The sequence below is a fragment of the Oryza sativa genome, chromosome 8, assembly GCF_034140825.1.
Source record: "Oryza sativa Japonica Group chromosome 8, ASM3414082v1".
Lineage (NCBI taxonomy): Eukaryota > Viridiplantae > Streptophyta > Magnoliopsida > Poales > Poaceae > Oryza > Oryza sativa.
This window is the reverse complement of record NC_089042.1, coordinates 20,292,345-20,431,416: the sequence shown is the minus strand read 5'-3', so window position 1 is coordinate 20,431,416 and position 139,072 is coordinate 20,292,345. Positions and strand designations below refer to the sequence as shown.

General features: G+C 43.3%; 12 protein-coding genes and 4 long non-coding RNA genes across 26 annotated transcripts; 6 read left to right on the top strand and 10 right to left on the bottom strand.

Moving 5' to 3' along the window:
• Positions 1-8,970: 8,970 nt before the first annotated feature.
• On the bottom strand, positions 8,971-11,436 carry LOC4345604 (dioscorin DB3S). Its single transcript, XM_015793941.3, has 4 exons — positions 10,874-11,436; positions 10,086-10,256; positions 9,481-9,534; positions 8,971-9,378 (listed from the first exon to the last, which is right to left on the bottom strand). The coding sequence occupies exons 1-4, from the start codon at positions 11,390-11,392 to the stop codon at positions 9,292-9,294; spliced, it is 831 nt and encodes a 276-aa protein (XP_015649427.1). The 5' UTR covers positions 11,393-11,436; the 3' UTR covers positions 8,971-9,291.
• A 14,759-nt stretch (positions 11,437-26,195) lies between these two features.
• LOC136351501 (uncharacterized) lies at positions 26,196-28,059 on the bottom strand. The gene is made up of 4 exons (XR_010734709.1): positions 27,664-28,059; positions 27,212-27,274; positions 26,923-27,005; positions 26,196-26,582 (listed from the first exon to the last, which is right to left on the bottom strand). It is a non-coding gene; the product is annotated as an uncharacterized lncRNA (long non-coding RNA).
• A 6,322-nt stretch (positions 28,060-34,381) lies between these two features.
• On the bottom strand, positions 34,382-39,570 carry LOC9271362 (uncharacterized). Of its 3 annotated transcripts, none has more exons than XR_010734677.1 (9): positions 38,840-39,570; positions 38,597-38,766; positions 37,915-37,981; positions 37,745-37,840; positions 37,544-37,614; positions 36,711-36,892; positions 36,556-36,648; positions 36,319-36,468; positions 34,382-34,781 (listed from the first exon to the last, which is right to left on the bottom strand). It is a non-coding gene; the product is annotated as an uncharacterized lncRNA (long non-coding RNA). The 3 variants fall into 3 exon arrangements; XR_010734678.1 differs by having other exon boundaries at positions 36,319-36,433; XR_010734679.1 differs by having other exon boundaries at positions 36,556-36,618.
• Positions 39,571-39,882: 312 nt separating this feature from the next.
• LOC9268815 (mediator-associated protein 2) lies at positions 39,883-45,789 on the top strand. The gene is made up of 6 exons (XM_015795223.3): positions 39,883-40,239; positions 42,572-42,677; positions 42,764-42,848; positions 43,491-43,574; positions 44,311-44,415; positions 44,957-45,789. Exons 1-6 carry the CDS (start codon positions 40,202-40,204, stop codon positions 45,232-45,234), a joined length of 696 nt encoding a protein of 231 aa, XP_015650709.1. The 5' UTR covers positions 39,883-40,201; the 3' UTR covers positions 45,235-45,789.
• Positions 45,790-47,289: 1,500 nt separating this feature from the next.
• LOC107282072 (uncharacterized) lies at positions 47,290-60,600 on the top strand. Of its 4 annotated transcripts, XR_010734276.1 has the most exons (7): positions 47,290-47,401; positions 47,489-47,737; positions 47,816-47,917; positions 48,838-48,900; positions 57,883-58,052; positions 58,323-58,412; positions 60,339-60,600. It is a non-coding gene; the product is annotated as an uncharacterized lncRNA (long non-coding RNA). The 4 variants fall into 4 exon arrangements; XR_010734275.1 differs by lacking the exon at positions 58,323-58,412; XR_001548403.3 differs by lacking the exons at positions 57,883-58,052; positions 58,323-58,412.
• A 7,320-nt stretch (positions 60,601-67,920) lies between these two features.
• LOC4345599 (uncharacterized) lies at positions 67,921-70,770 on the bottom strand. Of its 2 annotated transcripts, XM_015793048.3 has the most exons (4): positions 70,383-70,710; positions 68,740-68,846; positions 68,339-68,516; positions 67,921-68,224 (listed from the first exon to the last, which is right to left on the bottom strand). In XM_015793048.3, exons 3-4 carry the CDS (start codon positions 68,507-68,509, stop codon positions 68,150-68,152), a joined length of 246 nt encoding a protein of 81 aa, XP_015648534.1. In that variant the 5' UTR covers positions 68,510-68,516; positions 68,740-68,846; positions 70,383-70,710; the 3' UTR covers positions 67,921-68,149. The 2 variants fall into 2 exon arrangements, with proteins under 2 accessions (XP_015648534.1, NP_001409499.1); NM_001422570.1 differs by lacking the exon at positions 68,740-68,846 and having other exon boundaries at positions 70,383-70,770.
• Positions 70,771-72,482: 1,712 nt separating this feature from the next.
• LOC4345598 (Metal tolerance protein 8) lies at positions 72,483-75,396 on the top strand. The gene has a single exon (NM_001422569.1). It carries the CDS (start codon positions 72,630-72,632, stop codon positions 75,030-75,032), a length of 2,403 nt encoding a protein of 800 aa, NP_001409498.1. The 5' UTR covers positions 72,483-72,629; the 3' UTR covers positions 75,033-75,396.
• Positions 75,397-75,635: 239 nt separating this feature from the next.
• LOC4345597 (uncharacterized) lies at positions 75,636-85,603 on the bottom strand. 2 transcript variants are annotated; one of them, NM_001422571.1, is made up of 18 exons: positions 85,290-85,603; positions 81,630-81,747; positions 80,806-80,987; positions 80,610-80,717; positions 80,441-80,505; positions 79,965-80,070; positions 79,547-79,630; positions 78,942-79,088; positions 78,554-78,682; positions 78,181-78,248; positions 77,549-77,582; positions 77,376-77,460; positions 76,784-76,851; positions 76,594-76,707; positions 76,480-76,515; positions 76,302-76,388; positions 76,103-76,194; positions 75,636-76,017 (listed from the first exon to the last, which is right to left on the bottom strand). In NM_001422571.1, the coding sequence occupies exons 1-18, from the start codon at positions 85,506-85,508 to the stop codon at positions 75,915-75,917; spliced, it is 1,845 nt and encodes a 614-aa protein (NP_001409500.1). In that variant the 5' UTR covers positions 85,509-85,603; the 3' UTR covers positions 75,636-75,914. The 2 variants fall into 2 exon arrangements, with proteins under 2 accessions (NP_001409500.1, XP_015650560.1); XM_015795074.3 differs by having other exon boundaries at positions 75,650-76,017; positions 79,965-80,023; positions 80,605-80,717; positions 85,290-85,601.
• Positions 85,604-86,406: 803 nt separating this feature from the next.
• On the bottom strand, positions 86,407-89,845 carry LOC4345596 (chromatin remodeling protein EBS). Its single transcript, XM_015792855.3, has 5 exons — positions 89,621-89,845; positions 89,160-89,502; positions 88,960-89,028; positions 87,743-87,881; positions 86,407-86,845 (listed from the first exon to the last, which is right to left on the bottom strand). Exons 1-5 carry the CDS (start codon positions 89,691-89,693, stop codon positions 86,819-86,821), a joined length of 651 nt encoding a protein of 216 aa, XP_015648341.1. The 5' UTR covers positions 89,694-89,845; the 3' UTR covers positions 86,407-86,818.
• A 7,063-nt stretch (positions 89,846-96,908) lies between these two features.
• Positions 96,909-99,022, top strand: LOC9268476 (U-box domain-containing protein 39). The gene has a single exon (XM_015793017.3). It carries the CDS (start codon positions 96,976-96,978, stop codon positions 98,731-98,733), a length of 1,758 nt encoding a protein of 585 aa, XP_015648503.1. The 5' UTR covers positions 96,909-96,975; the 3' UTR covers positions 98,734-99,022.
• A 2,929-nt stretch (positions 99,023-101,951) lies between these two features.
• On the top strand, positions 101,952-107,477 carry LOC4345595 (mitogen-activated protein kinase kinase kinase NPK1). Its single transcript, XM_015793456.3, has 17 exons — positions 101,952-102,709; positions 102,805-102,846; positions 102,968-103,033; positions 103,115-103,225; positions 103,314-103,394; positions 103,496-103,573; positions 103,854-103,930; positions 104,301-104,382; positions 104,453-104,553; positions 105,311-105,350; positions 105,469-105,528; positions 105,603-105,646; positions 105,721-105,853; positions 105,964-106,164; positions 106,252-106,580; positions 106,758-106,825; positions 106,919-107,477. Exons 1-17 carry the CDS (start codon positions 102,230-102,232, stop codon positions 106,996-106,998), a joined length of 2,073 nt encoding a protein of 690 aa, XP_015648942.1. The 5' UTR covers positions 101,952-102,229; the 3' UTR covers positions 106,999-107,477.
• Positions 107,478-108,259: 782 nt separating this feature from the next.
• On the bottom strand, positions 108,260-109,694 carry LOC4345594 (uncharacterized). The gene is made up of 2 exons (XM_015794022.3): positions 109,536-109,694; positions 108,260-109,385 (listed from the first exon to the last, which is right to left on the bottom strand). The coding sequence occupies exon 2, from the start codon at positions 109,360-109,362 to the stop codon at positions 108,619-108,621; it is 744 nt and encodes a 247-aa protein (XP_015649508.1). The 5' UTR covers positions 109,363-109,385; positions 109,536-109,694; the 3' UTR covers positions 108,260-108,618.
• Positions 109,695-119,923: 10,229 nt separating this feature from the next.
• Positions 119,924-121,625, bottom strand: LOC4345592 (uncharacterized). Of its 2 annotated transcripts, none has more exons than XR_010734273.1 (2): positions 121,476-121,625; positions 119,924-120,152 (listed from the first exon to the last, which is right to left on the bottom strand). It is a non-coding gene; the product is annotated as an uncharacterized lncRNA (long non-coding RNA). The 2 variants fall into 2 exon arrangements; XR_001548026.3 differs by lacking the exon at positions 119,924-120,152 and adding an exon at positions 121,145-121,242 and having other exon boundaries at positions 121,476-121,620.
• A 6,876-nt stretch (positions 121,626-128,501) lies between these two features.
• Positions 128,502-129,776, bottom strand: LOC107278645 (uncharacterized). Its single transcript, XM_015794119.3, has 2 exons — positions 129,561-129,776; positions 128,502-129,447 (listed from the first exon to the last, which is right to left on the bottom strand). The coding sequence occupies exon 2, from the start codon at positions 129,423-129,425 to the stop codon at positions 128,757-128,759; it is 669 nt and encodes a 222-aa protein (XP_015649605.1). The 5' UTR covers positions 129,426-129,447; positions 129,561-129,776; the 3' UTR covers positions 128,502-128,756.
• A 722-nt stretch (positions 129,777-130,498) lies between these two features.
• On the bottom strand, positions 130,499-131,975 carry LOC112939841 (uncharacterized). Of its 2 annotated transcripts, XR_010734696.1 has the most exons (3): positions 131,847-131,975; positions 130,853-131,729; positions 130,499-130,551 (listed from the first exon to the last, which is right to left on the bottom strand). XR_010734696.1 is itself a non-coding variant. In XM_026027351.2 (2 exons), exon 2 carries the CDS (start codon positions 131,707-131,709, stop codon positions 131,029-131,031), a length of 681 nt encoding a protein of 226 aa, XP_025883136.1. In that variant the 5' UTR covers positions 131,710-131,729; positions 131,847-131,975; the 3' UTR covers positions 130,841-131,028. The 2 variants fall into 2 exon arrangements, 1 of the variants encoding a protein (XP_025883136.1); XM_026027351.2 differs by lacking the exon at positions 130,499-130,551 and having other exon boundaries at positions 130,841-131,729.
• A 1,345-nt stretch (positions 131,976-133,320) lies between these two features.
• On the top strand, positions 133,321-138,743 carry LOC9272445 (cyclin-D1-2). Of its 2 annotated transcripts, XM_015793481.3 has the most exons (6): positions 133,321-133,891; positions 134,108-134,194; positions 136,963-137,058; positions 137,594-137,795; positions 138,026-138,159; positions 138,301-138,743. In XM_015793481.3, the coding sequence occupies exons 1-6, from the start codon at positions 133,517-133,519 to the stop codon at positions 138,469-138,471; spliced, it is 1,065 nt and encodes a 354-aa protein (XP_015648967.1). In that variant the 5' UTR covers positions 133,321-133,516; the 3' UTR covers positions 138,472-138,743. The 2 variants fall into 2 exon arrangements, with proteins under 2 accessions (XP_015648967.1, XP_015648968.1); XM_015793482.3 differs by lacking the exon at positions 136,963-137,058 and having other exon boundaries at positions 133,351-133,891.
• The last annotated feature ends 329 nt before the right edge of the window (positions 138,744-139,072 follow it).

Genomic DNA, 139,072 nt, shown 5'->3' with positions numbered 1-139,072 from the left:
GAAAAGTAGGACCTGCATTCTTTAACCCGAAGGGCATTGATGTATAACAATAGGTTCCTACGGGGGTAATGAACGCAGTTTTTTCCTCATCCTCCCTAGCCATGCGAATCTGATGGTAACCAGAGTATGCATCTAGAAAACACAAAAGGTCGCACCCCGCAGTGGAGTCGACGATCTGATCTATGCGAGGCAGGGGGTAAGGATCCTTAGGACATGCCTTGTTAAGGTCGGTGTAGTCGATGCACATCCGAAGCTTGCCGTTCGCCTTGGGAACGACCACCGGGTTCGCCAGCCACTCCGGATGGATGACCTCACGGATGAACCCGGCCTCCAAAAGTCTAGCCACCTCCTCGCGGATGAAGGCTTGACGTTCCGGGGCTTGCCGCCGCACTTTCTGCCAGACCGGCCTTGCGCCCGGCCGCACGGCGAGACGGTGCTCAATCACCTCCCTGGGGACCCCGGGCATGTCCGCTGGTCTCCATGCGAAGACGTCAGCGTTTGCCCGCAGGAAGGAGACGAGCGCGTCTTCCTATTTGCCATCCAGAAGACCACCGATCCGTGTGGTCTTGGATGGGCCGTCGCCCAAGGCAACCTCCTTGACCGGAACCTCGTCGCATGTGGCCATCCGCTGCCTCGGGGCGGTGGGGGCAGAGGGGCCAAGCCTCTCGTCACCACCCTCGGGCTTGGACGCAGCAGCGAGGCGGTCCGCGCGCTGCTCCATGCAAGCAAGCGCGACTTTAAGGTCGCCACGGACAGAGATGGGGCCACCGGGGCCCGGCATCTTCATCCGGAGGTAGGCGTAGTGGACCGCCGCCATGAACTTCACCAACGCGGGTCTCCCCAGGACCGCGTTGTAGGGCAGACTGAGGTCCGCCACATCGAAGCTCACCCGCTCCGTGCGGAAGTTGGCGGGTCCACCGAAGGTGACCGGTAGGTCGATGTGACCTAATGGCCACGTGTGCCCCGGCGTCACACCGATGATCGGTTGAGACGGCTGGAGCACCATCCCCGGGGCCTTGATAGCATCAAAGGCCGCGGGGGAAAGGATGTTGAGAGCCGCTCCTCCATCTATGAGGACACGTCCCAACTTCACGTTGCAGATGGTGGGGGAGACCACCATCGCAACCTGCCCTCCCCGGGCAATGCACGGTGGGTGGTCGGTCTGGTCAAAAGTGAGAGCAACCTCCGACCACCACGCCCGACGCATCGCCTCATGGGTAGGGGCCATGGCCAGAAGCTCTCGCTTCATAGCCTTGAAGCTCCGGCGAGAGACGTGAGCACACGCCCCTCCATCGACGGTGGCAATGGTGGCCCCAGGTTCTTGGAAACCTAGGTCATCATCACCATCATCAATGTCAACAGCGGGGGCCTTCTGCTTGGCCTCACTTCGCCGTTTGCCGGATGGGACCGCCGGGGACTTGTCCTCGCGGCGTTCCTGCCTCCTGTCCTCCTCCCACTTCCTCGTTCGCTCAGCCAAATTTTTGACTGCGCGACAGTCCGCGAGATCGTGGAGGGAGGTGTTGTGGACGGAGCACCACCTGCCGGCGGGGCGCTCCCTGCTGGGTGTACCAGCCCCGTTCTTTTTGTCGCTCGCAGGCCTCCCCTTTCGAGTGGCCCGCGGAGCGCCCTCGACGGCGAGGACATGACCCTCGTCGCCGGAACGGTCCGGCCTCTTCTTCCTCCTCCTGTCACGCCGCCCTGTCTGAGCGGCGGATCCGGGGGCGGCCGAAGCTGCCACTCCGGAACCGGAGGAGTTCCAGGTCCACGCTTCCTCCTTACGAGCCACTCGGTCCGCGAGCTGAAAAAGCTCCGCGGTAGTCTGGGGCTCTTTGGAAGCGATCTTTTCGAGCATGCGGTTGTGCCGCACGCCCCCCCTGAACGCGTAGATCACCGCGTGTGCAGGGATGCATGGTATAGTGTTGCGGACTTGGCAAAACCGCTGAATGTACGAGCGAAGCGACTCATCATCGCCTCGCTGTACTGCATGCAAGTCCGCTTCTTCGCCTGGGCGCGGATATGTGCCTTGGAAGTTCATGGTGAACTGTTGGCACAAATCTTCCCAGGAGTGGACCGACGCGGGTGGCAGATTCATTAGCCAACCCCGCGCCTGTCCTTTTAGGGCCATGGGAAAGAAGTTCGCCATGACTCTGTCGTCACCCCCAGCGGCCTCAATCCCGGTCGTATAGACCTGGAGAAACTCGGTGGGGTTGACACTCCCATCATACTTCTCGGTGATGGTGGGCCGGAACCTTGGGGGCCAACGGACATTCCGAAGACTCGCCACAAAGGCTCTACAGCCAACACCACCGGCCGGGGGCACGGAGGGCTGATCTTCACGTCCATGTCGAGGTGACACTCTGGACGAGGAGGCTCCCTCCGTTGCACGGGGAGTACGCCGGCTATTACGCCGGCGCCCGATGTTGAGGCGGGCATCCGGCTCCCCATGCTGATCCTCCCGAGTCGACGGTGTAGACGAGGGAGTGGCAGCCGAATGACGTGCAGCCGCCGCCGCTCGCCGCGCCCTCCGCCTTGATGACACGGAGCCGGTGGTAGCGGCGCCGGAGGTCTTGGTGGTGGTGGCGGACCGTCCACCAGCACCCAGGCGCTGCTGTGCCGTCATGACCAAGTTGGCCACGTCTTCCAGCCATCGTTGGGCTGGAGACTCCGGGTCATGGACGACAGGCGGGTGTCGTAGGAGCGCGCCAGCAGCCTGAAGCGCACCCTGAGGTGTGCTGCCGTCGCCGTAGACGAGGAGGCGACGCTCCCCATCTCGCCGTTCTCCTGCATCACCTGCGGCTGGTGACGCCGCGGATTTGTCGACCCTCTCAAGCGCCTCCCCCTGCTTAGGGCTTTGGCGCGGAGGAGGTGGAGGAGTACGAGCTCGACGGCGCGGATTCGGCTCCCCGTCGTCGCCGCTCACACTCGGCGAGAGGTCGTGTGTTTTTCCTTGCTCGGCCATTAGGCTGAACAAGAAAAACTTGGGGCACACGGAAGAGTCTGAGAGCTCAAAAAGCACACGCTGAGCCCCCTACCTGGCGCGCCAGATGACGGAGCTGGTGGCTCCTCACCGGGAGACCGCGCAGGCCCCCCTTTGCCAGTTCGGCCGGGGGCTTAGGGTGAAATCTCAAGCTCTCGCTCTCTCTCTGTATGTGGAAAGATCGTCTGCCAGCCAGAAACACGAGACACCGGCGATCTATACAGGTTCGGGCCGCTGAGAAGCGTAATACCCTACTCCTGTGTTTTGGTGGATCTGTGTATGAATGGGCTACAAGTGTGAGCTGACTTCTCCCCCGTTCTAAGCTCACAATCTGGAAAAGAATCAAAAAGCCCCTTCTCTATGGGCAAGGTCCTCCTTTTATACTTCAAGGGGATACCACATGCACCCTTCTCTTTCCAAACTGGACTGTTCTTTTTCTCTTGAACGGGCGGAGATCAGCACGGTTGCTGTCCGAATGACGCTCCGATGGGACAGCCCACGCCTACCTCCACTTCCGCCGGGGGTGAGCGCGTCGTGGGAGCATGGCTGTGCGCTGACGATATGATCAGTGTCAGACCGGTCACAAATCGGTCATTCTTGTCCACCGCGTGTAATCTTGGCAACGTGCATGTTTGCCCTTCTTCACTCAACATCTCGCCTGTAATGGTTAGGATGAAGCCTGGCATATATCGTCCGGGGCTAACGTGTCATCTCTAATAGATAACGCGCTTAACTCCGGCTTGAGACGAGTGCCTAGAGGCTTTCGTCTTGATGGGACGGGGCAAGGCGTGCGTCAGACCGCCAGTCGCCACCTAACCCGTGATCTGACCGGTCTGTGACTGGTCACAGACCGGATAAAGGAACGCGCCATACTGCGCTGCATGCAGCGTGACACGCTTGACCAGACTGCAATAAATGCTGTTAGGTGAGCACAGCTGTGCTCACTTATCCCATATATGTCGCGCAGACTTCCTTAAGGGGTCGGGGTGCCTCGGCCCTCGGGGCCGGGGCAAGCGCAACCCGACCCCCCCTCGGGGGAAATCAGGAGGAGGGCGGACACCTCACCCTCGGGCCCGACGTCCCCGAAGGTGCCAGGCCACGTGGGCGGTTGCGTCTGCCTCAAGCCTCTGGTCATGATACTCCCGGTCCCATATCACCGACAAATGGATATAGTTTTAGCTAGAATGCCAAACGCGTGTAGGCGTAGTTAAAAATATTTTTGATTTATCATGTGAAATGCTTTCAAATAAAAGAAGGTTACTGCATGTTTTCTTAGTTTTCATAAAAATATAAGTAGAAATCTAATGGCCAAATTATATATGTAGGGGACTGCTTGTGTCGACAACAACAAATAAAAAAGGTTAATTAAGGCCAGTTGTGCTGACCTATCTATATGTGGTAACATGCATATGGATAATAAATTAATCATCAACTTAGGGGGTGTTTATCCAGTAAAAAGAAAACTTAGGGGGTGTTCAGATCCAGGGGTGTAAAATTTTTGCGTGTCACATCGGGTATTATATAGGGTATCGCGTGGGGTATTCGGGCACTAATAAAAAATATTTATAGAATCCGTCAGTAAACAGCGAGACGAATTTATTAAGCCTAATTAATCGCCATTAGCAAATGTTTACTGTAGCACCACATTGTTAAATTATGGAGCAATTAGGCTTAAAAGATTCGTTTTGCAAATTAATCACAATATGTGCAATTAGTTATTTTTTAGTCTATATTTAATACTTTATACATCTATTCAAATATTTAATATGATAGTGTATAAAATTTTTGTGTGGAAACTAAACGAGGCCTTAATTGGATTCTTCGCTAGGTAGCTCTGGCGAGACCTGACAACCAAACATATATTTAAGCTCTCATTATTATTTTATATTTCTTAGGGGGGCTATTATTTTATGTAAATATACTCGATGTACATATATAGATTATAGGTCAAGATTATATGGAAAAAGGAAAAGGAAAAGGTTTACGGTAAGGAAGAGCACAAAAATATACGAGCCATCGGATTGAACAGGTGATGGATGAAGATTAACTACGGGTATATAAAATGAGAAAACTATTATCACATGGTTAATTAAGTTATAATTATTTTTAACTTGAAAAAATATATATCAGATATTTTACAACAGTTTTTATATAGGAAGTTTTCACACGAAATACACCATATTTATCAGTTTGAAAAAAAACATTCTAACATAAATGGGGTAAAATCCATATCTTAGTCAGAAATGAACATTACCTAGAGTAGTGGCAATTAATCATTACTCGCTCCATATATGTATTAGGCAATTTGATCACAGTACCATATCCAAAATCTCCATTGGTACATATTAGGCTATTTGATCACGGTACCATATACAAAATCTTTGGATGTTTTTGACTTTTCATGGGTGTGACTTTAGCTATTATTTTTCATATAGATTCATATTGATGTTTAATATAATAATTAAGCTTGTAATATTATGAAACCGCTTGTTCAGTGACAAATCTAATTTTGTGTTTTTCATAAAATAAATCTAGCTGATTCTATGTATATTAATAAAGCATGAACTTTAGAAAAAAAAAGGGAAAACTGCCAGGCGCCTTTCCTAACAGTGTGATTTTTATAACTGAAGGGAATAAAACAGTTTGACAGAGATACGTACATAAAAGGCAAAAATAAAGATCAAAGAACTACAAAAGCTGTAACCAATCAACAACTATTTGTCGTAGGGGGTTATTCATCCTATAGATATGTAGGAGAATCTTATGTCTGAAGGCAGTCCACCAAGCATCAAATATCAATATTCTGAAAAATCTTTCCAATACGCAGTTTCCAAATGTGCCAACAAGCCACGAGGAAAATCTCCTAGAAACCCTTCCGCCTAAAACGAAGCTAAGCCAATACATGAACTTTACAAGATTGGTGACAAATTTTAAAAAGATTGGAAACATGGGCAAGAGTGGTCAGAAGTGGGAAAGATCGGACTATTGTACCAGATGAGTATGTGGGTGACCACCCAAACACGATGACTGCATATAGGCCTATCTATTATGAAGGCGTGGATAGGACAGCTATGGAGGAAGACCAATTAAATTAGGATAGCATGCATGGCACCAATAGATTGAGGGGTGGAGAGGAATAGACTCATCAAATAGTGAGAAGAAAGCCAATTGTTCAAGTGGGTAACCACTTTTCATATGTACTATAACCCCCTCAAATCATAATTTTGCAACATGGCACCAAGAAAGAACAATAACCAAACCAAAACTCCTCAAAATGATGTCAAATCATTCTCATATACACTAAAAGTGATCTTAGAAGAGTTTCATGTGTTCTCTCTTACGTACATATTTAATAGAGTAAATCTGTAAAATAGATAAAAGGGCAATCATATTGCACAAGTATATACTTAGCAGCAAATTTATGATGAAACTATATTTTTAAGGTGAAATATCACACAAATACAGATTTACTGACAAAGTTACCATAAATCTATAGAGTTTAGACCTCTAGTGTTCAGCTCAAAATATAATTAAGCGTTGTAGTTTTGTGATAAAACTTACACTAAATGTGTGCTCTTGTTATAGTATATCTTAAATTTATAGTTTCAAGGTAAGTTCAATGTTAAATTAGCTTTGTGATATACCACATCAAATCTATAAATTAGTTTATGATAGCTCAATCAAATCTATAAATTAGGCTTCGCCTGCTTCTTCTAGGACTTGAACTTAATGGGGTAAACCCTAGTCAGTGTGCTTGAGGATTGGGTAGTCAAGCTTCCGCTGTTCTCTCATATATTTATTTGGCTGGTCGGCCTATGTATCTCTAGAGTAGTTACAAATTTTAATCGCTTTCATCTTATTTGTGTTTGTTATGTATAACCATACTTAAGATGAAAGTGTGAATCTAGTGCATATCCTGGGAACTAGATTCACATGAGTACGAGTTAAGAATATTTGAGATGTTGTAGATCTCTAGCCATTTTGTCAAGTCTCCTGAATGTGTAACACATTTAGTCGCCGCCTTCGAGTTGTTTGACGGGCACATCTCAGGCTGAGGCCTCACAATGTCTCAAATATTCTTCTCTATAGAAATGATGTCTCGTATGAGTGGTAGAATTTAATTAACAAGGGCATTTGACAAAAAAAAGATAAGCGACAAGTGACTAAGTGCTATAACGGCTTACATTTACAACAGAGCAGATAAGAAAAGAAGACCGTACAGAGGTGAGATGGAAAAACTATATATTTCACGGACTTGTCCTGAGATTTTGGTGGCCCATGACAATGGTGGAGTAAGCTAGCTAATATTAGCCTAACAACTGTTAGGCGCCGAGAACTATCCGATGACTTGTAGTTGGGGGCTAGCTATATTTACTTCCACCGGACGAATTTGCTTTGTGGCTTGTAGCTATGGCTTGTGATTCCATGCCCTCCCCTTCTAGGGAACATTGTATTTATATGGGTAGGCAACTTCCTCTCCAAGTTAAAGTCGGAGAGCCCTTGTGGAATGTGGGTAGATAAGACCTTGCCTTTTTCAGGTCGGACTCCGACAACATCTATTCATGTGGAGGGAGTTTTCATTCTTATCTAGTTATGTACCATATTTAAATATAATTTTCTGTATTTTATGGTAGCTACGAATCTAAGTATAGGATGTATACCTGATCCGTAACATTGACATTTTTCATATAAGCTTGTAATTTTATGAAACCAGATTTTTGAGTGAAAAATCTAATTATGTGTTTTCATGAACTAAATCAAGAGGTAGCTCCAAATATATTGATGATCGAACATTAGAAAGATTGGCAACATAGTTTTTAGAAAGATCAACAATATTGACAAAAGAGATAAGAGGTAAATAAGAAAGATTAGACGATTGTACTAGGATCAAGTAAGTGATCTCGTGAACAAGGTGGCCTACATACAAGCTTACCTTTTAGGAAGGCATGTATAGGACGACCAAAGGGTGAGACCAATCAGAGAGCACACACAGGGCAAAAGGGTTAAGTTGTAGGCATGAACAAAGTCAACAAAAAAAATGAGGACAATATTGGAGCCAATTGTGCACCTAGAAATGTAACTAAGCACAACGCAAGGCAGATGCCATAGCTAGCTGAGATGTAGCTAGTGAGGAGAGAGAGAGAGAGAGAGAGAGCAGGCCATGCGGGCTGGACATTAACATTTGAACGGATCAGGTATTAGTCATTGATGTAACAGTTAAAAACCAGGCCAATTAGAGAGAAGAACTCATCTCTAATGTGTCATATTTATAAGCCATTATAGATGAAGACCCTCATCTATAAACGATTCATAATAAATGACACATTACGTGTGTCATTCACCGTATCTCGTAATAACAAATCATTCCAGATGTTATGCTATGGAAACACAGGACGTCGACTGACAGTGCAGGGTTCATACATCTCTAAGGGCATGTACAAAGGTAGAGTCGGATATGAGCTCTACGTTATTTAGATACTAGTATCCTACAACAGTTAGAGACAATATGGTCTCTAATCATTAATGTATCAAAATACTTTTTCTTACTTTTATTTCCTTTCTTTCACCACCATGCAACAAAATTTGCTCTAATAAATGCTAAGAGTCGACTCTGAGCTGTTGTCATGCATAACAACCATACTCCTTTCTCTTTCTTCCATGTCATCAAATTTACTTCCATGGCAATAGAGAGAGACCACTAATAAACACCGTTGTACATGCCCTAACAGGTCATTCCTCCAAACACCATCTAATTGGTCAATTTAACCACCCATTAAAGATAAGGTTACCATGTATACAAAAGGGATATATATGACCTTCCCTTAAAAAATGGATATGCTCAATATGATCAGGTGTACACAAAGAATTTTTCTCATTTTAAGTTTACCATAGCACAATTCCAGCTGGATAGTACTATATATTAAGTTGGCCTACTCCAAGGCAACCAAATTTTTATCAACATACTTTCTATGCTACGAAGATGAATATGATGATTTACATAATTATAAAACATTGGTATTTTTATTTAATCATATAGAGATACACATAGCAGCACCGGAAAGAGATACATATAAAATCTATGCATGCATTATTATGCTATGCAGATGTGATTGAACAACATATATGCTGATCTCTCTTTACGAAGCTAGGTGATCAAGACGATATATATATATATATATAAGCGACACCATTAGGATAAGATTACACAAACATGAGTAATACTATATATTTATTAGTACACATATGTTTGCTGATTCTCCATGCGTGTGTCAGGCGATGCGTTGTAAATCAGCTGTGTATGTCAAGCATGCTGTTCAGTTGTTGATGAGAGGGAGAGGAAGGAACAGGTCAATCTCCCTGTTGTTCACGCCCTGAAGGGGTCTCGCGTTGTTCTCGTTACCCTGCATGTATGCACATATGCAGATCATAAGTAATAACAAATGAAATAATTGTTCACTGTCATCTATTAATAGATATTAAACATGAATGGCTTTTTCACTTACCGTGAGCACAGCTGCCTTGAGAAGTGTGATTTGGGACAGTGACACGGTGCGCACCTGAAGAAGAAAAAAGACAGAAAGCGTAGGAACATAAGTACATAACTAAAAGAACTTCCCTCACCAACTAAAACTGAACGTGGTCGCCTTAGCACATTCCCGGTGCTTCATGTTATAGATTGTTTACAACTTTAATAATGTGATATGTGGGATAAAAGGTGGCAAGAGATTGAAACTGGGTTAATTTTATCCAAGGCCTTGGAAAAGGAAACAAAGAAACTTGTGTAGAGTTGGGCTTGAAAGTTGTACTCTCTGGGAGAGAGCTAGATAGGTAGAAGCTACTATTGAGTAGGTTGTTCCTTGGATGCCAATTTATTACTTATTTGTCCTATTAGACCTTACCATAAACACTATTTATTGAGAATTCTCTTAGATATTTATTATTTCTACTATATTTAAGGATTTTAATATATCGTCACTAAGAAACTAAATGTGGTACATACGGTATCCTGTTTAAAGATTAATTCTTGACAAGAAATAACACTTGATTTGAGATCGCGACAAATAGTTTTAAAATGTTAAATTATCCTACTTATTGCATGTATACATACCTTCCTGACAACGGTCCAGATGACTCCCTCAGTGCAAGGTGGTGTGGTAAAGGAGCCCATGTAGCGGTAGTACACGGTATCCTGTCCCTTGGCTACATTTGGATCCGCCCCACCAATGATCACTCTCTCTTTGCCTTCTTGCTTTGATATCTCAATTATATAAGGCTCTAGCTGCATGCAACAAGAAGTTCAGCATACCAAGAATATATGTCTATCTTGGTTCATCAGTTGCTCCAAACTATCACATTAAAATAGACATGACAAACCATTGATGATATTATCAGTGCTTCCTTTGTTCTACAATAGAAGGCATATTAGTTTTCTATATGGTCTCTAATAAGTTAAAACAAATACAAATAGTTTATTTTATGATATACTCCCTCCATCCCAAAATATAAGGCAGAACCACTTTTTTTCCAATGTCTCATAATATAAGGCATGCATGTATGAATACATTTCCTATCACCTCTTAATTCTTTAGATTTGATTTATTTTAATTCATGTACCATTAAGTCTTCCAATCACATTGCTTGCATGTATGGATGCAATTCAATCAAGGAGGTGATTAAATTCTTTCTTGGTCTTTGTGTTAGTAGCGGTTGAGCCTTATATTTTGGGATGGAGGGAGTATCGTCGATAACCATGAAATTAACATCATATATATAGTATTTCAAATATGAACCTAATGACAACAAATACGTGAGTTACTATTAAAAGTTACAAATGTTGATTTTTGTTAGAAGCATTAGCCATGCGTGCAAACTATGTGAATTATGAATCCAACAGACCTTTTGCAGAAACTCGTCCCGGGTGCCGATGGTGTAGAGGATGCCAATGACGGCGGCCTGGTTCTGGGCGTTGAGGTGCACCATGTGCAGCTCCATGTCGTACCTCCGGCCATCGATGGTGTGCTCCGACGGCGTGTGCCAGTGCATCTGCCGGAGCTGGTACGCCGTGCCATTTATCTTTAGGCTACCGGCGTCGCCGTCAAACCTGACCATGATGTCGTGGCCACGGTTGACGACGGAGGCGTTGGCGTTCTGGTAGGTGTAGTTGAGGTTGCCGAGGCCGGGAGCCAAGGTGAGGTCGAGGAGGCCGAGGTTGATCGGCGACTGCATCTTGCCGCTGCTGCAGGTGGCCCATTCCGGCTTCAGGCTGCCCCAGTTCTGCGGCCCCCTGGGTGAGCCAGGGATGTAGCTGTAGCCGTCGTCCTCGGCTCCGGCCACCGGGGCAGTGGCCGAGAGCAGGAGTGCGATGGCGGCAGCGGCGCCGGCGAGGAGGAGGAGGCGGCGAGCTGAAGTACTCATGTTGCTACTGTTTGGCTGGCTGGATGGATGGATGATAGGGCTAGGTATATAGGGGTATTTATACAGGGGCCAGCAAGTTAGCTAGCTAGCTACGTGTTCGTTCATGCATGTCAAGTTGGAACTATTATTATTGTACGTGCTATATATACGTACGTACAGCATGGATGGAGCACAAGCTGCACAGCGTACTTACTGGTTGCTTCTCTGATCACTCTTATTAATTAAGCAGATACACGTACACACGGCGTTAAGCTAGACAGACAGAGCTAGGTGTACTAATTTGGTTTCTTAATTATCTTCAGATACTAGGTGATACCCCGCATTTTACTGCGGAAATTACTAAGCAATTTAAAAAAATAGAAAATATCTACTTTCTTGTATGTACATATATACATATATACATATACATACATATATATATATATATACATATATATATATATATATATATATATATATATATATATATATATATCTATATATAATTGATTGAATGATGGTTGGAATAGTAAATATGATCTGATATCTTGATTGTATTATGGTTCAATTGACTACCTGATTAAATAGATAGCATTTAGATGGGGTGGTGGTTAATGGTGTTGTTTAATTGGTGAGGAAGTGGAGGGGACTTTTATCTAACGGCTAATACTGGAAGGTCTTGTCGATCCAACAGTTGAAACTATTTTGATGACGTGGCTAAACGTTGTGCTTGTTTGTGTTCTCACTTATATAGAAAGCATAGATGTGCCCAGTGCTAGACAGAGGTGCGTGTCCCTGGATGCGATTCCGGTCGCCAACCAAAAGTCGCTACCATTATTAGCAGAGCTTGATAAAAGGTAGAGTTGGATTTTTCACAACTGGTTTTTTTCTATAAATATAAAGGTAGAGTTGGATTTTTCACAATTGGTTTTTTTCTATAAATATAATTATGGTTTTCTATTTGAAACTGAATAGTGTTGGACTCCTAATTTTTTTTCCATGCATACAATTTAATTTGTACACGATATATATTTCTATGCATACTACAGCTGTAATTTGTGGGTACAATATGTTTAAAAGGCAAAATTGGTTATATAGCATCGAAAGTTCACATTTTTGGTTTTATAGCACCGAAAGATACCGGTTCACTTTAATAGCACCTAAAGTTCACCATGTTCCCATTTTTAGCACTTCCGTCAATTCTCGATCATAATTCTATTTTTAAATAGGCAAAATTGGTTATATAGCATCGAAAGTTCACGTTTTTTTTATACACAATCATCCATTTCTCCTAGAATAATGTATACAATTAAATTTTGATTATTGGTATATAATTAACTTAATTTAGTTTTCTCGAGTTGAAAGTCGTGGTTATTGATCAATTGATGGCAAGTTGGCAACAGTTCATTTCTCCTCATGAAACACCGTACCATGCATTAGCCTTTTCAAGTTGGAGCTGTGATTATTGATCAATCGATAGCAAAGTCAGCTACTCGATCATTTCCGTTAGCAAGGAAACATCCCTGATTTAGTGGTTATTAAGTCATGCATGCCTATGTAACTTAATTTAGCATTCGTACGTGGTTTTCCATATACTCCCTCCATACTCATAAAGTAAATCGTTTAGCACAGTGTTTAAGTCAAACCTTGAAAATATAAATCATTAATAACTTTCAAGTTGTTGAGTTTGAAAATATAAAAATTATATGAATAGATTTGTCTTGAAAAATACTTTCATAAAAGTATACATATATCACTTTTCAATAAATATTTTTATAAAAAAAAGTCAAAGTTGTGTTTTGGAGACCGTGTCGCTATCCTAAACGACTTTCTTTACGGTTACAGAGGGAGAGGATATGAATGAGCTCCGTCTCCGGCCACTGGTCAAAGCCGCGACTATTATTGATTGATTGATGGTAATTAAGTCGGTTATTCATTTTTTTCCCTTAGAAAGCATCTGCTACTTATTTTTTCCTTCGGAAAAATTCCTCAACCATTTTGGTGGTACAGTGTGGCTACATAAATTGATATCACTGCTGGAGAAGTGGTTTTTAGTGCCGGTTTAATTTGCAACCCCTTTAGTCTCAGGTTGCAAACCGGGACCCTGAATCCGGGACTAAAGAGATATCTTTACTCTTGAACTCCCGGTTAGTGTTCCCAGTTAGTAACACTACCCGAGACTAACTAAAGATAGTAACGCCATATGGTTGTTGCTATCATCTTTAGTCCTAATTGGTGTTACTAACCGGGACTATAGTTTTTTTCCATTTTTTTGCTTGCGTATTGTTTTTTTTTTCATTGTTTTTTCCAACGCCAAAGATCAAATGCAACAACATCAAAATTATTTTTCCAACGGCACGGATTGAATGCAACAACATCAAAATTAACATCACGGATCAAATGCAATAACAAAATCTACAACAAACATCTAAAAAATCTACAACAAAATCATCCACAATTTTTTTCTTTATTCTCCTCTCCTTGCTCTTGCTTTTCATCCTCCTCGCCGGCGGCGGATGGGGAAGAGGAGGAGGAGGGCCCCGGCGGCTTGCCGCCAACTCCCGCCGCTCGCTGCCACCTGCCGCCACCCACGCCACCGACGGAGAGGGTAAGGGGAGGAGGGGATGCGTGCGAAGCAGACCTGGAGGAGGAGTGGAGGAGGAGCGACGAAGGAGATAAGGAGGAGAAGGTGTGCAGAGGAGATAAGGAGGAGGAGGCGTGCGAAGGAGATAAGATGAGGCGGGGAGATCGAGGCGGAAAAGCGTCTGGCTTGGCGCGATTTTTTTATGTAAAGTGTTGATTTTTAGTCTACCAACCGGGACTAAAGATAATGAGGGCCTGACACACGACATCTTATAGCCTGACGCCTTTTTTAACCGGGTCTAAAAATGATATTTAGTCCCGATTGGAGTCTCGTTGGGCTTTTTAACCGATACTAAAAATGATATTTAGTCCCGGTTCCTATACGAACTAGGACTATAATGTGGTTTTTACATGATCCACGAAAGATCAGTTCTCTTCAGTAGTGTATAATTTTCAAACCATGGTTCAAATCTTAATTCTATATATGTTGTGTCATGGTTATCCTTCGGTATGAATTTTGTAAGGATCGCTTAGAATTTAAAGGGGCTACTGCTTGCACGATTTTTTTTAGAGCCGGCAATAAATGACAAAAGAGTCTAGACCAAAAAAAAAAAGAAATCAAATTTTAAAAGTGAACTGTACAGTCGGCTTACGTTATGAACCGCATGATTAGTATTTTCAATATCACTGTTGGCTCTTGTTATGCATAATTAAACTGGCATGAATACATCATTGCGTGAATATACTAAGAGCAGGTACAATAGCAGACTATTCGCTAGCTACAACCATATTTTAATGAGATAAAAGATGAGAGAGAAGAGTAGCGGGCTATAGATCTGTAGCCGTAGCCAGCTACAGTACGGACTCCAAGACGTAATGTGTGTATGACAGGTGGGACCATATACTAATAGTATAGTAAGCATCTAATGTATGAATTGGCTATTACATTGGCTATAGATAAATTAGAGCTAGTAGTGGGTTATACTATTAAACTTGCTCTAGCATGATCGTTGACTATTCACACTGAAGTTTTGCAAGTTTTGCTATAGGATATACGGGCCGTATATATGTAAGCCTCAGTTCTGAAATGTTGTCGCTAGTTGCCGAGACACTCCCGCACCTTAGCCTCCGCATCTCCAACGACCCTGGCCTTCTCTCGCTGCTCCGTCGCGCTAGCAACATTTCCTCCTTCTTTACCATGGATGGACGCCATGCCCCCCCCCCCCCCCCTCTCCCAAATCGGCACCATCGGTTCCTGCCACCACCGTTCCATATCTATCAACAAGTTCCATGAAAACGGAAGCCCCTGTTGAAACATGCTTCGATGCGCACATCTGATCATGTTTGCCACCGAAGCTCCACTACTAGAATCGTGACTTTTACATGCGGTCAAATGTGATTTTCGCGTGCGGGTGGACAGCCCGCACGCAACCAAGGGTCTGCGAAAATCGCGGTTTTTGCGTGCGGGTGGCACACCAGCACGCGAAAAATCCGATTTTCGCATGCGGGTGCTTATGTCGCCCGCACGAAAAAACAAAAATCCGAAAAAAAATAAAATTTCAAAAAACGAATGCGGCGTCGCCGGATTTTCGCCGGCGGGTGCTTATGTCGCCCGCACAGAAAAACAAAATTCCGAAAAAAATAAAATTTCAAAAAACGAATCCAGCTGCTGCACCGCCGCTCCTAGCCGCCGCCTCCTTGTCGTCGTCGTCCTCATCCTCTTCCTCGTCGTAGTCGTCGAGAGGGCGCCGCTCCCACCCTCGTCGTCGTCGGCGGTGGCCTCCACGCCGCCAGCCGCCGGATCCGCCCTCTCGCCGGCCTCCGCGCCACCCGCCGCCGACGCCCCTCCCCTCCACCGGATCTGGGGACGGAAGGAAGGGGAGGGGAGGGGAGCCGAATCCCGTGGGGGGAGGGCGGGCCGCCGCCGGATCTGCACTCCCGACGGCCTCCTCGCTCCCCTCCGGCCGCACCGCCACCGATGCCCCTCCCCTCTGCCGGATTCGGGGAGGGAAGAAGGAAGGGGAGGGGAGGGGAACGAGATCCCGCGGGGGAGAGGGCGGCTGGCTACCGAATCTGCGCACCGTCGCCGCGCCGCCGTCGCCGCCTACGCCCAGCCGTTGCTGCGGGGAGGAGAGGAGAGGATAGGAGAGGTCGGCGGGGAAAAAGAGAAAGAGAGGATAAAGTAGAGGAGAAAAAGAGGAGAGGAGATAGCAGAGAGGAGAGGAGAGAAAAAGGTGAAAATTAGAAGTGGGCAGGAGGGAAACAGAGGGTGGGTATTTTTGCGTGCGGCTCTTTTAATATGTCCACACGTGAAAATAGGCTCATTTTCGCGTGCGGTCCATTTTTCCGTGAGGTCCTCTTAAATGGACCGCACGCGAAAATGGGTCCTATTTTCCCAGACGCGACCAGTTATGGTCATGTTAACAGTGAAATTTGGTAAGCCCAAAGTCATCATCGTCTTAGAGTCAATATCGGCTTTAGAGTCCTGGAATCAGCCGATGGGAGTTGTCAAATCGCCAGCAACCATGTTCTCGATGGAATTGGATCAATTAAAGGGAATTTATCCAGAAGAGTCCGAGTTCAAGAAGGATGCGGCATGGCAGTTTATCTATTAATTAGTAATAGTTTGTTAGTTTTCTTTTATCTTTAGGAAAGTGTGTTTAGTGTCCGATAAGGACTTTATGTTTTCCTTTTATCTTTAGGATAGTTTCTTTCTTGTCCGACAAGGACTTATCAACCCATGGGTATAAATATGTACACCCAGGGTCTATGTAATCTATCAATCTCGATCAATACAACTACTCTCGGCGCATCGCCACCCTCTTTCCTGAGGTTTTTACTTATCAACCGGCGGAATTTGGAACCTTACGCGGGGCTGCATCGACTTTCGATCTCCGGCGAAGGGGTAAGTCCTACGTTCCGCCGGCCCTAGTGAATCTGTCGGCTACGTTGGTGTTGTTCGAGGCTGCATCCACTAGTGGAGATAGGCACATCTATGACAATCTACTTTTGTCATGGAAGACGCGCAAATCGTCATAAAGTAACTTCTATGACGAACTTATGACGAAATATGATTCGTCATAGAAGTCGCGTCACATATGTTTCTCTACGACGAAACAGTAGATTTCGTCATAGAAATGCTTCTATCCATGACGAAGGTGCTCGTCACAGAAATGCTTTCCAGCTGGCCACTGACAGACGTAGTCCAAGCCACGTGGCTTTGACACGTGGAGTCCACGTTGGCTGTGACGTGGCGGATGACATGTACGCCACGCTGGATTATCATCTCCAGTACGCTAGAGCCAAGTGGCAGTCATATGTAATGCCACGTGGCAGTCATATTTAACGCCACGTGGCGGTCATATTTAGTGCCACGTGTTAACATTTCGTATGTCCACGTGGTGGTGCACGCTGACGCCACGTGGCCGAAGGTGGGGCACCGCGTGCTCTCGTTTTGAAGTGCCACGTGTACGGATCTGATTTGTGACACATGTCTTTACATGATGTTGCCACGTGTTGATTTGTTTGGATGACACGTTTCAAACACAGTAGGGATGAAGGCCCACTCATTTTTCTTGGCCAGCCCATTTGGTCACACACTTTACATATAGTTGTGGCCCAGCCCACTATGAGGTCTACAAAATTTTTAGCATTGACCCATTTCAAAAAACAATCAGAACTTCGTAGCACATAGAAATAGGCCCAACATCAAGATTGATCACATGGAGAAACAATCAGAACTTCACAGCACATTACAAATAGGTCCAACATCACATATATCACAGATACCAACTTCACATAGCACCATATTACAAATAAGTTCATCTAGCACACATATGTTCACATTAAGTCCACAAAGTTTACTACAAGATGGTAATTAAGTCCACCATAGCACTAAACATCATTTCACATAACCAAGTCCACCACATGACAATAAGTGCCCAGAACCATCAAAACAGATATAAGTACATGGAGTTCATCACAGTGCATAAGATCATAAAGGAGACTAGGACATATTTAAGTTACCCTGGGAAAGGCTCAAGATATGTCGAAAGGGAAATTGTTCTCTTCCTGCTGCTGCTTGAACTCTGCTAACTCCTTTTGAGTCTTTGCCAGTGCTTCATTTGCAAGATTTGCTTGTTGAGATTCCAGGAGGCATTTCGGTTGGAGCACCTGCCCTCACTCTCTTTGATATCCTTACTCTTGATGGCATCTTGGGGGTAGGTTTCTTCTTCGTCGCAACGTCTTTCGTCTAGTTTGTCGAGGTAATAAAAAGGGGTAGCGCACGAGACCTAAAAGTGGATGGATGTGGAGACAAAGGATTTAGACAGGTTCAGGCCCTCTCAATGAGAGGTAATACCCTACTCCTGTTTGGGGATTTGAATCCGCCGGGTGTAGTATAGATCTGACGATCAGGTTGTGTCATGCCCCCTAGAGGGCCTCCTGCCCACCTTATATAGGGTGGGGGGCAGGATTACAAGATAGAAACCTTAACCAATACGGTATCGGTTTCCTAAATCTACTTTACAATATTATCAAACCAGGACTTTAGGCCGTTCCGTAACATACAAGGAAACGTAATACCCAAGTCATGATCTGTTACATATTCCATAGATATAAGTTATCCCCTATAGCCAGTCGGATAACTATGCCATGTGGGTATGGGGTACCCATAATCTCCACAGTAGCCCCTGAGACCTTCACAGTCGAAAAGATAATCTTCTCTCGAACTAGATTACTCCAAAGCTGAGTGCTTCAATCATCTTCGCCATGGTCTCCGAAGTACTTTTACCAAATATGAAGACTGTGGAGGGCTGAAAAATAAAGTCAGGTGCATCGACTAGATGCACCTAATAGGTGTAGCCCCCGACTATGTGGTTAATTGAACAAACCAAGCATATAGTCAACGAATAAATAATCCAACCAACCGAGTGGTTTTAATAATTATAGTCAACCAAGCGACCTGATATTAATATGTAGCATATGCGGTGTGAATCCCTGAATAACATGATCCGAGTGATATACCGACCGCTTTGTAAAATATGATGAGTGTAACCTAAAGTTGGTTACATCATTGAAAATTCACATAACAAAACAGCTATAAAGAAGCTTGTATGTTGTGAATAAATAAATTTCCAAAGTATTGGGCATACGCCATGCGCACACTGCTTTAACAGACGTGCTTTAGTCCCTAAAAGACACATGGTTTCACCACACCTGGAAATATATGGCATATGTGGTGTAAAATCCGAGTGAATAAACTCATAAAGGATTTACCAACCGCCTAGAAAATGACCACAATATATAATCAGCCTAAGCCATAATATTGGTCAATAAAAATGCACACTTACGTGGCGAAAAGCAATGATATTGTATCCAATCAATTGCTTAAAAACCCAAACAGCACCTTGACTTATATATAAAAAAGTCAGCGGGACAGCTATATAAAGCTTTACTGTTTGACACCTTTTAAGATGCATTGTACCAACTCCTAAAAAGTTAAGTAACTGCGGTATAAAAGGATTTTAAGGTATTGGGCACTTGATCACGCGCACTTTGGCCTAAGCCAAAAGTGCCTAAGTCCCTAAAAGAACGTGACAGGCCACACCTGAAAATATGGGCTGCAGACATATTAGGCCTAGGCCAAAAAATATGCCTTCGACACCCTTTAAAGGATGACGCATGTAACATGCTTCCGAGTAATAAATCTTCCGGGTAATATAGACCAAGTGTAGCTCATATGAATAGCTTCTGATCTGAATGATTATCCCTTATGGGATACTCCAAAATAGGTGTAACAATTGAATCCCGACTGGCGCAAGTATTCGGTTGATAGCCCTTACGGGGAATAATAATTGGTCCAGTCTTTGAGCATAGAAAATAGACTCATGACTATGAATCCATGTGGAATGTATCCGGAACAAGTCCAAATTGGAGATATAATCCTCACGCTTGAGTTGATGAGCCCCTGAGCATATAGCTTGTCCTTCTGTCGTAGTCACAATCGTCCATTGATGGTAGCTGACGCAGTTGGCATATAGACAAGACGACCAATATAGAGATAATATTGCCCACCAGAGGTGGCAACAATACTGGTGGTAGTGAAGATAGTGATACCAATCTAAAGTAATGAAGTCGCATAGCCATGGAGGCGAAGAAACCAGTCGGCGGCAGACAGATCAACTAACAATGAAGATGAAGGAACCCAGCGATAAAATTGTGTAGCCATGGCAGCAAAATAATCAGTCGGTGACAGACGAGGTAGATCAAAGGTGATGACAAAATCCACCAATCATGAAGATGAAGAAAATAGTTGACGACGACAAACGCAACCGACATGATGAAGAAGACGCTCATCAGCATTTGCATAGTAGGTCAACCGTGAAGGTGAAATAATAAGTCGGCGAAAACATAATCATCCATTAGCAACAGCAGAGATGTCAGGGTCGATGAAGCAGAGGTGCTGGTGATGATGTCAGTGACAATAATCCATCAAATTAATGTTATAGCTGTTGTAGATGCTTCACTTGGAGGAGAGTTGATGTTGTTGTCCAACTCGTTCAAACCGAAATATTTGAAGTTGTTGAAGTAGAATGTCTGTTCCGAAGCAAAGATGAAGATAATGACTCCTGGAGTTGACTCATTGGCTTATATAAAATTTGTCAAATTTTGAGCCTTATATTTGTGTAGCCCCCGACTCTTTGGTTAGTTGGGAAACAACTGAACATAGAGTCGAGAATTATAGCTTCTTGTCGTCGAGTAGTCATTGCTTGATTGAAGATATGTGTTGAAGATGTCCAAGTAGAAATCCTGAATATTGGAGAGCCACTTGCATGATGACAAAGTTGTGTTGCCGTGATGAAGTGAACCGGTAGTGAAGACGCGCAGTTGTGAAGATAAAAGCACCAGTCGGCGGCGGCATAACACGAGTCGGCGGCGGAAGACGATGATGTCCATCAGTAGTGGTAGCTGTATAAACCAGATGTAGAGGCGAGGGCACTAGTCAGCAGCAGACGAGACGACCGGCGATGAAGATGGTAAGGCCAATCAACACTGGCAGAATCATGCAGCCATGGAAGTGAAGAAACCAGTCGGCAGCCATGGCAAACGTAGGCAGATTGTGTTGAAGATACTGATGCCTATTAGTAGTGACAGCGATGTAGCCAGCCGTGAAGAAGATAGCATCAGTTGGCGTTATAACAGGCCAGCCGTGCAGGCGGTGACACCAGTCAGCGGCGGATGCGGCGGCCGGTCGGTGAAGACGTAGACGCCCAACAACGGCGGCATAAAGGCCAGCCGTGCAGGCGGAAACACCAGTCGGCGGCGGCGAAGGCAAGCCGGTCGGTGAAGACGTAGACGCCCAACAACGGCGGCATAAAGGCCAGCCGTGCAGGCGAGGACATCGGTCGGCGGCGACAAAGGCAAGCCGGTCGGTGAAGACGTAGACGCCCAACAACGGCGGCATAAAGGCCAGCCGTGCAGGCGGAAACACCAGTCGGCGGCGGCGAAGGCAAGCCGGTCGGTGAAGACGTAGACGCCCAACTACGGCGGCATAAAGGCCAGCCGTGCAGGCGGAAACACCAGTCGGCGGCGGCGAAGGCAAGCCGGTCGGTGAAGACGTAGACGCCCAACAATGGCGGCATAAAGGCCAGCCGTGCAGGCGGAAACACCAGTCGGCAGCGGCGAAGGCAAGCCGGTCGGTGAAGACGTAGACGCCCAACAACGGCGGCATAAAGGCCAGCTGTGCAGGCGGAAACACCAGTCGGCAGCGGCGAAGGCAAGCCGGTCGGTGAAGACGTAGACGCCCAACAACGGCGGCATAAAGGCCAGCCGTGCAGGCGGAAACACCAGTCGGCGGCGGCGAAGGCAAGCCGGTCGGTGATGTTCTGACTGATCCATTCCTGGAGCGTAAGAGATAAGCTGAAAGCCATGAATCCCTTTTATGCATATCCGGATCTGGATCCTGCAGAACAAACATATAGGATGAGTAGTATCTGATATAAATATAATACTCGAGAAAAAATCAAGTATTTTAAAATATTTATAAATATGTATTTCTCCTCTTGTCAATTTTGATTTCCCCGAGCAGATGATTCATTACGTTTAAACGCTCTGTCCGACTAGTCATAGCCCCCAAGCATCGGGAGTCGGCCTAGGCACTTCCCAGACATGCATATGAGTGACATGAGTTCGCCATTAATAGAACAAAGTTTCACGAATCGGAATTTACTACTCGGGTACTTTTGCAATTATTAAGAGCAGAAAATAAATTTATCTCATCTCTATGCTTTTGATTTATTCCGAATAATACTTAGCACCTTGCGTTACTCGGTCCATCCAACGAGCCCCCGGGTGCTAGGAATCGGCCCAAAGGCAACCATCCATTGGCAAACCAAACGGAAAGCATAGGAAGATAGAACTCCATAACTCGATAGGTACTTTTGTACTCAGATTATGTCGCAAGCAATCAAGATAAATATTATAAAAAATATGATATAACATCTGTAGCCCCCGACTCACTACTCAATGGAAGACCAATTGGTGTAGTGAGGCAGAGGAAAAGGAAAAATATCATATAAAGAATAAAATAAATGATGACTTAGCTTTGTAATATTCCCCTTGGTGATGGCGGAAGTGGCCAATGTGGGAACAAAGTCGTCCATCAATAACAATGAAGACACCAGTCGGCGGCGACGAAGGCGGTCGACGGTGAAAGCGAAGATGCCCACTAATGGCGGCATAATAGGCCAACCGTGTAAGCGGAGGCACCAGTCGGCGGCGACGGAGGCAGGCCGGTGGTGAAGACGTAGACGCCCAACAACGGTGGTGTGACCAACCAACCATATAGGCGGAGGCACCAGTCGGCGGCGACGGAGGCAGGCCGGCGGTGAAGACGTAGACGCCCAACAGCAGCGGCATAATAGGCCAGCCGTGTAGGCGGAGGCACCGCTCGGCGGCGACGGAGGCAGGCCGGCGGTGAAGTCGTAGACGCCCAACAGCGGCGGCATAATAGGCCAGCCGTGTAGGCGGAGGCACCACTCGGCGGCGACGGAGGCAGGCCGGCGGTGAAGTCGTAGACGCCCAACAGCGGCGGCATAATAGGCCAGCCGTGTAGACGGAGGCACCAATCGGCGGCGACGGAGGCAGGCCGGCGGTGAAGACGTAGACGCCCAACAGCAGCGGCATAATAGGCCAGCCGTGTAGGCGGAGGCACCACTCGGCGGCGACGGAGGCAGGCCGGTGGTGAAGACGTGGACGCCCATGAACGGTGGTGTGACCAACCAACCGTATAGGCGAGGACACCAGTCGGCGGCGACGGAGGCAGGCCGGCGGTGAAGTCGTAAACGCCCAACAGCGGCGGCATAATAGGCCAGCCGTGTAGGCGGAGGCACCAATCGGCGGCGACGGAGGCAGGCCGGCGGTGAAGTCGTAGACGCCCAACAGCGGCGGCATAATAGGCCAGCCGTGTAGACGGAGGCACCAATCGGCGGCGACGGAGGCAGGCCGGCGGTGAAGACGTAGACGCCCAACAGCAGCGGCATAATAGGCCAGCCGTGTAGGCGGAGGCACCACTCGGCGGCGACGGAGGCAGGCCCGTGGTGAAGACGTGGACGCCCATGAACGGTGGTGTGACCAACCAACCGTATAGGCGAGGACACCAGTCGGCGGCGACGGAGGCAGGCCGGCGGTGAAGTCGTAAACGCCCAACAGCGGCGGCATAATAGGCCAGCCGTGTAGGCGGAGGCACCAATCGGCGGCGACGGAGGCAGGCCGGCGGTGAAGTCGTAGACGCCCAACAGCAGCGGCATAATAGGCCAGCCGTGTAGGCGGAGGCACCACTCGGCGGCGACGGAGGCAGGCCGGCGGTGAAGTCGTAGACGCCCAACAGCGGCGGCATAATAGGCCAGCCGTGTAGGCGGAGGCACCACTCGGCGGCGACGGAGGCAAGCCGGCGGTGAAGTCGTAGACGCCCAACAGCGGCGGCATAATAGGCCAGCCGTGTAGGCGGAGACACCAATCGGCGGCGACGGAGGCAGGCCGGTGGTGAAGACGTGGACGCCCATGAACGGTGGTGTGACCAACCAACCGTATAGGCGAGGACACCAGTCGGCGGCGACGGAGACAGGCCGGCGGTGAAGTCGTAAACGCCCAACAGCGGCGGCATAATAGGCCAGCCGTGTAGGCGGAGGCACCAATCGGCGGCGACGGAGGCAGGCCGGCGGTGAAGTCGTAGACGCCCAACAGCAGCGGCATAATAGGCCAGTCGTGTAGGCGGAGGCACCACTCGGCGGCGACGGAGGCAGGCCGGCGGTGAAGTCGTAGACGCCCAACAGCGGCGGCATAATAGGCCAGCCGTGTAGGCGGAGGCACCACTCGGCGGCGACGGAGGCAGGCCGGCGGTGAAGTCGTAGACGCCCAACAGCAGCGGCATAATAGGCCAGCCGTGTAGGCGGAGGCACCACTCGGCGGCGACGGAGGCAGGCCGGCGGTGAAGTCGTAGACGCCCAACAGCGGCGGCATAATAGGCCAGCCGTGTAGGCGGAGGCACCACTCGGCGGCGACGGAGGCAAGCCGGCGGTGAAGTCGTAGACGCCCAACAGCGGCGGCATAATAGGCCAGCCGTGTAGGCGGAGACACCAATCGGCGGCGACGGAGGCAGGCCGGTGGTGAAGACGTGGACGCCCATGAACGGTGGTGTGACCAACCAACCGTATAGGCGAGGACACCAGTCGGCGGCGACGGAGACAGGCCGGCGGTGAAGTCGTAAACGCCCAACAGCGGCGGCATAATAGGCCAGCCGTGTAGGCGGAGGCACCAATCGGCGGCGACGGAGGCAGGCCGGCGGTGAAGTCGTAGACGCCCAACAGCAGCGGCATAATAGGCCAGTCGTGTAGGCGGAGGCACCACTCGGCGGCGACGGAGGCAGGCCGGCGGTGAAGTCGTAGACGCCCAACAGCGGCGGCATAATAGGCCAGCCGTGTAGGCGGAGGCACCACTCGGCGGCGACGGAGGCAGGCCGGCGGTGAAGTCGTAGACGCCCAACAGCGGCGGCATAATATGCCAGCCGTGTAGGCGGAGGCACCACTCGGCGGCGACGGAGGCAGGCCGGCGGTGAAGTCGTAGACGCCCAACAGCGGCGGCATAATAGGCCAGCCGTGTAGGCGGAGGCACCAATCGGCGGCGACGGAGGCAGGCCGGCGGTGAAGTCGTAGACGCCCAACAGCGGCGGCATAATAGGCCAGCCGTGTAGGCGGAGGCACCAATCGGCGGCGACGGAGGCAGGCCGGCGGTGAAGACGATATCGCCATCAGCAACGGCAGCGGCGCACACCAACCGTGGAGGCGATGAAACCAATCGGCAGCAACGAAGGCGGCCGGCGGTACATGTATAAAATAATAGATTAAATAATAATTAGTGACATGTGAATTAATTCTAATTTATATAAGAAAATTTAGAACGATAAACCTGATTTGTGTTTGTCACCCAAACTCTTAATGATGCATGTACGTCATCGGCTTTACATGTATCAACCTGGTCAGCCTTGACGTTCATCGTTGACTGCATCTGACTTGAGTTAAAGTGGCAAAATAGGTACTGTGCAGGGCCAGATATGAGTCCGGAGTATGCATGGCTGAGTTCGATCAGTCGGCTCGGATTCCACATCGACTCCGATTCATGCTAATAGTTGAATCTCGCCGAAACTTTGATATTGACGAGAAAACATTGGCGCTTGGAATTTGATCTGTCACTGGACGGTTAATTTGAGGAGAATAACTGCTTCAACAAACGACACTGTATATATTATGTCAATCGGGGAAGAAAGTGCTGCTAGCAGCTCCTAATTAGTTGGCCAATCTGTCATGCGCGTGCATCATATGGAAACATGCACTTGCGTGGCTGTCTGTTGATGCTCATGATGATCAGGAAAATAACTTGGCGACTGACGTCCGGTCATGCCGATCAGAGAAACAACTCGGCGACGACAGTGATTGGATCCATCGCTTAAATTAATCTTGCCGGCTAGATTGGATCCAAGTTGTTGAAGAAAAGCTTAGCGAATTCGTCGGCGGCGAGGAAGTTGCAGCTCCCGAAGTGAAGACGAAGCCGGCGACTCGTAAAGTTGATTCCATCGCGCTTCTTGATAGATAACTCGACGCAACCCCTACCTGGCGCGCCAACTGTCGAAACATGATTTCGGCAATAATAAAAAGGGGTAGCGCACGAGACCTAAAAGTGGATGGATGTGGAGACAAAGGATTTAGACAGGTTCAGGCCCTCTCAATGAGAGGTAATACCCTACTCCTGTTTGGGGATTTGAATCCGCCGGGTGTAGTATAGATCTGACGATCAGGTTGTGTCATGCCCCCTAGAGGGCCTCCTGCCCACCTTATATAGGGTGGGGGGCAGGATTACAAGATAGAAACCTTAACCAATACGGTATCGGTTTCCTAAATCTACTTTACAATATTATCAAACCAGGACTTTAGGCCGTTCCGTAACATACAAGGAAACGTAATACCCAAGTCATGATCTGTTACATATTCCATAGATATAAGTTATCCCCTATAGCCAGTCGGATAACTATGCCATGTGGGTATGGGGTACCCATAATCTCCACACGAGGGTACTACAATAATAAATACAGAAGCTGTAAGCATGTGAATAAATTAGCAACAGTCATTAAAAAAATAAACAAATGCTGCACAGTTTGAAGATAGTACACACTGGAATCAACAGTTTGAGCAGACCACGATTATACGTCAAGAGTGTATCTACTACTGTCTTGATTGTCGTCAGAAAATTTCAGCCAAGGAAATCCAAATTTTGCACCATTATGCAAGTGTTGACAACAAATGATAACTATCACAAGTAACCAATTTATATTACAGTACTACTTAGCACTCACTAAATATTAGCACCCATATATATATAACCTCATGGGAGATAGTTGCACAAAGATTTCTTACCCTGTGTACACAGAAATCTCATGAGAGATTGTTGCATAGTCATGAACAGCAGGAAGAACCAAGACAGTTTTCTTCTTCTGCACCTGTCGTAGATAGGCAGTCATCCACAAGACAGCTTGTATGGAAACAACAGGGTGTAAACTAAATGTACCAAAATTTGTTACATGTCAGACTTGTGGGACATATTCATATCACAGGAATTTTATTCTCAATTTTGATTATGTAAGAAAAAAACAGTAAAGCAAGAGTTCCATAAAAAGGCAAGAAAAAGGAAGAAATATGTACTGACCATTAATTGAGCACTGAAAGGGATATTGCATTGCAGATGTCCATCATCTAGCTCCCAGAACCCCTTCGGGTGAAAGAAAAGAATTAAAACAAGAGCAGAGAACATTATTGTGTTCTTAAAGGATAATAGATTTCCAACCCTTAATCTGAAGGAATCTCTTCCAGTTATGATGATTATGGAACTTGAGGCACAAATTTATTTGAGAATCAACATAGCATGATTAATTTAAAGGTGCGCCTAAAAAACACAGAAACAATGCCATATGCAGTAGCAAACTAGCAACAGCATCAACCGTTCTCGTTAATAGTGACCTCAATCATATTGCACACAGAAAATTCTTAATAGAGATTTGGACAGCAAATCAATCCTCATGATGTATAACATCTAATGGCTTTCATTTAGACAGTACACACGAACATCTGATCTTGAGACGGCAAAATAATTTTGCGTACCTCGTGCTACTGGACGTCGACGTCTTCCCATCGGCTAGGCACGGCGACGGTGCAGGGTCCTTGTCGATGGGGTACCCGGCTCCGGTGTGGCGGGAGGCGTCGACGATGTTGTAAGGGGAAAGGCTTCAGTGCGGCGGTAGTCGTCGACGGGGTACCGGCTCCGGTGCGGCAGCCGTCGTCGACGGGGTCGCGGGGGAAGGATCTGGTGCAGTGGTCGTCATTGACGGGGTTGCAGCAGAAGGCTTCGTTGCGGCGGCCGTCGTCGACGAGGTAGTGGGGGAAGGACTGGTGCAGCAGTCGTCGTCGACGAGGTTGTGGGGGAAGGCTCCGGTGCAGCGGTCGGCGGCGGCGGCTCTAGTACAGCGGCGCCCCGATGGGCTGGCGACTGGATTTGGGGATTAGGGTTTGGTGGGTGAGAGAGTTTGTAAATATATAGTGGTTGCACAAATGCCCCTGGGTGTTCTTTTGCTCTTCGTTAGATGGAGGATAAAAGTGACATTTCCCATTCTGATTTGGCAAATGGGCGGCAATGGAATATTTTGGGGCTGTCATTGGCGGCAGGTTTAGGCGCCGAACGAAAAATCCTCCGTATATGACTATGAGTAATTATCATTTTCCATAAATCGAAAACAATCAAATTATACTTCCTTGGAGCAACGATAGCCATTCGATCAAGAATCAATGGCCAGAAATTTATGGGCCGAATACTGTAACGGGCCGATTTCAGGGTTTAGGCCTACTAATATATGTGGTATTTTTTAATATCAATTTATGAAAATTTTAAATTTAATTTTAGACCGATTTTTGTGTTTCAAATGCAAAAATTATAAACAACAAAATTGTAGAACTGATCGAGATCTACAACAATTGTATTGGACTTTTTTACAAATAAGTTCATTTGATCAATTCAAATTTTGAATTTTCAAAATTTGACAACTTAAAACAAAATTGGGGTTAATAAATGATTTCAAATGGAAAAGTCACCAAAACCAAAGTTGTAGAACTCATCGAGATGAAAAAAAAATTATTTTAGTCATTTCTCCATCTGACTTTATTTGAACAAATTGAAATTTGAATTTCAAAGTTTGAGAACTTCAAATAGAAATTTTTATTAGTGAACGACTTCAACTGAAAAAGTCATCAACAACAAAGATGTATAATCCATCTAGATCTACAATTTTTATTTTGGTCATTTATTCATCCGACAAAGTGATAGTAACATTGTTCACAAATTTTACATATCTCTAGTATGGTTTCATAAATTATAAGAGAGATGTGTAAATTTTGTACACAACGTTACTATCACTTTATCAAATGAACAAATGACCAAAATAAAATTTGTAGATCTTGATCAGTTCTACAACTTTTGTGTTCATTACTTTTTCAGTTGAAATCATTTACTGCTTCAAAAATGTCATTTGTAGTTAGCACTTTTTGAAATTTAAATCTTCAATTTATAAAACAAAGTCACATAAAAGTATGACAAAAAAAAAGGTTTTAATAACACAAAAAATGGATAGATCATGAATTTAGAAAATTTTAGAAAAAAGAATAATCAAATTTGAAGTTAGTATGAGGGAGAAAGACTGCCTATAAGTTTTAGTCAGAGATTAAAAAGAAAAACCACGCTTTATGACGAACCCCACGAGTAGATGGCTAGATATAGGTCCATTACCTTCTAACATTTTGATATATAAGACCAAGCGCATGCCCTATGATGAAACACTTGTGTGGCTTAGTGGTGGGAACATAGGCTGTTGTTCTTGTGGTTGTGGGTTCGAATCCCCCGAAGAGCATCAATTTTGTTTCTTTCTTTTACCGCGCGTGCGCGTGTTCTATTTTTTTTTTAGAACTGTGCTCAATAGGGATCATCAAATTGCTGTACCATGAATGTGTCCCTATTTTTTTTATTATTTATTAATATAAGCTGTACCTTTAAGTGAAAATAATAATTGTGGCCACTTAGAAATGGTCTCAAAATCCCACTTTTTTTTTCTAACCAGCAAATTCAATGTTTTATTTAAAATTTGAGCTAGGCTGGCAATAAAATCGGCACAGTTTACCATTCACAGAAATATAATTCTGATTGAAAATTGAATTTTAAAAATTTTATATTCACTTTAAACTGGGTAAACCGGCCGGTGTTTGTAGAAAAACATTGAACCAACCGGTTTTAATCGAACAAACGGCGTGGTTTGGACCAACTTACCCCTCATTCTTATCGGTACAACACACATATAACAAGGGCACAATCGTAAATCAACACACATATAACGAGGGATTCAGATCCAAACCAAACCAAATCGTAAACACACACCCATGTCCACCGCGGGAGAGGTCCTTCTCGGCCGCCGCCGCTGGGACCTGACGGCGGAGGCGACGCTGGCGGCGTCACCCCTCCACAGCACGGCGCGGGCCTCGGCAACATGTTGGGTGAGGTCGAGGAGGGCCTCGTGGAAGCCCTACTGGGTGTCAGCGAGGAGGAGAAAGGCGTCGAGGAGGTGGTCGCCGGCGGCAGTGGCAAGACAGAGCGTGTCCTCTGGGCGTTCGGGGCACCTCGTGTTCAGGGCGCCGACACTCAGTGCGTCGTTGTAGCAGCGCTGACGCTTGGCGATGGCGCCGGTGTTGAGGATTTTGTGGCGCGCGACCGGCGAAGACGCCGCTGGTGGCTGCGGCGGCGAACACGGGGCCATTCCGGAGCAGTAGCAGCTGGACCAGGCGCCGCCCACCGCCATCTCCTTCACCGATGCTCCCAGCGTCGCCGGCGAAGAGGACCTGGTGCTGGCCATGGAGGCGGCCTGATTTCGTTATCGGTGTTCAACAGCTTCTACTTCACCTCCATTAATCCTCCATGATCGAGTAGCAAGCTTCTGGTGCAGTGGTGCTTATGCAGCTTGCTTGCTGGACGTGGGCGACAACAGCAGGAGAAGAAATGCTACTTCTTTGTACAGCTTCGTGAATTCAGATTGAGATTGTGAATAAACTTACGACTGATTATTGCGTTATTTTTTTTCATGTGAATTGAGTATGGCAATTCAGAAAAGTGTAATGCTTTAACTGATGCTTGAAGTGTATAAGTTAAACATTTGGGAGTTCCAATAAAAGTTAATAACAAAATAAGCATCCACACAAGGATCTTTCTAGCATAGTGGTTAAGCTTCTGTTAAGTAATTGCTCGTGGTGTGGGTTCGATTCCAGGTGCAGCATTTATTTTTTTGGACAAATTTGATAGCCACCAGTGACATGGATAGCCACGTATGCGTGGTGGGGCCAGTGGGGGCTAGTGCCACATATGCGTGGTGGGGCAGTGGGACTATGGCGCGTGTAGTGGCCACTGGTGGGACCGGGGCTAGTGCCACATATGCGCGATGGGACCAACATATGCATATATGCGGTGGGACCAGTGGAGACAGTGTCACGTATGCGCAGTGGGACCAACAAGTATTAACAAATGAACGGTGTGCATCATTTGTGACGAAATTTTCCATTGTTCCTTGACGCTATTTTTAATTTCGTCAGAGTTTTGGAACCTACCCCTGCCACGACTCACCCATGACGAAATAGGAAATTTCGTCATAGATATGCCCTATTTAATGACGAAATTATACAACATCATGAGAAAAACGTCATAGATGGGCGATTTCCTACTAGTGATCGCTTTGATCTCTTGGATCGCTCTGGTTTGGTTGATATATTTGCCTACCTGATATCTCAATTCTATCTCTAATTGCATTGTGTTTAGAGACGCATCGGTTTAGTTGGGACTGTCTCGGTTAGGTCTAATCTCCTGTCTTAGCCGATATATCTCTACAATCATAATGTTGTTCTAAATAGATTTGTTATATCCATCACATTAGACAGATCTATTGGCTCATCGAGTATTAGATTATCATATACAATCTTGTGCTGCATCGGTTAGGTTCGACCTATTAGATTGTTATTGATAATATAAGTCTTGTTAAACCAATAGGTTCATGCTAATGTTTTATCGGGTGCTAGCCGATAAGTTATCTGGACGTTGCATCGGCTTGTAAGGATTGCATATACATATAAATTGGATTTAGCTGATCGCAACAAAGGTTTCACTGTTTAATCTAATCTTGTGGATTTTATGACATCGGACCTCCAACCGATGTATGCTTTAACCTTCGGATCGATGCTTATTTATCATATCATTATTTGCCGATTGGTTTATACTGGATTATACTGTTATTTTATTACATCATCATCAGTCGATTGCCTTTATATCATTATCTACATTGGACATATAGCCGATTGCTTAAACCCTATCGCTATCGGCTGGTATCGGCATCGGCTATTATCGGCTATCGGCTGGAACTACTCCATCGGCTTGTCAGCCGATCGTCTGTTTGATCTACTATTTACAAATCTTGTCAGTTGCAGGATCAAACTAACTGGCACGCCTGCAACTCATCAAGTTTTGGACCTGCACTGGAGCTAAGCAGATCTCCCAGGCTAGTGTGTGTTTTTCACATCAACAGGTCCATCTGCAATCTAAACGAGTCCCTGTGCAGGAAAATCGTAGTGCTCACCACCAACATTTCTCTCTCCTCCGGGACTGTGCCTTTGCTGGCCTTTGTTCCTGGTGCTACAGTCCTCCTTCTTGTTGACTGCCGCCACCTAGAGAAGAGACACTGTACCATCCCCAAACGCCCACTCCATGCAGTTCTCCCGCCCCCATCCGGATTGAGCATGAAGGGTGAAGGAAGAGGGAAGAGAGGACGCACCGGTGGCTACCTTCGTCGTTCGACCGCCGTCGGCCAACGGAGGGGAGGGGAGCGGAGGAGAGGAGACTTACTGGATCTGGCCGCCCGCACCACCGTCCCCGCCGCTCGCCCGACACTGTTGCCCGCTCGCCGCCGCCTGCCTCCTCCACCCCTCGCCCGCCCGCCGCCGCCCCTCGCCCACCCGCCTCCGGTCGTCCGCCGCCGCTCCTCGCCCGTGGAGAGGTGGCGGATCTGGCAGCGAGGAAGGTGCTAAAGGTGGAGATCACCACCATCCCCGGATCTGAAGGTGGAGATCCCCACCATCCCCGCCGCTCAGAGCTCCTCCGACGACCGCGTTGCCCCTCCGACCGCGCCGCTCCTCCGCCCGGCGACCGCTGCACCGCTCCTCGCCCGCGACACCGCCGCCTGTGCCGCGGCTCCTCCGTCTGCGATGCCGCTCCTCCGCGGCTCCTCCGTGCCGCTCTTCCGCATGCGACCGCCGCACCGCTCCCCGTCCGCGACGCCGCCGCCTCTGCCACGGCTCCTCCGCCCGCGCCGCTCCCGGCCCGCGATGCTGCCGCCTCTGCTGCGGCTCCTCCGCCTGGCGACCCCGCCGCTCCCCGCTCGACGACCGCCCGTCACCCCTCCTCGTCCTCTCCGTTGGAAGAACAGAAGAGAGTATGAGGGGAAGAGAGGATGAGGGGTAGAATAGAAGAGAGGATGGGGAAGATAAATGTAAATGTAAAAATGTCCCTCTCTCTCCCCCATCGAGACATCCATCTCCTCTCCTCTCAACTCCTACCGGCCGGCGACGACAGAACCAGCGAGGGAAACACCGACGAAGCACCATCGACGCTCCTCCTCCTCCTCCTCCTCCTCCTCCTTTCTCCCACTTCCCCCTCCTCTTTCTCCCTCCCTCCTACTCCCATCCGGCCTCCTTGGGCTTGGGCTGGATGGTAGGCGAGGGCAGCTCAGGCGATGGCGACGGCGGCAGAGGTGACAGACTCAGGAGGCAAATCTGACAATGCTGGCCTCGAGAAGGACGGATCCGCCACTCTGGGCCCTGGAAAGGCGACGATGACTAGGGTGTCGGCGCTGGCGAACTTGAGGGCAGCAGATCCGGCAGCGCTGCCCTCGGCCCTGGGAGAGGTGATGGCGATGGCGGGCGGCGGTGAGCTCGAGAAAGATGGGAATAGGAGTTAGGGTTTTGGGTTTCTTTTTTGGAATTTTTTTGCCTAATTTTGATTTTGCAGATGGGCGGCTTAATGTTCCTTATGCGAAAATCCTGTTTCGCACGTGAAAAAATTGTTTCTCTATTAGTGCCAAACTATAATTAAACCAGACATGTGATGGGAGAATTGACAAGTGGCCCACAGAACTTTCATGTTATTTAATCAGAAATGAATATCTTAATGAGCACGGTGTCCATGAGCGAATTTCTATATTTACATAATGTTTCCCACAATAAGTCACTTCGTATGGTGTCTTATAGGCTTAGAGATGGCAATGGCCCCCCGTTCATCGTTTTCTTGCGGTGAATTCACATATTAGGTGACGGGGATGATTAATATATATCCATCATTGTGAATGAAATGGTTAATATGTATTCACCACTAGTAATATGCCCGTGCTAAACGCTACGGTGCAATTCTACTTGTCTTCAATAATTTTTAAAATTTCATGTTAGCAAAAAAAAATTGATATGATTTGTACATTTGAGCTTTAATAACCTCCGGCAAGGCCAGGTCTGTTTTGTGCTTTGTCCGTGAACATTATAGCTATTCACTTGACATTTTCCCCGTATCGTTTTACTGCTGATTAATCACGTTATAATAAACCATCTTTTCTTGATTCACATAGAGCCATAACTGAGCATTGCAATGCTATAATCATTTATGTAGGTGAAAATGCTAAGTACATTAAAGCGATATGATGGATAAGTCATGACAATGCGTGTAGAGTCAAATATAGATCTGAAAGACACAATCGTATGCAACTGTAAAAAAAATTGGTTTAAACGCAATTATGAATATCTCAAGATATATGGCCCTGCAATGTTATGCGGTTCGTGTCAATGCCCAGAGCATATATAGGGAACAATAATCACCAATCGATCAACAATGCATAGTGTTATGGATTGAACAACCCATGTCACGTACAGTTGCATGAGCTATCTTCTATATATTTCCGGCGCTACATATAACTTCGATGTTCATTTGTGTTATTCACATGGGATGACTATTTTCCAGGCTTACATCTCAGTCAGTTCTCAAAGTTGTGTAGAATGAATGATGTCTCACCCAATTTCTCCATTATCAACTTGTTTTCTTCAAAAGTAGCAAAGCTTTCTATCTACTTCAAGAAGCACTCCCCCAGTTAATTACACTTATTCTGCACGTGTAAAATAATTAGCAATCCGTAAGAAGCATGCACACAAGCATTATAGATAGAAGAATAAAAAACTATTAAAAAGGATTCGGTGGCTGCAAAAAAAAAAAAAACATACTGATTTAATCATTTAAGCTCACAGCCAAAGTTCAGACAAGATAAAAAAAATGGAGCTATCTCAGAATCATTCTAAAGCTTGCTGTCTCCTATTCACATGCTTTAAAATAGATTTGAGTTTAATACTTGTGTGTAGTCTTTTATGAGAGTCGATGGTTTTCCATATCCAACTTGTTATGAGAAATGTGAGAAAATAAAGTTCTGTTGAGCTGTATTTTATAGTCAACAGTACTGCAGAACCAAATGTTCGAAGCAAATGCACAGAAACTTTGGTGTTTTTCCCTTACAAAGCAAGTTACTGAAAATTTATAAACACATTTTCAAATATGTGACGATACGCTTTGACTTTTTAGATGGCTTGCTAGCAGACAAGCGAAAATACAAGCTTCGTCCGAGCTATTTGATGAACGCACAAGCACCTCTTCTTTATGAAACTCAACAGATCCAACTGATCCTGTGTGCCCTAATTAGGATATTTCTCTCAATTAATTTAAGGCTGTTACCAGAATTTTTATTTCAAATGCTTCCTTGAACTACAACAGTTCGGATATTTCTCTCAAATGCAGCTGATGTAGATAGCCCTAATTGAAGAAACAGTATATTTCTTTCGAAGTTGCAACTCAATTTTTTCTTGCTTTTTTACGTACCTTCGTACATCTAATTTTAGGTTTCTACTATACCATAGATACTTGTAATCCAAACATCCTTTTTAAGACGTACATGCAATTGGTCTACTGATAATATTCAATTTATAAATCTTAAATGTGATGACATCGACCATGCATATGACGCCGACACCTGGTTCATCGATAGCTCTGTACACTACAAAACATTCTAAAATGTGATTGGTATTCTTGTATGTTCAAGAAGTCATTTCTGGTCCACATAGACGAGTTGAGGGCTTTGAGGCAGATAAATGGTTTTTGGGAAAATTAGACTCATGTTACCAAATTAACAGCCTGGTCAAATGACCTACAGGCATACCATTTTATGCTATGAATTTTTCAGTCACAAAAGCAACTGCCCGGATATATACTCTATTTTATCCAAGGAATATTATCTTAGATATAGGATCCACAATTGCTGAATTGCCCAATGTATTCATTGCAACTACTCGAGGATGGCTAGAAGGGATGACAGCAATGCAAACTTCTGATGAGCTGAAACTATTTCCTGAATTTGTTGAACAAGAAAATAACCCATGTAGATAGTCAGAACTCTTCAGCATCAACAATCAAAATCAATAATTGCTAGTTCCCAAAATCCTGTCCGTTCTGAATATATCAAGCAGTACTCATCGAAAATCAAAATATGTGCAGTCAAATTTAGAATTACAAGGGAACATAGGGTTTCAATTTTGCTTTTGATGAAAAAAAATGTAAGCAATAAAATTAGTGGACTACTTGGAGATTTCTGAAATTACCATTGTCGTATTCAAAGGCAATTGGAGACCACTGAAGTGACCAGCCACTGCCAGGTTGTGGTCTCTGCTTCTTCTAATAAGTAACCGGGTTTCTTCAGAACCGACGGATCAAATTCTGCACTCATTCCAAAATACTGGCATGGTTATATTCTGCATAAAAATTCAGAACAAACTGAAAGGTTGATTTCAAATACTACAGAGTGAGGATGGTTAGTATAAAAATTTCAGAACATGAACCAGTTGCTAATCCACGGCTGAAATCCAACCAGCAGAGTGAGGGTTCACCCTGGAGCAAAGCAGCTGTGCATCATTAGTTACCATGGTTAGGCCCTGCAAGTCAAATACGAAAATGAATCAATCAATTAAGCTGAAAGTAGCGTAAAAGATTCTACCTTGTATCTGAACTCTGAAGGAAGCAGTATGATTAAAGAGGATCACACCATCCATTATGCACTTCATGAACAGCATAGATATCCTTATTCATTCAAACCCCCTGATCTGATCAATGAATCGATGGAGTCAACATGGATAGCAGTTTTCATTTCATTTTTTAAATAATGAGTCCCCCTTCAGCCTGAAACAATGAACAGTCACAAATGTATCAACTTTGATTTAAGAAAAAAATCATAGAAGTAATTTAGTTTGTTATGATAGACCATCCTCTATAAAATTGCAACTATCAGTCTCACAAATAGAGAACTGATTAATGATTAGGTCATGCCATAGACTATTCAATTCTAGTTCTGGGAAGTTCAGTTTTCTAAACATAGCTCAATCAGCTATATAATCACACAATACTCCAAGCAAAAGAGCACATGCAAAAATAGTCCTTTATTGTCCCTTGTTGAATGAAAAAGCTTTATTGTCTTTCCCATTTTTTGAATGGAGTGGCCTGACTATTTCTTATGACACCATAATGACCAGAACCCGAAGAAAACATTGCCAGGTTAAAACTGAACCATGTATTCCGTAGGCTAGTAGCAACCCATACAGCAGCTGAATTTTTCAGAAATGAGAGTGTTTCATTTCACCATAGTTTCAGAATTATATTTTCAGAAATGTTTAGAGAAAATAATAATCTGTCCCCTGTCTCCATGAGCAATCAAATTTCGAAGCTGGCACCATAAGTTAGCATCGCTCCAGATTCTATTTGAACTGACATACAGGTAAAAGAAACACCTAAGATGAATAGGGAAAAAACAAGGAAAAGTTTGTTAGGATATACCTCCTCTGGTATGGGCCGCACGCTCTCATCAGTGTAGACTACTTGAGGAGGTATCAGAGCTCTCCTCTTACCTGCACTCAAAGTTGTGATGAGATGGAAAACGTTAATGTACAACCGTGGTATTTTCAGAGCTGAAAAACATTGAGCCAATTGATTAGCATGCAGAGTTTCAGTATGTTGTAGTTCAGCTATAAAAAGTACCTCCAGCCTTCATTTCGATGATAATAACGTCTTTGAGACCTTGAATCATCTTTAAACAACTTAAACGAGAATAGTGTACCAAATATACAGGAACAACTGAAAACATATATAGGGTGAATAATGTGAGGATATCTAAAAAATGTGGAATTTTCAGGAGTGGAGCTTATGACCTCTTCTGCATTAAGTGGATGTTTTCACAGCTTGCTTCTCAACGCTAAACTGATCTACCAAGCTGAACTGCAGAGAACAGGCAAACCATCGTAAGATGAAAGAACCGAATTGACTGATAGTACTTAAACTGATACTACATGCCATCCAGTTTCATCAGTTGAATCTGTACAAAATAGTACTGGATGGTATCCTTTCTCAGAAAATAGCCATTTGCGTGGCAGCACACAAAGTTGAATTGCACTACATCTCCTTCATGTTCTTCTGGACTATCACCATCCACAATATCATGATCATATTTTTTTCACCTATGCACAAAATAGCTATTTCTGCAGCGGCACATAGTTGAATTACCTCTGCTTCTGTGGACTCCCACCAATACAACAAAAGGGAAAAAGAAATAAAGGACTAAACTAAAGTGGAAATGGTCTGTAACTCTATCGTCATCACAATGTGTCACGGGAGTGATTACAAACCAAACAAACTTGATTTTGCCAACAATGTTAACCATCTAGTAAAATAATGTGGCTTCAACTGACAATTTCTTAGAAAATAATCCATGTATCGTTATTGAAACAACCCAGTATTTACACTTTAGATAGATGGAAACGATTGTATAACATCAAATTTACTGCATTTAGTATTTTGTATTGTATTTATTCAATGGACTGCAACAGAGCAAACCTGAATTGGCGAGGTAGACCCTGGTGTTGGCTAAGAAACCAGCGTCGCTACTGCGGCCTGGGTCATCGAGGGTGACGGAATGAGGACAAACCCTTTGACGGACTGTGGAGGAGGTCGCCGGAGCAATCGCGGTCGAAGAGAATCATCCAGATCTTGAAGAGAAGATAGTGCTAACGCAAGAAAATTCCAGACAAAAATGGGTGAGAGACAGAGAGATGAACGAGAGAGGATGTGTATGCTCACCGGAATGCAGCAGGACGACGGCGCCCCTCCCCTCCCCCTGCTCTGCTCGCGCGATGGGGATCGGAGCGGAGGCGGCAATTCAGGCGACGGTGCCGGTCGGCAGCGGCCGCGGAGGAGATCCCTCCCCTGCTCTGCTCGCGAGATGGGGATCGGAGTGGTGGCGGCACGAAGGCGTGATGAGGAAACCGGTGAGCGGGGAGGGGAGTGCGGGTGCGGCGCGCGGCGACGAACTGTCGGCGTGCGGCGGGGAGTCGTGGAGAGAGGAGGGGAGGTTAGGGTTAGGGTTTGGAGAGCGAGGGAGTGGGCGGGGGCGAGGGTGCGGGTGGGAGGTGGCGCGGGTGCGTGGGGTGGATTCGGCGGTGACTCTTGGAGGAGCCATGGGCGATGGTCAATGGCGAGCGGCGGGAAGACCAACGGGAGATCGAGGCGTGGGGAATCGACGATGCAGGATGACGATTTGCGCTACGAGGGGCCGGCGACGAGCGGAGACAGGACAATCGGCAACAATACCTGAGGATGAGGGTGAGAAGGGAGGGGATCGACGACGGGGAGGCTCGTGCGACGGCGAGTGGGCGGGTGACGGGATGGATGTGGGCGTGAGGAGGGTGTGTGAATGAAAAGGGGGAGGAGATTGGGGCGGTTTCCGGCGTCAGCGGCGGAGACGGCGGAGGGAGGCGTGGGAGGGAGGTGCGGTTTCTGGGAGGGCCGTGGGAGGAGCACGATCTGGGACTGGGAGGAGGAGGTGCATGGGGAGGGGGTGTGGGAGGGGCGCGATTGGGAGGGAGGCGTCGACGCCGTCCGATACGACTCATCAGATTAATTTGGATCGTTGGATGTGTGACATGATGAATGATGAATGAGTAAAACCATTTGTTTAACTATATGGTAGATTGGGGATGACGGCCATCCCCGTCCCCGCCTCCTGGTGATCCGGCTTTACAGTATAGAGGGCTGATTCTAGACTTTTTAAGATGTTTTGGCCCATAGTATTGAAGCCCTATTAACAGGGGTATATATAGCAAAACCCTAGTCAAACCTCAGCTGCGCAGCCACGCGCCCACGCCACTGGTTCCTCTCCTCTTCCTCCGGCTCTCCGCTGCAGGCACGCCGCACGCCGCCACCGCCAGCCGTTCGCCTGTTCCAGACGCGCCGCGCGCGCGCCGCCGCCTCCTCTCGCGTGCGCGGTGCGCCGCCGCCTCCTCCTGCTGCCGTCGACGCGGGCGCGGCGCCAGCAGCCGCCGTCGCGCGGCCGGGAGCTGTCGCGGCCGCGCCGCCGGGAGCCGCCGTCGCCGGGAGGACGCCATCCGCCGGGAGCCTCTGTCGCCGCGCCGCCGGGAGCACGCCATCCGCCATCGGCCGACCATGGCTTCGGCCTCCCCCCGCGTAAGCTACGATGCAAGGTGAGAAAATGCTTCAATCCCTTATCCCTTCTCTGTACTCGATAGACGCCTACCTCTAGTTCTTCTCCGTCGAGTTATTAGTCTTCCATAGCTACGTCGTTGACTCACTAACCCACGTCCGGCGGTCCACGCGAAGGGACGCCGCCATGGATTTGGACTTGCCACCACGTGATACAACGTTGGGCCTACTGCCGGATCCTCCGTCGTGCTGGGTGCTGCCCCTGCGGTCGTTGCATTGCGTGCAGCCCCAGCGGTCGTCGGGTCGGGTGCTGACAAATCTCGCAAGTCCAATGCAAATGCCCTTCGCAGGTCTCCTCCTTCGAAAAGGACCACAGCCAAGCCGAAAAGTCGTCTTGCAGTTGAAGGAGCTCCTGCTCCGAAAAGCCATCTTGCAGGTTCTGGAGCTCCTTCTGCTTTGACTACTCCAAACGCGTCATCTTCTGCGGGCGGGTGTGAAGATGATTCATGACTAGAACTATGGCCAGTTGAACTTTCTGAATTGTGTATAGACATGTTCTCCGCTTAAGCAGGCGAGGTTGGTGCAGTACAATCAGCAGCAGCAAGCTACCATTTTCTTTTGGACTCCAGTCAGTATTCTAAAATCAAAATAAATCAGATTTTTGTTCAGTACATGCTACATAGTAATCTAATGATGTTCCACAACAGTAGTTGAGACCGTGATAAATATCCAACTATTGTGCATATAATAGTTTGCTGAAAAGAGATCATAATTTTAGACTGTTGTTAGGTACCCATGGTTAAATTAGCACAACTGATCTTGGAAAACATACAGGTCATTCATAGTTGTGGCCATGGCAACTCGATACATGAAATCAATATTCTTATGCATGCATGGTAATGAAAGGTAGCTGCTTGTAAATGCAATTTAGAACAAATCTTCTAAGCATGGCATTCAGCACACAATCCACAATACATGGAGGAAAGAGTACTTGCCGGATCTTGAAGGGAGAGAGTATTGCCGGATCTTGTGGGGGGTTAAGGGCAGGGACACGCGGCAGCGGATCTTGCATGGAGGAGAGGAGCAGCTTCTTGGCGCCGACGGTGCGGAGATGGCGATCTGGCGGAGCGTTGCCAGGAGATGACGCCGGAGCGGAGGACGAGGGGGAGCCGGTGGAGCTGCAGCCGCTTGCAGCGAGTTCAAAGTGGAGAGCAGCAGCAGCTTCTTGGCGCCGATGAAGAGGAGATGGCAATCTGGCGGAGCAGTGCCGGGAGATGACGCCGGAGCGGAGGACGAGGGGGAGCTGGTGGGGCCGCAGCTGCTTGCAGCGAGGGCGGAGTGGCAAGGAGCAGCAGCAGCGACGCCCGTCGGCGGCGATGGCGGCGGCGGCAGCGGCGGCGGAGGAGGAGCGGAGGATGCGAGGAGTCTACCCTAGCGTGTGGATTCAGTCCATGGATTCAGTTTGTGGATCAGTTATTTTACTCAGCCCGCATCCACCCCAAACCAAACCACATTTTTTGTAAGCCCAGTCCAGTCCGATCCAAAATGGAATCCCAGGCCATTTCAATCCAACCGAAAAGGATCCAAATGAGGATCCAGCCCACTTAATCCAAACAAAGTCAATCCACTGGCAGGCCTAAGCATCAGGCGGTGCGGGCGAGCTTGCCGGCCTCCTCGTGCCCCTCGCTGGCCCTGCCTGCTCCCTTTTCGTGCTAGAGACGGCAACGGTGAATTCACCGTCGGGGGTCACCTCCGCGTCCCCGTCACCGCGGTGATAAAATTTCACCGTCCCCGCCCCCGTCAACCACGACGGGGCTACATTTTCACCAGCCCCGATCACCACGCGGTGAATTTTTCCCCGTGGTGAACCCGTCTCCGGTTAAACAACATATTCATCTCTAAAGTCCAAACTTCAAACCATATAATGCAAACATGGGACTCTAACACAGTCTCCGAGATGCTACTTTGATCAACAATATCTATATAAAAGTAAAATGTTTTAAATAAAAAAAGTTACATATTTTAATAGTTTGTTTAATGATAAATCTAGTAACATCAATTTTACATGATTAATTTTTTTGTTATTTTGCTATTAATAGTCAAAGTTATTTTTTTTGACTTATCACTATACTAAAAATGCTTATATTTTGGGACGGAGGGAGTATCAAATTTGTGGATTTGGTAGCTCTGATTCCTCTCTGAATAACAGATTAACAGTTATGCCTCAAATATGAGATAAGGAAGGTTGGAAAATTATAGTTGTGGATTTTTGGATTGAATTCAGTAGCTTCTTTTGTTTCACTTATACACTTATTGGTAAGTTTTTGTATTGTGTGTAATTTATTTTAACTTTGCTGCAACCAACCATTGTAGCTATGAGCCTGGACCGGCATTTGAGGAGAACAGCGAAGAGGCTATGCTTGATATATCACAAACAGAGTCAACAGAACTTTGGCTAATACAGTGGCCTCTAAATCAGGTTATACGGATATTATTTTCATTATGTGCCATGTGGCATGCTGCACAAGGGATCTTGAATATAATGTTTTTCTGTGTTGCATGCAGTTAGATGCGTCTGATTTTCATGGTCAAGAGGTTACTCTTAAGTTGCACCGTGATGGAAAATTGAGCAGTTTGGATAGTTCCTCAGGTAAGATAATATTAAATGAATTATGTTGCACCTGATCGATTATGTCTTTCGAAGGTTTTTCTGCTTTCTGTACAGTTGGATTGAACGCAACCTGTATTAGCTCATGCAATCACACTTTTACCTTATTGATTAGTTTTTCCCAAAGAGGGCACCTAGACTTCTCATTACTAATCCCAAACAATGTTAATCCTATCAACGGAACTGCTTGCATTTCTATGGTCAAGCTTGCGTCTCATTTTTGTATGAAGATGACGTCAATGCTGGTTCGTTGATGACTAGTAGTGTTTTGTAGAGCTCAAGTTGCTTGCTAATCTTTAGGCAACAAATGAACAAATTAATACTTATTAAATATTTTTTTCAATAAAAATGGAATTAAGGTGCTATAATTTAGTTTACATATAGAAGTTTTTATGTTCAGAAGTTTGATTGGTGAAGTGAAATCTGCTCGCAGCTTCCTCGTTATCTGTGATTTGAAGCTAGATTGATAACATTCATCAGTAAGAGTACTAGCAGTAGGCTACTAGGTTTTCTAACTTCTTTTTATTGGTTAAGATTGTCAGTTTGTCGCTTTTAAATTATTGTGGCAATAACAATTTAAAGTTCTCCCAAAAGTTTGAGTTGTACTTGTTCTTAATTTGGCAGGGAAATCTTATGATCTTGTTAGCTTTGCTGCTCAGCAACCAGATGCAACTGTTTTCCTTCCATCCGGACCAGAAGCAAAAGCTGGTATGCTGAAATACCAACTTTGCAGTTTATTTCTGCAGTATTTTACTATTTTGCATGGATGCTGTTTTTACTTGTTATCGGTCTTGTTAAATTGAGCTGTTTGTTGACATATTTGATTTTTGTGATTTTGGTCATCTATCATTTCTTCCTTTCCTGAGAGGCAGCTAATATTGTTCTTTGAGTAAAGTATATGGGCGGTCCCTAAATTTATGTCTGGGTGTCATCTAGGTCCATAAACTTCAAAAATACACTTTATAGGTCCCTAAACTTGTCATGGGTGTCACATAGGTTCAAACGGGTTCTAACCCGCTCCATGCGCTGACGTGACATTGCCACAGTGGTGCCTACGTCTCAGTGGAATCCACATGTGAAGCATATATAAAAAATAAAATTAAAAGCCATATTTTCTCCTCTTAAGGTAGACAAAAAAAGATAAAAATTCTAATGTAGAGGAGAAAATATGTTTTTTAATCTTATTTTTTTCCTATGTGAATGACACGTGGGTCCGACTAACACGTAGATGCTATCGTGGCATGCCACATCAACGCATGGAGCGGTTTGGAGCTCGTTTGGACCTATATGACACCCAAGATAAGTTCGAGGACCCGAAAATGCATTTTGAGAGTAGGGATCTAGATGGCACACCCGCACAAATTTAGGGACCGCTCATGCACTTCACTCTTGTTCTTTTAACTTACTGTATGCATAATTTTTAATCATAACAAAAAAATTCCAGTTGGGAAGATTGCACGTCGAGTTAGCTTAGTTCGTTATCCTGACCCTGAAGAACCGGAGAAGCCAGGTTTGGGGAGTCTCACTCCTAGCAGTAAGAAGTCTGCAGGTGAGTTAATTTTCTCGGGCATCATTTTGTAAGGATGCCACTCTTCTGCTGTCTATGGTAAATGTATTATATAGACTTGACAAGCATGATATGCCATTCCAGTTGGACTAGTCAATAACTTAGACATGTATAGGCCTTCTGTTTTAACTAGAAATCCAGTATCACCAGATTAAACTTTGTAAGTGCATATTGCTGTTCAATCTTTTCGCATTGACAGTAATGAGGTGATGAACATACTATTTGTCTTAAGATTTTTTGGGCATCGTTGAAAGTTGAGATTAGCCAAATTCCTGATTTATATTATGAAGACTCATGTCAGTGATGCAATGCATGCCCTTGTATTATAAGATCGAAGAACTGTTCTGAGAGAGAGATACTAAGCCCATCTCTGTAGTTTCTATTTCTTTTGATTAAGGTATGCACTTTCAATTAATAAGGTTTCCAGCCAACAGCTGAAGTGTTTTATCTTTTTCTATCATAAATAGAACACTTTGGTAAACAGTAGTTGCCGTCACTGATCTGAATTTGTCCGGTCTTCCAGGTTCTTCAAAGAAGACGAGGTCTCGGTTCTCTAGCGGGTCGAAGAACCGCAGCAGCCAAGGCTCAGCGCTATCGCTGGGCCAACAGAGTGCCGAGCCCGCGCACAAACACAATCAGAAGAGAAAGGATGAGAGCAGTTTGGGGCACTCGAATGTATCGGGCAAGTCGGCTGAAGGATCCCAGGTTCGTGGTGGCGACAGTGGCACGACCTTGGAGGTTCCTCAGACGCCAGGGGAGAAATCCAAGAAGAAGAACAAGAAGGTTAGAATCGCAGAGTAAAGCAGTATCATCGTAGCTCGGGGGGTCAGGAGAAGAGAGGTTAATTTTCCCTGAACTGTCGGCACTCCCCCGGAGCTTTGCAGGAAAGGCGTCTTGAATTTCCTGAGCATTTAGGTTGACTCAATTGCATTTCTGTGATGAGGCTCGAGGGCTGCAGCCCCATGCATGATATGCTGGAGTTATATCGTTATGGTTTATGTATCTTGAAGAAGACATGTTTGGTCGGGCCTGAAGCTTGGTCGACAGGGCTTTACAAAGCACCTTCTACTTGTTGCAAGCCATGGAATGTAACATCTTTTGCATGAATCACACAAATGAGACCTGAGCTGTTTTGCCGGTCAAGCCTTCACCTTCACTGTTCGTCGTTGCGGCGCTCGTCCATCCATCTGAGCGGCTTTGGTCTGATTTGTCTTTTGCGTCGGTTTAATTGGTTTGCTACCAATCTTGCTCTCCAAAAGGAGCTTATTATCCTATATGTATTTTTGATTTGATGCTCCTGTTTTTTCTTCTCTCTGAACTGAGCATCCGAGTCAAATATAGGCAAATTTGATGTTCTATGAATTTGGATTTGGATTTTTTTTCCACAACAACGCACATGTAAAAGAGTCCCCGGGTTCTTGATCCTGAATACCCGGGTGCCTAACCTTGGTGTGCGAGGGCTAACCTTCGCCGGCGATTCACCGCTCGCTTCTCGCGTGATTCGCCGCACATTTTCGAATTTTCGACTTCAGCTCCGTTTTTTTTTTTTTTTGGCTTGGTTGATTTCGTCTCGAGATGCTCTTGGCGTAATCGATTCAGCGGCAGTTTTCTCCCTTGGACATCTTGGGACAACTCAAAAATCTGGGGAAAATTTGTATTAACTCTTTGCTGACCTTAGAAACCAAATATTAATTTTAGTCTAATTTATCAACTCATTAGATGGACCAAACAACTCTCTAAATATTCTAAACTCAGAAATTTGACAGATTCTCTGGAGCACATTTTGACACCTTGCCAAAATTCGACCTTGGACATCTAGAATGTAAGACGGGATAATTTCGTTTTTGCCCCCACTTTGATCTCTAATATTAGTTTTGCCTATACTTTTTAGGGTTTTTGTTTTTGCCCTTACTTTTTTAAACCGAAAGAGGCGTTTACCCTTGGATTGGATGGAAGTTAGTGGGACCGGGTTTATGGTAGGAAATAATGATTTTTGGAATTAGTGATTTACCTTTTTACCCCTGTGAAAGAGTTAACCCTTCCAGGCTATCGCTCCTCTCCTCTCGCTGCATAGTTAAACCTTCCAGATTATGTTGTCATGCTTTGTGATACTTGTGAGGTACAATATGACTTCATATGATTGTGTAAAATTTTGTTGAAATTTTGTTAAAATGCTGCCGAAATTTTGTTAAAATTCCATTAAATTCAAATTTTGTCCAATTTGTAATGTCAAAATCTGTCATTTAATTTTAAACATATTCACAAAAATAAAATTCCAAAGCCATTGCATAATGGGGGGCAAAAACACAATTAATGAATAGTTACGGGAGATGGTATAAATGTTCTATTTAACACAGTTAGCTCCTCCATTCAGAACAGGGGCAAAAGTATCTTTCGGTTTAAAAAAAAAGTAGGGGCAAAAACGAAAACCCTAAAAAGTAGGGGCAAAATCAATATTAGAGATCAAAGTGGGGGTAAAAAACAAAATTGTTCCATGTAAGACCTGATCCAAACTGTAGTATAAATATTGCTTTACAACTTTGCCATTGGTCACTGACCCAAATTCTGCCTGGAAGTAATTTTAAACCGAGCCCAAAGTTGGAATTACACTTCAGTTCCAGACAGCCAAAACCCTAGATCTCCTCTCCTTCTCTCACACAAGTTGCTGCCATGTGGGCCAGGGCAGCATGGTGGGACCCTGTTGTCAGCCTCACATCGCTCTCCACACGGGCCCACGGCTCATAACTCGCGCGCCACGCGCGGGAGCACGCGTCGAGCACGGGAGAGGGCGAGCTGCTCCTCCATTCCTCCGCCGGCGACGCCATATAAGCCGACCAGCCGACCAACCTTCTCTCCCTCTTGCCCTTGTCTCGTTTCGCGGAAGAACCGAGGCATCTCGTCTCGGGTTCGCTGGGAACGGAGGTGCCATCTTCGGCGCCGGCGAGAGAAGTCCTCGACGCCATCGACGGTGAGCTTCATTTCCGTTAAATATGCGTTCTGTAACCCCCTCTCAATGCCGTCTCTAACGCCACCAAGAACGCCTCTTTTGGTGCAGCCAATCTCCGGGAACGCGACCGCGTCATTACTCGGAACGCCGCCGCGCTCTGGGCACCGTCGCATCGCTGTTGCTCGTCGCCCGGCTTCCACAGTCCACCATTGGTCAGGCCATCTCGCCAACATCTTCACCAGCACCCATTGACCAAGAACCCCGAAGGAATCGGCACGAGGTGGACCACGGTGGGAGATCCCCTTCTTCTTCCCCAACTCCGACCGCCGACGCCATTTCTCTCTTCCTCTTTCTCTGGTGAGCTTCGGCACAATATTTTTCGCCTAGAGCTGTCTTGTGTCGTCTCAAATCGATGTGTGCCTTCGCTTTGAACAGATCAAGGCCGGAGGAGCACTGCCGACGACGACCGTAGCAGCCGCGCCGTCGCCGAACCAGCACACCGTCGCCAAGACTTCGCCGAGCCGCGTTCGCTGCTTGGTGAGCTTCCTAATAGTCCCTAGGACCTCCAGCTAACACATGCACGTTTAGATCAAGCCTCAAAACCCACATGCATGTGCAAGCTGAGCTTAACCACCGCTTCTAACATCCTAACAACCGCTATAGAGCACCAAAGCTTGCAATACAGCCACCAATGGGTTCGCACGGTTGTTCTATACACTTTTCGTTTTGGGAGCTTGGGCTGAATCGTCACCGTTCGCCGCCGGTGATGCCGTGAAACTCGCGGCTGTGCTGCTGCTCTGCTCTGTCCAGAGCAAGGGCATGGCTTGTGAAATTTAAAGATTCCCAGGGATGTATTAGAAACTCAAGCAGTCACTTACAAGTGGGACCAGTACTAATATGTAAATAAACTAAAACTCAAGCGTCTTTTTGCATAAAAACCTAAAACACGTGCTAGGGGCTGCGGGATCTATTTTCCGAGAACCCAGGGGCTTTTGCGTAAAATGATAGTCACTGACTGGTGGACCCGAGAGAGAGAAATGACTCAAGAAAACAGAGAAAATGTAAAACTAGTTTATAAACAACCGAAAAATGGTAGAACTTTAAGAATTTGTCAAAACTTCATCCTAACTCTAAAATTTGCAAACTAAATTTTGTTGGAATCATATTTTCATGCTCTGCATCATAAAAATGTTCAACTTAACAGAATCATAAAGATTTATGTCTCAAAAATCCGAAATGCACTTAGGACCATAATTATCATGTAAACACTTTAAAAATTTGTAATCTTTAAATGAAAACTGCTAAAATGAAAACTCTTTCACTAAAAATCAACTTAACACAGAACACACTTAACCTAAGAAAAGGCATTCATTTTAGGTTAAGAAAAGGCATTCATTTTAGAGCATGTTGGATTTTTATGTATGTTTATAATTTTGACTTTGCATATGTGTGATTAGACGATTCACAGCCGAGTCACGAGGAGACCTACTTTGTAGCTGAGCAAGGAGAGGAAGAGCAAGGCAAGCCACCTCCCCTCTTTATCACATTGAACCTATGATTTGGAGGTTTTTGAAAAGATTGCAAAACTTGCATGTTAAGTGTACATTAACCCATTAAAATTTTGTAAAATTTGTTAGCTCAACTCCTTAACTTGCATTATCACCTAAACTACACAAAAGACCTTAACAAATATTCCAAGCCTTAGGGACAATTCATTTCGTCACATTAAGAATGATAGTCTATGAAAATGCTTAGCCATGCTTAGTGATGAGTTTACTTACCATTTGGGCTCAATTACACATATAGAATGATTTATTTTGTGATCTGGATTAAAATGATAAAATGTGATATTTGTTAAATAAAATATTGAAAAATGTGGATTTTAGGTTTGAGCCTCATATGGTACACATATGGTGTTTAGTTGTTTGCTGATAGGGGGAGAGTGTGCCCAGACCGACCTAAGGACTTCACTCAACGTCAATTCATTTCGTATACATCGTTAATTTATAGCTTTCACTCCCAAACTCATGAGTGGCCTAGTTTATCCCCAAACATCCACAACCTACAGGAACGCAAGGTAATCGACTATATATTTTTGGAGGAAATGAAGGCCATTGGCTCCTAAGACGAACCAACAACAAGGAATGGTCGAGGTTGATTATACTGGACCATGCTTCATGATCCTTTCACCATCTCCACCACCAAACGAAGCCCCATCAGCTTCTCCAGCGATCCAAGTGCCCAATGTGCTAACAAGAAGAGCAATTGCTACCACCGCCTCACACGCACCAATAAATAGTGGAGCGAGGCGATGCTACGAGGGCGGCTGCGGATCTCAAGCGAAGGAGGAGGAGGCTACTTCCACGTAGCGGTGGTGTGAGTCGTAACCCTAAAACCCCTGACTCGCGAGGTAGAAGAGGAGTGCACCGCCTCGCCGCGCAGGTCTCGCGCCTCTGATATTTTTCATTTTATTCCTTTTTCTTTTGGGTTGCCTATGTTGCTTCATGGGCCGCAGCTTCTAGTGAGGCTGTACGGAGCCTCAAGTGACAAGTCTCATAAGACAAAAACACTGGTCTCACTATTTGTTCAGCTTACAATCTGGCAAAATCAGCAACCTTCTTTGCTGCCAGAGTGCTAGTGGGAGAGGCCCTCCTCGGAGAATGGATGAGAGTAGGAAGACGTGGAAAGCCCAATGGAAAATCAATGCCCCTGGGAAGATGAAGATTAATCTATGGAGGGACATGCACGACTGCCTGCAGACAGGTTTTCAACTCCACAAGCAATAGATTCTGGCAACAGATAGATGTATCTTCTGCAACAGAGGCAGCCTGATCGAACAGCTGTAGCAGATATATGTGTCTCTTGTTGTGCCCATTCACAGCTGCTGTGTGGGACGAAGTGAGATCGACTTTCCTGATTAGTTTATGAAGGGGTGAATTAACAAGTCTAAAACAATGGATTTCAGATTTCATGAAGGGGAGTTCGTGCCTCCAAAATGCAGTATTAGCAGTCACCTTTTGGCACATTTGGGAGGCGAGGAACGATTCAAAGAACGACAAGTCCTCCTTCTATCTGTGTCTAGTGGGATAGAAGATAGTGGCATATGTCAACATGATTGTGCAGCATGCTACAAGGTGACGACTACCCAGGCAATTTTCCTCATAAATGTCTTTTGAGATGTAATTTTCGGAGTGTATCCGGGATGTCCTCTGTAGTCTGTACAGATGCTGAGATGCTACTTACTTGATCAATGAAGTGCCATGATTATATTATCTTAAAATAATCACGGTACTGCTACACGCGTCAGAAAATGTGAAAAAAAAACGAACAGACTTCCTCATCCAGGTCGGCGAGGCGACATTTTTTCGAGAAGAGGTGTCGCCGGAGAGACGGAGAAGGAGCAGAGGTGGAGAGGCGAGGCGACTCGAAGCTGAGTCGCCCGACGGCCACGCCGTGCCGCGCCGCTGAGCCGAGAGCAGCAGCGAGCCCGCGACAACGACCTGGCGAAGGTGAGTAGCGGCAGAACTCCGGAATCCGGGTCAGGGAGGCGTGAGGCGAAGGTCGCGAGGTGGCGTGGCGCCGGCATGCAGCGGCGACGGCGACGGCCAACGGCGCGGCTTGTGTGTGGTGGCCGCTGGGGGTTGGGAGACAGGGAGTGGGGAAGGTAGCAGGGGGGCCTTAGGTTTTCTTAAGTGGGTCAAGCCCATCGCAACTTGCAAATGGGCTAGGCAGCTTACGTAGGGGTGGTAATGGGTTATGGCCCATAGAACCTTTTTCACGAGGAACAAGTTCACAAGAGGTCCCTCAACTTAACAGCGAGATTTTTTGAGGTCCCTTCACCACAAAACCAGAAATGTGTACCCCTAAACTCACATGAACCGTGCACTCAAGGTCCTAGGGCAGTATATATGAGTGGTTTCGCTGACGTGGCTGTTTACACCCAAATTTGGCACCTAGAGATAAAATAGGAAAGATTGCCAAAGTTTGGAAGTCTGCCGGTTTCCTCCAAGTAGGGCCGGTCTGACCGCCGTGTGTTGGGCGGTCTGACCGTTCAGACCGGCGGCAATGGGCCGGTCTGACCGGCAGGTCGGAGTCCGACTGTGTTTTGTCGGGTCTCGAGGTTTTCTTGCTCGGGAAGGCATGTTTCGGGTTTCCTTTGGTTTCTACCCTGGGTTGGACGTGGAAGAGGGCCTGTAGAGGGCAAGACCAACCCCTATATAAGGGATATGGCCGGTTCAATTGTAACTAACCAATCTACAACCAATCAATCGAATCGTTTTTCGTTTTTCATATTGCTTCTAGTTTTCTCTTAGTTTGTCCATCTTTGTCGATTTGCGCCGTAAATCGTCCGTCGCCGCTGCGAGAGTGCGACACCTCTTTGTAGGTTTGTCCTGAAAACCTTCCGTTTTGCCCACGAGACGGGTAGTTATCTAGAAATCGGCTTTGCTAGCAGGTTTAGTTATCAAAACCCATCTTGGTCTAGTTTTTGCTAGATTGAGGTGGTTGGCGACTCTAGGATCACCGCAAGGCGTAAGGTGCTGCGATCGTTGTTGTCAACTTGTCACAAAAAGTTGCCAACAGTGGCATCCTAGTCAGCAAAAAAATTAAAAAAATACATGAGACCCACATGTTAGATGCACATTTTTTTCTTTCTCTTTCTCCTTCTCTTCTCTCTTCTCTTCTTCAGTGAGGGAGGCCGACGGTGGGCGGAGCGGTGATGGCGGTGTTGTTCCGCTACGCGTCGTCCGCGGCTGCAGCGTCCGGCCCCGCGGGACCCAGCTTGGCGACCTCCATCTACGAGACCCACCTCGGCCTTGCCGCATTGTCCTGGACGCGCACCTCCCTCGGCCTCTCGCTCTGCGCTGTACATGCTCCGCCTCTCGTCCTCGACCACCCTGGCGTCCCCCTCAGTGATGGGGTGGGGATATACTTCAACAAGGAGACACTGGCCTTCCGCATCCATCTCCGGCTCCTCTAGCGACCGCCGCATCGACCTGGCGTGGGACCTCACCCGCACGCGCTTCTCGGGCTCGGGTTCGCCCGAGCCTTTCTTTGGGTTCTTCATCGCCGTCGTCGTCGACGGCGAGATGGTCCTCGCCGTAGAGGGATTTGTCAAGACGCTGCCTACCGCAAGATACGGGCGAGGCGCGTGGTGCCGCCGATGAGCCTCAGGCTTGGGCTCAGCCTCGGTGTCGCCGGTGGTGCAGCCGACGAGCCGCCGCCGCGCCGTGGTGCCGCCCCGCCGCTGCAGCAGCTGTGCGGCTGGAATAGCGGCGTCGGCCTCTTCTCCTCCTCTTCCTCCTCCGATGAGTATGGATGGACGGACTATGTCGACGTCGTGCGTGCATGCATGCTGCAATCTTAGCGTCTCAGTTTCGTGCATGGATCTTACAAAGGTCGGGGGAGGACAGCGATGATGGCGTGCCACGACATCGAGATGCCGTTCCTGCCGCGGATCGACGTGAACCGGCCGGCGCCGGTGAGGGGGGCCAGCTGCAGCAAGGAGGACGAGGAGCCCGGCGCGACCTCCCCCAACAGCAAGCTCTCCAGCCGCAGCGACGACGAGGACTTCGGCGGCAGCGGTGGATCTCGTGTCCCGCGGCTGGGGCAGGGACAGGAGTAGCAGCAGCAGCAGCATGGAAAAGAGAAGAGAGAAGATAGAAGAGGAGAAAAAAAGAGAAGAAAATAAGATATGCAGCTGACATGTGGGCCCCACGTTCTTTTTTTAATTTTTTTGCTGACTAGGATGCCACGTCAGCGAAACCAACCATATATACTGCTATAGGACGTTGAGTGCACGGTTTGTGCGAGTTTAGGGATACATATTTCTGGTTTTGTGGTTAAGGGACCTCAAAAAATCTCGCTGTTAAGTTGAGGGACCTCTGGTGAACTTGTTCCTCGTGAAAAAGGTTCTATGGGCCCTGACCCATTACCACCCCTACGTACGTTGTCTAGCCCATTTGCAAGTTGCGATGGGCTTGGCCCAGTTAAGAAAACCTAAGGCCTTGCCTGCTACCTTCCCTACTCCCTGTCTCCCAACCCCCAGCCGCCACCACACACAAGCCGCGCCGTTGGCTATCACCGTCGCCACTGCACGCCGGCGCCACGCCACCTCGCGTCCCTGGCCGCACGCCTCCCTGACCCGGATTCTGGAGTCCCGCCGCTACTCGCCTTCGCCAGCTCGTCTTCGTGGGCTAGCTGCTGCTATCGGCTCAGCGGTGCGGCGCGGCGTGGGCGCCGGGTGACTCAGCTTCGAGTCGCCTCGCCTCTTCACCTCTGCTCCTTCTCCGTCTCTCCGGTGACATCGCTCCTCAAAAAAACGCCGCCTCGCCGACCTGGATGAGGTCTGTTCGTTTTTTTCTCATTTTCTGACGCGTGTAGCAGTATCGTGATTATTTTGAGATAATATAATCATGGCACTTCATTGATCAAGTAAGTAGCATCTGTACACACTACAGAGGACATCTCGGATACACTCCGAAAATTACATCTCGAAAGACATTTATGAGGAAAATTGCCTAGGCAGTCATCATCTTGTAGCAGTGCTGCACAATCATGTTGACATATGCCACTATCTTCTATCCCACTAGATGCAGATAGAAAGAGGACTTGTCGTTCTTTGAATCGTTCCTCGCCTCCCAAATGTGTCAAAGGGTGGCTGCTAACACTGTATTTTGGAGGCACGAACTTCCCTTCATGAAATCTGAAATCCAATGTCTTAGACTTGTTAATTCACCCCTTCATAAACTAATCGGGAAAGTCGATCTCACTTCGTCCCACACAGCAGCTGTGAAGGGGCACAACAGGAGACATATATCTGCTACCGCTGTTCGATCAGGCTGCCTCTGTTGTAGAAGACACATCTATCTGTTGCCAGAATCTGTCGCTTGTGGAGTTGAAAACCTGTCTGCAGGCAGTCGTGCAAGTCCCTCCATAGATTGATCTTCATTTTCCCAGGGGCATTGATTTTCCATTGGACTTTCCACGTCTTCCTACTCTCATCCATTCCCCGAGGGGGTCTCTCCCACTAGCACTCTGGCAGCAAAGAAGGCTGCTGATTTTGCCAGATTGTGAGCTGAACAAACAGTGAAGACACCCAGTTTCTCATGAGACCAGTGTTTTGGTCTTATGAGACTTGTTACTTGTGGCTCCGTACAGCCTCACTAGAAGCTGCGGCCCATGAAGCAATAGAGGCAGCCCAAAAGAAAAAGGAATAAAATGAAAAAAAATCAGAGGCGCGAGGCCTGTGCGGCGAGGCGGTGCACTCCTCTTCTGCCTTGCGAGCCAGGGGTTTTAGGGTTACAACTCACACCACCGCTGCGTCGAAGTAGCCTCCTCCTTCGCCTGAGATCCGCAGCCACCCTCGTAGCATCGCCTCGCTCCACTATTTATTGGTGTGTGTGAGGCAGTGGTAACAATTGCTCTTCTTATTAGCACATTGGGCACTTGGATCGCTAGAGAAGCAGATGGGGCTTCGTTTGGTGGTGGAGATGGTGAAGGGATTATAAAGCATGGTCCAGTATAATCAACCTCTACCATTCCTTGTTGGTTCGTCTTAGGAGCCAAAGGCCTTCATTTCCTCCCAAAATAGATAGTCGATTACCTTGCGTTCTAGGTTGTGGATGTTTGGGGATAAACTAGACCATTCATGAGTTTAGGAGTGAAAGCTATAAAAATTGTTCATTTAGAGGAATCAAAATAGTTGCCTTAGGACTAAATGACTGCCAGAGTGATAGTCAAAGCCACATCTGAATAACAATTTTAAAAGCAGGAATGCTTTTGTTTGAGCATTGCATTTATCTACAGTTAAGCTATACAATGTTTTTTCAGAACGAAACTTATTTGGTGGATTTGCAACTTTATTGATATACTCCGTCCTAAAATATAAGCATTTTTAGGACTCTGACATGGTCTCCGAGATGCTACTTTGATCAACAATATCCATATAAAAGTAAAATATTTTAAATAAAAAAAGTTACATATTTTGATAGTTTGTTTAATGATAATTCTAGTAACATCAATTTTACATGATTAATTTTTTGTTATTTTGTTATTAATAGTCAAAGTTAAAAATTTTTGATTTATCACTATGCTAAAAATGCTTATATTCTGGGACGGAGGGAGTATCAAATTTGTGGATTTGGTAGCTCTAATTCCTCTCTAAATAACAGATTAACAACAGATTAACAGTTATGCCTCAAATATGAGATAAGGGAGGTTGGAAAATTATAGTTGTGGATTTTTGGATTGAATTCAGTAGCTTCTTTTGTTTCACTTATACACTTATTGGTAAGTTTTTGTATTGTGTGTAATTTATTTTAACTTTGCTGCAACCAACCATTGTAGCTATGAGCCTGGATCAGTTATTTTACTCAGCCCGCATCCACCCCAAACCAAACCACATTTTTTGTAAGCCCAGTCCAGTCCGATCCAAAATGGAATCCTAGGCCAATTCAATCCAACAAAAAAGGATCCAAATGAGGATCCAGCCCACTTAATCCAAACAAAGTCCACTGGCAGGCCTAAGCATCAGGCGGTGCGGGCGAGCTTGCCGGCCTCCCCGTGCCCCTCGTTGGCCCTGCCTGCTTCCTCTCCGTGCTATAGATGGCAACGGTGAATTCACCGTCGGGGGTCACCTCCGCGTCCCCGTCACCGCGGTGATAAAATTTCACCATTCCCATCGCCGTCAACCACGACGGGGCTACATTTTCACCAGCCCCGATCACCACGCGGTGAATTTTTTTCCGTGGTGAACCCGTCTCTGGTTAAACAACATATCCATCTCTAAAGTCCAAACTCCAAACCATATAATGCAAAGAAACACAAATCAACACTTGAGCAGCACTTGATGATGAAGATGAGGCTGAGGAGGAGGATGAGGCTGAAGATGAGGCTGAGGAGGATGATGATGTGATGTACTGCTGAAGTGCTGATTTGTGTTTCTTTGCATTACATAGTTTGGAGTTTGGACTTTAGAGATGAATATGTTGTTTAACCGGGGACGGGTTCACCACAGGGAAAAATTCACCGCGTGGTGATCGGGGCTGATGAAAATGTAGCCCCGTCGTGGTTGACAGGGGCGGGGACAGTGAAGTTTTATCACCGCGGTGACGGGGATGTGGCGGTAACCCCCCCCCCCCCCCCCGATGGTGAATTCACCGTTGCTATCTCTATACATGCTACAGCTAAACTGCGAAGTCACGTCACGATGTCTTGCTGTATTATTTGCCTTCGAGTATTTATCTTAATTTGGATGGAGACAAAATATTATAATTTTTATATTTACCAAGTTTTTCGTAAAGTTGTTTAGATGCCTCATTATTGTCACTAGTTTCAGACAAAAAGGAACGCGGAAGGAAAATAAATTCTTTCATGCTAACATTGCTCTATACATAAGAATATAAGATAGCAAGATGGCGTGTGAAGATGGAGTTTCAGGTTTGAGTCTCATATACTAGATATCTTAAAGGTGCTAGAGTCGCCGCAAGCCCAGCCGATCCACGTCATCAAATTTTGCACAAAACCCCTCGTTATTTTCGTATTTCTAATTGAGTCCACGTGATCAGAGCCGTTCTTTCCCACGCATGGACAAAATCTGGCCATCCATTTCCTATCTAGATGGTTCCGCCCTTACTAGGTCGTGGAATCGACGAGCGCTCCTCTCCCCACGTCGCCTCCCTGTCCCCGATCCCCTTTCTCTCCCTTCTCCGATTGGCGATTCGGTGGCCGGGAGTCGGCCGTCGCTCCAATCGGGCTGCGGCGCGCCGATGCTCCTCCAAGACCTTCCGTCGCCGTCGTTTTGGTCCCTCCTAATGTCGCATCCCGCTCGCCGTCCCCAATCCCCTTCCTCTCTCCCTTATCCGACCAGCGGCGACGCCCATGTCCGCTTCGACTGGAGCGGCGGCGCCGATGCTCCCCTCCGCAAGAGCTACTATGGTCTTGTGCTCGTGGCCCGCAATGGTCCCCGTATCATTATCTTACGGTCGGATGGCTTATGGACAATCTCCTTCCCTATCAACCCTAGCTATCGCCGCCCATCTCACTGTACAGCGATGACCAGCTCCCCGCGTGCCTCGTCGGCTGCTCCGCTCATCTTCGCTGGATGTGGGAGCTTGATCTAGGAAGCATCGTGTGTGGTGTTGGTGCCGGGTGTTGGGAGGTGCTCCACACCTGTGGTCATGCTAGCAGCAGCAGTATTAGCTCCTATTCGGCTAAATTGTTGTTCTTGATTTGTTGGCGAAAGCCCATGGCTGGTTCTTGGAATCGTTGAGCTGAGCTGGAGTTTTTATTCGATGGAGTGGAGTTTGCCTTTGCTGCTCTTCGACTCTTATATAGAGAAGACCAGTTTACTTGATGGTAAGTTTTTTTTTTGTTTGGAGTTCTCATCCATGGTAGAAAGATTGGATTTCTTTTCTGATTCAAATCTTTGTTGGAAAAAAGGGTGCAAGCAAGCTGGTGCTCACGTTGCTTAAATCTAATCCAACCAATTTCTCTCCCAGCAGGAAACAAAGGCCAGGAATGATCAAGGGCCTGTTGCTGATCACGTTGCGCATCGTACCACATGGAGAACCATCCGAAAAACCTCAGAACACAAAGCATCTATGATTTTCTCCATCGAGTTTGCTGCCCCAATCACATTTTGGCCCTTTAGTTCAAAGTTGTTCATTTGCTCGTGAGTATGCTTGAGAATCCCGTCTTTTTTTTGTTTGATGTGTTTGCTAGAATCTGAGCTGTGTGGCTGCCCTCTCATATCAACCCATAGAAGCGATTCTGATTTATTGGCCTGATCGGTTTGGGGATGATATGCATAGCATCATTCACCCCTGCATAACATAAGCTCCGTTAATATTTTACTATCCTCTATTATGTTCAAGATGGTTCTCTTCAATACCACATCTGCATCCGTAGCATTTCCATCCTATTGCTTCACTTCTCCATGCAGGGAAAGGAGACCACATATCCATTCAGTATGAGATACCAAGGAAGCCCACTAAGATGATAGTTGGCAACAACCTAGCCAAAAGAACCTAAGGTGGCTTTTAAATTTTGCCAACATATTGTGTCTGCTTTTGATTTGGGCGTAGTAGTTTTAGTTGGTGACCGTAGTGTCGTGTTTTCTTAGAATAAGCTCTCACATTAGTTGGTGGCTTGGTGCTATCATGAGAATGGTCAATGTTCCTCACTCCTGATTAGATTTAGGTGTTGTTTCTGTTGGTGATGACAAGTGCAACAATTACTCAAGGCCTGTCATTCTCTCCTGCAGGTGATATGTTATTCAGATTTTTATTTCCTGTGATTTTACGATGCCACTACCTCAATTCTGTTTTCAGAAGCAATATGTTTGATTGCCTATAATTGATTGTATAATAAATGGTTTAGTGCATCTCCCAGGTAGCATTTTCTTATAATATTAAATACTTAGATACTATTCACCTATACCAGATCCTTTTTCTTGTGTTATGACCTTTTACTAGCTAGCAGCACTTATTTTTTGGCATTCATATGGATCTTTTCTATTGGTTGTCTCTTTTGAAATTATGCATCATTCACACATTAAGATTAAGTGAAAAAGAAGACACACCCATCTTACCTTTATTTGATGGATATGCTACATTAAAAGCCAAGTGTATGTTCTTAGCCTCCTAGGTGTATAGCACCACACCATTTAGGCCCCGTTTAGTTCCCCAAAAGTTTTTCCCAAAAACATCACATCGAATCTTTGGACACATGCATGGAGTATTAAATATAGATTAAAAGAAAAACTACTTGCACAGTTAGGTGGGAAATCGCGAGACGAATCTTTTGAGGCTAATTAGTCCATGATTAACCATAAGTGCTACAGTAACCCACATGTGCTAATGACGGATCAATTAGGCTCAAAGGATTCGTCTCGCGGTTTCTAGGCGAGTTATGAAATTAGCTTTTTCATTCGTGTCCAAAACCCCCTTCCAACATCCGGTCAAACATTCGATGTGACACCCAAAAATTTTTATTTCGCGAACTAAACAGGCCCTTATATATGAGCTCATTATATATATTTTTATGCCATTGTGTTGCACAATACGGTTTTGGTACTAATGTGAGGTTACTAGGCTCACGATGGTTAGATATAGATTTGGTTTGTAGTTTGGGTTTGACTCTTATTTTGTTTTTCCACAAGCCCAAAAAATATGATATAAGATAGTATTGTTCAATGTGTGAAGAATAGTGGCCACAAAGAAACGCATGCAAATCGACATGCTTTTCAAAACTGAATTTTACTCCTAGGAGTTACATTCAACTTCTCATCCGTACCCTGCTCCAGGGTTTGATGTGTGCTCAATGACTACCACATAGTATACTCGGTGATTCATGTGTATCATTGCTAAACAGTACCAGTATGGTGGTGTAATTTCAATGGTTTGATGTAAATCTTGGTTGCCCGCTAAATAGCTAACATGATTTCTTTATAAAACATTGACAAATCACAAGGGCCTTATTCTTATGTTATTCTAGAGCACTAGCTCCCTTTCTTTTCTAGGGTTTAGTATGTCACAGGTGCTTTGCAAGACGATGGTGATGCATACGAATAATCAGTTTCCTGTTGTTCTTACAAATTTCCATATATTTTTTGTTTTATATTCACTCTGGGCCAGTTTGGTTTGAGGCCTAAATTAGGCTTGCCAATTTTTTGGCAACCTCAACAATAATTATGTATGTTTGGATTGAAGCCAAATTTTGACATGCCTATGTAACATAGGCCATTTCGCTAGCCAAATTAGTTTAATTTAGCTTCAATCCAAACACTTGTTGGCCTTACCAAAAATTGGCATGCCAAAACTTACCAAAATTTGGCATTTTGGTAAGACCAACATTGGTCACAAACCAAACTGGCCCTCTATTTAGTTTTATGCTCTCACTCTTTGATCAATGCTGCTTTGTATTGAAATTATTATCTGAGTTATATTTTCCAACGTAGGTACAAAGCTTTCATGTTTGCAGGACCAAAGCAACCATTTATGCTGTTGTGCTTCTGTTGTCGATTGAACTAGGATGAGAAGCTTGCACATGGACTTATAAAAGATGAAGTCCTGTATGAACGGGCTCTTACTACAAAGAGGCAGACATGTTCTCTTTTCTTTTTCTTTGTTCTGCATATTAGTACTCTGAAATAATGTACCGTGTATACATTGTTTCCTTAATCTTTCCTGTAATATTTATTGTTCTCTCTATTTCCTTTTTGTTGCCGCGCAGCGTAGCGCGTGAACCCTTTCTAGTATACGTAACATATCCTGTACACACGAGCTTTCCGTACACACCTCATACACACCAACTAGCAAATGTTATGAAAAATTCTACGAAAACTTGGACATTTAATCCTATTAGTATTACACATATCTACAAAGTCTCGTATTCAAAAATTCATTAAGTTTTAGCCATAACTAAAAGGTGAAAATTTTGACAGTTTTAAGAGTAAAAATCTATCAGAATTTTATCTTTTTTTAGCTAAAATATAATAAATTTGAAGATAAGATTTCACATGTATGTGTAATACTATTGGAAGTATGTGTTTAATTTTTTCTAGAATTTTCTACGACATTTGCTTGTTGGTGTGCACGGGAAATTTACGTGCATAGGATATGTTCCCCATATATACAGTATATGCACATGTATTTTGCTAATAAAAAAACACTTTACTTGTGTCTAGCTTTGTGAGGTGCGACCGTGTATATATATATATTTGGTTCGACCACCTAATTAAATTGCAAATATCTTTTAAGATTTATCTTTTATTGTTTCAAAATTGAAATGCGCAACACTATCTTGGATAAGATAAGATCAGATCGAGATAGTATGTCCTGTATGACCATCACATAAGACGGCACCATTGCCGGAACTCATAGTACTATTTAGGACAAAATCTATTTATTTAAGATAGTGGGTTACATACGTATTTACGATTTGTCGACAATGTACCTAGCTAGTTTTGTTTTTCTTTAAAATAAATAAAAGACAATGTACCTCACGCCACCACTTTAGGTACCAAAGAAATTATTGGCCTTCCTATATAGAGCAGCTTAGAGTAAGCCTGTACAAGACATATTAACTTTTGTTGACCACTGTATATGGCCATTAATGAATTGTTGCATGAAAGTGAGCTAGCTCTTCCACGAGAGTACTTCAGCAAAATGTATGTACCTTACGTACGTAGTACTCGATCGATAAGAATCTTGTTGATATAAAGAAAAATGGTCTGCGGATTTCATGCATTTGCACACAGGAAGATATATACTCCCTACATCCCAATATAGGTTGCACCCCCGTTCCAATATAGTCAGAGAATATGTTTCATCCGTATTAGGTTGCATTTATACTGGGATGGAAGAAGTATCAGAAACTGATTCCATGCATACGCTATTTGCTGGGTTGGCCAAAAACCACATTAGCCTAGCCCGGTTTTAATATAATCTTTAGTCTCGGTTGGTGTTACCAACTGGGATGTTATTTTAACCGGGACTAAAGTTGTCTATCTTTAATCCCAGATTTGGGGTCCCAGTTTATATCCCAGGACTAAAGGGGTTGCAAACCGGGACTATTGTGGGTTTCTCCACCAGTGATTCATGCTGAACTGTGGCACGTTTGAATGCCCATCCTTGAGGGGATATAATTTTAGCTAGAATGCCAAATACGTCTAGTAGTTAAAAAAATTTTGATTTATCATGTGAAATGCTTTTAAATAAAAGAAGGTTACTGCATGTTTTCTTAGTTTTCATAAAAATACAAGTAGAAATCTAATGGCCAAATTATATAATGTAGGGGACTGCTTGTGTTAACAACAACAAATAAAAAAAAAGGTTACGCTACTGGAGAAACCATCTTTCGTGGGTTAACTAAAATCCACAATAGTCCCGGTTCAACTAAAAACCAGGACTAAAAACCATTTTAATTTTAGTCTCGGTTTAAAAGTGCTCAGGGACTATATGATCTTTTCTCCTGGTTCTATTTGTGTCAGACGATGTCAGGGCACTGAGGATCTTTAGTCCCGGTTGGTGTTATCAACCGGGACTAAAAATAGATCTTTAGTCCCGGTTAATATCTCCAACCGGGACTAGATATCTCTTAACGCATATATAATCCTTATCCCTTATCTCCTCGTCGAAAACAATCGAGCTAGTGCTTCTCCTCGCGTCTCTTCTCTCGCTATCTCTCTCTGTCCTCTTTCTCTTGATCTCTCGCAGCGGGGTCGGCGGCGACCGGGCCAGGAAGGCGGCGGGAGAAGCGGCGGCCGGGCGATGGAGGCGGTGGCCGGGCTGGGGAGGCGGCAGGAGAAGCGGCGGCGACCGCCGGGCTGGGGAGGCGGCGGGAGAAGCGGCAGTGGCCGCTGGGCTAGGGAGGCGGCGGGAGAAGCGGCCGCGGCCGGGCCAGGAAGGCGGCAGGAGAAGCGCGGCGGCGGACCGGGGAGGTAGCGGGAGAAGCGGCGTCGGCGGCCAGGCTGGAGAGGCGGCGGGTGAAGCAGCGGCAGCTGCCGAAGGAAGATTTGTTTTTTTGGATTTGAGATGAATTTGTGATGTATTTGATTTATGTGTGATGTGAATATGTGATGTATTTGTGATGTACTTTTAGAATTTGTGATGTAATTTTTTTGAGAATTTGTAATGTATTAGGAGATGATCGATTTGGGGATTTGGAAATGATCGATTTGGGAATCTTTTGTTCTGTGATGATCGATTTAGGGATGATTTTGATCGATTTGGGGATGTAGTGAAATCAATATTCAAAGTTAAAAACAATGAAATAAAACCAAAAAAGAAACTGGTCTGGCCTGGCTACAGGACTTAAAAATGGATTTTTAATCCCAGTTATTTTATCTTTAGTCCCAGATTCGTGGTCCCGGTTGGATAACAGAGACTATAGGGGGTTACCAACCGTGGGTAAAGCCCCTTTCTCCAGCCGTGTTAATTAAGGCCAGTTGAGCTGACCTATCTATATGTGGTAACATGCATATGGATAATAAATTAATAATCAACTTGGATTGCGAAAGGGTCTGTAGCCTGGTGGTTACAAGAGCCTCAGTAGCACCTGAGATCCTTGGTTCGACTCCCTATGGGAGCGAATTTTCCAGGATTTAACGGCGTTGTGCTTTCAGTGGTAGGCGACGTACCCGTCGACAGCGAGGCACCTGTGGTGACTTCGTCAGACGTACCCGTCGATAGCGAGGCACCTGTGGTGACTTCGTCAATCTCTCCATCTCTCCAGGATTTGCCGGCCCAGTCTTCGAAGATGCTCATAGGGGTAGGGTTTGCGTGCGTGTGTTCATAGGGATGAGTGCGCGTGCGTTGTGAGTGTCATCTCTCCAGGATTTGCCGGTCCAGTCTTCGAAGATGCTCATAAGGGTGAGTGCGCGTGCGTTGTGAGTGTCTGCGTTATACTGCGTAATTCTAAAAAAAATAATCAACTTGGATTCTTCGCTAGGTAGCTCTGGCGAGACCAGACAACCAAACATATATCAAATCATGTACTTTAAGCTCTCATTATTATTTTCTATTTCTTAGGGGGTTAATTATTTTGTATTTAAATATACTGGATGTACATATATAGATTATAGGTCAAGATTATATGACAAAAGGAAAAGGTTACGGTAAGGGCGAGCACAAAAATATACGAGCCATAGGATTGAACAGGTGATGATGAACATTAACTTCGGGTATATAAAACGAGAAAACTATTATCACATGGTTAATTAAGTTTTAATTATTTAACTTGAAAAAAATCCGTCTGATATTTTAAAGCGTTTCTATATAGAAAGTTTTAACATGAAATACATCATTTATCAATTTAAAAAATCATTCTAACAGATACTGGGGTAAAATCCATATCTTAGTCATAAACGAACAGTGTCTAGAGTAGTTGCAACTAATCATTACTCGCTCCATATGTGTATTAGGCAATTTGATCACAGTACCATATCCCAAATCTCCATTAATTGGTACATATTAAGCTATTTGATCACGGTACCATATACAAAATCTTAGGATATTTTTGACTTTTCATGGGTGTGACTTTAACTATTATTTTTCATAATAATAATTAAGCTTGTAACATTATGAAACCACTTGTTCAGTGACAAACCTAATTATGTGTTTTTCATAAAATAAATCTAGTTGATTCTAAGTATATTAAAGCATGAACTTTAGATTTTTTTTTTTTTTGGAAAATTGCAAGGCCTTGCCTAACAGTGTGATTTTTATAACTAAAGTAACCAAACAGTTTGACAGAGATACGTACATAAAAGGCAAAAATAAAGATCAAAGAACTATAAAAGTTGTAACCAATCAACAACAATTTGTCGTAGGGGGGTTATTCATCCTACAGATATGTAGGAGAATCTTATGTCTGAAGGAAGGCATCAAAGATCAAAATTCTGAAAATTCTTTCCAATACACTGTTTCCAAATGTGCCATCAAGCCATGAAGAAAATCTCCAAGAAACCCTTCCACCTAAAATGAAGTTGAGCCAATACATGAACTTTAGAAGATTGGCAACAAAAATTTTGGAAAGATTGGCAACACGGGCAAGAGTGGTCAGAAGTGGGAAAGATCGGACGATTGCACCAGATAAGCATGTGGGTAACCACACAAACACGGTGACCAGCATATAAGCCTATCTATTATGAAGGTGTGGATAGGATGGCTAAGCAGCAAGACCAATTAGGATAGCCTGCACGGGACGAACAGATTGAGGGGTGGGGAGGGATAGACTCATCAAATAGCGAAAAGAAAGCCAATTGTTCAAGTGGGTAACCGCTTTTCATATGTACTATAACCCGTGCAAATCATAATTTTGCAACATGGCACCATGAAAGAACAATAACCAAACCAAAACTCCTCAAAATGATGTCAAATCATTCTCATATACACTAAAAGTGATATTAGAAGGGTTTCATATGTTCTCTTACGTACATATTTAATAGAGTAAATCTGTAAAATTGATAAAAGGCATCATATTGCACAAGTATATATTTAGCATAAAATTTATGATGAAACTATATTTTTTAAGGTGAAGTATTACACAAATACAGATTTACTGACAAAGTTACCATAAATCTATAGAGTTTAGACCTCTAGTGTTCAGCTCGAGTTATAATTAATTGTTGTAGTTTTGTAATAAAACTTACACTAAATGTGTGCTCTTGTTATGCTATATCTTAAATTTATAGTTTCAAAGTAAGCTCAATGTTAAATTAGTTTTGTGATATACCACAGCAAATCTATAAAATAGTTTTATGATAGCTCAATCAAATTATATGTAGTTTTCGGAATTTACTATTGTTAATTTTAGAAATGATGTCTCGTGTGAGTGGTAGAATTTAATTAACAAAGGCATTTGACAAAAAAAAAAGATAAGCGACAAGTGACTAAGTGCTATAACGGCTTACATTTACAACAAAGAAGATAAGAAAAGAAGATTGTACAAAGGTGAGCTGGAAAAACTATATACTTCAAGGACATGTCCTGAGATTTTGGTAGCCCATGACAAAACTAACAATATGGGCCCTTAATTTTATATCTAATAATAATCAATATATACGTATATTTCTAAATGTTGATAAACATTTAATGTGCATCGAAAAGCAATACTTATATGAACAACTTCACAAACATTACCATAAAATAATTTCTTGGACATTTCTAGATGCGATGATGATAGCATCAATATCAATCTCATATAGCAATTTATTTTCAAAAAACATCTAATATTTTTTCTCAATGCATAAAGTTGCCAAACCGTTCAACAATTTAATTTATCGACACATAACATCAAGAATGGGCTAAAAATTGGAAAACAAAGTACTCTACATTTCAGAATATAAGATGTAACTATTTTTTATCAATATTTCATAATACAAAGCGTGCATGCATGTAATTAACTATTACCTCTCCTCCCTTAAATTTGTCTTTTTAATCCTCCACTCTCAAGATTTATAATCTTTCCACTCTCAAGATTTATAATCTTATTGGAGTGATCCAAACAAGGAGGCGGTAATAATTTTAGTTGTCTTATATTTTAGGATTGAGGGAGTAATGTATTTGTGGTCAAACTCATAGACTACAAAACTTAGAAAAAACTGTATATATGATGATTATATTGCAAGCATATGATGATTAGTTGGAAGCCATGCAGAGAAGAGACAAGAAACGGGAATAGCAGCAAACTCTTATTGATTTTTTTTTTGAAGGAAAGACTCCTATTGATTTTGGGATAGTAACAAGGTAAGCATTTATAGGTTGTTAAGGTTGAGGAGAAAATACTTCAATACCCCTCCCTAAATAAGGATGAATTGGGATGAGAGAGTCATTAGGGATAAGATGGAAAAAATTGATTAAGAGGTGATCGATGAAACAAGTAGTATTGTAGAAATATTTATATTCTTGGATAAAATTCAAATGCTTATATTGTTGAAAGGAGAGCTTGTTGGATGGAGAGCGGCAGTTATTTTGTTGCGAGTGGATGATAGATTATATGATTCTATGATAATATTCAAGAGTACAAATAATAATATTCAAGAGTACAAATGAGATATATAATTCTATGATTATATTCAAGACTTCAAATGAATAAATTAACTATTACAAAGTTAAAAGGTTGTTTAAAAATGTATTCTAAGAAACTTATGTATAAAAAAAACTTTTGTAAAAATCACAAGCTTGAAACATACCCTTAACTAGGGCGATCAAAAAAGCTCGAGGCTCGCGAGCAGCTCAAGCTTGGCTCGTTCTAGGCTCGATTCGAGCTCGGCTCGAGCTCCAAACGAGCCGAACCCATGCCTGAGTAAAAGCTCGCGAGCTTTACCGAGCCGAGCTCGAGCTTTACCGAGCTTGACTGTGTATTTGCATGTTCATCTTATTAATATAATAAACTAATAGATAAATATATATATTAGTATCTATTGACACAATAAATTAGCATGTGTTAGCCCAATATAATTATTTTAATCATTTTCTACTCTTTTATTAGTGTGATTAACTAGAAAATAATTATACTTATCAAAAGATTATCATTAAAATATATATTATACTACTTATGGCCGAGCTCGGTAGCCGAGCTTGCCTAAAAGCTCGAAGGTGCAATAGACTCAGCTCGAGCTTGTGTCGAGCTCGAGCTTGGGCAGACGAGCTCGGCTCGTTGACAGCCCTACACTTAACGATCCATAATGTGTAAAGGGGAAAAAGCGCGGCCATACCCTTAACCTTTTTTTAATCAAAAAAGTTGGTAGATTAATTGCCCAAAACCAAATTACTATAGTCAAACGGAGCTGCATTCAAGTTACGGCAATAGCATGATGGTTGGTATGCAGGTATGCTTGCTATTGTTAGAATAGCATTAAAATATCTAGTATTGCAGATGGAGTAGCAGGAAACAAGGTGCGCCAATGCAATAGAAATAGAATTATCCAGTTTACAAGCTGAAACTCAACACATAACCAGAAGTCTAGGACCAGAAGTGGGTTAGAACTGCAGAATTTATAGGCAGAGATGCAAATGATGCAGCAGTCAAACACATCAACCAAAATGGAGGTATACCGCCTTATAAATAATAACAATTTAATAAGACAATCATATTGATATTGTCCTGATATTCCCAGTCTGGCATGTAAAAATTATTTCTATGCTAGCCATTTCCCTACTACTCATTTCGTCAAGGCTACTTGGAAGAAAATAACGCCTTGAGTCTTGCAGACTGGACAAGGCAATAGACATGATGAAGAAATGATTCCGTATGGTTGGGAAGCTACAAGCCCTTGTCTCGCGCAAGCCGCTGAAGATGGTAATTGATGGTCTTCGTTGCATTCTTTGGCCTCCCTTTCTGTGATGAAGTCACGAACAAGCATCAGAATTCGGAAGAAGACTAGCTTAATGGTTTGAGTAAAGAATTCCAAGAGATGAAAAAAGAAAATCAAATAGCAATCTGGATCATGACCTGAGCCTGAGTACAAGCAACCAAGAGATCCTTCTGCCTGACACACTTGTCATCATTCTGCTTGTTCAAAGCTAAGCAGTTGAGGAAGGACACCATCTCAATCATGCAGGGTTTAGCGCCACCACCAAACTTCTTTGGGTTTATGTACAGCGCACCAGCCTTCCGACCCATTCTAGCACTTCACATCATATGTGATTGATAACAATAGTAAGAAGGAACCTCAAGAGCAATAATAAATGAGCAGACAAACAATTTACCAAGGAAAATAATAGAAAATGGAAGATATATTTGCCGTTGGTGTCGAGTAGCATTTTACTAAATATAATAGCAATTGTATATTTCGCCTACTACATCTGTGAATTGCAAAGAAAAATCTTGAAAAGAAACAGCATACTGCATACCATAAATGTTATCAGGGGGAAGTGCTGGTTTCAACCGTACAATCATAGCATCAGGGCAATATGATTGGTACTACAGGAACAAAATCTTAGTTCCCCTTTAAAACCATCTGCAAGAACCCAATAAAATTATTCGATCTCACACCATTTGATCTAAGTCTATCTCCATACGAACCCAATAGGTCGATTGGGTTATCCAATTAGCATGCCATATACAATCTAAGTTAAACATCTTCACAGGACAATTCTAAAATACACCTACAAAAAGGATAGTGTCTACCATAAAAAGGAAATTCACTTGTATTTTCAGAGTTCATCCTAACAACTCCAGCTTCTTTTTCAATTACTTTGGTTTCCACAAATTGGATTTCCACTGACACTGTTTTCAAACATTACTAGAAAATTCCATCGTTAATTACAAGTGGTCTGAAACATTCATAAACTACAAGTAGCAACAGAACATAAGTTTATTTTTTGGGAATACCATGTGATTTATCTAATGGTGTTAATCTAAACAGACCATTTAAATATACATTCACATTTTTCTGGTCAATCAATGTATAAATAGCAGAAAAAAGTCAATGGCAGCAAAGTGTGGTGCTAATCCCAATTAATTTTCCAGAGTTTATCACCTGGGGGCTCCTTTTTTCACTTCAAAGCAAAACAATAGCATGTAAGCATCGCATTGTATGACTTCTTGGAAATCGAAACTAATTAAGTTCTTACAAGCAACTGATCGAACAGGTTACAGGAAACAGAAAACTGCCTCAGTACAAGATAGGACAACAATTCCTTAATGACAAGAAATAATTGATCAAAAAGCAGGCTAAGATCATTTTGGCGGTTTAAGATGCATCAAGCAGCAACCCGTGGTCCAAGGCTAAGATCAAGAGATCAACACGAACAGCAGGCTAAGATCATTTGGCAGTTCAGATGCATCGAGGAGCAACCCATGGTCTGTGGATAAGATCAACACAACCAACGCAAAGGGCAGGCTAAGACCATTTGGTGGTTCAGGTGCATCGAGCAAAGATCCATGATCCAAGGCTAAGATCAATGTAACCAACACGTACGGCAGCCTAAGATCATTTGATTTTCATTTTTGGTAGTTCCTCGGTAGCAAGGGGGAGATTTACACATCAGGTGTGCTATAATACTACATGGTCCATAAAAAGGGCATGCCCTACTTGATCATCCCTAAGAAGCCTCATGTGCAATCTTGTAATGTTCTAATAACAATGCTCCTTTTGAAGTATATGTTGGTTTGTTAATCCTCAATATTGCTGTGGTTATGACTTCCTGCCCTCACTTCCACAAACAATTCAGAAACTATCAAAGGTTTGTCATCATACCACTCAACACATTTTGCATTGCGTAATACTAATATCGCAAATCAACTGAAACTGAGTATATCTAAATTGGCTTTTGTACCAGTAATCACACAGGAGCATTTGTACCAGTAGCACACAATAAACATACACGATTCATTCATACAGGTAAACTCTCTAATGGAGCAACAGAAAAAAAAAAAGACAAACACTGTAATTGCTTTAAGCAACAATATTCATAACCAGTCATGCATAACCAGTCATGTAATCAAAAAGGCATATGAGTCACAGAAAAAAAAAAGAGAAAAATGGGAATACCTTTGCTGCAGGGGAGGAGGCCGGGATCTGGCGAGAGGAGCAGGGCGGCTGCCGGCGGCGGGATACTAGGCGTCAGGGGGAGGAGGACTCCTCGTCCCAGAATGCGGCGAGGGCGGAGGAGGCCGGCGGCGTGGATCAGGACGGCAACTGGCGGAGGAGGCCGGAGGATGAGACGGGGAGGAGACCCGCGACGGCGCGGGAAAAACCCTAGAATCGTCGGCGCCTTCTGAGATCTGATGCAATCTGCGTGACGGCTTGTGCCGATGTTTGCATCTACTCCCTCCGTCGAGGAAAAGCCAACCAAGAACTCTCCTGCTACAATGAATCTGAAGAAGGTCTCAGGATCACATCCCTCCTATCTTAGATTATTTTTTTTATTTTTACGAAGGATTACTTTCCTTTCGCATGACTTATTTTATAAATAAATTTTTTAAATAGAGTACATCTTTTCTAAACCTATTTTACAAATGCAATGAACTACGAGAGGAACTTATATTCGTTTGTTTCTAAAATTGATATTTTAATAATAGGTTATTAAATCCATAGACTTGCCTTAACAATTACTACCTATGTTTCGTATTACAATTTTTTTTGAATATTTTTTATAGTCAAACTTTTAAATTTAGACCAAGTTCATAGAAAATATATAAATATTTTCAATATACTATAAACATATTAACAAAATATATTTAATGTTAATGAAATTTATTTGGTATTGTAGTATAAACTTATCGAACGTGAACTTACTTGATTTAAAAAAGTCAAAATAATTTATAATATAAATCAGGGGTATAAAACATCACATTATTGATGTTTGGAGATTATTGATAAAATAATTATGTGCTCCAACTATTGACATCAATAGCCCGATTTATAGGTTCATAAGGTACTAAACGCTTTCAAGTTTTACTACTCCATTTGTCCCAAAATATAAAAAATCTAAAACTGGATGAGACATTTCCTCATATTACAAATCTGGACAGACTGTCTATCCATAGCAAAATTTTGGGATGGAGAGAGTACTCCCTCCGTCCCATAATATAGAGAGTTTTAGAGTTAAACACGGTTATTATGAAAATAGGTAAAATTAAATAGGAATGTGTTGTTATTGGTTGAGAAGTGGAGGTAAGCGGGAAAATTGAATGGTGGAGGGTTGTGATTAATTAGGAAAGGAATGTTAGTGGAGAAGTTATATTTTGAGACAAATCCTAAGTGATGTAAGTTGTTATATTTTAGGACGGAGGGAGTAGATCTTTAGATGGTTCTATGTGTTCTCAAACTTACATTTAAAACTTAATATGGCTTTTTCATATCAAAATTTAATGTAATACTAGAAAAAATGAATGATTTTATTGTTATACGGTTTAGTGAAGGTGAAATTCACCATGGGAATTTGCTTGGATATATATTCTTTCAAAAATTATGCGTTGTAGTTAGGGGTCTGATCGTCTCAAGTTAACATCCAAGTTTTTTAAAAGAGAAATCGTATACGACTCCCTTTTATTTCCAAAAGCGAACGAACTTAAAAACTTATTCAAATACAAATATGTATTTCCAAAAACGAAAAAACTTAAAAATCGACTCATACACGGATGGTGTACCAAAGTACTAACAAAAACACCTTCAAATTTTATAATACTATAAAAAAGATGCCCATGCGTTGCAACGGGTAAAGACTATTTTAATCTTATTGTTCTTATGTGGTTTAGTTAAGGTGAAATTCATTTTAGGAATTCGCTTGGATTTTTTTCTTTTACATAATCATGAGTTGTAATTAGGAGTCTGATCGTCTCAATGTGCATGCGAGTTTTTTTTAAGAAGATTTCTTATACGACTCATTCTGTACTTTTTAAAACGAACAAACTTAAAAACCGACTCAAACATGGATATATTACTAAAAACGAATGAACTTAAGAACTGACTCAAACACCGCCGATGTACCAAAATACCGGCAAAAATATCTTCAATTTTTATAATTATAGAGACAGAGACTAGAGATAGAGAAGAGAAGAGATACTATGTTTTTAGTCCTTAATTTTACTATCCTAGAAATAAGTTTATTTATTTATTGAGAATTCATTCGCAATAATCAGAGTTTTGCCTTTGCTTCCTCAACGCGCCTCGCGTCGTCACCGACCCAAACCCCGGCGGCGGCCGACTGAGACTGACCAGTCCACACCAGAGCTTCTCCTCCTCACCCACCCCCTGTCCCCCTTCCGGCCCCCCTCGGATCCTCCGCCGCCGCCGATGGCCGGCCGCCACGCGCCGCACCTCCGGCTGGCCGTGCCGCCGCGTCTCTCCCCGCACCCTTCCTTCCGCTTCCCCACCACCCCGCTCCCCACCCCGTCCAAGACCCGCCTCCACCACCCCTCCTCCTCCCCCTACGCCGCCGCGCTGCTCCGCCTCCTCGCCCTCCACTCCCTCTTCCTCCTCGCCCCCGCCGCCCGCGCGCCCGCCTCCTCCTTCCCCTCCCTGCCCCCTCTCCTCGCCCTCCTCTCCGCCGCCGTCTCCCTCCTCCTCCCCCCCTTCTCCGCCGCCGCGGCGGCGCACCACCCCTTCCCGGCCGTCACGCACCTCCTCCGCCCCGCGGCGCTCCTCGCCGTCACCCTCCTCCTCCGCTTCGCCTCCCTCCGCCTCCTCGCCTCCCCCGGCACACTCGTCCTCGCGGAATCCGCGGGGGCCCTCCTCGCCCGCGCGCTCCGCCGCCCTTCCCGCCGCCGCGTCGTCTCCGTCGCCGTCGCCTCCTTCGCGCTATTCTTCTTCGCCTCCCCTTCGTCTTCTTCTTCTTCCACCTCCCACCTCCTCGTTCTCCTCCCCTTCGCCTCCGGCCTCGTCTCGTCCGCCGATCAAACACCCTCCGTGCGCCATGTCACCCGCGGCCGCCATGCCCGTGCCGCGGTATTTGCCCTCGCCGCGGCGTTCCTCTCGGTGCCTGCGGTTCTTGGCCTCTTCTTCGTTGGTGGCAGTGACGCCGGCGATGGTGATGGTGACGGTGGAGCTGTGCTGCCGATCAGCCAGCTCTGGTGGCTGCTCCTCAATGCCGCCGTCTTCGGCATGGTCTTGGGACGCCGGCCAGATTACGACGGCAGTAGCAGCAGGCCAAGCGTGGATTTCGCAATGACTTTCTTGTGCACTCTTGTGCTGGAGCTGTTGTACTACCCGAAGCTGTCCTTACCGGGCTTCTTGATTTGCGGATTGTTGTTGTGGATCGCCAGTCGGGAGCTGGCTGCATCAGGGTATGTGGAGCTGGGGAGCGCGGATGTGTCGGAATCTGTGTACGAGGCAATCATGGGGCCAGTCCGGCATATCCTGAACGAACGGAAGTCGAGGAAGATTGCGGCATTTCTGCTGATCAACACGGCATACATGTTTGTGGAGTTTACCAGCGGGTTCATGAGTGATAGCCTTGGGTTGATCTCCGACGCTTGCCATATGCTGTTTGATTGTGCCGCATTGGCAATTGGACTTTATGCGTCCTACATCGCAAGGTTGCCTGCAAATGGATTGTACAACTATGGAAGGGGCAGGTTCGAGGTGCTGTCTGGGTATGTCAATGCAGTGTTCTTGGTTCTTGTTGGAGCGCTGATTGTGTTGGAGTCCTTTGAGAGGATTCTTGAACCTCGTGAGATATCAACCAGTAGTCTGTTAACAGTTTCAATAGGTGGGCTTGTTGTTAATGTCATTGGACTGGTTTTCTTTCATGAGGAGCACCACCATGCACACGGCGGTAGCTGTTCTCACTCCCATTCTCACTCGCACTCCCATTCACATTCCCACTCGCACTCCCATTCTCATGTTCATGGGCATGAGGATCATCACAATCATGATCATGCCCTTCAGGGTGTAAATCACAATGGGGCATGTTGTGAGCATCATGGAGATGCAAATAAGAGCCATCACCATGATCACCACCATGATAGTAGCAATGAGGAGAGCCATCACAACAGCCTAACGGAGAACTCCTGCAAGGAGAATCATAGTCACTGCCATGGCCACGATCATCATCATCATCATCATCATGACCATTCAGAACATCACCAACAAAGTGGAGATCATGCTCATCAAGATATTAGCAATATCAGCAGTGATCCAGCAATCCTTGAGATTCCCCTGAACAGTATACATACTCATTGTTCAGAAGCTCACTCTTGCAATGGAGGATTACAGTCATCAGAAAACCATAATAAGTCGAGAAATAGACATCACATTGACCATAACATGGAAGGAATCTTCTTGCATGTGCTAGCTGACACAATGGGAAGCGTTGGTGTTGTGATATCAACCTTACTAATCAAGTACAAGGGATGGCTTATAGCAGATCCCATATGCTCAGTATTTATTTCAATAATGATTGTTTCTTCTGTCCTTCCCCTGTTGAGGAATTCTGCTGAAATTTTGTTGCAAAGAGTTCCAAGGAGCCTCGAGAAGGACATAAAGGAAGCTTTGGATGATGTTATGAAGATTAAGGGTGTCATTGGAGTCCATAATTTTCATGTCTGGAACTTAACAAATACAGATATTGTAGGCACTTTTCACCTTCATATCACAACAGAAGCTGACAAGTCTTCTATAAGAGAAAAAGCTTCAGATATATTTCATGAGGCTGGGATTCAAGATCTGACTATCCAGATCGAATGTGTCAAGAGATAGCATCCACTTGTTGATAAATGTGATAGAGTTTGGCATAGAGAACATGTTTATGGTTTTAGGATTTGGCATAGGTAAAACATATTTATGGCTCCTGTTGTCAACGCAGGAGCCATTTTTTTTAATGTATCACGAAAAGGAAGTCAAATTTCAAACACAAATCTGCAGGTATTGATTTTGGAGTTACATGTTCTGTGTGCTGTGTACTTATAGTTGAGCAATTTTGAGTTCAAATGAATAGATGATTTTCGGTGCACTGACAAAATCAGAATCCGGATAATGTAATTTGCATCGAATTTTGTTTGTAAGTCCTAAATCTGACACTGGTCCATTTATATACCTGATGGTTAATACTATTCTGTTAGAAACTGAGGGTAACCCTTGCTGCAACTATTGATAACTCTTGGATTTCATGACATTATTCATACTTGTCAGGCAGAGAGAATTTCATAACTCTTGGAGCTGCATGTTTATTGCTATTTGTGAGGGGTGTGGCCATCTGATAATGAACAAATCGCATAATCTCCTGTACCGGCAAGTGTCAATTGTTTTGAGAATAAGAGTTTATTTTTTACTGTTTGCTTGCAACCCAAACATTTGTTTTCAATCGACACCAGGAATTCCATAAAGCTCAGTTCTGCAATGTTTGAAAATGTAGACATTACATATTCACTTCAGTTAATAATATGTACTTACAAGTGAACCGCATATTACTTGTTCTCAATAACTAACATGTTATTCACTGTCTTGGTCTGAAAAAAGAAAGAAATTTTCTTTGTATCTACACTGTACAGTGATTTGACCTAATAGAAAAGGTATATATGTTCCTTTATCTGTATGTATTTCTTTCTCAATGAAATATAGACTAATTCCAAAAGAAGCTGATTATTCCCCTTGGCGATAATCTAAGCCAGCTCCATACTTCCATGCTTCGAGATATCGTTTCCATTGATATTTGTTCCTCAATGGCAAGGATTCAACCCAAGGCCTTCAAAAGTTATGAAAACAGCATCAACATATGGATATGTTGTGTATATGATAACGATGTTAGAGATAGATGACAACAATTATACCTGAGGATTGGGTCTATAAAGGTGGAAAGGAATGTATAGTAACCAAGCATCACAAAATGGCCTGACCAGTTAAGAATGACTCCAGGTCCAGCCTAAAGCAAGAAGAGATGGAGATAAAATCCATTGACCAGCATAGCTTATCTGAAGTTTCTGAAAATCAAAGTTAGAAAAATAACTTGAATGTTTTTTAAGAGTCTACCTGCTTAAAAATGGAAGGCAAAATCTGTGGTCGAGTGATCATTACTAGACCCAGAGTTTTAACCAGAGGTCCAAATTGTATTACATCCTACAAATACACAATTCAAGTAAATATCGGAAGCTGAGATTTTCACTTTGCAGGGAATCACAGTGGTTTAGAACAATAGTCTAGTATCAACCTGGAGAAATGGCCGAAGTACTGAATCCCCAAGTTTCTGGCCATTGTATGAAATAACTAATCAGATAAAAAAAAATCTGAAATGATGGTATATCTCATAAATAACTGAGGTTACCTGCATCGACTCAAAATTAGCAAAGAGAAGCTCATTGATAAAAGTTGGGGAAACATCGATCTGCGGCCTTGCTGACATTGCTCTTTGGAACAACCATGATGCACTTAAATTTGGCTGCAAAATGAAAACAAAATAAGTTTCTGCTTCAAATTACACATGAAGGGCTATAATAAATTATAAGTACCCTAACCATATAAGGGTTCAGCAGCTGCAAACTACGTGCATCCAGAAGATCTCCTGAAACTGCTTCATATATACCTTTAGCGCCGAAGGGCATAGAGAGAGATAATAAGTATCTCAAAGGAAAGAAAAAGTTACAGTGTGCAGAAATTTCATTGCTGATTCAACATAGCATAACATCATAGCTATGATGTGACCCCTTAAAATCGTTTTTTGAGGAATAGGGTGTCTATCCATGACAATTACTAACTCTGTCCTATAATATAAGAATTTTTAGAGTTTGACACAGTTATTAAGAAAGTAGGTGAAGTTAAATGGTGGTAGGTTGTGATTGATTGAGAAATACAGATAGGTGGAGAAATTGAATGGTGGAGGCTTGTGATTGGTTAAGAAGAGAATGTTGGTGAAGAAGTTATTATATTTTAGACAAAAATTCTAAAGGCTAAAAGTTATTATATTTTGAGACGGGGGGATCAGTAGCATGACTTATTTTTCTTGCTTCTGTGGACTCAGTTTTGTTCATATTAGAGCATGCATGTTACCATTTTATGATCATGCACTCTTGTTGTTAAGGAAAAAAAATATCGATCGTACAGTCGTACCATTTGACAAACGACCAAGATGCCTTGTCAAGCTTCCAAAACCTCCAAAAGAAACAGGTGACTGGATTCCACTAGCATCACCAACCTGAAGTGCAAAGCAGTGAAGGGCGTTACTAGTTAAGGGGGAGAAATGGGTACAGCCAACAGGCTTCCGAAGCAGAGAAATGGCATGCCTGCAAGACACGGTCAAATGCAGCTGGCAAGGGGCTGAAATGAATCATATGAGCCAAAGTTAGCATACAAACTTATAAACAAAAAAACTGCTAAGAGACCATAACCAAGACATGAATACACAGCGTGCAGAGTGTACTAACACTAGATATGCGTAAAGCAGACAAAACATCAACTGCTAAATATGACGGTTTACCACCTTTTCTTATGTCCATGTGTGAAGATTAGACTCAAAATGAACTCTCTTAACTCTTTTAAGTTTCAAGTGAGCATCTGTAAGGAGCATCTACAGTAGAGCAATTTGCATGACTAAGAGAGAACACAAAGGGTCATTATTTTCAGCATATAAATAACCCTGGTAAAATAGTGAAGGAACAAATATTATAGTGAAGGAAAAAATTGTGTCGGTAATGGTGGTGCTTTGACGCACCACGCAACATTATACATTCCTGTTCTTTCTCTTAATATACATCGGCCGGCTATTCGCCGGCCCGGCGAAAAAAAAAATATTATGTGCCAACAATCTGCCATCAAATGGTAGTTGCAGCAGATCATTCATTTATAGTTGGGTTCATTTGTATTTTATTATCATCTAATAACCATGAGGGGAATGATAAATATAAATTTCTGTTACCTATTCCGATAGGTTGGGAAAATTCCAAATATGACTCTCATTATATCCAGGTTTTCAAGAACCACATCCTACAATGAGCACAAAAATAAGAATTAAGAACAAAGCATAGTTATCCAAGTATCTCTACATATCAAAAGTTCAGAATATGCCAATATATATTTTTCAGCTCTTAATTCAATGGTGCATAGATTATCAACGTTATTTTACAGTACACAACCAAGTAGTTCACTAACTTGAAACAAAAGAACTTCCATAAACACATGAGTTGAGTTCTCTTTTCTGTACAATTTATCGACCATGGTGTAAATGTACAGTTGTACACGATAACACATTGTATTTTTTACAACTGTCACATAGGATCGCATTTGTTTACCTCGTAAGCAGGCATAAGATCCCAGAACGTCTCCAAAAGTTCTTCTAGCTTTGGGCCCCCAGAATGTGGATCAACATAGGTGAACATGTATGTAGTGCGATCCGTGGGACCAGAACCAGCAGGAAAACCCTAACATAATTAGTGAGAATAGACTATTAAACAAATCAAAACATGAAAAATGAAATTATTCATGCAATAGATAGAAAGCTGATTTTGCAAATGAGGATAACAGTTAAAAGAAATTTTAAAAAAAGAGGTTAGCAGTGCCAGAAGCATTTTGTTCTAATGAAATTATGTTGAGATAAGTGCTTTTAAAATTTTGAATTTTTTTTTCAGTTCATCTCGAAGCATTAACTTTGTGTCAAAATGCTGGGAGAAAATCAATTACCTCCCAGAACAGTTGTACTCCTGAATTTCCTGCTCTCTTTATGGATGAGCTACTGAAAATAATGTCACTTGTTGTATTTCTGTCAAATCCACGAGCACAAGTACCAACAACAAGGCATACTCCATCTGGTTTTCTGCCTGACCGGATCTTGGATAAGGACAGAAGAGTTGTATTTTAAAATGTGAAATCTGGAAGGGTCAGCAACTGTACGTGACTATGTGCACTAAGGATGCCAAGTGACAGATAAGCATGGTGTTCAACGATCTAATAAGTAATATGCATTATAATATTAAAGTTACAATTCAGTACCCCATTATCCTTAAAGCATGGAATAGTTTGGGCAAAATAAGATGGATGTTTTCAGTTCATAGTAGTTTGGACATAGAGCTCTTACTGATTACAACTACGCACATGCTCTTACATATTACAATTGCACACATGAAACACAAGGGCCGTACATGGAAATGAAGCTTTTTGGTACGAACTTGCTAGAACATAGATTGGAGAGACAGAAATAATTGAGGAGCCTTGTTTGTCAGACAGCAGTAACTTATGTAAGAAATTTTCATCTTGATGCAGTCATTTTGATTAAAAATCAGGAATACCTGTCGCACAATTGGGGAAAAATTACCCATAGCATCAATAACAAGTCGACAAGGCAGAGAACCACCATCACTCAAGTTTAATACCTGAGGAACACAAGTAAAAATTGATACTTATTTGCTTGGCAAAGTGCACTAGGAAGTAATGAATTAGCACATTAATACTTATAATGGTACAAAGTAAAGGAACTTTAGTAACAACCTAGATGAGTTCTTTTATAAAACAGAATTATTCTTATTTTATTGGTCAAATAAAGATCATCCTTTCAAAATCAGATGCAGATAATGCAGCCAATTGATCATAGGCAACTTCATGCGAAATAGAATAAAGCTTTGTAGTTTCAGTTGTGTACTTGTAAAAATTAGCAACATACTTCAAAACATTTTTTATCGTAGCAAGAAGACAGAATAATTTGCTTACAGCAAAGTCATCATGAACAGAAATGCTTGACAAACTTTTCCCCTCAAATATGGCTCCTCCTGAAGAAACGAAGCGTTCTTTCATGATCTCAACAAGTTTAGCAGGCCTAGACAGGTAGAAATGTATAATAGAATCACAGAACAGTTATAGTTATAGAAACGATGCTCTTCAGATCGCATACATTTCTATAGATCTTATGAAAAGATGAGTGAACACTACAACAATTCATCAAGTAGGTGATGATGGATATAAGACTGACTACAAATAGACTAATCCCTACCAATGTCCAACACTAAGGAACATGTTGCACTACACAAAGTAAATGTCGATTTTCATCCTATACATGCCCTGTTACCCTGCACATGATTAATTTGGTTATCAAGCGTAATGTATGTTTTTTAAATCTTGCAACCATCACAATGTCAAGTGCCAACTAGCCAAAGCTGGTCTACATATGGCATCAAGTGATAACTTACGAAATTCCAAGATTAAGGATGTTCTCCACCCAAATTTCACCTTTACTCTCAAATGCACATCTAGTCTGCAAAGTACGAAAAACATGCAATTAGTTAGCCAACAGGAGCTATTTTAAAATGAAGAATAAAACAGAATACCTCCTGGCTAGTTTTATCTGAAAGACCTTACAGGATTGAAATCACTTGATATTATCTGTTCAATCTCCTCTTCAGAAAGGATGCCAACTTCTACAAGTTCCATAAGCTCTTTTCTTGAAATGTTCCACTCTTGTTCTCTCTGTTTAGCAGATATATGTACACATTTCATATTATTCAGTAGAGTGCTATTGGGATAACTCAGGAATAGCCATATGTGGCTGAATTACCCCTTTGATTATGTTTCTTTCAATAATTCCAACCCGAAGGCCTTTATAACTGAGGGCAGTAGCTACAAATATACCTAATGTGCCACCACACACTAATACATCAAAGATCTCTGAGCCATCACCAAGATCATAATCAACCAATGGCCCTTGGACTCGAGTAACAACTTCAGGGACTTTGGAATCTGCATATGCATACATTTCCATCACAATGCTATAATACTACGAGAATGTAATAAAAAACAATAAGTCCTCAGTCCTCAAGTAGCCAAGTTGCTATTTCCCAATACATCCACCAAACACAGTTGGCAAGTCTTATTAAACTGGAAATGTGTACTATCAAAAGCTAATCTTCAAAGGCCAGCATTGTCAACTATGTCAATCTAGGAGCTCACCAAATAAAGCACATTTCAATCTCTTGCTTGCACAGAAAATAATTTTATCTAGGCATAGCACAGAGGGATGAGTAAAACCTGCAATAGTTTGCTTAGTGAAGCAAAGTACTTCCATGTGCTAAGAAAGCTGACCGCGTGTGAGCTAAAATTGGACTGTCACTAATGCATGGTTGATGTTTGGCGAAAATGAAAGAATGAAATGGATACTCCTACCTCTAAACTAAATTATAGGATACTCTAATTGTGGATTTCCTACTTCCAAAAGCACTTTTCTTGTTTCAAATAAGGAACCAGCTACCGGAATTCAATGATTCGAAATTACTGAATTAAGTATCCAACAAAACAAAACATATTTGGTCAGGACGACTCACTTCTCCAATCGCAGACTACCCTATTCTATATAATTGTTGAGTGAGGATTGAGGGACCATACCTGATTGCGCTTCACATATGCTAGACCATATTTGATCCAGTCTTTTCAATGCGTTGTATGAGTACGCACCCCCAGCACCGCCAACTTCTTCACCGCTGGAGATCTTATCCATTATCATCTAAACAAATGATTTAGCAACATTAGGTTGACAGTAACAAAGGTAAATCAAAGGTAGACAGTAAAGGCTTGAGTAAGAATCCTTATTGTTATACATGCTATACAAAGGGGCACACACTGCAGGAATGCTCTTCGAAGTTTTACTGTGAGGTTTGTGAAAGTGAGGACCATGTTGGTTCTCGTTGTCCGATCTTTAGATCAAATAATAAACCTTCAACTGAACTTTGTGGTTATGCAGTGGATGGTTTGGGTATTTTTCATATTCCTCTTTCTGCTAGCCAGAAGATAAAGTATGAGCCTAAGGTGGCTTTGATCAAAGTGACTGGTGGACAGATGTCAGTGAATTCTATTATCTCTTAGTTGGAAAGGTTAATTCCAGGTAAATGGAAGTGGGAGGTTCAAGATAACGGTGACAATACTTTTCGCACTATTTTTCCTTCTGCTGCTGAACTAAACGCATGGTGGAATGAGGTATAGTGTACACTAAGGTTGGTGAAATTAAAATGCAGATAGTGGAAAGAGGGGTTGGTAATGAGGTTAAATATGTGATTCCAAAGGTTTGGGTTCAGTGTAAAGGGTTACCTTCTGAGTTGAGGGAATACTTAATCATTTGGGTTGTTGGTTCTATCTGGTATTACTAAAATGGTTGATATGCATTTTACTAGAAGATATGACATAGCTCGGTTACAAGTCTTAGTGCTAGATCCATCTTTAATTCCTGATGTGGTTGATGTGGGCATTGGTGATTATTTGTACGAACTATCTTTTAAAGTGAAGCCTAAAAATGGGCATGATGAGCCTGAACCCATGGATATGAAAAATGATGGTGATAGGGATGAGGAAAAGAATGATGAAGGAAGTAAGATGCATGGTTTGAGTAAGGAATCAGATTTTATTAATTCTGACAAAGGTAATAAGGTGAATGTTGCTGGCCAGTGTAGTCAGAAGAGTGCTACTTCTTTGCCTACTACTCAGACTTTGTTGTTGCCAGAGTCTAATGGTTTGAATGTGTCGGATGAAGAATATGATGGTTTAGTCAAGGATACTTCTATGGTGGAGCCAGTTCAGTCTCAAGACACTCCAATGGAGAAGTTATCTGTTGTTCCAGAGACGTCGTCAAATTAGTGGGGTTCCACATTTGGTGGATGATGGTTTATCTATTTTTCAATATGCAAATGATACTATTATTTTCTTGGAGCATGATTTACAGAAGGCTAAGAATTTGAAATTGATACTATTTGTTTTTGAAAAGTTATCTGGCCCGAAATTAAATTTTCACAAAGTGAATTATTTTGTTTTGGTCAGGCTCAGGACTGTCAAGAACAATATTCTAATATTTTTGGCTGTAAGCTTGGTACTTCTCCTGTTAGGTATCTTGGCATTCCAATGCATTTTAGAACACTTAGTAACAAAGATTGGAAAATAATTGAGCGAAGAATTGAAAAGAAACTTAGTAATTGGAAAGGCAAGCATATGTAGTAAGAGGGAGATTGGTATTGATTAATTCTATGCTTTCAAGTTTAGTTATGTTTATGATATCTTTTTTTGAAATTCCAAAAGGGGTTCTTCAAAAAATTGATTATTATAGATCACATTTCTTTTGGCAAGGTGATGATCATAAAAGGAAGTATAGACTTATAAGATGGGACATAATATGTCAACCCAAAGATCAAGGAGGTCTAGGCGTTCATAATTTTAAGATGGGACATAATATGTCAACCCAAAGATCAAGGAGGTCTAGGCGTTCATAATTTTAAGATGGGACATAATATGTCAACCCAAAGATCAAGGAGGTCTAGGCGTTCATAATTTGGAAGTTCAAAATAAATGTTTTTTGAGTAAATGGTTGTTTATTTAAACTTATAAATGAGCAAGGTGTTTGGCAAGACTTATTGAAAAGGAAATATTTTAATAATCAATCAATTTTTCAAGTTGATATGAAACAAGGGGATTCCCATTTTTGGTCGGGTCTCATGAAAGTTAAGAGTACTATCTTAAACATGGGTTCCTGGATAGTGAATAATGGTGAACAAATCAGATTTCGGGAGGATAGATGGATAGGTAGTTATTCCTTTAAAGACAGCCAGATAGGTACCCGTCTTTATATGCTATAGTTTGAAGGAGAAATTCTTCAATTGCAAATGTTATGAATTATGTCCCAATGAATGTTTCTTTTAGAAGAGCTTTAGTAGGTCAGAATTTGGCTTATTAGCATAATTTATATGCATCAATAGTTCATATTCATTTGAAAGAAGAAAGTGATTTTTTTTAGATGGAATTTTCATCAAAATGGTTAGTTCTCCATTCTTTCGATGTACTTAGCTTTAATAAACAATGGTAACATTGTGAAGAATATGATTATCTGGAAACTTAAGATGTCTCTTAAGATTAAGATTTTTATGTGGTACCTGTTTAAGAGGTAGTGTTGACAAAGGACAACTTAACTAGGAGAAATTGGAATGGTAGTTTGAGATGTTTCTGTATGAAAAATAAGACTATTCAACATCTTTTTATGGAGTGTCACTTTGCAAAATTTCTTTGGAGAGCTGTTGTCATCTGGTTTATACCTTCCACATAATATATCCCATATCTTTGAAAATTGGCTTGTAGGGGTTGATAAAAACCAGTAAACTTATTCTTATAGGAGCATCTGCTATATGTTGGGCTCTATGGTTGAGTAGGAATGATATTGTTTTTGACAAATCACCATCTATGTCCTATATGCAGGTTCTTTTCAAGGCAACGTATTGGTTCCAATCCTAGGTACAACTACAAAAAGTGTGATGAAAGCTACAAGCTTTTAAAGTCTGCATGTCGTAATCTTGAGACGACAATTATGCAGCTTTTTGTCAACTTCGGATAAAGATTCACAAATAGAATTCAATAATTGTATTTCGTTTATGAGTTTGTGTTTGCTTTATGTTTGGAAGAGTTCTTTTAAGTTTGCTTTGAGTTGCACTCGTTTTGAGTGATTTGGTGTAATAATTGGATGTAGCTCGTTTGAGCAAAGGCCGCTATTCCATTATCTAAAAAAATAACTTTAAAATCCCCTCACAGACATGAAAACTTTTCAGTCAAAAAAAAAAAACAAAAACTTAAAAATACATTGCATGAATGGACAAATAAAAAGCAGAACGTGCAGCTGTTGTATTTGAAGATACTGATTACATTGAAACGCCCTATAGGTGACAAAAACAGAGTGTCAGTTGCGTTAGGCTGAATAGCCTTGAATCATCCACAATATTGCATGAGAAAAAAATTTGACTCTAAACAGGCATTGGCAACTTTTTCTCTCTTTCACAATGTCACAATGGAAATGCACCATTGAAATGCTCATAAACAGCAAAGCCCCTAGCCCCGGAAAGACGGGTGATGAGGTATATAATCCTCTCTTCATCTATATCGTCTTTATAATTAACACGCTCCGATCCCCACCTCCACCCCCCGCCGCCGCCGCCGCTCCCAAACGGCGGCGCAAGCGCAACCCAACCCATAAAAAGAAAAAGTGCAAACGCGAGTGGCGAGTATCGATCGCTGGCTCACCTGGGTCCTGGAGGGCGCCGGCCCGGGCCCGGGCCCGGCCTCCCCCGCCGCCATGGCGCACACTACCCCACGCCGCCCTCGCCCGCGGCCATCACCCCGCGCCTCGATGCCGCCCCCACCGCGGTGGCGGAGAGCTCGCGGCCACTGCGCCGTGGGGGCCGCATGAGCGGCGGAAGGAGGAAGCGGAAGACGAACAACCGGGAGCGGCGGCATGAGCATGAGCTCGTGCGTTCCGAGGCTGGAAGCGCGCGCGCAAGCCGCCAACGGGAGAGAGAGAGAGGGAGAGGGCTTCGCTCCCACGCCAAACGCCTCGCGTTTTTCTCCTCCCCCCGCGTGGATGAGAGCGCGAGTTTTGGATGGATGGATGGATGGGTTGCGCGACGGCGACGTGGTCGTCCTCGTCGCCAGCCACAAAACAGACGCCGTCTCTTACTCTTATCTGTTCGGACCAACTGTACAAAGGGTGTGTTTAGTCCACCATAAAATTAAAATTTTGGTTGAAATTAGAACAATGCGACGGAAAAGTTAGAAGTTTGTGTGTGTAGAAAAATTTTGATGTGCTGGAAAAGTTAAAAGTTTACAACTAAGGCCATCTTTGTTTAGGCTTATAAGCTAACTTATAAGTCGAAAAGTCTAAGCCAAAACAAACAAACAGCTTTTTCATTTGGCTTTTTTGAAGCCATAAGCCACTCTAACACTATTAAGCCAAAAGCTAGGTTGGAGAAGCTTTTTTGACTTATATGAGACAGATGTATGACTCTACCACTAAACTTAGAACATTAAATCCACTGGCTTATAAATCATATAAGCCAATAAACTGACTTAAAAGTCTAGGCCAATAAACCTAAGTCTAAACAAAGAGGGCCTAAACTCGGCCAAAGCTTGGCTCGGTTTAAGCAAGCCGCCCAGAGAAGCAGCAGCAGAAGAAGAAGAAAGCCAAACATTAACAAGAGCAACATTTCAAGCAGGAACAGGAACAGCAGGAGGAGGCAGCCAGCAATGGCGGCCGACAGGCAACAACGATACATCCTCATCAATGGCTCTGCAAGACTACATGCAATACACACACATCTGAAGCCTGAAGGAGATAAGCTAAGCTAGTAGTACACTACTGGAGTACATGAGAAATTCTCGATCATCATCAGTCACAGAGCCTCACAAGGGCTCACATCTCACAAAGGAAATGTTGCTGACAGGAATTAAGTTAACACACACACACTGCACGCAGAGCTAACCAAGTCATCAATCACCACAGGTGTTGTTGGTGTTCAACTCTCTCCCCCCACCTCTAACCAAACGACCGGCGCAGCAAAGCCGTGGCCGTAGCGACGGCTGAGCTGCGCCGAAGCCGTTTTCCTAACAGCAACACAACATAATGTTCTTTTTTTTTTCTTTTCTTGAACAGGCTAAGAGGCGGCGAAGGCCGAATTCTGCAGACGCCTTGGTTCTCTTGCACTGTACACCTCAACCTTCGCCACGGAAAAGCACAAGGTATCCCTCAGCAGCAGATGTTACCCAGTCAAGAGTTTTCACCTCCTCTGCCTTTTTGACTCAGCCTACCATTCACAAACCAAAAAAACAAAAAAAGAAATAGAATAGATGCATGTTAGACAACAAATGATAGGAGTTTCAGTGTTCAGGCACTTGAATTGCTTCGAAATGCTAACATTTATAAATAATATATCCAATGGCCAGCAAAATCCTCAATTTTATGTATTAAAATGTGGAATCTAGCTGTTAGCTCAAGGGCATATGATATTGTGGAATTGCATGTGCTGCCTTCTTTACATAAACTCTTACTATCTTAATGTATGAAAGTTACATTTGAACAAAACCATTAACAGATATGTAAATAATATATGCAAGTGAAAACAACCATATATATGTCAAAATATGCACAAGAATTATAAACCAATGTAGGGAAGATATCCATCTAAGTTAAATTTTAACGGTATTAATATTGCAAGGAACAGGCACAATTCCAGCCCAGTCATCATTTGGCAAATTTAGCAAGTGCGTAAAGCTCTCATCTCATCCATGAAATAAGATGCTTGAATGTTCAGTAATTTACTTTTAAAGCTCTCATATGGGCAGAAGATAGTAACACATATATCTGAGAGTGAGCCAGAAAACAAAATCATGGCCTTCAAAGAAAAGGAAATAATAGTAGGCTGATACCAGTTGACAAGCTAAAACCTTGAATCCACTGCAAAAAATACAGAAAATCAACTAAAAATAAAAGAAATTTGTTGAAAAAATAAGCAATATGGTATATTATGAGCATTTACGCATTCATTCCCATAAAATGAGCATCACACAATTAGTAAGCAATGCCAGGTACTGGAAGGTAGATTCACAATAATAATATTAATTTCAAAAGAAAAACTAGCTATCTTTCTACAGAAAAATATAAATAATCAACCCATATAATATATAGAAAAGAAGAGGCTCACCTTAGGCTCATACTTTGTTGAACCTGCATATGCATGTGAAGGTCTCTTTGCACCGTTTTCCTTGACACAATCTGAGCACACAAAGTGATCTAGTTTTTTGGCCTGCTCAATCGTCATGCTCATGCATGAAGGATGAAACCTGCATACAGTTAGATCTAAATAAGGCAGGAGCCAAAAGTAACATTTGAAGCATATAAAGAAATTTAAAATGCAAAGGACAATATCTCTTTGTATGTATATGTGAACAATCTGAATCCAGTCCTGAGTCCTGATACCACAAACACTTGGAAGAAAGCCAGATATATTACAAATTTTATTTTGAGGAGGTCAAGTGACATGACAAACAAGTGCCTAATGTCTCAGAAGTGTGCATGCATATTTTGCACTACTAAGGTCATAGGACCCATGATTCCACAAGAGCTCAAATAAATTTATATATCATGCTAGTTATGAAGCTTACCGTTTGGAAAGCATTAGACAAACTGAGTGCTTGATAAAAAAAATATTAGCAACTATAATAGTTACTTACACTGCTACAAATATAATACCTCCATATTTTAATATATGACATTTAGGACAATTTAATTAGGCAAAAAGGGGGGTGAAATCAAACGCAAATTTTACAAGCGTGTTCTCAACAGAGTACAAGAGCTTGATGTTGTTTTGCAATCTTCTAGAATCTTTTAGATTGTTGAATCCTTGCCATATGCGAAGATTTAATGACCAAGAATAATGTAGGCTCTAATTGAGTCAAAGGGCCTTCTAGGTCTATCTTGCCTTGGATTAGATTCTCTTTTCTTGTTTGGTGTTATTAGTGCAAGAATAAAGCCTTTCCTTGGAACCCTTTAGCGCACCACAACTACCTTTCAAAGATTTTTTTGACTTTTTAGATAATAAGACCCTTATTAACTGAAAACACAAATTGTCCTTAATATGCATCTCCTACAGATCCAAGGACAATATGCCTTTCCTTAATACGTATCGTTCACTCATTCAGTACCTGAGTACCCTCTATGTAGAAGTTAATATGTCACACACACCCAACTAAAAAAAAAGGGGGGGGGGTGGAGAAGTAATAGACCCTGTAACAGCTAACAAGCTATTTAGATGCACTGGAATGGGTGCCAATTTCATTATTGTTACCATGATTTTCCAGTGTACATTCACTATATAGACTGAAATGCATCATAACAGAGGCGGTTTATTAATGGAATTACCAGTCCTTGCAGTCATCGCACTGCACCATGAGATCATCCGGGTTGTATGGCATCTCACACTTGCAGTATCTTCAGAAAAACGAAAAAGAAAACACAAGCAGAGACGAATCAGCAATCAACATTCTAACATCCCATGGAAATTGAACAAATCCAACATTGCACTGGGGAACGGGAAATGAACAATCAGCATTCAAGCATACACGGCGACGCGGTCGGGGGTGAAGGCGCCGGTGGCGGCCTTGTACTCGAAGCGGCAGAAGAAGTCCTCGGGGCCGACGTTGTCGAGCTTGGTGTAGTTCTTGAAGGAGTGGACGACGCACTTGCCCTCGATGGTGTTGGCGCTCTGCATGTCGAAGTGGTCGGAGAGGAAGAGCTCCTTGGCGCCATGGAACTGCCTCCTCCCGCCCTTGGACTCCTCGGGCCGGTAGTACCACCGCACCCGCACCCGCACGCTCCCGCGCCCGTCCAGCTCCATCTTCTCCACCCGCGCCACGTACGGCTGGTTGTCCGAGTCCACCGGCCGCATCAGCACGCAGTCCCCCACTGCTCCAATCCCACCAAACAACAGCACATTGCTTGCCCCCCTCAGATTTTTTTTCTTTCTCTCTCGCCCGAGGGAAATCAAGAACCCGGGAGATCAGAGGACGGGGAGGCACGTTACCTCGTACGACCTTGTTGGTGCCGGAGATGGTGTAGGAGTCGACGTCCCGCTTGCCCTGCTTGGTCTTGGCCATGGCGAGGGGGCGAGGTTTTGGGAGGTGGAGGAGGGGGGAGGTGGGGAGAGAAACCCTAGAGGCGACGACGATGAGATGGGTGGGGAGCTGGGAGGGAGAAGTGGCCGCGTTCCGATCCGGCCGGAGGAAGGGGAAATCTGCACTTGTGCAGTGGAAAGGGGAGGTCAACACATCGGTCCAGGGAAATGGGGAACCGGTCGCCTGTTGGGGTATCTCCATTCCCGGCCGTTGATCCAGCCGTCGGCGGTTCAGATTATGGCTTTAGAACAATCAAATAGTGCCAAATAAACAACTTGTTGGGAGCTTGTTTGCTACAGCTTCGGTTACAACTCCATCTTTTTGGAACCGGAGTCGAGACATATGGCTTGTTTAGCTAGCAACGGTTTCAGCTCCACTTAAAATAGAAGCGGAGCAGGGTGGAGCACTCTCACAAAATGAACTAGAGAGGTGGAGCTAGGTTTAGGGCCTGTTTGGCATAGCTCTAGCTCCACCTCTATTGGAGCTGGAGCTCAGCCAAACAGTTTTAGCATGGGAGTGGAGCTAGGTGGAGATCTCTCACAAAATGAACTAGAGTTGTGGAGTTAGGTTTAGGCAGCTCCACAACTCCACCCCAGACCCAACTCCTGGAGCAAAATTCAGGAGTTGGAGCTCTACCAAACATACCCTTAGACTACTCCACAACTCCACTCCAGACTCAACTCCTGTAACTAAATTTGGGAGTTGGAGTTTTAACAAACAGGCCCATACAGTTTCGGCTTCATCTAAAAATGGAGTTGAGCGAGTTAGAATGTTCTCACAAAATGAATGATCCGTTTGATAGGGCTCCAACCCCTAAGTTTAACTCTAAGTGTTCGGTCTGGAGTGGAGTTGTGGAGCTACCTAAATCTATCTCCACCTCTCTGGTTTATTTTGTGAGAGCACTCTAGCCGACTCTATTCCTTTTTTGGGGTGAAACTGAAACCGTTTGGTTACGCTCTAGTTCCAGAAGAGATGAAGCTAGAGTTGTGTCAAATGGACTACCTGTAAAAGTAGAGCTAGGTTTAGACTGCTCTACGACTCTGCTTCAAACCCATCTCTTGAAGTTAAATTTAGCAGTTGGTGGACTGCCAAACAGACCCTGAAGCTTCTTTGATTGTTTGGACTAGAGCTTGCAATTCCATTTAAATGGGATATTTTATGAATCTAATCCTCCATCTCCTACACCTTCCGCCTTACCCATGTCTAAGCTTCCACACCACCGGCCGTAGCAACAACAAAGGAAGGAGTGAGGCATCGAAGAGAGGAAGGGAGAAGAGGAGATGAGGCAACGATGACCAGACAATGATGACGCACTCTTTCACCCGCCGCCTTGACCTGGTACCTGATACACAGATGTCAACCCTGGTACCTGATACAATGCATCGATGCTTTAACCATTTTTAGAAAAATACACCAATATTTACAATACCAAATTAATTTCATCAAAATCCGTTATTGGATTGGTCAAAAGTTAAAGAACTTTGATCTAGGAAAAATCTATCGTCTTCCAATACGGAACAGGAGGAGTATGAACTACGGTATTTTGCTGCTTAGTCGAATTCAGAGATAATCAGACAAGACAAGTACCACTGCTAACACTTCCATGTATTTCGGAGTTCAGAACGTTTTCCCCACCACAAACACACCATCTACAATCACAAGTGATAGTGGGGGAGAGGTAGATAGAATATCACAGGATGTGTCCCCATAGGAAAAAGTTGTAAAACTTTTTTAGATGAAAGGTGTTTGTGAAATCTGTGGTACCAGAGCCATCTCGTAAGAAAAATATTAACTTCAAGAAACACGAAGATATATATAAAACATTGAAAAGCTAGTTAGAGAGTGGAGGTTTCAAATTCATCAAGATTTGAAAATCTCCCTGTTGGAGTCTCTCTTTCCAAAAGAAGAGAGTGAATTTCGGTCCATTCCGTACGGACTGGTCATGCGTGCACAACAGAGATTGGAGATCACAAGATCTAGATTCTGATAAATTACTGTTTTATAATCACTGTTACAGCTGATAATAGTTGGGAGGTAGGGAAAAGGGATATGTATTGTGAACAACCAATAGTATTTTTTTTCAAGCAAATTGTGCAGCATGCATCTAGCTAGACTAGCTTTTGAATTTAAAGTCGATTGCTTTTGCTCGCTTTCAGTGGCTTTTCACCCTTTGTGTGCATCTGGGATCCCATCGTCCTTGAAATGGTCACTGAGACTCACTGTAATGACACACTGAAATGGCACCACTTTATGTGATTATCTGTATGTCAGTAATCATGATGGTGACCTGTGCTGTTAACTCTGAAACTCTGAACCTGTTAAAAAATGCTCTGAGACGTGAATAATTAATTAAGCATCACCTTTCCTGCGCTAAACGTGGAAAAAGAATTACTGTATCCCAGTATAGCTACTTTCATGAGCTGACCAATTGGATCAGTGGTCACATTCAGTTACTACTCTAATGCACACTACCTTAATCTTCCTTTTTTTTTATTATTCTCTGGATCTAACAAAATATTCCGAGTACAATCTTCTTTTCTTTAGGAAAAAAAGATCGGAAAAGAACGGCACATGCATGAATGGATTCTTCTTCTTTTTTCCCAGTGGGAGAAGCATGTAGTGCTGGCAGTGCTATTTGTAAGGCTGTGTTTAATTCCACTGGTAAAAAATTTTGCTGGGTCACATCAGATATACGGACACATATTTGAAATATTAAACGTAGACTAATAACAAAACAAATTACATAATCCGCATGTAAACTGCGAGACGAATGTATTAAGCCTAATTAATTCATAATTAGCAAATATTTACTGTAGCACCACATTGTCAGATTATGGCTCAATTAGGCTTAAAAGATCGTCTCGCAATTTATACGCAAACTGTGTAAATAGTTTTTTTAAATATTTAATACTCTGTAAACGTGTTCAAACGTTCGATATGACAGGGAAAAAAAATTTGCCGGTGGATCTAAACACCCCCTATGTATCCTGCTACTGAAGAATTAGAAACCGTTCGGTTCATGGACACTGGAGCCTTTCAAACCACCTTGCGAACATGAGGATTTTTCTTTTTCGGATTTGCTAACATTCGTTGGCAGTGTTTTTTTTTTCAGATTCACCAGTCATATCGACACCAAGATTCGTACTAAGCTTCTTCTCCTCTAGCTCTAGCGAGCTACAATAGGTCCAGCGACCGACGACGGTATGATTAGTTAGGGTTTAGGGATTGGAGTTGGGTTCAGAGTAGGAGAAGAGAGAAGAGGGGCGAGATTGTCAAGTTTAGATGGATGGCTGCTGGAGGTGGTGGCCCAACGGTGAAACAAAGGTCGAAGTTAGGAGGCTGCGAAGTTAGCGAAGCCACGGATCGACAGACGATGGCTGGTGTTAACATAGGGGCGTGAGATCTTGACCAGTCAACATGAAAGGGTATCGGAGATGTCACTGGTGAAAATGGAGCCATCGAAGATGAAAAGATGGTGGGTAGGGGCACTCACTGTTGCCCAGCTCAGGGAGGAAAGGGAGGGATAGGAAGACAACTTGGGGGCTTGATAGCGCCATTGGCAGGGTTTGCAAAACCATGTGGTTATCACACGGTTATCACGTATAGTAATTTTCTCAGTTTTTGAAACCATGGTAACGGTGCGGTTACCATGATAACCGCCTTACCGTGGGGTGGCGATAACCCCACCCAAAACAGTTTTGCAAACCTTGTCTATTGGTGGCTTCCAACCCTAGCGATGATAGGTACATCATGCTAGTACCGAGGAAGAGACGGCGCGCTGGGTGGCAGGCAAGAGTGCGAGCTCACATGTATCGCTGGAGAAGGGAAGATAGGAAAAATGATAAGGTTATTGTTGATGCACGAATTTTAATATGATCCAAGGTGTTAAAAAGTGACCTTAAACGAGGGGTTATATTAAATGTGGTATAAGCATTCCACCTATGAAGATTAAATTGATTCCTCTAGATTTTGACTCCCTTTGATCTTAAATAAGTGACATTTGTACTATTAAAATTTAAAATTTAACCGCTTGTCTTTTCTAAGAAAAAAAAATATAAATACTCAATAATATATTCTGTTTTCGAAGTGCGTAGTGTTATAAATATAACCATACAATTTTAATTTATTATAATATAAATATTTAAAATAACTTGTAGTTAAAATAAGACAACCGTAGTTAACTGTGCAAATTTCCGAGGGAGTGAAAGAAAATTTTCTGTAAAATTCATGGGATGCATAGAAGAGGTTCCGAGAGGCCAAGGAGGAGAGAGCAGATGGAGCTGGGCTAGCCGACGCATGCATATGCATATTGTTGATCTGCAGAACGTTCAGCGCAGATCGGAGTGACCATGTGTCCATGTCGACATGTGGCTGTCTGATGTGGGCGAAGGGTCGACAGTGAGATACCAACCAACTGTCAGGCTTTTCTCCCCTTCGCCAGAACATGGTCACTAACCGAACGTGTACAAAATTTGAACACCGTATAAATCAAAATTAAACATGTGCGCATGCAGATGCAGTACGAATATGTGCACAATTCGGGTTCTAATTGAAGGCACTCAAGGAATTCGAAATGCAAGCATCGGAGGAGCATGTCACAAAGCAAAATTTGATCGGAATAAATAAGGGACATTTACAAATTTGCTACCGGTTTGCATGAACAGTTTCATGTTCTTTTTTGGTTAAGATATACTGTGGATTTTATCTTATTTGCCGTTAGCACGTTTTTTAAATTGTTAAACTATGTATTTAGTATGAAAACTTTTTATATAAAAAATGTTTTAAAATATTAAATAAAACTATTTTTAAGTTTATAATAATTAAAGCACAATTAATCATACACTAATTATTTTTCCCGTGTCCTTATTTAACCTTTATCATCAGTAGAAACGAACACCACCGTAGTAGCGACATGGATATACGTAGAGCAGACTGTACTTGTACACTCTGTATACGTACATGTATAAAGCATGGAGACAGATCTGTGAGGGGGGCAGAAGAGGGGGTTAGGTAAAGAGAGCTTTACACAAGAGGGACGAGCCATGGCGTAGAAGATAATGCCAGATCCATGGAAATTGGACTGGGATGTGATCAGCTCACTGATCATCAGTGGTCACTGCATGCAGTGCATGGCCCGCCCCAGGCCAAAAAGGGTACCTGCTACCTGCCAAGCCGAATGAGTACGTGCATGCAGCTATGATGCGCCTGGAGATATCCAAAGTTTTTCACCAACAAGGGGCAAGCAATGCTGCAACAAATAGCAAGATAGTTGAGGAGGAGATCGAAAGAGGGGGTTGGCTGATCTGGCTTTGTGTGGCTGGATCGTGTGTGCATGCAGTGTGCTGCATGTCCTTTGCCTAGCCAAGTCCGAATCCGAGGTTCTGATGATGTAAACGGGATGGAACTATAGATGTAAACGGGAGGGCATCCACAATGTAGCATTTTAACAGGTAATAAACTATAAATGTTCTCTTCTTACCCAATAGTAATCATTGTGAGACTAGTAAGTAGTTGCAACCTGGTAACACGGCTACACCCAAGTAACATGAATTAAACTATCTTGTATGCATAATGTTTCTGACAAAAGTCATGGAAATAAGTTACGATCAGAGACTGTCATCGGTGATTTTTTTCTGAAGCTGGCACCACCTTGTTTCCCACTAAAATGCTGATACGTTTGTGGAGTGCATGATTGTTTACTACTGCCTGTAGCCCTAGCCCACACCTTCGAATTTTCTATGGCATCATGCCTATACCGTAATCGTATCTCGCCATAATTGAATAGTTATCGGTTGAAATGGATCCGCGGTAGCGAAGATGGATGGATGGTTTTTGACATTTGCTATAGCACCGATGCTACTACATTTTGGAATACAAAATAACTAATCGGACACTATTGCTACAATAGTTCTTTCTTCAATAGTATTGTGCATTACACTATTATTGCAATAAAATTTATCGTGTAATCCATCCGTCCTATAAAAAACCCAATTTTACAGATGAATTTGGACATATCTCAGGATTATATTCTTTTCGAGACATGGAGTATAGTGTTAGTGTTGTGGATTGGTTTTACAAGATGCTACTACTTAGCTCCGTTCGGTGGAGCACTTTGGCTGTGCATAAGAGCGGCACCCAAAACGAAATGAATCTTTAGCGTGTGATTAATTAAATATTAATTATAACTTAACAAATGGATTTATTTGATTTCTTATGAAAACTTATATCTCGAATTTTTTTTAAAAAAAAACATATCGTTTAGCGGTTTGTGAAGCGTGCACGTAAAAAATCAAGTAGTCATTAGCAGAACCGAATGGGGCCTAATTTTGACCGTCTCTTCCCTTCAGAGTCAAGCTCCTCTTCTATTATGTCTTCGTCAATACTATTGTGGTTATCAAACCACACTTCACTTTATCGAAATTTTTTTTTGGTATCACAACATATGTTTTAATGTGTTTTTTTATTACTACATTATAGGATGTGATGGCTCAACTAGAGCAGCTACAAACTGCACCCTTGTTTCTGAACAAGACGATCACGGATTTCTCTTGAACAAGAAGTAGTAGGGTTTAGATGAAGAAGATAACCCAATGATGAATGGAATACAATAATCTCGATATCTTCGTAACATATAATTCAGTCCTAAAAAATTATCCTTCAAAATTTGTGTGTTTCAAAATTTAGCTAGCCACGCCTTCTTTGATATCATCAATTCATCATACCCCTCTCTACCTACCTCGGAGAACAAATTGCCTTAGAAAAAAAAAACACAAAGAGAAACCTAACCCTCGTTCTCCATCGTTGGTACTCGTTTCCTTTGCATGCACTGTAGACGCCGTTCTGCTCTGCTACTACACCCTGGTCTGGTTGGTTTTCTGTGCGGCGCCGCTACGATTCCTCCCCTCTCCCCCGCGAAAACGACTCCCCTGCACGGGCGCACCCCAACCCCAACCCCTCCCACCTCGCCACCTTTTTTCACCTTTTCCCGCGCCCCCGACCCCGACCCGACCCGCCCGCGTGCGCGCGCCCAACCGCAACATCCCTCGACCTGGTCCGCCCGCAGCCCAGTGTAACGAACTACTCTAGCCAATCGATCGATTGACCCGTCGTCCCTTCCATGCTAAGTCACCTCTCCCCCCCGGCCCCACCTGTCAGTCCCCAACCCATACTTAAGTACTCCCCCCACACAAACCCCCCGGAGGAAAACACACCCACGCCGCCGCCGCCGCCGCCGCCGCGACGAGGAGGCGATCGAGAGGCAGCCATGGGGGCTCCCCGCGCGCGGCGGTGGAAGCTGCTGCTCCCGCCCTTCCACTCCGCCAAGCGCAAGCCGCCGCTGCCGCCCCCTCCGCCGGCGCCAGTGGCTGTGGCTCCGGCCCCGGGGAAGGAGGAGGAGGAGGAGGTGATGCCGGAGGAGTTCCTGTGCCCGATCTCGGGGGCACCCATGGCCGACCCGGTCATCCTGCCGCCGGGGAGGACGTACGAGCGCGCCTGCGTCGACGCGTGCGCGGGCCTCTCGCTCTGCCCGCCCGGCGCCTCGGCGGCAACGGCGGCCGCGATACCCAACGACGCGCTCAGGGCGGCCATACGGACGTGGTGCGCGCGGCACGGGCGCGCGCCGCCTGCGCCGCCTTCCGCCGCGGAGGCGCGGGAGGCGGCGCTCCTCCGCGCGGTGCCTGCGGCTGCGGCGAGGACAACGACGGTGGCGGCGATGGTGCCCGCGAGGTCGTCGTCCAACCTGTCGTGCTCCTCCCGGGCGTCCGCCGCGTCCACGTCTTCGTCCGGGTCGTCGTCGGAGATGGCTACGGTGGAGGTCCCGCGCGCGAAGGAGGTGGCGGAGTTGCGGGTCGCTGAAGCGGAGGAGGAGATGGAGAAGGAGAAGGAGGTGGCGGTGTTGCGTGTCGCTGAAGCGGAGGAGGAGAAGGAGGTGGCGGTGCTGCGGGTCGCTGAAGCGAAGGAGGAGGAGGAGGAGGTGGTGATGGTGGTGGCGAAGGTGGTAGAGAAAGGGGACGAGGATCAGGTGGAGGCGGCCATGGCGGTGCTGCTGCGGGAGACGCGGGAGAGCGAGGAGAGGAGGCGAGCGCTCTGCGTGCCGCGGCTACTCGCCGCGCTTCGCCGCGTGCTGCACTCCAAGCGGCACACACCCAAGGCGCACGCCGACGCCGCCGCGGCGCTGGCCAACCTCACCAACGAGCCGGAGAACAGGATCCCCATCGTCCGCGCGGGCGCCGTTACGGCGCTCGTCGAGGTGCTCTCCTTGGGCACCGCATCACCGGAGGCCTGCGAGCACGCGGCCGGCGCGCTCTTCGGCCTCGCGCTGGACGAGGAGAACCGCGCCGCCATCGGCGTTCTCGGCGCCGTCCAGCCACTACTCGACCTCTTCACATCCCGAGACCACGCCCCGCGCGCGCGCCGCGACGCCGGCATGGCGCTGTATCACCTCTCCCTCTCCGCCGTGAACCAATCCAAGCTCGCCCGCGCCCCGGCCGCGGCCAAGAACCTGCTCTCCATCGCGTCGGACTCCACCACAGCCGAGCCCATGCCCATCCGCCGGCTGGCGCTCATGGTGATCTGCAACCTGGCCAAGTGCGCGGAAGGCCGGGCCGCGCTGATGGACACGGGCGCCGTGGCGACGGTCTCCGCCATCCTCTCCGACGACACCCACCGCTCCGAGCTGGAGGAGCTCTGCGTCGTGGCATTGTTCGGCATGAGCAGGGGGAACCCGCGGTTCCGGGGGCTCGCCAGAGCGGCCGGCGCGGACCGACCCCTCATCCTCATCTCCGAGCGAGCGCCCGCCGGCGCGCACAAGGAGATGGCGCGGAAGGCGCTGCGCGTCGTGCTCGGCCTGGGCGACGACAGCGAGCGCGACCTGCCGGACTTCATGAACAGTGCACGCAACGTCAACGGCATCGCCGGTTCATCCGTGCCGGTCCATCGCCGGCGCGCCGCGAGCTGGGCGGCGGCTCCTCCTGCCCAGACACCACCGAATGCCCATCAATGGCGATCAGTATGCATCGATTGAAATTCGCTTCTTGAGCTAAAAAAAAAAACTCTCTGCTCATCAGAGTGTTGAACCATGCTGTGTTCTCATTTCATTTTCGCGTAATTGCTTGGTGATTTGTCACTTTGGATGGCTGGGTTTAAACTTACTAGAGACTGATTGTGAGTTGTTGGAATCTGGTGCATATAGGAGTAGTATGTGTGTGTCTGCACTCTGTACTGCTAATTTGTTCTATTATGTCAGACAATGTGTACATAGGTGTCAATGTCTCTAGTGTTCATTTACTAGTTGTTGCTTGCAAGTTTGTGCATGTCCTTCTCTGCATAATTGCAATCTTGAATCTTGATTTCTTGTATATAGTGAATATACTGTAGTAATGTCAAAGCATAAGCATAATTTAAGACTAAACCCTCCCTAGTAATAGAATGCCAAAGAAGATTATTTTTAGGTTGGTGTGAGCTGACAGTTGATGAATCCTGGATCATCTGGTATAAAAGGAAGTGCTTGTCTAGATTGCTTGTCTGCTGAGCAGACTCCAACCATAAACAAGCTTTGCTTATTAGTAAGGTGGCTGGACTGGACCCAAATGTGCCATTGCATTGCTTTGTTTTGGATGCAAGATTTGGCTGCTGCTTTGATTGGCTTCTTCCAGTGACAGTGAGAGTACAATGGCTCAAAAATCATTTTATAACACATGACCCTGAAGAGTGAAGACACTACAAGAGATAAACTGATGTCTGCAAAGGATTATGTTAATTAATTGGAGTCTGGATTGATAAGAGGAAAGCGTCCTATTATAAGAGAGCTGTCCAATAGATGTACAAAGTGCTTAGTGATAATTGACAGATCATTTGGATCAATTGGAAATGGCCATGCGAGCTGTAAAGGGGGAGGATGGGCTGCCTGGAACACTGTTTGGCCAGCCATGGCTGTTTTTCATCTTTCTTTTTGAAAAACAATATTCGTTCGAGATTTTTTTATTTATTTTCTATTCAAGCTTTCAAAGTTTAATTAGTTGTTTTTGTGTGTGCCAACTGAGAGAAATTCTAAACAATGTGTATATGGGAAGCTTCCTGCAAAGTCGGCATCAAACTGGATTTCTTTGCCGTTTGGAAGGAGTTCTTGGGCACCTGTTTCTTTGCCGTTTGTTAATGCAGAGGCTAGCAGTACTTCCATAGTTTAATTGCGGATTTTTTTCAAAGAAGAAGAAGAAGAAGAAGAAGAAGATTTTTTTCCATTACTCTTCCAGTCCTTCATAAACCATAATGAATATTTTGATTGCGCCGTGCATGTACCAAGTCGAGTTGTAACTACAGGAATCAGAACGCGAAATGAACACGTTATGCCTTAATAAAATGACGATAGGACACATCAGAAATGGGAAGGTCTTTCATGAACAGCTGGAGTCAGTTTAAATCAAGGTTACACTGTTATCCTTCCTAGCAGGCCAATGGAACTAGCAAGTCGTGGGCTAATTCAACACACTTACTAACTGGGCTAATTCAACATTTAGATAATTATATTGTCATAGGGCTTTTTAAGATTATACCTATTGTTAACCTTATCAAACTATTGGTAAACCAAAAAATTGGCAATGCTAAGTTTTTGGCAAGCTAGGTTTGTTGTTTAGCCTTTTCAAAATTTTGGGTACAAACCAAATGAACCTAAGATGCTTTTCATTATCCTTTTGTTTTTTTTGGCATGGTTTATTTTGCAATCAACCAAACACGCCCACACTTTTTTTTGTGCGAATTTGATTAGTTTTGCAAATTATAAACTGTTGATGGTGTGTGGTCGGTTCTTCCTTTTCGCCTCTCGAAAATTGATACGGCTCGTATGCAGTCCTTAGTGTGAAGACGGTAGCTTAATTTTGTATATATTATTAAAGTTTCATAAAAATATGTGCGTATAACATACGAACCTCAAATACTTGAACACCGTGGCAAGAAAGCAGACAATTCAGAAACAAGGTGAAGCGAAGTTTGATAAAGTGTGGCCGTAAGAACGTGGAATCTAACTACGAATCTTAGAGCACACCTAACGTCAGATTTTAAGGGGGAAATTGCTATGCATACCGTCCAACTCAGTGCGACTGAGTATGATCAACGGTTGTAAATGGTTGGAGTGTATATGAACATACTTTTATTTAATTGATCTATGGTGTATTTCTCTAGTTGTATATGAGTTGTACAAACTGAGCAGTATGTAAAACAGTACTTTTAAAAGGTCATGGAAGAGATAGAAGATGACGAGATCAATCCTATACATTACACAACTTTTGCTAGCCAGTCCAAAGAATAGGCATCAAGCATAGCAATAGGTTACAAAAGGAGAGAGAATACCCCACACTCATCAAATAACAAATTCTCATACTCTTGACCTACAGCTTATCATCTTCGATTCTCTTTTATTTCATAATTTAAAATGAGATTTTCTCCGGTCCAACAAAAAGTACCTCGAGGTACCGGTACCCCACAGTACCAAATCGTTTCTGATCGTTCAATCTAATTGGGCAGGATTTGGTACCGTGAGGTACCGGTACCTCGAGATATTTTTTGTTGGACCGGAGCAAATCTCATTTAAAATAGGTATGCCCATCTATAGGATCAATGGTGGATTCTACCAATTGCTACCACACAAGTGGATCCCACCTTACATCCCTTCACGAATTATACCATGCATATTTGCCAACTCATGGATGCCCATTTACCCACAACATTCTATTGAATGCATATTTCTCATAGTGTCGAGTCTATATTAGGTGCAAAACTATAATCTAGATGAACTAGCATATGTCGGTGATATCTCTTGGTCGATTTATTTGTATTTCTGTCATGATTATGATGGTAGTAAATATGTAAGCTAGAATTGACCACAAGCTTGTACTTCCGGCATGTATTTGGCTAAAGAGGCGAGATAAACACGAACTCATTTTTTTAGAGTGTTTGGTTTGAGGAGGACTAGTGGGGTGGTTTTTTGAAATTTTGACCAAATCATCCCTAAGCATCTAGAATTTCAAATTGACGCGAAGTGAAGGTAACTTAACTGGTTATGTTTCCTGTGATGTAACTAGCTCACTTAGGTGTAAGTTATAGATTTATTCCGAAGATACTCATAAAATATGGTATATACGTTTGAATTATGCCTTTGAATTAAATAAATAAACAAATTCCAAATTGACTTTTAGGCTGACGCGGAGCCCATCCGGCCCAAATCAAGCGTGGAACACTCGATGACTCGAACCATCCCCACTTCCCTCCTCCCAAATCCCGTGCTCTCCTCCTCTCCCCAACGGTCGAGAGGGGCAATTCCGTCCCGCTCCACCGCCATCCCCCGACCATTTTCAAAATCGCGCATCCACCGCCGCTCGACCAAAAAAAATTCCCCAATTCCCCAACTCGATCCGCTCAAAATCGCGCATCCAAACCCTCGCCCTCCTCCTCGCCGCCGCCGCCGCCGCCGACGACGACCATCCCACCGACCGCGCGCGCGCGAGGGGGCTCTACTACCACCGGCGATGCGGCGGGACGACGCCGCTGGCGGAGGCGGCGGGGGGTTCCAGGAGCTGTTCGACTCGGTGCGCCGCTCCATCTCCTTCCGCCCCGGGGGCAGCGCCGCCGCCGCGGCCGCCGCCCTCGACGAGCCCGCCTCGGCTTCCGGCGGTGGGGGGTTCAGGGGGCGGATCAGCACGTGCCTCCGCAAGTCCAGGGGGATGGGGCTGCTCGGGATGGTGGCCTCCAAGAGCCCCTCACCCCCGCGCCGCCGCCTCCTTCCCCCGCCGCGTTCGCCGCCGCCCGCGCCAACGAAGTCTCTCTCGCCACAGCCTGCGGTGGTGTCCCAAGGGGGAGGCGGTGCGGGTGGAGTCGGAGGAGGGGAGGAGGAGGAGGCGAACCCGCCGATCCGGTGGCGGAAGGGCGATCTCCTCGGGAGCGGCGCGTTCGGGTCGGTGTTCCTCGGCATGGATCTTGATTCCGGCGAGCTCCTCGCCGTAAAGCAGGTCAGGAGGCCTCTTCCAAGATGCTGATGCTTCAAGTTTCGAGCGACGGCCGATTTGGTCTGGTTTCATCAGCCTTCTGCTCTTTCTGGTTGCAGGTTTTGATCGGGAGCAGCAACGCAACGAGGGAGAAGGCCCAGGTGAGTGGCTTTGCTCAATTACTTGTTTATCTTTGTTTTCCTGGCCAATTGTGCCATTGAAATAGTCTTCTTTAACCTCCTCTAAGCTCTAAGTGTTCGTAATTGGATTTTTTTTTATTAGGGGCACATAAGGGAGCTTGAGGACGAAGTGAAGCTACTCAAGAACCTCTCACACCCCAACATTGTTGTGAGTAATGCTAAATAACCACATATGTTTTGTTCTTCAATTCAGTGGTGGTGTTTGATCTATCTGGTGTGCTTTGAGCAGCGATATATTGGAACGGTGCGGGAGGAGAACTCGTTAAATATTCTGCTGGAGTTTGTGCCAGGAGGATCGATCCAGTCACTCCTCGGGAGGCTCGGATCATTCCCTGAGGCTGTAAGCACTAACTGTTATGTTCATCCTGTCTTCGGTAGTTTGGTTAATCACAAAAGAATCGTGTTGATTGAATGCATTTATTTATCAGGTCATCAGGAAATACACGAAACAGATTTTGCATGGCCTGGAGTATTTACATCGCAATGGAATCATACACAGGGACATAAAGGCATGAAGAGTATTCGAATTCCGAATTTTGTTGCCTTGAATGCTTTTGTTGCGTGGGTTCTAAATTTGTAATGTGGGATTACTGTTTTTTCCTATATTCAGGGAGCAAATATACTTGTTGATAATAAAGGATGCATTAAGTTAGCAGACTTTGGGGCCTCCAAGCAAGTGGAGAAGTTGGTGAGTAGATGGACTAATTGTTTTAATTTCGTTTGATCATTTGTTCAACTATGTATTGGCTCTAAAGTTAACATTATAGATGCCAGGTTTATCTTGCATTTCCTTTTATCCATAGCATGCTAGTGTTTCGCTTAAAGGTGAAAAGGTAGAAGACTGGAACTCACTTCATCACTGCATAGGACAGGGTTCTGTTGCTTGTTGTGTGTTTAAATGCAGGATCATCCCTACTGTTACGTTCCACATGTTTATATTTTTCTTTCACATGCTATTACCTTTTCAGGCGACCACTGCCAAGACAATGAAAGGGACACCATATTGGATGGCCCCAGAAGTAATTGTTGGGAGTGGGCATGACTTGTAAGTGGACAAGCTCTTTATCTCATCATTATAGTTAACTGCTCGTTGCTCGATCCTTAGTGATGCTTGTGGTCCTCTGACTCTCTTATTTCTTTAAGAATAAGAATATCCGTGAACTAATGTTTTGGCTAATCATGCCACCAAATGACTTATTTTGTGAAAAATATCTTAAAGGACAAAAAAAATATCCTATGAAAAAAATGGGATGGTACAATTAGCTGATTATCTTTTCTGGCCCCGATGCCCCATTTATAGTTGCCATTTCATTGGTGATAAAATTTCACCAAGCTTGCTGTTCGATACCATATCCAGAAACTATATGATGGTTTTGTTTCTTGAATTAATCCTTGTCATCTAACTATCTTTGCAGTTCAGCTGATATCTGGAGTGTCGGATGCACTGTAATTGAAATGGCAACTGGTAAAACTCCATGGAATCAGGAAATTCAAGAGGTAAATTTTGGCATCAGCATTTAACAAGAAACTTATAAGCATAGCTTATTCTTGACAATCACTATTTCAGGTTTCTCTTCTGTATTATGTTGGGACAACAAAGTCACACCCACCGATACCAGAGCATCTTTCCCCAGAAGCCAAGGATTTTCTGTTGAAATGCTTACAGAAGTATGACTACAATCACACTTTTGAATAGATGTTGATTATTGCAGCAAAATTGACAATGGGACCTATAAAAGTTTAAAGTTTAACTTAAGATCAGCACTTCTATTCTTGAGAATTTTCACCACAAAGAAGTGGAAAAATCGATTCAGACAATCTAGTAAGAGAAACTGAGAAATAGTTTGGTTGTGCTAACTCAGTTTTTCCGCATAGCTGTTGTTAAACATTGAGCACTCTTATGCGCTGTGAGTCACACCTAGAATTACATGTGTGGAAATAAATTACTCTCTCTGTATTCGAAGTTTTGAAAATTGAAGGTGACATCCATTTGATAATGAACTGCATTACATGCATCCTAACAGCGCGATAGCTTTATATATTCTTGTGGTAGCCTACTTCCAGTGAGCCACGTTTATGTACAACTTTGTGCTCCATGTATTTCAGTATGAATAGTTTCATTTCTTTCCATTGTTATTACCTGATTACATAATAAGAATAACGAATTCTAGATTTGTTTGTGTAACTTGTGCTGTTTGCCTGATTCCTATCTTCTTCACACTCCGTGATTTTTGTCTGTGTAGTTTTGTATATGCGTTTCCAATTAACAGCTACAATTCAGTGGCATTTGTTGTGTAATTATCATTTGTAAAGTTTATCTAGAAATGATGAGAATCAAGCTTCAAATGGCACATTTTCCTGCATTTGGATATTATAATTAGTAAATGTCACTTCATTGCCTTCAGCATTTTGTTACTCCTTTCAGGGAACCAGAACTGAGATCTACTGCATCAGACTTATTGCTGGTATAATAAACTCTCTCTCTCTCTCTCTCGGCATTTTAGCTGTTGGGGAAGTCCTCTGGCTGTAAGGATATGTTATGTACTTTGTGAAGAGTAATACCTTAAAACATTTTTTTTCCAGCACCCATTTGTTACAGGAGGATTGGAAGATCTTCACCAGGTTAATCATGCAACACACAAGGTTGGATTACAATAAATCTTTTTACTTGTCTATTTATCCCAAAATGTTACTCTAAGAAAATGATGTACTCACAGGAAACCTCTGAGCTTCCGGCATACGATATGCCAACTGGTGACCTGTAAGTACCTTGCAATCTTGAGCCAGGCAGATCGTTCATCTTCAGTTTGATTGAACAAATTCTTCAACTTGTAGGGGCTTGAATCATTCTGGCAACCCAAGTAACTTGAATTCCTATAAGTCATCAGACATGAGACCAATATGGGATGGGCACAGCAGTGATGACATGTGTCAGTTTGCTGAAAATGACGTGGTAATGGTTGGATCGGTAAGTATCCATACCTATTCCTGACTACTTTAGCCTTATGTTTTAGTTCATACACAAGTCACATAACAAATCTACACGGTATACTTATAGTTACGTAATGTCATTTCCAGAGCTTCAACCCTATGTCTGAACCATTTGATGACTGGGAAAGCCCAGAACAAAGATCTAGTCAATCAAGGGAATTTGGAGGATTAGCCAAACATGTTGAAAATAACATGTCTGAAAATGATTTTACTTTCCCATGTGAGGGAGGCTGTGAAGAGGATGATGAACTCACAGAATCAAAAATAAAGGAATTTCTGGATGAAAAGGTATTTTTCATGCTTTGAGGCAGCAATCCCTTCTGTTGCATGTCCAGTTGTTCTTAATCTACTATTGTTTACTTTTGCACTTAACAGGCCATAGATCTAAAGAAACTACAGACACCTTTGTATGAGTTCTACAACACAGTAAATGCTGGACTTTCTCAAGGAGTTGGTGAAACTTGCCAAGTAGACAACATTACTGATTTGCAATTGCCCCTTCAAGGAAGATCACCTCCAATTCAGATGGAGGGAGTTGCAGCAGTAGGACCAACCAGCGATATTCTGAAGAGTGCCAGTCCAAAGAGCTGCACTAGGCGTTTCTCAAGAAGCGGTGTGGAGAATGGTCGAATTTTAAGAGAAATTGCTTCGCCTCAACTCAATAAGTTTGAGGACAAGGTCCACGATATTCAAGACAATCCCAGGTTTGTTTGGAGTAGATTGCTTTGGATATGAAATTATACATGAGACAGCTATCACTTTACAGTTATGCTACAAAAGACTGAATTCACTTATTCTCTTGCAAAAGTGCTTACCTTTAGGTCAATTTAATTATGGTGTTTTCACTCCTGTGAGTTATTTACCTGTTATTTTTTTTTCAGCATTAGCTTTTCTGAAAGACAGAAGAAGTGGAAAGAAGAGTTAGACCAAGAACTTGAGATCGGGAGAGGTAAATGAAAAGCTTTTTCCTCTCAATATTAACATGAATTATCAGTGACTTACAGATGCTTATCTTGCTCATTCCATTTGTGAACTCCAATAGTGATGAGGTTGGGTAGCTTCGGTAAAGCGCCATCACCAAAGAGCCGAGGCATGACCAGGAAACGGGATCGCGTCTACTGAATGGAAACGAGAATTGTCATCTGGCAGGACTAATGGTGACTTGACTACAACTGTACAATGTCAGCGATTGGTGGCCATACCAGTACAGTGCACTGCCTCGCCACTCGTGTGACCTAACAAAAATTTTCATAGCTGCCAAATCCTTTTGGTGCTCATTTGAGTTTGATATGAAGGCTATTCCAGGTGGGCATTTGGATTTGAAGCCAGGCTGTCACGATTTGCCCACAGGGGAACAGTTTACTGGCTGTTTCGCCTACAATATGCAGCTTTATGTTAACGATGCCTTGGCGATTTTGGGAGCCCTCCAAGTGTGGCAGGATGGCTTATGCGCAGAAGGAATAGTTGTACTTTTATTTTTTTTCCCTTTCTCTTCGTTGTTTTTGTAAGAAAGATACTCCAAGAGCTTGCCGTTTGCGAGCATGTAATAAGCAATGTAATGCTGAGTGTGTTATCATCGAGAATGTAGTATGCGTTTTGCAGTTCTTGACTCAAATTTGTGGGGGTTTTATATTTCGCTCAACTTACATAACAGTATGCTGCAATTGATTTTTTTCCCCCAACAAATAACAACACACATTGTATTCATCATACTGTTGCATTTATTTGAAACAGCTGACAAGCGATGCTACACTTCCAAAATCCAAACTAGGCGAAACTGTACATGAAGCAATGTACAGAAAATAGACAGCATCAGCTAATTTTGGATTGCACGAGAACATCTACGTTAGTTCAACTTTCGGTTTGTGGTGTGCGTGTTGCATAGTAACTGTACTGATTTAATTTATGTTACCTCAGTATGAGATTTAAGTGGAGATTATCCAAGCAATCAAAGGTCCTAATGCTATTGTTCTTCATTAGCTGCTACATAGTTCATTATCCACAACACATCGTTGGGCATCGCATGTACAAGAAATTGTCACTAATCATTCATTTGCTTGCACATATTACCACTATGAAGAATGAAGATGCAACAAACAGACATAGGATGCAACATGACAGCTTCATCGCTTCACACTTCGATCTGGAATGCATAATGAGAAAAGTGCAAGGCTAACGGTATCTGCAAACTGAAGACATAGATCATTGAGAAAACTGAAGAACTAGATCTGCTTCACAGTTCGGTCTGAAATGCAGAATGAATAATGCAGGACCTACAGTATCTGCAAACTGAAGAAGTAGATCATTGAGAAAACTGAAGAACTAGACCTGCTTCACAATTCGATCTGGAATGCCGAATGAAAAAAATGCAGGACCAACGGTATCTGCAAACTGAAGAACTAGATCACTGAACAAAAGTATATCTTCCATGCACCCAGCATCTTCCCCGATTCCCAGAACACAAGTTTGCAACAGCGTGACCAACATGCAATTGCAATGTCTTTGCCAAAAGCATGAGGCCATGGCCCATAACTACGAGTCGAGAATAAAATAGCTCCCATGGCCCATAAGTACTATGTCTAAAGAAGCCATCAAAGAGAAACCTAACTAGACAACCAAAATAAGCCTAATTTGCTCTAGCAACTAAGTTACCAACATGCCTATCATCCTTGAGCATTCCCTTGTGGTTTCTACATCCAAAATAAGCTGAAGTTAGGTAATGCAAAGCTCAGGAGACCCAGCTCATCCTCTGCAATCCCTGGCGATGTGCCCCGGCTCGCCGCAGTTGTAGCACGGCCCGCGATCGTATCGCCTCTTCCGTTTCGGGCTCCGGTGATCTTCATCTGGGTAGTCTCCTCCTCCTTGGTCGTCGTCGTCTTCCTTGTCCTGAGTGTGCTCGCCACGGCGAATTTCGCCGCACAAACGCATCCTCTCTTCAAGTCGAGCCGTGTCCCAGATGTGGTCCATGGATGGAGGGTCCGGGTACGGCGGCGACGCGAGAGCGATGGCCTTCACCAGAGCCGGCGGGAGCTTCTGGTGCACCAGGCCGTACATTGTACGGTCATCGAGCTTGCCGGCGACGCCCATGGCCTCCAGGTGCGCGAGCTGCTCCAGGACGGGCTCGCCGTCCACGAACCTGTATGCGAAGAAGCGGTCCAGCGGCAAGTTGGGCAACTTGCCGTCCATGTCGTAGGTGCGCGCCAGGGCGCGCCACGCGGCCGCGGCGGTGGCGTGGTGCGCGTAGTCCGGCAGGAGGCGGTCGGAGAGCGTGGCGAGGATGTGGCCGCGGCAGAGCTCGTCGTCGCGCGCCCGCTTCTTCTTGGCAGAATCACTCCTCCCGTCCTCTGGCTGGTGCTCGGACAGCACGTAGGCCAAGTCGAGGGTGCGGAGGCGGAGCAGCACGGACTCCTTCCACCGGAGGTACCCGCCGCCGCCGTCAAGCGGGGCCACGGGGAGCAGCGGCGCTGGAGTCGGCGACGACATCATCGCCCGCGGTCGCGCAGCAACACCTGGACAGGCAGGCAGGACAGGAGGGATCCTTTTGCTTTCGTGATCATTTTCACAAACAGTTGGCGTGCAGCCCAACTGCGAACAAGTGATTAAAAGAACAAAGATAAGGTGGTCGACGTCAGCTACGGTGGTGCGGCGCGGTGACATACCTCAGGTCTCGCAGATCGACGGCGCTGCGGCGGCCTTCCCGTCGATCGGCGGCTTTCCTCGTCGGCGCCGGTGGGAGGAGGCGGCTTCCTGGACTTATGTGGATCGGTGGTGGAAGGAGGCTTCTCTTTCACGAATCACATGCCAATGATTTTTAATTTTTCAAATAATATTCTTTTGAATTGAATTCAAGAAACTTTCATATGTACTCTCTCCGTCCAAAAAACGAATCTAGTACTGGACGGTCTCACGAAAAACAAATCATATTCTAATTTAACAAATCTGGACATGGACATGGATTATTTTGCACCGCCAAATCATAAATTTCTAATCATGCTAAACCGTAAAATTATTTCAATTAAATTTTATAAACTATATACCCTTTGTAATCTACTACTACTTAAAAAATAAAGATGTTTCCTTCGTCCGTCTAAATAAAAAATAGCGAAAAAACAAAAAACAATTAAGAGAAAACAAAAAAAACCGGAGAAAAAATATAGAAAAAAACAAAAAAAAAATCCGATTCCCCTTAAAGACAAGGAAAACCAAAAAAAAAAGTCCGATTCCTATGGCAAGGCGGAAAAAAACATGTCCGATTCATATGAAAAAAAGTGGCGAAAAAAAAGTAGATCCGATTTCCTTAAAAGTTGGAAAAAAAAATCATATTCCTATATTATCCTATTTCCACGTACAGTTGTTTGTTTTTCTTCTTTTTTCGTTTCTTTTCCGTTTTTTCTTTCCCCTTTTTTTTCTTTTTTCTTTTTTATTTCTTAATATTACATCTATATTTTAATGTATGACGCCGTTGACTTTGTGTCCAACGTTTGACCATTCGTCTTATTAAAAAAATTTATGTAATTGCCATTTATTTTATTGTGACTTGATTCATTATCAAATGTTTTTTAAGCATAACATATATATTTCTATATTTGCAAAATAATTTAAATAAAACGAATGGTCAAACGTTAGTAAAAAAAGTCAACGGCGTCATACATTAAAATACGGAGGGAGTACTATGTATGTATATAAACTTTATATACACGTATACAAACTTTATATATTGTATATTTTTTCTTTTTTATACGTACGTATATAAGCTTTGTATACTTCTCTATCTTCACTATTAAAAAATTCACATTAAAAAGTCTGTCCGATTCCTCAGAAAGTGGCAAAAAAAATGGTTCGTAAAAAATAAAAGAACAAAGGAGAAGAAAAGTACGAAGGACGAAAAAAAGCACGGCAAAAAAAGTCCAATTTCTTTTAGTTTTTATTCCCTATATATCTCTTCTCTATCTCTAATCTAATATAATCTAAAAGAGAAGTTTTCACTGTACAACTAAAAAGAAAAAAATACGAGAGAAAATAAAAACTGTTAAAAAAGCGTGAGAAAAAAAAAGCAAAAAAACGCGTGAGAACAAAATCAGAAAAAAAAAGGCTAAAAAAGGTTTCCGTCGTCCGTAAAAAATAAAAAAGAAACATGCGAGAAAAAAACGGTTAGAAAAAGCACGCCATTTCTAAAAAATGGTTTGAAAAATCCTCGCACAAAAAGCACCGCTTGTAAAAAACAAGCTGCTCTGAAATTGATAGGCGCTTGAGTCGGATAGGATCAATCGATTTTTTTTCATCTTCTACGCGGCTTTTGTTTCGTCATCTATTATCAAATATAGCTAATATTCCTGATAACATATGATATAGAAATTATATTAAAAAACAAACATATTTTTAATTGTTATTTAGAGAAGAGTACATAGTGACTCTATTTTGTGTAGACTTGACCATGCGAGGCAATGTAGGATTTGATTGATCCTATTATTGGTAGCAAGAATGAGATCAAAAGAGTATTTTAGATTTTATATATATATATATATATATATATATATATATAAAATCTTCCTTGAACAATAGGAACTACTATATATTATACAAGGTAGGCTAAAGGAACTACTACTAAGAAAGATGGAATGGAGGGTGAGAGCACGCTTGGAAGCTTTGCTCTGAATGGTGTCTTCGTGGTTCTGTGTCCCCGGAGTGAAGGCCAACGTCTCTTTTTATAGAGGCCAGGGATGGCGTCGCCTGTGCCTCCTGCTTATCTCTTCGCTACTGTATCTTCACGGGAGCTGGCTAAAGTCGAGGCCTTTCCACCGAAAGTTTTATTCTTCACAGGGATATGTCATTCACCGCACCCTATATTGTCCCCTTATACTTTATAGGGTGTCCTTCTGGATTCTTTCTTGGGTAGTCTTCTGAATTTCTTTTATTCTTTTATTCTTCTTCCACGCCCAAATTGTTGATATTCTATTATCAATATATATTGAAAAACATATTTAGCTTATATCAATTTATTCATCTGGTTGCCCATGGCCACCAAGATCCATTGTGTCCAAATCAGAAAAAGAAACTTCTAATTTCTCATCTACTGCTTTTTTTATTTGCTCAAATTTCTGATCCATTTCTTGTTTTAATTCTTTAAGTATTTCTTCCTTCAATTTCTTCTTTAATTGTGGGGAGGCTTCTTCAAATTTTTCTATTATCTTCCAATCAATATATTCCCCATCTAATGGATCCACTCCTTTTGTTAAGCATTCCTTGTATGTGGGTTTTTTAAAAAACCCTTCTTCTTTTATAGTCATCTTAATGGGTATTTCTGAAGTCTTCTTTCCTTTAGCTTTTTTGCATTTTTGAATATATTCTTTTGCAGCAGGCTCTAGATAATAATTTATTCCTAATATTTTTCTAGCTTGGCTTAATGCTTCATCAATATCCTTATATTTCTTCCAAGATATTCCTCCCATTAATTTAGCATCTATTTTTTGAGCCACAATTTCTTCAAAAGAAATGTAGACCCCAGGGAGCTTTCCATCAAATACTACATATATAGGCTTCTGTTGGATTACTTCATGATCTTCATTGGCAGGCATTAATGACCCATTTATTAGGTGAAAATATTTAGAGAGGCTATTCAATATTGATAACATATACCCTTTTTCTTCCCTTTTATTATTGTATTAGTACCAGAAATTATCCAAGATGCACTCTTGAACTTCATCTAGGATTATATGGTCCTTTGGCTTAAATTTATATGAATTTGGTGGGAATATTCTGAGTTTGTTGTCATCTCCAAATGTGAAGCACTCGACTCCGGCGTAATTCATTGATCTTTTCATACCTGAAATATGGGTAAACGAGAAAGCATGTCAGGTAAACTATTATCTTTCCCCTTAATATGTTCAAATATAACTCTATAACCATTTCCTGTAATAATATCTTCAAATAAAATCCATCTTCTAGTTGAGCTTTTCTTGCTATTAAGCTGGTTATAGTATCTACAGATGGCTTCACAATCGGTTTTAACCGTGAATTCTTTAAACCCTAGGTATAACCTAAAGGCATTGATTGCATTGATAATTGCCATGATCTCTCTATCTGTATTATTGACAGTTTTTAATTTATAACTTCCAGAAGCATACCTACATATTTTTTCTTCTGATTTAGCGGAAAATTTAGTAGGTCTTTGCTTTAATATAGCACCCCAACCTTGTTGTGATGCATCGGTTTCAATGATGAAGTAACTTTCTTCTAATGGTAATTCTAGAGGTTTTAGTTCTTTCACTTTTTCTTTTATTAATCTTACTAATTTAATGTCTTCAGAATTAAAATATTTCTGACCATTTTTTCTTAATTTAGCGTATAAAGGTCCTGCTAGCTTTGCTAAATTGTTGATGTGATTTCTAGCATAATTTACAAGTCCTAGGAATTGCTGTAATTTCTTTTTGTCATTCATAGCATCAGGAAATTGTAAAATTTTCTTAGCAATATGTTCTTCCAAATGAATTTTGCCTTCTCCTATTTCATGTCCAAGGAAGTTAACTTTTTCTTTGCATATCTCCATCTTCTTTTTTGATAGGATTAAACCATTTTGCTCAACCTTTCTAAAAAATAATTCTAGGTGAGCAATATGATCCTTATAAGTTTTTGAAAATATTAACAAGTCATCTATATATACTAACACAAATTCTTGATTATCGTTAAAAATGTTTTGCATTTTTCTTTGAAATAGGGCAGGTGCGTTTTTTAATCCTAGTGGCATCACTAGCCATTCATAGTGTCCCTGGGAACAGGTGATTGCAGTCCATTCTATAGACTCTTCTGCCATTTTTACTTGCCAAAATCCAGCTTTTAAGTCAAATTTCGAGAAATATTTGCTACCTTGTATCCTATTAATCCATTCTTGCTTATTTGGGATATTATAGGCATCTTCTATAGTATTATCATTTAGCTTTTTATAATTTATGACCATCCTAGATTTACCTCTAACTTCTTCCGCATGATTTCTTACTATAAATGCTGCAGACCTATGTGGACTTCTACTCTCTCTTATTGCTCCTAGTTTCAGCAGTTCTTCTATATCTTTTGGAGTTGCTTCTATTGGGCTGGTCTTAATAATATATTCTGGGTTTATTATATTAATTTTACACTCGATAGCGTTTTTCTCCCAATATTTCATAGGAATTTCTCCTATAATTTGGATATCCTCTAATCTTTGAACAATTTTTTCTATATCCTTTTTAGACTTAATATCCCTATACCAATTTGGTGCAAATGCTTGTAATCCTATGCACTCTATATTGGAATTTGATATATAATAGATGTCTATATTCTCACTAAGTTCATATTCATTAATTCTTTCTTCAGACTCAAGGTTGAGTGCTTCAAGGTTGTCGGGTTTGATTCTGACTCCACCACGCTTTCGTACCTCTGAGATATATGGCACATTGTTTTGATATGGGATAAAAGTAATTCCCTGCTCATGTATTACTGTGGTTTGTACCGATTGTTGTAAAAACCTTAGGCCAATTATCATGTCATCACTTATCATGGATAAGTTTCTTATTGTAATCTCATCTATTATATATTTAGTTCCATTAATGTATACTTCAACATTATGAGCTAACTGATTATGAATTTTCTTTATTCCGGACATGTCTGTAGGGACTTCTGCCTTATTATCATCAATTGTATGAACTATCTCTGGACATTTTATGAAGTACTTATCATGAATAATATTTTTTGTACACCCAGTGTCTACTAGTGCTAGAATTTTATATGATACCTTGGGTGATAGTTTTACTTTTACCGGTATTCTTATTCCCAAAATTTCTTTGAAAGGCAATTTTACTATATATTTATTTCCAAAATTAGTTATGGCATCTTTTAGTTGAATTATTTTAGCAATATTACTGTCTTTTAATGTTATCACTTGCTCTTTAAATTCGGTATTTTGTATATCCTTATTTTCTGTTAATGCCTTAATATCATAGTTAATTTTTAGGTTCTCTAGTTCTACTTCTAGTTTATTTATTCTGTTTTCTAAAACTCGTACTCTACTAGATAATATCCTTTCATCTGATTCTAATTCTATCTCTTTTCTCCATTTTTGTTTATTTGCTTTTATACATTCAGCACAAGCTTGTTTTAAGCATATACTACAGGTTACTCTATTATCTTGGCTTGGGTAATAGATGCAAAAAGCACATTTAATGTTATAATCTCCTTTTCCTCTAATCCAATCATGTTCACAATTTAATTGATCCATCATTTCTATTTTTAAACCGGCTAGTTCGTCAATTAAATCTAACTCTTCATCGGTTGATTCATACTCTTCATTGGTGTTTTCAATTTCATCTGTTTCTATGATAGAATATATTGATTCATCATCTTTTATTTCATCATCACATACTAATATATTTTCATTTACGCTATCTATAATTAAAACTCTCTCTTGTTCTTCATATTTACTAGAATATCTTTTTTGATCTTTATTTGGGCAAGTTCTACTTAAATGATCTGGTGAATTACATATGAAACATCTGCATGTCTTATCAAAAGTTTTCTTTGGGTTATATCTTCTTACATTTCGTTTATGTAAGAAAGGTGCTCTATTATCTGATCTTCTTAAGAAGTACCTTTTCTTTGTCTTTATATTATTATTATTTCTACTTTATCTATGGTTTCTTTTATTTCTAGGCCTATCTTCTCCATATGATAAAGGCATTTGTATTATTTTATTGCAAAAATTATAATCAGAATGTTTCATTGACCTTTGGGCTTGTATTCCTGTGCATATTTTTCTTAATTGTTTGAACACGAAGGTTATGGCTTGGGAAATATTAATTTCAGCTCCTTCAGTTTCCTTTTTATATTCCTCAAAAATCATACTACCTAATGGGTCAGGTAGTTTATTAAAATATCGCTCAACTATTCCCTTATTGTATCCTTGCTTAGCAGTTGTTGCATTATATAGATAATGTTGAGAAAATTCCTTTATACCTTTCCAGCTTGTTAAGGTTAATTTTTCTATTTCTTTTAATCTTTCATTTTGCAGGGTTGTATATCCTAATTCTGGGTCTTCAGCTATGATAATATTAGATACTATATTTGCAAAGTTGTGAGGATTATTTCCTGCTCTTTTTAGCTCTTCGTAGTTATTAGGATTCTTTTCAACCCATTGTTCCCATAGGACTTTAGCAGATTCACCCAAAAATGTTTCTAAATAAGTTATCATATCCTCCACCTTATTCCCTATATTATGCTGATTTTGTATATATTTTTGAACTATTAACCCCTTCCAAATACTAATGATATTTGGCCAGTCTATGGGATCATGTGCTGCTAGATTTAGTATAGCCCCATCACTTTTTTGATTTTGAAATTTTATTGGTTTCTCAAAATCTCTTCTTTTAGTGCCCATGTGCCTATACTGTCCTGGGATATAATGATATGAATATTCTTCTTTTTCTGGAGGCCATCTTCCTGCTGCCCTAGCTGGTCTTTCTCTTTCTCCTTCATTTTTTACAGAACCCTCTCCGTATCTTTTCCTTTTTCCTGTTCCCAAATCTACTTCCATGGCTTCCATTGCATTATCTAGATTATGCAAACCTACCTCATCCAATGAGTCTATAAAATCATTATATTGTTCTGCATTATCTTCTTCTTCTATATTCTCTATTTCCTCTATCAGGTTGTTTTCTTCTTCATAACTCTCTAGTAATAATTTCTCATTTACTTCCCATTGCTCTTCCTTACTTAATACCTTATCAAACTTAACTTTTGGATTTCTTCTCTTGGTTCTTCTGACTTTATTTGTTCTATTTTAATTTCCTGGGTTCTGGGGGTTTCTATGGCCAAGCTTTTCTCTTTTTTTTTTTGTTTCTTAATCCTGGATAGTTCTCTATAGAAATAAAGTTCCTTGTCTCTAATTTTAGGCCACTCACTATTTATAGAGTTATTATATTCATCTGCTATATCTCTTAATTTATCTTCATAATATTTTATTTCACTTTCATGATCTAATTTTTCCATCAATTCAGAAATACTATGTCTTCTGTTATCTATAATATTTCTGTCAGATGATTCTGCATCCAAATCATCCGAAGCTCTGGTTTTATAATTTGTAAATCTAATACTAACATTCCCTTTGCTATCTTGGTAACTTATGAAGTTTTCAGGCTGACTCAAGGTTTTATTTTTTATAAATTCACTAATTGGCCATTTTTCTCCTGCTCTTTCTTCAGAGTCTATTGTTAAAGGGCTCATGAATTTTATTCCTTTAGAATGCATTTTTTCTATCAAATCATTTACATTGATTTTGTATTTGGAGGCACTTCTATTAGTCAATCTTCCTATAAATTCTATACTTATTAATAAATTTGTTCCTTTAAACTCTTCGTATCCTTTTGTTTGAAAACCAAAACTCATTTTATCTATGAATTCATTTACAGGCATCATTAAATCAGGCACTATATAGGTTATCAACATATTTTCATTCATATCTCCTTCTAGATAGCCTAAAGATGCTTTGTTTATTGTGTCCCATCTTTTATCTAATAAGGTTATTAACACTTTAGCTCCTAATTTCTTTCTTGTCATTCCTTTGATTCCTATTATGTACATACCTTGGTGAATATATTTATATCCTGAATATTTTAAACTATTTTCAAATTCTTTAGCTACTATTTTTAATTCTACTGGTTTTGTTAGAACACTTAATTCTACATCTCTAGATATTCTATATAGCCCATTCTTATTCTCAAAAAATCCCATGCAGTATACTTGTTGAGGTCTTATTGCCCTTAAAGTATCTCGTTGATATCTTTCGAGCTGCTTATCTACTTGTGCAACATCTTTCAGCTCATCTATGTCATCATATTTGCCTTTTTGTTTATCAAAACAGTTATCGTCTCTGCTTGCTATTCTTCTAAAGAGACTCCTAGATATGTCCATTTTTCAGAATTAATGGCTTGTGAAGATGAGACTATGCCGGATGAAGCCAAAACTATTTCCTTACCTTTACTAGAGTTGATTTTGTCTGGTAATTCTTTAATATAATCACTATTCTATGAAATTTTATTTTGCCTTATCTTATAATCTTCTAATAATTCTAATGTAGTATTTAGCTTATTATTAAGAAAAGAATATTGTTCTACAAATTGCTTTTGTTCTTTATATATATCTTCTAACTTTTGCTCTAAATCTTCCTGTCTCTTACCCCAATTTATATAGAAATTATATATTAAATCTACAATTAAATTTAGTTGGCTATTATTAGAGTGCCAACTATGTTCTTCAGTATGGCTTAATCTACACCTTATATTGATATTATCTTTGATATTTATTAACTTTCCAATATTAGCTTCTAAATTTAGCTTCTCTATGATTACTAGGCTCTGATACCACTTTACTAGGACTAACACTATTCACTACTATTCTTAGTGCTGAATTCACTATTATGAGTAGCAGAATTACTGTTCACAGTCGTTACTGTTCACTTGAAAATTTTCTTTAAATTTTTAGGATCTTTGCAGGGTGGCGGATCCAAAAACAGCCGGCGCTTGATTTAGAAATTTTAAAGTCCTACTCGGTACTAGCCGTATGCCTCACTTATCTGCCTATTTAAGCAACCATCTTCAAGTATCCCTAGTCATATTTGAACTAGCTAAGTGTTTACCGTCTCCCCAGGCAGTTTTACCCGAGGGGAACACTTCTCTACGGATACTGGTTCTCCAGACGCCTATACAAGATGCAGGTTAAAAACGAGAACAACCGAGAGGTTTCTCCTATAGGGTCCCTAGCATAAACGCTTGTCTAGAGTATTTTAGATTTTATATATATATATACACACACACACACACACACATACATATATATATACATACATACATACACATATATATATATATATATATATATATATATATATATATATATATATATATATATATATATATATATATATATATATATATATATATATGTACATCTAGTACATATATATGTATATGTATGTATGTTGTCGCGTGAATAATCCAATTATTTTAGGTAAAGCAAGCATCGGTAAGGTTGTCATCGTTGAGGTTGGGCCATTACATTAAAGATGTTCCAATTTTCACCCGTTGCAACGCACGGGTATTTTGCTAGTATAATTAAAAGATTGTACCAGTTAGGCTATTACTACCTCTATCCATATTGATAATACTATTATACTATTGAGAGACGTCTATGAGATGGGATAGGAACTCAGACTACAACTCTAAACGATAATTTTCTTATTTTCCATAAACACGTTTCCCGATCCGTTAAATATCACTCCATTTATTCCAAAATGTAACGATTTTAACCTTTTAAAGGTTGTCTCAAAATATAACAATTTTCCCATCAACACTCTTTCCAACCAATTACAACATTTCACCATTTAATTTTCACACAATACTTTCAATTCTTATCCAATCACAATCTTTCTCTATTAATTCTAGCCAATTTTAGTAACCGTTATATTCCGTAGCAGAGGTAGTATGTTTTTTCTAAAAAATATCGAAAAGTCTCTTTTAAAAAATTAAATAAATCAATTTTTAAAATTTATAATAGTTAATATTAATAAATCATGCATCAACGAATCATTATGTTGTCGTGTTGCTAAACTAGCAATAGACACGCGCTACGCTGCGTGTAGACATGGATAGAATCGAAATGAGCTCATGACATGCAACACATAAATTATGTTCAATATATATTAGTAGTTTTAATGTACAATATATACGCTGTAAAAAATTGTTACAATCCAAAATACGCATGACAAGCATTTAGATTATAAACGAACGCCCAAACGTCTGCTTGTTTTTGTTTGTTTACTAATACATTGACAATTTTGAAAGAGAATAATAAGATCTTGATGGGGCACACAACCCAGTTTTTTTTTTTTTATCAAATGCACAAACAGGGCCTATTTACATGCTTTACCTGCAAACACAAAATAGCAATCAATACATAGCATATATTATTTTGTCTGTATTATTCTTAAAGTTAAATATTATCTTGACTCCATCACACATATATATAACACTGAATGATACCCCGCGCGTTGCTGCGGGATATTTGTATTGAAATAGAATTTAAAAATCTAGGTACACTTTGTGAGATAAAAACAATAGTATGTAAAGAAGGGAAATTGCCGCAATACAAACTGCGGTCTGAAATTCTGGATGATAGTGGGGCAACTTTTTGCACAATGCTTCACTTTCAGTGCATTGAGAGTTGAGACCTCATGTAAAACAGCACGATAGTACCTGACAGAAAATAGGAGTATATTTATTTACGATGAACCAATAGGATAAGGTTAATGGTAAAGTCAGTGGCAAGAGCTGAATGGTTGTATATGTTTTTTTTCTCATCTGCTGTAGGCTAGCTATTCCCGAACTCAGTTTATTATTTATCAAACGCTAGCTTCCAAACCTATGGGGGCAAGAAGAACAATACTGAAAATACTCGATATATATATGTAGTACAGATGGAAGTTTGAAGATGATAATCATATCTAAAAAAACAAACAGGATTCACCTAAGATACAAAGACATGATGGTACCTCATATGAGGAAATGGGATTCATGAAAAGTTGATAAATTATGCAGTTTCTCAGTACATGAGGAAGATAAACTTGATATATGAATCAATGTAAGTTTGAGATAAAATAGACAGTAACTTATTTTTAAGTTAATTAGAGAATTTTGAGATCATACTATTATGACTTAAAATTGTGAACTCAGGTCAGGTAATATTTGGTAAACAAAATCAAAGAAGACTGGGACCTGTACAAACTGTAGCTGGCACTTACATCACTGATGGTTACAGAAAGAATTGCCAAAGCCTCAAGAATCACACAAAAAGAATCTATATGAAAACACCGTGTTGCATATGATAAAAAAAAAAATCTCCATATGAGCCATTGCTTCACTGAATCATGCTCACAAGGCTGACTAAAGGGATCACCAAACTTTTGATAAATTGGGAATTATCTGAGGTTATATTTCATCTTATCATCTAGTACCCCAAGTACGCAAAATATATATATAATCATTGAATCACTAAATAGCATTCAGTGATAGGAATTATCTGTAGTGATTCAGTGAAGCAAATGTACTACTAAACTTTCCATGTTACATTATAGAATACTAAAACCTTAAAATACAAAGGTGCTTGACAGATGCAAGGTAACCTGAATAATCACAAAATAAAAAATAAAAATGGAAAACAAAGGAGCATAATAATAGAAATTGTATAGTTAGGGGAAAAATGATTAAATTGTTACGTATTACTGTCGAAGAAATTTCCCCACAATAGTCCAACAACATCGATAAAATGGTTGTGGATTATTTAATCCTGTAATAAACCCAAGACGAAATCAAAGTAGTTAATCCTATGAAGAAATTGAAGGGAATAATTAAACTGTTAGTGCAAATACTGTTATACAGGGAAAAAAAGAAGGGATCAATTTGGGATACTGAAATCGGTTGGAAATTCATAATTGAATCACGAAGAAATTAGTGTGATTACTCAATTAGCATCAATCAATGTATTATAAAAAGTTTTAGCTGAATGGGAAAAGAACCTACGCAAGCAGTGGAACAACCCCTTTGTTGGAAGAGCCGATCAATCTACAGATGTGGTTATATGGAGGAGAAGCTACTTGCTGGCGGAGCAGAGATCCAGGGACGACTGTTCTTGTATGGAGAGGCTGCTTGTTGGCCGAGCAGATCGATCCAGCTGTTGTGTACCACTTTTCTTCAACTGTTGTGTATATCATCATACATAAATAGGATTAGAAAAAAGGCCAGAATAATGCAAGTAACGTATTGTTTCAGAAAATGAAGATGAATAGATGGGACTGTTCCAAACAACTAAAGGATAGTTAAACATTAGATTCAGGGTGGGCAACAGCCAACAGAACAGACTGCCACCAAGTCTAATTGCTGCAAAGCTCTAAATGACTAAATAACAAAACTACTACTCAATCAAGCTGCAAATCACCACACGAATACTAACTTCCATTCTAAATATCTTCAAGATTGAATCTTTACAAAGAACAGCATCCAAAAGCTCATACAGACACCACATGTACACTAAATTCTACCCAAGGCATCGTCAAGATTGAATCTTTAGAGTTCAGTATCCAAAAGCCCCAGATTTAACTTCCAACCCTGCAATACCCATACCATAAAGAACTCCTAATTACACACTATAGTTTTTTTTCCCATGTACTTGTGAGGACCGCGAAAGCAGCTTCACCCAAGGCATCGCCTGCTGCTGCTGCTGTTGTTGCTGCTCCTTCTTCCTGCGCGAGCTCTTCGCTGCAGCGATGGCCGTCTTATCCCCTTCTTGATGTGCAACGAAGCATCAAAACCCTAACAGCTCTATCCAACAAACCCATGTGCGTCCCAAAAAGAAGGAAATCCCTCCTCACCTCTCTTGGCCGCCACATCCTCGCCCGAGCTGGCGCTCTTGGCGGACGCGGTCGCTGCCGAATCCTCCTTGATTCTCCCAGGCACCGACGTGTCGGCAACGTGGGCGCTGCCTCCGCCTGATTCAAATCGGATTAAAAACCACCCCGATGGAAAATCAAATCAAGAAGAATCTCCGATCCATAGGAGGAGGAGGTGAGAAAAAAAAGTCTCTCTCACCTTGGGGCGCTTCGGTGGAGGGCCGGAGGAGGAGGAAGGGGACGGGAGAGGAGCGCTAGGATGCCTCGGTTTTCCGTTTCTTGCTGTGTGCGCCCACCGACGGTTCCGTTTCTCCATACACGCCGAGGAGGCGGCTGCTGGGAGCGTGAAGCACCTGTGGCGCTAGGGTGCGATGTCGCGGGGAGGAGGGGGAGGGGCGACTGCAGCGCCAGGGCTAGGGGGAGGCGATGCGGCCGTGGGGCGGGGGCAGGGCGACCGGCCATCGGATCCGTGCGGGGGTTGGCCGTCGCCCGCCGGATCCCGTGCCTCCATCCCCACCGTGTGGAGGAGGCCGCCACGCGCCGTCGCCTATGCCCACCACCTCCACCGCTGTCGCCGTGCGCCGCAGTGCGGTCGGGGTCACCGGATCCGGTAGCCTGGGCTCGTCGCTGGCAAATCTGATGGCCTCGCTTGCACAGAGCGGTGGCGGCGGCGCAGAGATGATGGACGGATGAAGGTGTGGGGCGGTGGCACGCGTGAAAGGAGGAGGAAACCAAGAGGGAGCAACAGCAGCGACATGACGACAATGGCTGGAGGAGGGCAAGACTGCGGCTGCGGCGACGGCGACGGCGACGACGTGCGTGAGTGGAGGACTGTGAGGCGGCGCAGGATAAGAGGAGGGCAAGAGCAAGGCGACGTAGCCCAGGGGAGCGATGCGGCTAGGGTTCAGTCCAGGCTAGGGAAATCTGCACCGTCCGTTCCTGTCACGCCCTGAAGTTCTTCTCCCTAGCAAAAATCCAATTGATAAATTGTTGGAAGAAATTATTTGTTTAAAGACAAGAGAGAAATCCTAAATTAATAAATACAAATAATAATCGGAATCGACATGTGGAATTTTTCTTGGATTCTACATGTCAAAATATGCTAACAGGAATTTTAGTGGAATTTTCAGAGCATTGGAAATAATTTTAACCAATTAAAATAAGCAATGTGCAATATTTAAATCCCGGGAAAAATCTTTTTCCTTTTTCTTCTCTTCTTTTTCCCTTTTTCCTTTGTTGGGCCGTCGGCCCACTCATCCCGCGCGCCCGCCCTCCTCTCAGCTGGGCCGGCCCACTCCCTCCCTCCTCTCTCCGGGTCACCGACAGGTGGGGCCCACCTGTCGGCCCCTTCTTCCTCCTCCAGCCGATGGCACCGCCGCCGCCGAAACCGCCACCGATGCCGCCGGTTTCCCCGTTTCCCGCGCCCACTCCGCCCGTGCCGCACGCCCACGTCGCCGCCCACGTCCCGCCGTTTCCCGCCCTCGCGCGCGCCCGAGAATGGTCGGATTCATTTTGAATCCCTCCTCTCTATTTCTCTCTCCACCCCCACGTCGCCGGCCAAATCGGCCACCCCCCCGGCCGTTCCCTCCCCTCCCTCGCCCATAAAACGCTCCCCCGAACCTCCTCTCGCGTTTCCCTCCTTTGTTGCGCCCTCCCGTGCTTCCTACCGCCGCCGCGCCGTCGCACCGAGCTCCGCCGCCTGCCGCCGCCCTCCGGTCGCGCGCCGCCGCTGCTAGAGCCGCCGCCGCGCGAAGCCGTCGCCACCGCTAGCTTCGCCGTCGCGGGGGCTATCCCGGCCGCCGCTCGCTTGCCGCGCGCCACCGCCGCACCGCTCTTCCCACGCGCCGCCGCCTCCAACCACCGCTAGCCGTTGCTAGTGCCGTCGCCGCGCCGCTCCGTTGCCGCTGTTGGCCTCGCGAGATCGAGGCTCGTCTCGTCCATCCCGCGCGCCCCGCTGTCCGTCGCTTGCCGCCGCCGGCCGCCGTCGTCTTCACCCACGCCGGCCGAATCCCCGGTGAGAACTCCCTCCCCTTCTCTTCCTCTCGCGCGCGCCGCCGCTCCTCGCGTGCGCGTCGCCGTGATGCGTCGTTGCTCGCGTCGCCGGCCGCCGTCGTCTTCTCGCCGGCCGCCGCCGTCGGTGGCCGCTTGCGCCGCCGCATCATCTAACCGGCCGGCCGGTTTGAAGCCGAGCCGGGCCGACCGGGCGCCTCGCCGCTCCCCCCCTTTGTGACACTGCCCAGTGGGCCCGCCTGCCAGCCGCCCCCTCTCCCTCCCTTAGTGCCGCTGACCAGTGGGGCCCGCATGTCGGCGCCGCCCCACCCTTGCTGACGTCAGCCCTGGGATGAATTATTGCGCAATAAATTCATTAAGGTTTTTCTTTTATAGTAATAAACACAGATAATCTTCTAAAAATCATAACTAATTCATCCGAGCTCCGATTAAGTCCATTCAAGTCTCAGTAAATCAAGAAAAATGTGTAGAATCCATTAAAAATGGTTTTGTTCTCTGTTTTAGTAGTCTTATAGCATGTTTTGCTTGTGTGCTTTGTTTGTCGCGTAGATTTCGGCCATTTCGTCGATCCGCGGTTCCTTGAAGACGTTGCTGTGGTCTCATCAGTGCGAGAGCAAGGCAAGTCATGCATTACAATTGATCATATTGTACATAATTTACAAATGTCCCGCATTTCTATTAAATATTGCATTATTTTACAATATCATGTGGGATGGGTCCTATTACTCAGCTATATGTTGTTTCCCTTGTGCCATTGATAACTTGGGTATCGAAATGACTAGATGTTGGTTTAGGAAATGCTTAGCCATGCCTAGTTCAACTAGTACACAAAAGGGGAATCACATTAATGCATAGACTCTGATTATCGGCATAGCTTTGGTTTAGTGCTACCGTAATGGTGTTGGTTAATTAAAATACACTACATGGTGGGCTGTGGGTGCATGGTTTTGCTAGTCGTGCCCACGGCAATTAAGGACCAGTTCGCGGGATGCCCTGGAAGAACTTATCGTACTTACCACAAGCCAGCGTGGGCAACGGCTAGGCTTGTAGTGTAGCTTTTCTCTAGCCGACGTACCTAGGCGAGGGTGGGCGTGATGGAGTTGGGTCGGCCGGGGTGTCCGGTTGATCGGCTTCCGGATTCACCGCGGCACGAAAGGGGGGCTGCCCGTTGCCTGCTGGGGACGGGGGCGAACCCTAAGGTGTGGTGCGATCGGTTAGAGGGGGTTATGCGAAGGGTCTTGTCACGGCCTCTTTCTGGTATGTCGTGGTGGCATGTCGGCGTACAGAAACGTGTCGTGGGGCTGTGTCTTGTGGGTACAGTTGTACACCTCTGATCAGAGTAAAACTATTCGAATAGCCGTGCCCGCGGTTATGGGCGGTCGACCAGATTCACCGTGATTAGTCTCACCCCTAGTTAGCTAATGAACTGGCGTAGTTCAGGTGGTTGGTCGGGCCTGTTGCAACGTGGTGTAGCGTTGGACAGTGACTGGTTAATACTGATTAATTACTACAACTGTTTTACTGCTTTCAACTACTGCTTTTAATGCTAGCTTTATGCAAATGAGCTCTTTAGCCTACCTTGGGTATATCCTGCATCCTACCTCCTCTTCCGGTATGACTTGCTGAGTACAGTGGGTAGTACTCAGTCTTGCTCTTTTTTCCCCCACACCAGAGTTGAAGTCCTTCTCAGTTGAAGATGTCTTGAAGAGGTTGGTTTCGTCGTTGCCGTCAAGGATGCCTGTGGAATGGAGTCGCCCGCTGCAGGAGTCAAGTCTTCAGGCTTAGCTCGCTTTTATCTTTTCCGCTGCATTTGTAATCCTTTTTATATTTTTGTAAGACGTGGATCTGTATGTCAACAATTGTCGTTTGTGTACCCTGGCTGGTCCTGGACAGGGGTTTAATGCACATTCAGCTTAGAAATTCTGGTTCATGAATTTCTGGGCGTGACAAGTTTCCCGACCCGACGATTGCACGGGCGTGGAAGGGCCGGCACAATGGGACACGTATTCTAGGAGAGATCGGACGGTGGACGGTAGCGATGACTGATATGTAATTAACTGGAAGTACAGGGACTTTTTTGCAAAAACTACACTCATATAATCTCCTAAGTGCGGGGGTTTATTTGCAAAAGGAACCGCTGACGTGGCATGCCTAACTCTCCAGCGATCCCACGCGCTTTAAGTAAACAAATATTACAGTTTGGAGCTTTTTTTTTTTTTGAGAGCTATATAGTTTAGAACTCAATCTAAGTGCTCATTTGATTTAGCGTTTGAAATGAGAAGACCTATTACAGCATGATCAATTAAATATTAACTACCATAAAATTAAAAATAAGTAACATCCAAACCATGATGAAAAATATATTGTCTAAATTTTATAATATAAAGAATATGAAAATGATAGATGATTTCGGGCCTGTTCACTTTGATGCTATTTTCAACCATACCATTTTTTGGCAAAGTTGCATACATATATATATATATATATATATATATATATATATATATATATATATATATATATATATGTGTGTGTGTGTGTGTGTGTGTGTGTTTTTAGTTTGTTGCCAAATTTAGTAAATACATAAAAAATCCTGTCAAAATTTTGGTAAGTTTTTTTTTGCTACAATCTGAACATACCCTTCATTATTGCCCACGGTATAAGATGAGCTTCCTTCCTCGCCATAAAGGGCAATAGCAGTGCATGTATCCTATTTGAGAAGCTAAAGCCCCATCTAGGGCCTGTTTAGATCCTCCAAAATGGTAAAAGTTTTGCCATTTTAGAGTACTTTGTGCTATTTTGGATCTAAACACTAGTAGCAAAAGTTAGCATTTTGTCATTTGTCATTTGCTAGTCTAGGGTAGCAAATTTTGCCAAAAAGTGCTCTAGGACCGCGCGCTCTCTCTAGTACTAAAATGGCAAAATTTTAGGATGCATCTAAACACTCCATGCTAAATCTTTTGCCACTAAAACTTTTACCATTTGCTATTCCAAATGGATCTAAACAAGCCCCTAGATAAGAAACGGTGTAAGAAATACCCTCCACAGTGCATGTGGTCTTAAATAGAGGTCTTTCTTACTTATTATAGTGGGTCCCACCTTTCTCTTCTTTCTCACTTTTCATCTTCCCCCCTCTCTCTCTCTTCCCTTTGCCTTTCCCCACTGGCCACCGACGAGTGAGGCGTGGACTACCCAAGTGGCGACGTGCCAAGCGGGGAACAAAGCAGCTGCGAGGCAGCACCACCTCTCCGGACGACGGCGCCGCTGAGGCTAAGCCACATACGACGGCACCGCCGAGTTCGATGGATCTGAAGTCGGGTGGTGGCGGCGATGGCTCATCGGGGCACGGCTACGGCTCGTTGGGAAGGCATCAGCAATGTGAACCACTGCTAGAGTGCCCTCGCTAACTAAGGGCACTCCTAGAGGAACTCATCTGCTAATAGAGGCCAGAGGTAGTTGGGTTCTTCAAAATCCGAAGCTATTCGGTGAGGATACTCCAACCCACAATGGATGTCCCGGCCTAAAGTAGTCCCAGGTGACAAAATCCCTCCCTAGCGCTCTCGCTAGCCCACCGACGTCCTCGTTGACATAAACCAATAATGATATAACACTATAGGTTTGCTTTAGTTTGGGTAGAAAACCAAAGTGAGGCAGTAATTATATAGTACCACTTTTGATTCGTACCGAATCGAGTGATGGGCCAACATGGATTTGTTTTTCCTTTTTACAAACGGTTTTGCTATTTCACCTGTGACAGATTTTTTGGGCTTATGTTTCGATTTTTTTTCCATACGATTTATATTTCTCTAGATCTTTTGGGCTTCTATGTTTCGAATTTTTTGTCTGCAGAATTTATATTTCTCTACATCTAACTTTTCCATACGATTTATATTTCTCTAGATCTTTTGGGCTTCTATGTTTCGAAATTTTTGTCTGCAGAATTTATATTTCTCTACATCTAACTTGCAGTTACACTCACTTACAGTGTATCAAAATTATATTTTTACAATCGTTTTTCTCTAGATTTACGATTTTTTTATATGCTTGTCCTTTTTCTGATTTAATTTAAACGGGCCATATTCGTTGGTTAAAAATTCTGCAAGATTTAAAACTCTAAATCTGTCGAGAGATCATGAGAAGATCACGTAGTTCCTTAATGTGATCATCCCATGTACATTTTCTTCCGGGCATACAAAAAACCAACTCTTTTTTATAGTATATCGGTTACTAATAAGCACTACTAACACTGCGTGTATTTAACATTAAGATCACATATTATAACTGCTACTCAACTAAATAAGATTTTCCACGTTACTAATTAACCGCACGAAATTAATTAAGCCATCAGCAAGCCGCTCGTCGCCGTCGCCGTCGTCGTCGTTCCAGCATATCATCTGTGCCACTTTCAACGCATGCAGTTGCAGCCATGGTGCCTCGACCTGCCGCACTTCCTGCACTTGCCATGGAGCGCCTCGTCTTCTCTGCGAACGCGCTGCGCCTCCATGATCCGGGCGACGCGCCACACGTCGCGCATGGTGGCCGCGCCCGAGCGGATGGCGGCGGCCGCGTTCGCCGGGAGCACCGTCTGGCACAGTAGCTCGGCGAGCTCGGCGTCGCTCAGGCTCAGCGTCACCCTCGTGGCGGCGTTGAGCGCCTCCGCGCGCGCGATCCGCTCCAGCAGCGGCGCCGGCGCGCCGTCGAGTGCGAGGTCGTCGTAGAGCATCCTCTGCGCGACGGCGGAGGCGGCGTCCGCGTTGTCGTAGGTGCGCGCCACGGCGTCCCACGCGTCCCTGGCCGTGCGGTGGCGGACGTAGTCCGGGAAGATGCGGTCGGAGAGCGCGGCGAGGATGTGGCCGCGGCACACCGCGTCGTCGCGCGCCCACATCCTCCTCCTCGCGGCGGCATCGCCGTCCTCCTCCTCGACCCCGGCCGGCGGCGGCGGCGGGGGATCGTCGGAGAGGACGTGGGCGACGCCGACGGTGTGGAGGCGGAGCAGCATCGACTCCTTCCACCTGAGGTACCCCTCGGCGCCGTTGAGCGGCTTGACGTTGACGTTCGTCGCCGCCGCTGCCATCGCCCTAGATCAAACCGAGAACCTGGCAGAGACAAACCAAAGCAGGCGTGGCGTCAGGTAAGCAAACAATGAGACTCGAAGCGGAGGCGCTTCTTGCTCCTCTCGAGCATTTGCACGAACAGGTGGTGCGCGTACGAGCTGGACTCCGGTACCGATCGCCGTCGATGTTCGTGCAGGTGATTGAGAACCCGAGGGGCGAGGGCGCTGTTGGCGAGGAGGAAGGGATAAATAGGGAGATATTTTTTTTCCAAAATAAATAAGAAGCAGCTCCCGATTTTTCTGCCAGATTGATCAAGTGCCGACTTCATTGTAGATTAGATTGATTCGAAACAAAGTATTAAAATGTGACACGTTACTATGAGTCTGGACACTTGTTTTTTATAGGACGGATGGAGTACTCTCCTAGTCTCATTTTAAGTGCAAGTGTTGATTTATGTGTTTATGTTCTCTTTTTTAATTTTTTTTATGATTAGTATTTTTGTGGTTATTAGATAATAAAATATGGATAATATTCTTTGCGTGACTTAATTTTTTAATCTTTCCATAAAAGTTTTAATAAAGCATGGGACAGCTGCACTTAAAATTGACGGGGAGAGTAGCGACAGTTTGTTTCAAATGCTAGTGCGGAGTAGTAGTGTTCAGTTTGGAAAACATACGAGGATGTTGGACAATTCCGTGAGTATCTAACTAAATCTGATAGTTGAGAATTTTGTTTGTAAAGGTTTTGTAAGCAAATTTTAACTACGCGGAGCAGTGCTCAAAGATGTAACGTGCCAATTTGTCTGTGAAAGTACTTTTGTAATCTTATAAACTCATGAAAGTTGATAAACCTGTTGTAGGGAATAATTATAGCAAAGTTTTTTTTAAGAGAATTATGAGCACCCCAAATTTATTTATGAAAGAACGTATATACTCCATATAGATCCACCATAATTATGTTTTGGATAAAAGTTCCCTTTTTACTGGTTATTACTCCCTTCGTTTCAGATTATAACATGTTTTAACTTTGGTCAAGCTTCAAATTTGATCAAGTTTATAGGAAAAAAATAGTAATATTTCCGACCCAAGATAAATTTATTATAAAAATATATTTAACTATTAATTTAATAAAACTAATTTGGTAATACTCCCTCCATCTACTTTTGATAGTCATATTTCATCTTGACACACAGACAAGAATATGTAATTCTACTTATCATCCATTTAAATATGCTACTAGTTATTCCTCGTAAAGAAACTATTCATTAATATTTATATTTCTCGATGCCCATGGAGCCAATCTTGTGTGAAAGAATGGAGAGTCACGCATTAAATCTAAGAAATTCATTCAGATGTAGGTTGTTGGATTGAAATATGCCTATCAAAATAAATTTTTCAGATTTGGAAATATGCCTATCAAAAATAGTTGGAGGGAGTATAAATATTACTATATTTATCTATAAATATAATCAAACTTAAAGCAATTTGACTTTAAAAAACCAAAATATCTTAAAACCTGGAACGAAGGGAGTTATAATTAACAGCAGCAAATTAATTAAGCCATCAGGAAGCCACGTCGCTCGTCGCCGGCCGTCGTTCCAGCATCGATCCAAAAGCACCATGATCAACCCATGCAGTTGCTGGTATGGTGTCCCGGCTTGCCGCACCTCCAGCACCTGCCATGGCGCTCCATGTCCTCCCTGCAAACGCGGCGCGTCTCCACGAGCCGGGCGACGCGCCAGACGTCGCGCATGGTGGCGCCGCCGCCGGAGCGCGCGGAGGCCGGCCCGCCCACGCTCTCCGGGAGCATCTCGCACAGCGCCCCGGCCAGGTCCTCGTCGCCGAGCGGGAGCCTCGTGGCGGCGTTGAGGGCCTCGGCGTGCGCGATCTGCTCCAGCAGCGGCGCGTTCGCGTAGAACTCGAGGTCGTCGAACGCCCTGCGCGCCACGCCGGCCGAGAGCGCGCCCGCGCCGTCGTAGGCGCGCGCCACGGCCTCCCACGCCGCCCTGGCCGTGCCGTGGCGGACGTAGTCCGGGAAGATGCGGTCGGAGAGCGCCGCCAGGATGTGGCCGCGGCACACCGCGTCGTCGCGCGCCCACCTCCTCCTCGCCGCCGCGGCCGCGGCCTCGGCCTCGCCGTCTTCCTCCTTGACTCCGGCCGCCGCCGCCGCCGGCGTCGGTGGCGGGGGCTCGTCGGAGAGCACGTGGGCGACGCCGGCGGTGTGGAGGACGAGGAGCATCGACTCCTTCCACCGGAGGTACTCCTCGGCGCCGTTCAGCGGCTTGACGGTGACTGCCGCCGCCATCGCCTCGATCAAATCCGCACCTGACGAGACAACAAGAGCAAACCAAGCGTCGCGTCAGCGTGAGCGAACCGTGGAACTCGAAACGGAAGCGTTTCTTGTTCCTCTTGAGCATTTTCACGAACAGGTGGTGATCATACGAGCTGTACTCCGATGCGGATCGACGGCGATGTTGATCGGGAACCTGTGTGTTCGTACTTCGTAGTTGTTGGCGAGGAAGGGGATAAATAGGCTGTTCTTCTGAAAAGAGGTAACTGCCGATTTTTCTGCCAGACTGATCGAGTGCCGATTTTTATTTTAGATTTAAATTGATTCAAAACGCCGCCGATTTCGGTCTTTCAAAATAGTGACAGTTTTTGTTTGAAATATTTAGTTTGGAAAACATAAAAAGATGGTATGTGCCGATTTGTTTGTAAAAAGCACTTTTATAGTCTCATTAAGTTATTTATCAAAATTATAAACTTGTTGTAATGAATAATTATGAGCAAAGTTGTATGATTATGTTGGAAACAGAGCGGCTGGTTTCAGGAAATTTCAATTGGTCTGAGAGAGCTGTGAAAGTTCTGAAAATGTTTGAAGCAAAAGTGTCACACAATTTCATAATATTTTGGACGGAAAGTTCCAATAGAATTGCCGGGTTTTATGTTATATACGAATGAGTTCTAAAAAAGAAAAAGTTACACAAATGAGGAACCGGCCCAACGATGGCGGGAATGACATTACGTTTCCGGGCCAAAATTGAAGTTAAATGTTTTACAGTTTTCCGGGCCAACATTTTACGGTGGATAAGTTCACACTATGTCCCACAATTTGTCACCCAGTTTGATTTTTGTCCTTGAACTGAAAATCCAAACACAATTCGTCCCCAAACTTATAAAACCAGTGCAAACGAGATCTCTCGATAGTAAGTTGATGGGCTAGTCGGTACAGGCTCAAGCATCACCATCTCTTAATAAATAAACATCGATATAACGTCGAGAGCCCCTACTCTCATATCCAGCTTAATAATTTTCCTACTTGGCCCCTGAAACTGCTAGCTGGCACACATGGGATCTGTTTGGAGGGAGGTTCTGGCAGCTGCAGCTTCTCCTAAAATCTTCAGCTGTAAGAATCTCTCTCAAATAATCTAAATTTTTACCCAGATTTTAAGAATATATAGTTGTAGAATCTAAAAAATGAACTAGAAGTCAGAAGCTAGAAAACTTAGCTTTTTCATATTCTTATCAGCTATTTCTCGTAATCTTCAACTCCCTAAAGCCTTGTTTGGTTACGCCGGGATTTAATCTGGGCCGGGAATGAAAAGTATAGTAAGAAATTTATGATAGATACAATGAGAGATCGATATTTATTCCGGACCTGGAACCAATTTACTCATGATAGGGACAATAAGAGACCGAGAATCAATCCACTAGTTAAGAGGTGTGGAAACAATCCGGATATTTTGTTGTCTTGTCTCTATTATGAGTAAATTGGTTTCCGACCCGAAATAAATCCCGGTCCCTCATTGTATCTGAGTTGAGGCTCCCCGCATTCTATACATCTGTTCATTTCACTCATTCTAGATTTCTGCATATATACTCCCTTTCTGCACCCGTGCTGCCAAGTGCCAGCCACTACTGCAAACTGCACCCACCAAACACGTCCACTACGTACGTACCACTACCCCCGCCGTCTTCTCCTTCTCCACTGCGACTAACAACCATACCCCAGCTTCTCTCACTCTCTCTTCCCCTACACCAATTCAAGATAAGAGAGCCACCGATCGATCGACGTCCGGCCAGGCGTCGACGGTGGTGCCGGCCCCGGCCTCATGGGGGCGCCGGCGACCGCCGCCAGCGGCGGCGGCGACGACGACGACAGAGACGTCGTGTTCGAGTACCTCCTTTGCACGGAGGAGGACGCCGCCTCGGCCGGGTCCTTCTTCCAGCAGCTACAGGGCCCGGCGCCCGCCGTGTCGTCGTCGCCATCAACGACGACGGCGACGGCGCCGGCTGCTGCTGGTAGCTGCGATGATGGCGGAGAGGAGGAGGAGGAGGAGGTGTGGACGGTCGACGTCGTCGCGGAGCTCATCGGCGGCGAGGCCGAGCGCTCGCACTCGCCGCGGGCGGACTACCCCGGCCGCCTCCGGTCCGGCCGCCCCGCCGACCTCGCCGCCCGCGCCGACTCCGTCGCGTGGATCCTGAAGGTGATTTTAAACCTGATTAGGAGTACTAATAATCCTAATTAAATTAAACCTCAGTAACTACTCCCTTTCTGCTTACATTCACATAGATACGAGTGAATATGAGAAATGCTAGAATGACTTATAGTGTGAAACAGAGCAAATAATGGACAAAGTGTATGAGGATTAATTAATACAAAACACAAATTATTAGCAGTAATTAATAATACTTGTGTGCAGGTGAGAGAGTTGTACGGTATGCTTCCGGTGACGGCCTACCTCGCCGTCAGCTACATGGACCGCTTCCTCTCCCTCCACCGTCTCCCGGTACGTATCTTATACGTGCGTATATACGTACATTTTGTACGTGTGAGTTAATCATTATCTCAACCCATGCATATGGTTCGTTTTGGGCTGTGTATATCTTTCTAAGTAGAGGCCGGGTTAATATAATCCATTATCTGCTGGACTGTCGTATATATGTATGTATGTACGTGCGCGGTGTGCGTACCCTGCATATGTATCGTCCATCTTAAAGTATACTCCCTCTATTTTTTTAATATATGACGTTGATTTTTGTTATAGCCTTTGATCATTCGTCTTATTTAAAAAATTTGTACAAATCTTAAAAATATGAATAATGCTTAAAGTTCAGTTAGCGATAAATCAAACCACAACAAAATAATAGAAATTTACTTTAAATTTGTTAATAAGACGAATTGTCAAATATTATATAAAAAGTTAACGAAGATATACACACACACAATTTTGCGTGGTTTATTGTCTACAAGTAATTAAGTTGAATATAATGTCATAGAAGTAGGATGTTCGGCAATAAATTTAGTCTAAGTTTAATGGTCTAAGAACTAATAAATTTTACTGAAAATTCTAAGTTTAATTGGCTTTAGAGCATGTTCATAGGTAAAGCCTTCCATTTAGATACTATTGTAGACGATAAAAGCTCTAACTAAAATAAATTTGTATTAATTACCTTTCTTTCATTTTCCCTATTCCCATATAGTAAAATTTTCTTTCACAAACGTTAGAAGTTCATATTAAGATGTTCAGCTTAATATCGATTTTTCTCTCTCGTTTTCCCTCTCCTCTTCATGTCAACAATTTACCTTATTTTCCCCAAAAAAAAACAAATTACCTTATTAACAACTGGAGTATAAAACCTGTTATTATTTGTTGTTGTACATGCTCATATATGTGTACGCGCCACGCATGTCTTTTTAAGTTTGGAGATAGTTGCTTAGGTAGGTCAATTAAACAATTCTCAGTTAAGATAATTTTGGTTGAGTGAGCACTCGAAAGTCGGGACATTGAAATTGGATTAATTAGCTTGCGGACCGTACTTTGATTAGGCCAATCATGAGTTCATTTTCTTTTCTAGTTTAGGTATACATGGGCACTTCACGTGCGCACGCACGAATTTTTTTATTTGTTGAACCTTTTTACTTTTTTATTTTAAAACTAAACTCTTTTGAAATTTATTTGTAAATCTGAACCTTTTGACCACGCCAGCTCGACAAAACAACACTGGCAAGCCACCTGCAGCGAATATATCAGTTTTGTCCTGCCACGTCAGCGAGAGTGGCGTGGCTAAATAACGATGCCATGCCGTGGACAAATAACGCTATCACGCCAGCAGGAGCAGCGTGGCGGTATAATTTTGCCACGCCAGTTTGGCTGGTGTGGCCAAAAAGTTCAGATTTTGAAAATAAATTTTAGATGGGTTTATTTTTAAAACTAAAAATTCAAATGGTTGTGTTCTAGCACTCTGAATATCTGATTAATTAGAGGTTTAGGTTTACATGGCAGGCATACACTTTGATCATTGAATGCACCAACATATGTATGTGCTTCTTCTCAGGATTTAATCCCAAGGAAAATGTGGACATTCATATGCTGAATCAGGGACGAGATAGAACCTGTGGGATGGGCTGGTTCCATGCACGACAACCACAAGGATGAAGGATCCTACTCCCTCCATTTCAAAATAAATTAATTTTTAAAATTTAAATTTTATCTCAAAATAAATTAATTCCTACCAATCATGGTTCATGAATCGAGAAATTTTGTCCCTCAATTATCTCTCACATACTCACTCATGAATATTGCTTTTCTATTAATGAGGGGCATTATAGTTTTTTATCCTACTAATTTTAGGACCAAGAGAGCAACTAGCTGCACTAGCAACACTCGATTTATAATAATAAATTATTTTTTATCTTTAACAAAAATATAACCATACGAACATTTTTATGCTTGGATAAATAATATTGCATTATTATGAAGTTTTATAAATATATTACAATATAAATGTCGCAAAAAATGCACTTTACAGGCTGTGTGTTGATGTCCAAAATACATATAGTCCCATGAATATAACTTCTTAGCCGAGAACCTGGAGTAACCAACAAAAACCATGTAGTGCAATATTACTAATGCTAGCAGACATACCATTAATCAGAGATATAAAACCTAATAAAATCCTTGCACTCCCTGTGGTATATGAAATATTGCGAAGCAACATTCTTTCTAATCATCATAAAGGCCTGGATCACATAACACTAATATTAACTGCTCTTATAGGACAGAACCATAATATTAACTGATCTGCAACAAATTAATGTCCCTCTTAATTTCCTTGGATAGTACCCTCTCAAGCTAGCTCTCATAACAAACCAATTAATCCAACAAAAAAAAAAGGCTCTGGAAGCTATCATGCAATTCTATATGTGCTGGTGATCATGTGGAAATCAATTAATATCCATGAAATTGAATCTACATGGTACACTAGTACAAAGCCCAGCTATAAGGTGGTCCATTAATTGCACATACTTCATTTCAAGATTAAAGGTGCTCACCAGGACCATATATGCAATGATTCAATTGATGCATGACTCATCTTGTTCAGTTATATACATAGGAGTGTATATATCATGATTCATCTTGACAGATGGCTAGCTAGCAGTTTGTTGTGTCAATGGCTATAAGAACACAGTACAAACACCATTCCCTTGATTTCTGGATCCTTGCCCTAGTCTTTAATGCAGTACATTTTGTGTTTTTATCATGTGAAACTGCAGGGTAATGGATGGGCAATGCAGCTGCTTGCAGTCACCTGCCTCTCCCTTGCCGCCAAGATGGAGGAAACTCTAGTGCCATCCATCCTAGATTTACAGGCAATTTAAACCAATCACTCAATCACATTGATGTTTTGATCTCAATTAAATCCTCTTTGGAACAAAGGAAAATGAAGAATTCTTTTTAGGATTTTAATCCTATAGTTATTTTTTAAAAAAATGGTCCTTTAAACAAAGGACTGGATCTATGATTTTTTTAATGGCTCAATCCATGAAGATGTTGGAGAAAAGTTAGCATGGGATTCAACCTCGTGAAAAATTTATTTGAGTCTATCTCTCTCATTCAATTCTTGTGCATTTCTTATGGTCTTTCCAAATAACCATTCATCATGTGTTTTCTATTTCTCTATTTTGCATATGCATTTCTACCAAAATCCTTTTTCTTCTATTCCTGCCGTTTACGATTCTTGTGTTCCAAAGGTGGCCTAAGTGCTCTTAACCAAATATTTGTTCCATTTATGGTATATTTGCATTGTTTCTGTCAATATTAATTCATCCTAGGGTCTGATAGTACTTCCTTTACGAAAATACTTTCTTACAACATGCATACATGCACATTGTTGTACATTTACAGATGGAGGATGCAAGATACATATTTGAGCATCGGACAATTTTTCGGATGGAGCTTCTAGTCCTTGATGCGCTAGATTGGAGGCTTCGATCGATAACACCCTTCACTTTCATGTACTTGTTTGCTGACAAGGTCGATCCAAATGGCAAGCACATCAGGGAATTGATCCATCAAGCCACTCAAGTAACATTAGCCACAATTCATGGTATTCCACGCAAAATAGTATATGCAAAATAGTACTAGATTGGTTTTTTATGGGACGGAGGAAGTACCAAATAAGGGCTCGTTTAGAACACAAGTATTTTCTTCGAAAGCTAAATACTTTATATGAAATCCTACAAAAATGTTTTAAAACCCTTAGTTCAAAATGAGCCCTGATCATAGTATTGTTTTCAATGTGAATTCTACAAATCTAATTATCCAAAATTGTCACAGACACTGAGTTCTTGGATCACTGCCCATCATCCATCGCAGCAGCAGCAGTGCTATGCGCCTCCAGTGAGATCATGCAACTTGTGTCCATTGATCATGGAACTCTGGTTAGCTGGCGCATTATTGGCCTTGACGAGGTAGTACATGCTTACCCTGCAGAGGGTTTCAGAGTTTCAGTGATTAATCATCGTGAGATTCTCGCGTGGTCATCACTAGATGGGAATGTAGTGTCCTGATAACCTTCAAATTAACCTTTTGCCTCTGTCTTGTCCGTGTAGGAAGCAATCATCAGGTGCTACCGGCTAATGCAGCAATTGATATCTAGTAACAATGTTGGGAGAGAATCGACAGAGATAACAATGGCGACGACGACGACGACGGCGACAACTGCTGTGAGCTCAGAGGAGGTTGTGTCCTCTTCTCCCCCATCAAAGAGGAGGAAGATGTGACCAGGCACATGACAGAATTTGATGCAACATTGTTAATTTTCAGTGATTATTCAGCATTTGTGTTTGTGATATACATAGGGGTCCTAGTTTAATTAGCAGAGTTTGGTTTTGTGATGTTATGTTCCTGCAATGTTTTTTTTTTTTTTTGGCCCTTCCTTTAACCTTCTTGTAGATAGCCCTACTGGTACAGTTGAGTCATCATGCCAGTGGCTGCAGGTTCTGAACTGCCAGTCTGTGAAGGAAACAAAATGAGATAGATTTGTGCTTGTCCAGTTGTCCTTGCTGGATTGTAGTACTAGCAATGTGTGCAGCAGGACATGCTCTGATTCACAGAATATTTACATGGATTGGTGAATGAGGCCTTGTTTAGTTACAAACTTTTTCTTCAAACTTCCAACTTTTTCATCATATCAAAACTTTCCTACACACATAAACTTCTAACTTTTCCATCACATCGTTCCAATTTCAACCAAACTTTTAATTTTGGCGTGATCTAGACACACCTGGAAAGGGCACTGGAGTGAGCTGAAATTGAGCTGGTCAGGCATAAAGTCAAGGCTTGGGGTCAGATACTACATTGTTGGCTACTCCCTGCCAAGAT

Excerpts from the sequence above, each read along its gene's own strand:
- LOC4345604 (XM_015793941.3), bottom strand. The coding sequence starts at position 11,392 with ATGAGTACTTCAGCTCGCCGCCTCCTCCTCCTCGCCGGCGCCGCTGCC. Across the intron at positions 9,535-10,085 it reads TCTGGACCGTTGTCAGGAAG|GTGCGCACCGTGTCACTGTC; the intron begins GTATGTATACAT and ends TTTCTTCTTCAG. Across the intron at positions 9,379-9,480 it reads TCAAGGCAGCTGTGCTCACG|GGTAACGAGAACAACGCGAG; the intron begins GTAAGTGAAAAA and ends GCATACATGCAG.
- LOC9268815 (XM_015795223.3), top strand. The coding sequence starts at position 40,202 with ATGGCTTCGGCCTCCCCCCGCGTAAGCTACGATGCAAG. Across the intron at positions 40,240-42,571 it reads CGCGTAAGCTACGATGCAAG|CTATGAGCCTGGACCGGCAT; the intron begins GTGAGAAAATGC and ends CAACCATTGTAG. Across the intron at positions 44,416-44,956 it reads TAGCAGTAAGAAGTCTGCAG|GTTCTTCAAAGAAGACGAGG; the intron begins GTGAGTTAATTT and ends CCGGTCTTCCAG.
- LOC4345599 (NM_001422570.1), bottom strand. The coding sequence starts at position 68,509 with ATGGGTCGGAAGGCTGGTGCGCTGTACATAAACCCAAAGAAGTTTGGT. Across the intron at positions 68,225-68,338 it reads TTGCTTGTACTCAGGCTCAG|AAAGGGAGGCCAAAGAATGC; the intron begins GTCATGATCCAG and ends ACTTCATCACAG.
- LOC4345598 (NM_001422569.1), top strand. The coding sequence starts at position 72,630 with ATGGCCGGCCGCCACGCGCCGCACCTCCGGCTGGCCGTGCCGCCGCGT.
- LOC4345597 (NM_001422571.1), bottom strand. The coding sequence starts at position 85,508 with ATGCTCATGCCGCCGCTCCCGGTTGTTCGTCTTCCGCTTCCTCCTTCC. Across the intron at positions 79,089-79,546 it reads TTTCCCCAATTGTGCGACAG|ATCCGGTCAGGCAGAAAACC; the intron begins GTATTCCTGATT and ends TCCTTATCCAAG. Across the intron at positions 76,389-76,479 it reads TACTTCGGCCATTTCTCCAG|GATGTAATACAATTTGGACC; the intron begins GTTGATACTAGA and ends GTGTATTTGTAG.
- LOC4345596 (XM_015792855.3), bottom strand. The coding sequence starts at position 89,693 with ATGGCCAAGACCAAGCAGGGCAAGCGGGACGTCGACTCCTACACCATC. Across the intron at positions 89,029-89,159 it reads ACCCCCGACCGCGTCGCCGT|ATACTGCAAGTGTGAGATGC; the intron begins GTATGCTTGAAT and ends GTTTTTCTGAAG. Across the intron at positions 87,882-88,959 it reads TGCGATGACTGCAAGGACTG|GTTTCATCCTTCATGCATGA; the intron begins GTAATTCCATTA and ends AACTGTATGCAG.
- LOC9268476 (XM_015793017.3), top strand. The coding sequence starts at position 96,976 with ATGGGGGCTCCCCGCGCGCGGCGGTGGAAGCTGCTGCTCCCGCCCTTC.
- LOC4345595 (XM_015793456.3), top strand. The coding sequence starts at position 102,230 with ATGCGGCGGGACGACGCCGCTGGCGGAGGCGGCGGGGGGTTCCAGGAG. Across the intron at positions 104,383-104,452 it reads GGAATCAGGAAATTCAAGAG|GTTTCTCTTCTGTATTATGT; the intron begins GTAAATTTTGGC and ends TCACTATTTCAG. Across the intron at positions 105,529-105,602 it reads TTAATCATGCAACACACAAG|GAAACCTCTGAGCTTCCGGC; the intron begins GTTGGATTACAA and ends ATGTACTCACAG.
- LOC4345594 (XM_015794022.3), bottom strand. The coding sequence starts at position 109,362 with ATGATGTCGTCGCCGACTCCAGCGCCGCTGCTCCCCGTGGCCCCGCTT.
- LOC107278645 (XM_015794119.3), bottom strand. The coding sequence starts at position 129,425 with ATGGCAGCGGCGGCGACGAACGTCAACGTCAAGCCGCTCAACGGCGCC.
- LOC112939841 (XM_026027351.2), bottom strand. The coding sequence starts at position 131,709 with ATGGCGGCGGCAGTCACCGTCAAGCCGCTGAACGGCGCCGAGGAGTAC.
- LOC9272445 (XM_015793481.3), top strand. The coding sequence starts at position 133,517 with ATGGGGGCGCCGGCGACCGCCGCCAGCGGCGGCGGCGACGACGACGAC. Across the intron at positions 133,892-134,107 it reads CCGTCGCGTGGATCCTGAAG|GTGAGAGAGTTGTACGGTAT; the intron begins GTGATTTTAAAC and ends ACTTGTGTGCAG. Across the intron at positions 138,160-138,300 it reads GCATTATTGGCCTTGACGAG|GAAGCAATCATCAGGTGCTA; the intron begins GTAGTACATGCT and ends TTGTCCGTGTAG.